The sequence below is a fragment of the Cyanistes caeruleus genome, chromosome 5 (assembly GCF_971803275.1).
Source record: "Cyanistes caeruleus chromosome 5, bCyaCae1.hap1.1, whole genome shotgun sequence".
Lineage (NCBI taxonomy): Eukaryota > Metazoa > Chordata > Aves > Passeriformes > Paridae > Cyanistes > Cyanistes caeruleus.
The window spans coordinates 7,583,794-7,713,814 of record NC_141705.1 but is presented as its reverse complement, the minus strand read 5'-3'; the positions used below and the strand labels follow the sequence as shown (position 1 = coordinate 7,713,814).

Here is a 130,021-nt window from a genome sequence, read left to right as displayed (position 1 = left end):
TTGGATGGATATTGTCAGTTGACAGGGCTTTGCACTCTCTCTGTTTTAAAAATGATGCGAAAGATCCCTTCCCCAGCATGCCGTGCCACAAGTTGGGTTTATGAATGAATGGATGAATGCATGCTTCTCTCCTGTCATCTGCAACAACAGCAAAAAAAAAAAATATTCCAATGCCATCCCTGAAATGATATGCTAAGTAAATTCACACACATGCATTTAACACGCAAATGGTGCCCAAAGGCAAGCTGAGCTAGCCCTTCCAAACACTGGGGCTGTATTTTTTTTGCAGTCATTAGGAATTTCATGGAAAATGTGAAACTGCCCATTTGATATGGAAAATCTCCATGAAAAATGTGAAATTCCAGTGTTTCCAGCAAGGTTTTGCTGACAGCTCATGCATGGAGAATAGCCTGAAAGCCATGCATGCAATTAAGGGATCCATATAGGCGAGCTGGAGAGAACAACACAGGCAGTGGGGGATGTGGCCTTTGCTAGGGCCAGCTGGTGTCTGCTCCTGGACTCTCTGAGGGCACCAGACCATTGAGAGAAGTGGGGTGAAAGGGGAAAAAAGAAAACACAGAAGCTTCAGAGAAAACGAACCAAGCCTCTTGGAGAAAATCCCGGAGCTCCTAGGTAACACTGTCCCTCCCTGCACCCCCCCTCTTCAGGATGCTCTGAGATGCAGCTCGGAGTGTGACACAAGTTTCTTGTTTTCACAGATGTGAGAGTAACCATGCAGATATCAGAGGTGCTGGGGAGCTCAGCCAGGGAGCCCAGATCCTGGGCTGCAGAGATGAGGATGAATGGTCTGGGGGGGACAGCGTCCAGTTTGTGCTCCATAATCATGGCAGGCCACTGCTTGTCTGCAGTTGAGGAGATGCTTCTGCATCCTCTCCTTTCTTTGCTCTTTCTGAATGGTTTAGCCCTTCTGATGCCTTTTCCTGGGCTTAAAAATTGAGAGCCAGACATGGTTAAAGGGTAAGGAGTTTTTACCTTGGTATTTTAATAAGGATCCTTAGTTGTGCACCACGTTGCCAAGGTGGGATGCACCACAATGCACACACACGATAGATCACCTATATGATTTATAGACCTTAAAAATTAGCATATCTAACAAGGATGCCCCTTGTTATGGGACATAACATAATGGGAGGCCTGGATGAATGGCCTGATATTCCCCAGTTTGAGGAATTTCCCCCTGGATGGGCCAAATCTCTAGTTTACAGGATTTATTCTAGAGAGGACCTTGGTTTCCCAAGATAGCGTAGGGTTTTCTGGCCTCCTACTATGAGGACCTGAGGATGTTTGGTCTCCTGGCCTAACAAAATACTAGGACTATGCTAAGATACCAGACTTAAAGAATTACAAGTATCCTTGCTAAGAATACTGAGGATACATGAAAGTTATATAAAAGGTGTATAAAAGAAAAGGAAAAAAACATTTTGGTATCACTTCCAGGAAAGGCTCAGCTGCACTATTTATTCTGGAAGAGGGATTGAAAAGCTTTCATGTAAGTTGTTGAATGTGGAGGGTAAAACAGAATTTCATCCCTCCCCTGCCTCCCCCTGCTGCTGCAATAAAACCACAGAACGCTGCAGGTGCTGACTCCTTGCCTTGTCTCTGGTCATTTGTCTGCTGTCCAGTGACACCAGCCCAGTGCTGCAGCACTGTGTCACCTCAGCTCCTGATTTAACCAAGATTAGAGGAAAATGACTGGATGATTTGCAAGCTGGGCACTGCAGGGTCAAGCAAGGCAAGGCTGGAGTGCAGAAACTGCCTTGCAGCGTGTTCTGTTCTGAAAACATCCCCTGTGAAGTCACTTTGTGCCATTGCTCCTGTCTGATGGGGCAGGTGTGTGACAGAGCAAACTCCTGAGGAGGTCCCTGCTCCATGCAAAAGCCTGGGGTAGAGGTGTTGAAGTCATCAGGGGTCTGCACTCTTGGAGGAGCCACATGGACCTGGAGCAGGGCTGTGTTACCCACCTGCACTGCTGATGCTGCTGGATCACCCTGAGCTGGCTCTGCTCCGTGCTCCTTGTGCCCTGGAGAGCAGGATTCATGGCACCATGTAAAGGAGTTGGGAATGAACCAGGAAGCCACTTGCCTTGCAAGAGATTCCAAGGCCCAAACTCATCGTTCTCATCTGGGTGCTATTCCAGTTTTCTCACAAAGCAAATTGGGTTCATTTGTGCCATTCTGTTTGTACTGGTTAGGAAATATTTCTGGTATGCCATGCTTGGGAGAGAAGGTGGGAGACGGGGTCATAAGGAAGGGGAAAATGAAGCATCAGTTGTTGTTCTTTGGGAATTTTGAACTGAGATCTGCTATGCAGGCAGGAGAGGTTGACTTAAGAAGAACCTGGCCATGGAAACATGATTTCTAATTAATAGAGGACAGGAAAACTGCAGCTTCTGAAATACAGCAAAATCATCTCAGTTGCTCTCTCACAGCTGCATCATCAAAGGAATTAGATTTAAATGTTTTGTTTGGACTTTTCCCCCTTTCCCCCTCCCCGCCCAAATCCCTGAGCACTCACTCCCACGCACACAGAATATATAAACCATGCAGCAAGGATACAAGGGTCCTGGTGCCTGAGCTTTGCAATTGCAGAGAGGAAGGTAAGAAGCTTTTGCTGCACTCCAGGTCACTTCTTGTAATTGGAACAAATTGTTAACTCATTGACTTAACCAACTTTTTCCAGAAAAACTTGGGCATCCCGTGCAGCAGCAGTGCTTTGTTTGTAAAGGTCTGTTTTCTTTACCAGCAGCCTGCAGTCCAGGGAAAATGGAAGCAAAGGGGGACTCCTTGTTAGACCCCCTGTGGCTGGAGCTGCAGCACAGCTTATAGCCTTGCTCTGGCTTTTGGGGAGCCATCTGCTTCCACCTCTTCTGGTTCTCAGCACTGTTTTCTCTTAAAGAGGGTGTCTTGCGTGGCCTGAGGACAGTGATGTGAGAGGGGAGAGCACTCTGCAACATGAGGACAGGAATTACAAGACCTACCAGGTGTTTCTAGTAAAAGAGAATTATGTGCAATGGAGAAGATGCTGGCTGCTGGAAAGGTCCTTGGGGAGGAAAGTAAATCCAGACATCTCCTTCTCACAGCAGTATCCCAGTTAACACACTTGCCCTGTGATGCTGCCAGTTTGCAAGTGATATAATGTGGCATGTCTGGCCAGTTCATGCATTGCCTAGCAGGGAGCAACATGCCTTTATTAATGTCAAATTCCTCACATTTTGGAAGGTGAGCATTTGTTTGATCACCATGGATATGCAGGGCTGTGGTTAACTGTGGAATTGGCTCAAATTGTAGGTATTGTCAGGGATTTGACATATAAAAGCTGTGGAGTAAGGTGGTGGCTTAAATAAGAGTCAGCTGGGCCTTTATCCAGGGTTTGGCTATGGATTAGTGCATCTCATCAGCTGAGTGTTTTATATTGATAAAAAACCCAGTGCTATTTTGTACTTTTTTCTCATTTTGTGTGAAGAAGATAAACTATCTTTAAAAGGCAAAAACCCAGCTCCATAGTTCTGTAATATTAACATTACTTAAATACCTGATTGCTCCTCTTCCGTGCAGAAAAGGCAGAATTGTACCAAGCAGGACCAAATAATGCAGATAAGTATATTTTCCTTCATCACTTACATGTGCACAACTGGAATAGTCCCACACAACACCAGTCTGGTATAAAGATTTTTTCACTCTTTAGATAAAAATAATTGTTCACAGAATAAGTCACGTTCTGTGACAGAGCCTAGATTCTTCTATAAAAAAAACACACTTTTGCTGTTGCTGCAATAGCAACAGCCACAAATAGATCTATCCAGAACCAGTTGCACCAGCCAAGCCTCTTTCCCTTGATTAGTGGGCAGAATGTGGGTGAAATGATAAGAAGTGCATGGCAAATTGAAATAAAAATGATGCATTGTTCTGTATTTCCAAGGCTTCACTTTCTGCATATGTGCCCTTCGTGCCGTCATCTTTTCAGGGGAAAAATATTCTCATTCCCTCAAAATGCTGGTGGTCACTCAACCATGGTGAATGTACTTGAATCTTAAGATTTACGATCACAATCCTGTTATCTGCAGTGTCAGGATGATTATTCCAGCAGTCCTGTGGAATCAACCTAAAAATTGCTGGACAAGAAAATTATTTATCAGAAATTACACCAAGAAGATGATTGGTTCTGAATTTGAAACAGACATCGTTATTTGCAGCTGCTCTGGCTGCCCCTTCTCTAATCTCTCCCCTGCTGTCCAAACAAGATGAGATACAGGTTCTTGTTTTGTCAGCATGTGACTGGAAGGAACTTTTTATATTTGCACTTACTTTATTTTACAGCTGTGAGTATGCAATAGCTGCACCATATATTAAATGCAAATGAAATATATTTTATGTTTTGTGTCCAAGGATTTAATCAATTGTATTGGGGTGGGCATATTTAATGAAGCAGACACGAAATACAGAGGGGTCTCTTGTGACTAGAAATCTGAAGTGTCTCTTTGCCATGCAAAGCTTGCCACTGCCTGAGTTCTGATCTTTAACCAAACAAAAGGTAAACCCACAAGACAACTACACTGCTGTTTCACTGTAATTTCTTAAAGCCTCTGTCAACTTTCTGCAGCACTTTCTCAGAAAATAAAAACTGGTCTTCAGACCAATGGGGTACAAAAAGCTATTATTTTCCTGGCAATAGGAGGATCACTTTTATAGTTTGAAAAGTAGTTTTATTAAGATTCCTTCTCTAAGCACCTTCTCCCCTCAACTATGCCTAGACATCATACTAGAAATCAGCTTAACATCTGTACAAATTTGACCAAGGCAGCAAGTTCTACAGACTTAAAGAACTGAAAGGTACTCGTATCCCAGTGCTTTTAGATGACTGGTCTGATAGAGACCTGCAGTAAATGGAAACCTCCCACTGATTTCACATGGCTCCCAGATTAGGGATTTGGGAAGGCCACAAACATCACCTGTGACAGAAGTAATTCAAGTGGTGTTATGCCAGATTTTCTGCCTCTGTCTGACTTCTCATTCTATGCTATTTGTGTTAACTGTGCTGGGCTGCTTTTCCTGGGGACTTACTGAGTATGGTTTCTGAACACAGGGCTTCACCAGACACCCACCTGGCCCATCTGGGGGCTGAGATTTTAATTCTTACATACAATTGCATCTAGGGTTGTGATTTGATTGACTTTAGCATCTCCCATGAAGATCCAGGGACAAAGTGAGGATGGCTGTGATGCACCTCAAAGCAATTGTCAGCAGACTTCTGGGAAACTCTGTGAGATCTACGGGCACTTGCTCCTTCATCCTTCACAGTTATCTTGGATTGTGAAAGATGTGCAGCAGAGCAGACTCCTCCTCTGTCCATGTTGCACAGACACTCAGGGCTGTGCTGTGCTGAAGGTCAGAGCCACTTGAAAACTGTTTACATAAGTCACAACCCAACAGAATTTACAGCCTGTTACTTGCTCTTGCATTCTTATGGTCTTCACTGATCCTTCTAATCTGGCTATAATTTACAGCCACATCTGTTTTGGGGAGTGGGGTGGAAGAGGTGAGTCCAATTCAACAGCTGCAACAAGGTCTAAGTAATGCCCAACATCGTTTATGGTTGGAGGAGACCTCAAGACAACCACACGGGCCTGCTATTTTTGTACCGTCACATGCAGTTGTCAGACCCCTTTTTGGGCCAAATAATGGGTACATCAGCCAATTGGTTCAGCTCAGTGAAGGTCACAAAAAAATCCACAGACTGTGCAAAAATGGGGGAGCAGGAAGCTGAGACTGCACTGGAGATGTACCAGAGATCTTCAGGAGTGGTGGAGGTGTGCCCAAAGGCAGAAGCTGTGTTGTTGCAGAAGCAGAGAGAACAGCAGGTCATGGGGAGGGAAAATCTCACTCTTCTGTCTGCTTCCAGCTGTACTCTCCCTTCCTCTCCTTGGGCCAGCTCTGGCACACATTGAATCAACTGGCTGAGCAGGCAGAAAAGCACACAGGGAATAAAAGAGGCGTTTGCATCTTGAAGGGATCTGAATGAGTGCAGCAAAGGTGGGTATGAGGGAGGGGTGGGGACAAAGACAGAGCTGTACCCTCAGTCTGTGCAAGGGGAAGGTCCTGCAGCATGGACAAAGCCCAGGAGTCAATTCCTAGAGAGAGCAGATGAGTGAAACCAAGGGAGCACACACCATCACTTTGACCAGAGATGTGAGGACCAGGCTGAGAACACGAAGGCAGCACACAGGCAGTGTCCTGTCTGTGCTGGAACAGAGAACAAAGACCACTACATGCTGAGATTTCTCTGGTACACTATCCCATTCTCCAGCTATCCATGGCTTAAAGGCTTCCTGAGTTAGACATCATGCTTTTGTGTTTCATTGCCCTTGGCATGCCTTGCTCCTGGAAATTCATTTTTCATGTCTTTGAACCCGTGAAAGCTTTGGCATGATAATTGATAAAAGATCCTTGGATGAAAAGAACCTCAGTGATATAAAAACAGATCTTGCAGGATTTCTCCAGTATGATGAAAAATTCATGTAAACAACATGAATGTTTTTCCTTGAATGAATATATATATATATATATATATAAATATATATAAATATATATATAAATCAAAACAAATAAAAAAATATTCAAGGACTGGTAAAATCTATATAACTTTTGCAAAATCATTCCTCTGTATTTCTCTTCACTGAAATAATGAGGATTTTGTTATATTTATGCTGCCCCTACATGGCCTAAGAGGTTTTGCCCATATTAAGAGTGACTCTGTCTCTCTTACTTCCTTGAGCACTCGCAGTGATGGAAATTTAGGAGCTGTGGCTGCTGCTAGAGGTGTAGGTACATGGTGTGGTGCTACAGGTGTAGCTTTGAAGTGCCAGGACCAGCCAGCAGCCACCTACACCCTGATTCCCAGTGCTCACTGATGCAGGGGAAAGCCAAATGGTATCACCACCAGCAGCAAAACTTCCAGTAACTTCCCAAGCCCCAGAGCCAAGACACCTCAGTGTGACCCACTCAGCAAGGAGGTGCTAAGAAGCTTTCTCTAGGCTTCCAGTGTCCCACTTGCACTTTCCTGACAGAAAATCATCTGTGTCACCCCATGGAATTGTACTGCACCAGTTGGCACCATTTTGCAGACACACAGGTCTCTTTAACATTTTCTTTTTGCCTTCTCTCTTCAGGAAAAGTGAGCAACTGGGTAATAGCCAGGTGAATTTACCAGCTGTGTGACTTTGGAACATCAGAGAAGCTGGCTTCAGAAGAGAAATTTCTGCTGTATTTTAATTGAATAATTCAGTATAAATTGACAAGGACTTAAAGCCACCATATCAAACCTTCACCCTACTGAAAAGACAGATTAGATCAGGTTGTTTGGTGTCTTGTATGGTTTAGTTTTGATTATCTCCATGGATGGAGATACCACCATCTCTCTGGCCTCCTGTTTAACTGCTCCGATCATCAAGTAACTTCTTAATACAGATTGGAATTTTGCTGATGGAGATTGGTTCTGCTGCCTCTCATCCTCCCCCTAGGCACACCTGAGAGGAGCCTGGCTTCATGTTCTTCCTAGTCCTCATTCAATACTGACAATGGTGATTTAGTCCTTTACACTTGCTGAAAAGAGGGCAGAACTGTGAAGCAAAAATGTTCTAAAACCATCCCTCTCCTCTTTTCATTCTGGGTTTGTTTTCACTGAATAGTGATTTTCTTTGTGACTTTGGGGTGGTGTTCTTGCAATTATTTAATTTCTTGGCTCACACTGATGTTGCACTTTTTTCAGGTGACCTGCACTTTACCTAGCTTCTTATATAGCCCCTGATAACCATGGTATGAAAACACCAGTGTGGCTTTATTACCACCTGCAGGGACACTGGCCAAAAAGTGAAGACCTGCAACAGAGCCCCTGGGTTGGGTGAGAGGTGTGACACCCCCACAACACAGCCCAGCTCAAGGCTCATGGCCTTGGGTGTATGTTGGAGGCTCATGACGATTTTTTTTTGATGGTTCCAATCTCTGATGAATGTCTGAGCTTGTCCCTGCAGGGAGTGAGGAGCAGAACTCTGCCAGTGAGAACTTCCTGGTGTGATTTGCATTGCTCTGTTCCATGTGTTCTGTAAAACCAGAGCAAACCTGTCCATGGGCACTCCTCACTTTGGTTTAGTTTCTCACCAGATTAAAGCAAACCGATCAGAGCCTGGGTTTAACAGGAGAGCATCCCTCCCTCTGCTCGCTCAGGGGTTTGTATTAGTTTAATGAATTGGTTTAAATTAACATCTACTTGAATGGGTGCAACTCTTTCATGTAGATGAGGCCTGAGGCTACAAGATAAACAAGAGATGAGGTGAGAAGACCTTTAAATTATTCACAGCCCAGCAGAAACCCCTATGAATGGATTGAGTGCTATTTTTGTCTTTATTCTCCTACCTTTTAAAAGATATCATAAAACAGCTGGAATAACTCTTAGCAGAAAGCCAGGGCCAGGGAGTGGGTGGAGAAGAATGCCAGAAGGTTATGGGTGCAACTTTTGGAGCTTGTACCTGTGAGTGTCTCATCCCAAACAAAGCCAGAGGAGCTGCCAGAGAGCTACACATGTGCAGCACATGAATGGGTAAAAAGAGGAAACGCAGGGAGAGGCTGCAGGGCTAAATCCCAATCCCATTTAAAGTCAGTGGCAGAGCTTCACTGACTAAGATTGGCCCTCAGCCCTGATTTCATTTGTTCTGAGGGTTTGCTTGTGCAATTGTTAATCTGTGCTGATGAGCAATAATTGCTACAGGAAGGGAAAAGTGAAGAGGAGGCAGCACAAAAGCCATGGAATCTATCCTGACCCTGCCTGGACTCGGCATTTCACTGCATGGTTTCACTCTGCATTGCTGGAGGGGAGCATCCTCCCTTTGCCAATGCCACATCAAAGTGCAGTGTGTGGTGCAGGATTTCAGCATCCCGGGGTTGCAGACAGTAACAGCCTGAGCTGCCTGTGAAATGAGCTGGGATATGGGACTGCAGCCGGACAAAGGCCCACGTTCCTTCTGGAGATGTCTGGGGAAATGTAAAACCTAATCAGTCATACAAGGGGATTCAGGAAACTCTTGCTGTAATGAATGTGACAGTGTGACAGTCACATGTGGGTTTTACACATCAGTGCTTCCCCAAGAAGGTGGTTGACATCATCCCAGTGGGTGTAACAGGGGTCCAGCTGTCATTGACAGGGGCCAGATGTAGTCTGGTGGTCAGGGATGATCCTCCTGGATGAGATTGTCCTCTAACTCCATCATCTAGCTGGGTTTCTCCATCTCTGGCTGTGGTGGACCACTGGCACAAATTCCATGGCCTGGGAGGCAGCACAGTGGCAGCTGTTTCCCACTTTCAAATCTCCATCCCGTGTGTGGAGGAGCTGGCAAGCACCCATCTTTTAAGAATGCCTGAGACTGCATAACTTCTAATCTTGGATATCTGGTGCATTTTCTTCTCCTTATCTTCCCTTCCTCCCTCCAGCCAGCCAGCCTCAACATCTGGAGCTGAGTTGGGAAGATTACCAGCGAGCAAAGGCTTGAGATTGCTCTAAACCAGACCAATGAGCAGAGACTGTCCTGTACTGGTGCTTCCCCTTTTCTCAGAAATGGTCTAGTCCCTAATGGGACTCCTTGTGCAGCCTTTATTTTCAAACTGGAATGAAAATATCACTATTGCTTTAATTTGCATTAATTATCTTAGCATCTGAAAGATTGGGCAGAACTTCTGTAAATGTTAGTTCAAAGTGTATTTTCAGACTTTTGGTTCTTCAGATAAACATCCAAACCAGGTTTTTTTCATGTTCTCTCTCTTATTTCAAGCATTGAAAATATAATAAATATACAACAAATAAAATAGAAAATATAATTTAAAACTCTTTATTAAAACTCTTTATTAAAACTACAACCTTCTGATTTACTCAGAAGAGATCTGCCCACTAAAGCATTTATCTTTGCATTTTGTATCACAGAGTTTAACAACTATTACTAAACAACAGTACAGAAGTATGCCAGAGTTTAAAAAATGAAGTTTTTACATAGGAATTACTTAAAATCTTTACAGTCCAGTATTTATTTTCTTTATTTCTGTGGTATAACTGTCCTATAACACTTCAGACTCCCAGGCCTGGTGTTTCAGAGCTGACAGAGAGGATGCTGCACTTGGTTTATTTGGTTTATTTGGTTTACTTGGCAGTATTAGGGATGTAGAGGAGTGGAGAAAAGACCTGTTGATATTTCTGGGTAAATGAGAGGGCAGGGCTGTAGGGACACTTAAGAAAGTAGGAAAGACAGAAAGGGCTTCCAGCAGCTATGGAGAGCAGAGCAGGGAGGAAGATGACAGTCATTTGGAAAACTGCAAGCTGGAAAACCAGTGAAGTGCTGGATGCAGCTCCTGGACATCCTTACAGGGGCTGACAGCTTTTTAACAAATGGGAAATGTGCTTTTCTCATTGACTGTTTTTCACTTCCACCTCCTCCTGCTCTTGTGCAATAGGAATTGTTTTGCACTGAATGCACTGACCAAAAGTAAGGACTGCTCCTGGATGGATTGTTTAAACCTTGTGATTTGGGCCTTTCTTACTCTTCTTACTCCTAAGGTATTACCCTAGTAAGGCTGACCCACTCAGTGAAATTGTACTTTTATTATATGCAATAGAGCATTTTCAGAGAAACTTCAATAATTACTAGTTTTAAGAAAAAAACCCCAGAGCTCAGTTTGCCAAGGTGTACTCAGCTTCTATTTGTTCTCCAATGTGTTGTTTCCCTCTTTGTGCATCTCTTTCAAACCTGAGCTAATCCATGAAAGACTCATCTGTGTCTCTGTGCATTACAGTCAAACATTCCAGTGGCCAGTGTTGCCTTCAGTCAGATGAGATGTCATTTTCCTCTGCAGTAGTTAGAAAATGCAAATGAAAACGGGAGGACCTAGAACTCCTGTGGTCTTCTGCTTTGATTGGTCTGAGTGTTTTTTCAGCTTTTATTCCTTTACACACTTTATTTTTCCTTGCCTGGTTACAGCTGAGGGGCAAAGGCAATGCAATGCCCAAGTGTATACAAAGGAACTGGTGTGACAAAGGGTACAATCAATCTCTAGATGGATCCATCTCTGGATGCATGAGGAATGTCCCTCACACAGTAATCACACGAGGCATTAGTATGCTAATGGTTCTCTGTCATTAAGTAGCAGCATTATAAAATTATTTTATTTTTACTTTTCTGTTCATCAAAGACTACTTTTGTGCTATCAGCCATTCCTATCAATCTTCTAACCTCCCTGTACCTCCCTGTTCTCTCTGCTTCAACAAACAGAAGAGACCAAGTCTTACTCTGTATTTTTTAGTGTTTCAGATTCAGAGTTAAACTCATAACAGAGCTTATAGTTTAAGACTTTGCCTCTGGTGAGTCCTAAGAGATGAAAATGTTCCTTTCTGTGGTGACACCTATGTCTGCTAAAGAGCAGATGTTGTTTTCACTCTCAAAGAAAAGTGGCACAGCCAGTTAGGTACAAAAGGTCTGTGGTGCTGTGATTTGCCCATGTGTGGCCTTTAGGACTAAGACACAAATTATCCAAAAATCTCTGCCTGTGCTGTGCTGTATCCCACACAGATGGCTTTTCCCAGTATGAAACTGCAGGTGTGTATGTGTGGTGAGCCCTGCTGTGCAGCATGACAAGGGGCCAGACATCCCTGGGGACAGAAAGGCTGCTCAGTGCTGGAGGAGCATGAAGAGAGCCAGAGCTGGCTCTGTACTATCCATACTGCCTTTTAGGAATGCCTGCTATTCCCCAAGCTGTGCCAGGCATTCTCTGGGAAGAAACTGATGGGCACAGGCCACAGCTTTATGATGAAAGGCACTGCCAGTTTAGCAGGGTGCACAGTTAATAGTCCAGAGCTTAAGTTTGCTTTGGTTCTGGAATTAAACACACCTGATCTATCTTCAGTAGAGATGATAATTATTCTCTGTGTTGTTATTTTGGCTTGTTTTCATCATATGTAATATTTTGTTAGTGGTACAGACTGACCCAGAGCACACAGTGAAACTGTTCATCACAGGTATTGTGACATTTCCATGGCCAGCTTGTGACGAAAGAGAGGTTTGATGGAGGGATTTTTTTCAGGCTTGCTAAACACCTCCACCTGTTCAAAAAACTGCTGAAGTTGTAGGGAATGGCAGTTCTGAGTACTGGTCCTGAAGAAATTATTGTTAAGCATTTTGCTGTGCAGGGGAAGAAAAAGGGAGGGGATGGGAAAAGTGAGATAAGGTTTGTCATTCAAAGGAAACACAGAATAGCCTCACCTTAAATCTTTAAATCTGCATCAATTATAATGCCTCGTTCACTTGCAAATTTCATTTTAAGATAAAGAATCATGGCTGGTTTGTTTGCCATTCCTATAGCCAGAGACAAGCTTCACTTACTCCCCTTTTATTTTCAATGACTAAGATTGAAAGAACTAAATTACATTTCCTCCCCACTATGGAAACCTGATGAACCAGTGTGAACCTGCACCTGAGAAGCCCCGGAACGCCGAGGATTTGGCCACACAGATCGGACAGTTGGATGCTTAATTGTGTTCTGGGCACAAAGCCTGCTTGAATGTGCGTCTTTATTAAGTGCATGGGAGGCCAGCACAAAAAATTAGACCCCATAAAGGTGCAGGAGGAGGAAAGTGGTGCAAAGGCTTTGCAGTGCCTGTCTCTGCTGTGCTAGAGAGCACCAAGCTGCCCATGTCAGAAGCCCTCTGAAAATTGAGCCCTGAGCATCAGCCGGGAGCTCAGAAGACACAAAGGTTTGCTGCAGGTGCTGTTAGAGACCTGAATTAGCAGTTAGTAATGGAGCTGATAAATAAGGCTGGTGGCAGGAGCAAAAGCAGAGCCAGACCTTAGGGAAAGAGAACCAGAATGGATGTGAGGGGAGAAGCAGAGCACAGACAGAGCAGTATGAGTAGCTGAAGTGTTCTGGGAGCACTTACACCCTACAATGGAGATGATCCTTCAGTAAAAAGGTTCACCCAGAGATGGAGGTGGAAACTGAATTTTGGTCTAGACAGCGAAGCGAAGAACAAGGACTTGCTGGCATAACTGGATAAGTTCAGGAAGTGCAAATTTTGTCAGATAAAAGGGCCATGATTTTTCAATTTGCTAAAGAATTAAATTAACAGTGTATTATCCACTCCAGGTCTGTGTTTGCACTTTCCCAGGCTTTGCAAAAGTAGATTTAACTTTTCAGTACAAAAGTCCCTTTTGCCGTATGGGAGCCTCCTTAATCTATGTATCCTTGCATGAATTGCTGTGGATGTCTGTAGCTGGATCAAGATCTGTGCCTCCCAGACAAAATAGCCCCTTGTGTCTGCCCCCTCCTACCACCTTGGCCACTTGGTGAAGACACATTATAGTGCTGGCACACAGATGCTTGTGCTTGCTTCAGTCATGAACGAGCATAGCGTGGTACAAACAGACATGTTAATATTTTGAGTTTCAGGACCTTTTCTATCACCCCCTCATTATATGTCCTAGTGGCAGCCCAGCTGAAGCACAAAAAGCCGGTATAGTTAGTGTCCAATATATCTTACGGTGCTCACTCAGGATTTGTAACTCGGGGCTGTCCTTGGGCTCTAAATCAGGACATGAGTGAAGCGCATTGAATGATCCCATTAATATAAATAGCGCTAAAGTTAAAAGCAGGGCTCCGTGAAAGGACTTTTGATACACTGGCTGCCGTCGCCCTCGAGTCAGCAGGTGGCATTATAGAACAATCGGGAATGCCCAAACCTTGGCCGCTTCCCGGCCGCAGCCGCAGACCTGAGCCCACGGGGGAATGAGCATGAAACCCGGCTGTTCAGCACAGCTGAAGCCGCACAATGGGCACTTGCCAATTAGGGCCGGGGCTATTGTCTGCGAAAGGTCAAGTGCTGGCCTTGCTGAAATCTTTCGACACCGGCTCCAGAGCCATTGGGACTTAATATATTTTATACAGCTGAAAACTTGCTCGGCCCTACGCAGGGCAGAGCCAGCCTTTCCTCTGCCCTTCCCCCGTATTCCCCAGGCCGGCAATACGTGCTGGGAAACCTCAGCGAGGGAGGAACCTGGCTTTTTAATCTGCTACCGCCTCCCTCCCTGTAGGTATTGTGGAAGAATTGAGTTGTTGGCAGGGCCGTAGAAAGGAGGTGGTTTGGCAACGTGGGCCAGGGGAGGGTGTTTGGGACTGGGTTTGTTTTACCATCTCCCAAGAGATTTTCTTTATAGCTCTGGTGGTACATGTTTTTGCAGCTTACTACTTTTAGTATCTGTCACTTGAAAAGAATAGATGGTCTAGATACATGGGGGAAAAAAATTGTGCAAGCAGCAACACGCAACCAACAAAAAGAAAACTTTCCCATGAAATACCCAAGTGATACAGATGTTGCAGGGTGCTTAAGGAACCACGGGCTAAGGAAAGACTCAGCGTTTCTGGCTAGCTTTTGGGTCCAGAGGCTGCAGATGAGAGCCTTCAAGCTCCCTTGGGTCGGATGCCAGATGATCCATTAGCCCAATGGCCATGCCAAGACGTGGTACCTTCCAGCAGCTGTAGCTGGCAAGGATCTCTTCCCAGACTCCAAACCAGAAATGGGAACTCCATGAGTGCCTTTAGCCCCAGTGCTGTAATTAACTGCTGCATGGACGAGCATTGCCTGCTGGGCTGCCTGGTGATGCAGGGGTTTCAGTGCGCACAGAGGCAGAGGTGAGTACCCTCCCTCAATCCCCAGTGGACGATGAACTCCTGGTGTTACTCCTTTTGCCCTTTCACTTGGGGACAGCCCTTATTAAAGCAGATGGTGGCTTTGATTTCCAGGCCACAGTGATTAGTGACTGTGCTGTCCCCACGGGCTCTGGGCTACAGTGTCCCCTTGGGGGTGTGAATTCAACTTTTAAACCCCTGCACAGGAGCTGACCTTTGTTTCCACCAGTGGCACAGTTAGGATGGACCCAGGGTGGTCCTGGGGAGAACATCAGCCTCCCTGTAATTGCTGGTGACAACAACCACAGGCCTGCGTTGGACATGGCCCACATTCTTGTGTTGTCACCACTGTGCTGGGTGACTTTGTGAGGACATTTTCCAGTGGGCATTGGCCTGGAGCCAGGCCACAGCCCGGGTTACTGGTTAAACCCATGGTTTTAATGTGCTAATCCCAGAGTTTGAGCTACATGTACTGTGTGGCTGTGTGTGTGTGGTCCTGAAAACTCACCAGTCTACTTGCAAATTAAAAAAACCCGAAAACACTATAATATTTGCCCATTTGTTGCCATGGCGATGAAGAAGTGTGGAACAAAAGAAAGATATTCCGGTTGCCCCCGGGCCTGTGAACAAGCAGAGTCAGAGAGAGTGGGTGAGAATGTGCTGTTAATTGTAACCAGAAATGCAGTAGGTCAGCCACCATCACCGCAAAGTGTTCTTCAAACCTCCTTTCATGTCCCAAAAAGACATCCTGTAAAAGCCGGTGAAAGCACTGACAGCGGGACTTCCATTGTACCAGGCGGGACTTGGCCCATAAATTAAGCAAACTGAAAACCCAGCTTTGCTCCCTCCAGGTGTTCGTTTTCCTCAGTCTGTCGATAACCTGGCAGGAGCAGATCTTGAAGCAAGTGTTACCTGTGCGCTGCCGGGACTCGCCGCAGCGCCGCTGCCCGGCGGAGGTAACAGCTGGAACGGGACAGCCGCTGCTTTTGTCTGCCGTAACTTCTTGAGCTTCGAGCTCTCGGATGCTGCCGGGCCCTTTGCTGTCCCAGCCTGCAGACTTTCCTGCCATGCATGCAAAAGAAATCCGAGCCATTTCACAACTTCCGAGTTCTGATAGCATTGAGAAAAATGCATAAAACCCCAATAAAACTCCTTCCCCCATGCATTTGTTGTGCTAAGGAGGCACGTCGCTGCTTCATGGGCTCAGAAATGAACTGTAATTGTTGGTTCTCATTCTGTACGTGCACAACATTTGGCATGAAAAGTGTCTGCATCTTCTGTAAATCCCTCTTCAATTATGTGGAAGTGTTGGGTTTAATTTAAACCATGGCTGCTCCCACCAAGCTTAAAAATAAAATAACATAAAAACAGAACCACCCAAATCAGTCATAGTATCTTGGTCATGTTTATGTTATATATATGTAGCTAAATTTGCTCCTATATAGATGGAAACCTGAAGCCCACTCTCAGAGCCACCTAGCTTGTAAAGTTTCAAGAGGCTGTTGGATCCATGTGTAGTTGTTCTTCTGAGAAATTATTTTCCTGTCTCAAACTACATTCTTCTATTTGCAATAACCCAGAAGGTAATGCAACCTTCAGACCAATTCCACAACCACAAAAAAGCCAGTACCCTTGATTCATTGCCATAAGGATGTCCAGGCACAGTATTTTCAGAGGCAGTATTACATAGCTCTTGCTAGGTAAAATGGATTTTTCAGAAGATAAGGAGCAGTGCTTTAAAAATGTCCCAAATTAAATGCAGTCTTATTGACGTAGTTTTAAATACAAAGTTGGTCCATATAAAGATCACAGGAACTGGCTTACAGTCATCAGAGATGGAAAAACACCTATCAGACAAAGCTGTACGAGGGCAGAATCTGGTTCCTCCTAAAAGAGGGCTGGGTCTCATCTTTCACTGTTCTTTCTTCCATTAACTTGATCTTTGATCTCAGTTCCTGTTAGAAATATCTGTAAACAGTGATGAAGTCCTAGGCCATTAACCAGATGTTTAACATTGTGAGAAGACCCCTGTCTCTAATAGACTATCTTATAAAGAAGACAGCTACAAGAGCAATCAATAACAATAACTACAACAATAACAATAATAATATTATTCTTAATAATATTCTTCAGGAAAGAAGACACAGAATTTTCATTTTCTGAAGGATCTGTCTGTCACTTTGAAGCAAACCAGGCTGCTGGAAATGTGGTTCACATTTCAGAATCATTCCTTTCAGAATCATCAGGCTCAAGCATCCAAGCCAAGCTAATTTTTTAGTTTAACAAATATGAGCGTTCAGTTCAACTATATTAATTGGGTACTCAATCCACCACCAAGTTCTTGACCAAAAAGATAATTGAAGAACAGTTATTACAGAAACTGACTTTGTAATAGGGCATTGCAGTTATTTTAGTTTAGACTTGGTCAATACAGGGTTTAAATCCCTGAAGCTTCCAGCCCCGCACAGGTGACCTGCTGGGAGCTCCTGGAGCATGGCTAGTGCTGTGCAAAGACTGTGTTTTCAAGGACAGCTGCCTGGAAAGCCTTCCCAGAAAAGATCTGCCTTAGCCCAGGCTGATGCTGTTCAGGGAAAGCTGCAAAGTGCATTTTTAAATTTGTAAAGTCTTCCCCTGACCTAAGTGATACATAAACCCACATTGGCAGTGCTCTTCACTGAGGAAGGAAGCAAGGCAAAAAGCCAACAGTTTTACTTTAGGTTTTTATAGCCCAGTAATTTTGTACAGCATGGTAGGCAATACATAATGGAAAGGTGTGTGGAACCATCAGGTTAGAGAATTAAATTCTATGTGTTATATAGCCTTGACTTACAAGCTATGGCTGAGGTATTATTTAGTCCCATTCAGAATCCTGAGCATTTAGAAGTTAAAGCCTATCATGGCAAAAATGAGGCAGAGAAGGAGATCTGCTTTAAATGTATTCCTAATTACTGCTAGAGAGCTTTTATGAAGAACAGACCACAGCACTTCCTATTGTTTTACATTTTGTCTTGTTTTAGAGTCTCAAGAGTGATGTCATAACAGGAGGAAACTTGTCATGGACACACATTGAACCCTGGACACAAGGAGAAGATCTCTGATAACATATTCAGTACATAGATGGGTAATTCAATAAGGGGAGAAAATGCTGAATTAAAGACATTTTTAAAGTTACTTGTATGCATGTCTCAGAAATTCTACCTCTGTTCAGAGGCACATGCTGAACTGCAATCAAATTACTATGTCCAGCTCTGCAATTTCAATCATTTATACCATTTATAGGGGTCTTTTTTTCTTGAATTAGGCAAAATGTGAGCCCAACAGGAAATTAAGCAACTAAGCAAAATCAGGAAATTCACTCAAGTGGCTTAGTCAGTGGAATGCCACTGCTATCTTCAAACTAAAACTCCAAAGAGGTTGAACTGCAGTTGGATTTATTTTCAAAGTGGCTAATTTGCTTTTAATTTGTACAAGGTTAGTAACCAGGAAAAAAATACATTGCTCTCATGAAGCTTGCCTTTAATTATTTTCACAGAAGGCCTCAGCATACAGACATACATAATGAGTTTAAAAATATAAAAATATCAGAGCATCTATTTTAATGACAAAGTTTGAGATGCTTATTTTAAATAAGTACCTGCTGTCTTTAGAACATTAAAAAAGAACTGAAACAGAAAAAAATACGTTCAAAGATTACACTTGGTCCTCAAAACACATATTTGATGATAGCTCTTGGGGTGGGGAGAGAGGAATTCTTTTAGCTATTTACAGTGCCTCCCTGCATTTGGGATCTACAGATCTGTATGCAAAGTATTTTAAGTGATTTTTCTGGGAGGACATGCTACATATTTTGCTTCACAGAAAACACATCACTGCCTTGAACCCTCAAAACAATTTCTTGCTTGCAAATTACCATTATTACTTATCTACCCAAAGTACCTAGGAACTCCTGTGATGGTCCAGGTCTCTGTTGCACTGGGCAGTGCACCAACACAAAATAAGTGTATAATCCTTGCCAAGAGCACACAGAAGACAAGAGGTGTCTTTTTGTAGTTTAAAAAGAAGACAGAAGTACCATGGCTGATCTTTATTATAATTCCAGTGGTCCTCATAGTGTTGATCTATTGCAGTTTGAAATCAGACGTTTTCTTGTGATTTTAAATAAATATTGCTGCTTGCACAGCAATGCACTGCACTTGCCTTTGATTTAAACTAAGCCATGAGATGCTTCATTAGCTTCAAGAGGAAACCATGGAGCCTCGCCCTGTGGTAACAGGTTTGGATCTGGAGGGTTTCACTGCTGCTTTCTGAGCCTGGTGCCTGTGTCACACTCCTCCTGCTCAGTTCTTCTTTCTGGGCAGCCTTTGCTGGACTTGTAACAACTCCTGTTTGGTATTCAAATAACAGCTATAATTAAATCTTCTGCCTTTAGCCAACAGTATCAGAGATGAGGGAGGAAAAAATAATAGATTTATACTAGGCATAAGGGAGAAAGTTTTTATGATGAGGCTGTTGAAGCACTGGCACAGGTTACCCAGAGGGGGATGCCCAATCCCTGGACACATTCAAGGCCAGGGGGGCTTGAGCTCTGAGCAACCTGATCAAGTTGAAGACATTCCTGATCATTGCAGGGGGGTTGAACTTGATGGCCTTTAGAGGTCTCTTCCAACCCAAACCATTCTGTGCTTCTGTGATAACACACAGCCACTGTTGCGTGTCATCTGTGCCTGTCTGTGCATATCTGTACACGATGTAACAGATTTAAAACCAGTTGGGCAACTTCAACTGAATTTGGTAGAGATTTAGAGACCTTCTGGAGATTGTGCAAAATTCATGGAAGTACCCAACTGAATAGAAAACACCCCACAAGTATTTCTGCTGAAGACAAGGGCTCTTAATCAGCTCCTATCTGGTCTTAGACAACAGAGAACAAAGAAAAAAAAAACCCCAAATTTGTGAGGCTTTCTCCTACCTCAAGTACAGAAGAAGTTTCAGCCAGGACTTGCATCTTAATCAGTCAGCCTTGAAGCACCTTCAAAAGACACCAAGTTTCATTAAAACAGATTTTAAAATGCACTAGTTCCAATAGTATCTCCTCCTTTCTTCAGAAATATCCTATATGTTTCATAGTTCAAAACACAGAACAGCTTATAGGGGTGTTTGGAGGTGATGGGGAAACCCCTCTTTCTACAGGACTGATGGATGTCTCTTGCTCCTTTGCACAGGGTTGACTGGGGGTCAGGAAGACATTTCCCTCCCAGTCAGGGAAGAAGGGACATGAAGATTCATTTGTCTTTTTTTATTCCTTTCCTCTACAGCCAGCGGCCTGGCTGACCTCCTGAATCATTCAGGTCATCATAAAAAAGCCTCAGGTCATGGTGATCACTCTTGTTTTCTGCTTGTGAAACACAGGTTACTCTCCTGAGAATGAAAACGCTTTAGTTTAATTGAAACCTTTGGGCTTAATATATGAGTACCTTTGTTAAATGTAAAGCCCTGAGGTAAGTAGAGGTCACACTGGTGCAGTTCAGAGTGTCTGGGGGGCTCAAGAGGCAGAACAGCCTTTGCTTTAGTGAAGGGTAGACAGAGGCACAAGAGGCTGTGAAGGGCTTTGAATTAAAAGATGGGAAGTTTGTGGCTGATACAACTAAAACAGAGCACAAAACCAGAACCACCAGAGTTAGGAGGAGGCTCGTGTGGCTAAAGGACATGGCTAGACAGCCACTGCAGCAGTAGTGAGTGGATCTGGATGGGATGAGATTGTATTAGTTGAGAGGAAAACTGAGAGAAAATGAAAAGTTCTGTTTGAGCCACAGTGGGCTCTATCTCTCACTTATGTGTCAGGGACAGGATTTCTCACAGGCTGTGATTTCAGCTGGAGCAGAGCAGGCAGGTAAGGGAGCATGAGTAGAAACGTGGTGTTTGAACAGCTTTCTGCATGATCCAGAAATATAATATGTAAGAGAAAACCCTTCAATACTTGAATATGCCCTGTGATTAGCATGCACAATTCTATGTGAATGTTTCATGGTTAAAATCTTTGGTACATATCACTCTGCTTGGCTGAAACACAAGGAAAATTCTTCCCTATATTGCTGTTTTGATTTAAGGATGAAAATAGTCCCTGCTTTATCTAACCATAGTCAATTTAGGAATGAGATGAAGTGACATACAGATATTATTGGCTTGCAATCACTTTGTTCCCCAGTGAAGTTTCACATTTGAAAGATCTTTGTTTCCAGAGAGATGGTAAAAGATGTTAAGGCCTGACACTGTGACACTGCAATTCTTCTACCACTTCACAGCCAAATTCGAGGCAGAATAAAAGAAAATAATATGTATGCAGATATAAACAATTCTAACACTAACAAAATATTTATCCAGTGTGTTTCCACAGGGAAATTAATTTGTTAATTGCTCTCTCAAATTCCTGGGTAAGTAAAAGCAGAAAACGACCAGAACATTGCTAACTACCATCTTCTTGAAACAAAAACCAAAACAAACAGATTTTATAATGTACTAGTTTCAATACTATCTTCTCCTTTCTTCAGAAATATCCTAGATGTCTCATAGTTCAAAACACAGAACAGTTGTTTTGTTGCACAACAACAGTAAAAAACCACCCCTCACAAAAAACAACCAAAAAAAAACCAAACAAAAAAAACCACCCCAAAATTAAGCAAAACCAACCAAAACCAGCCCAAACCAAACAAAAAACCCCCAACCTCAGCCCATAAAAAATGAGAAGCAGATGAAATGGCTCATACAGAAACTCTGTATTAAGGATGGTGAACCATAGCAAGTGTGATATGTTGTACAGAGCGGGCTTTAAGTAACAGGGCTTATTAACCAAATTTAATTTATTTGTTAGTTATATGTCTTCCCTATGCCTTGTATTGGAAATCACTGGAGGAGTTTGAAGGAGCTCTGTAAGCCCTGTCCTGGCAGAAAAACTGCAAACCTGAGAACTTCAGCAGTAGGATGCACATACTTGATGCACCTGTGCTGCCCCTGGCTTTTTCAAGGAGACACAAACTGGGGAAAAGTTCTGGGCTGAGAAAAAGCTCAGTCAAGAGATGAACAAGCCATTTGGAAAAGCAGACAAGTGTTGGAAAGTCCAGGAAGGAAGTGCTGTATACAACAAAAAGAACAAGGCACTTGGAAACGTATGTAGGAAGGGCTAGAAACTTGAGTAGGCAAAAGATGCTTTGGCTGAACTCTTAGTGGTTTAGAGTTCTCAGGAGTGGGGCTGTTCCTCAGGGACTGCAGTGAAAAGCTGCACAGTGCTGCACAGGCTCAGCACATGGTGCTTGATTTGCCCTTTTTGAAATCCAGTGGCTAGTTCATCCCCTGGAAAAAGAAGTATATTCTGGCTAGTTGGTTCAGTTTAAGAAGAAACAGGCAAGTGTGTAGCTGGAGTAACAGGGAATGGAGGTGAAAGGCTGGGTGTAGGAAAAGTCAGCTGTGTGCAGGGGGCACAGGATGGAGTCACCCTTCCATGAAATCCAATAAAAACTGATCTGGTCATGATTAACTCAACATTTTCAAAATCCTTTTAAGAGTTCACAAGGAACACAATATCTAGCCAGCTCATAGTGGTATGTGAGGGACTCCTGACTCTAATATCCCTGGATGTCAGCCCTCTGTTTGTTTCAGATTTTGATGCTGAACACTGCTCTGCTTCTCAGTTCCAGCTTATTTATTGAGTATTCTTATCAGTTTATCTCATTTTTAGCAAGCTTGTGAATGTAAGTAAGGAAAAATACCTTATACAATAACTTCATCTATTTGAGCAGTCTGAGCAAGGTCTACATTAAACCCACTAACTGATACATATAATTAGTGGCAGAACTTCCTCTTGTGCCCAGAACCTGTGAAACTGCTCAGCAGAGAGAATGGAGAAGTGTGAAAAGCAGCTTTGATGGGGCTCAGCCATGCTCAAACATCCCCTCAAAACAGGAAGAACATCACAGTCAACTCAATACCCACGCACTGTGTCCTGTACCTGCTCAGTGTCAGACTCCAGAGTCAGCCCAGTGTCTTTCTTCACCCCTTGCTTGGGAATTCCCTGGGCTGGGAGAATCCACATTGCCCTCTTGCTTCTCAGGGGAAGTACAAAGTGACCCAGAGGGAAACAGGATCAGTGAAGGATTTTATTTGATCTAGACTCTTTCTGACAGGCATTCATAAATCTGTCTTTTAAAAACAGAGGCCCCTTTGCCACTATATATATTTTATGGGGAAGCAGATGAAGGACCAATGGTGATTGCTAAAAGAAGTGAGGTAGCATGATTTGGGGTAAATTTACCTGAGACTTGCTATTCCAACTGAGAACTGCTATCCCAACCTGCTTGTCTTGCTTCTGTAATTCACTGTTAAAAGAATAAATGCAGTAAAGACACTGTTTTGTCATACTAGTGTTGACCTAATCAGTGTCCACAGCAAAACACTTTGCAATCAGTTTGAAATAGTGCTGGAAATGCTCATCTGACCTTTACAAGCAGTTGTGCACATTACAGAGTGTCTGAACTACTTTTGCACTTCATGACCTTACATCAAATAGCTGCTGGGCTCCTTGTCTACAAACAGTATGAAAATAATAACCAAAAAAGAGCTGAGTTGCACAGTCTCCTCTGCTTCCCTTCCTGATCTTAGGTGGTAATTTGTCTAGATATGCAGCAGCTTAGTTGTAACACACACCCATAGCATTCAGGTCTAGCTGTTGTTTTTGCCCGAGAAGCAACGCCAGGGTGTCACTCATGTCTCTCTGCCATGCTCTAAGGAGGGGAAAACATTCAATTTCTTGAATACCTGGATCCATGACCTGGATGTGGAGACAGGAGGTTAGAGGAGCTGCTATTTCTTTATGAAACATGGGGGTCAAGATGGACCAAACTCATCCTGTAGTGAAGACTTCCATATTCTTAATGCACCGGTTTAGGTGCAAAAAATAATGCTCAGAAGGACATCTTAGAGAAGCCATGCCATCCATTGGTTCCCTAGGTGAAAACTGTCTCCTGAGGTTCATTCTGATTGTACCTATTTCAGCTTGTGCTTTATTGCAAAGACAACTTTCTGTCTCTCTTTAGTTTGCTTTCTTTCCCCTCTCTGTTTTTTCCCTTTCTTTTTAATTTAGAAACCTGCCTACATTTGTGTCTCACTGTTTTGTTGGAAACAGATGGCCCTTCCTGAAGACACACAGTTGAGTGAACAGACACGGACCACTTTACCATGTGGTAGCATGTTTGTAATTAGATATTTAAAGTGCTAGACAATTACTATCGAACCTTGTCATGAGGGAAATTTAGGTCTGTGTTTACCAAGATCTGAATTATAAACTGGATCCCTGCCAGGGCTTTACTCGTGGGTATAAGATGAAGGAAGACTCTGGTTGAATACTGAGTGACATTGATTAAAGCTACCACCTGCCCTGTCTCAGACATGATCACACACTCCTCTCTCCCACCCTGTCCTGTAGTTTTTGTTGACCATTGTTTGTGGTTTCCCTATCTGATAAGTTTTGGGACCACAGGAGGTACCACCTCTGTAACATCTCTAGTTAAAGGCTCATCTTCCAACGTGCTTTTGGACTACAGAGAGGTAAAAGCAGTTCCATCCCAAAAGAAGTCAGTGTAGAGCCATTGTCACATTGGGAAAAAAGCAGGTAAAGTTGGAGAGGAGAATGGAAAGTGATAAATCAGGGGAGAAATTTTAGGGGAGTATTACAGAAGAAGAGAAAGAAGTTCAGGATTTATCTAATGCAGAAGATAGTTTAATTCCTGCAAAGTTTTGCCGTGGAAATACACAGGCTGTGGAAGCTGAGAGCAGCAGCACTGGCTGCTGGGGAAGTGCAGCTGTGCCCCTTTCACGTGCCTCCCCCAAAACTGCAGCCACAGCTGTGACTGAACAGTTGCAATCAAGAAACTTCAATTTCAGATACATGAAGTTCACTCTGGTTTTACCCTGCTTGAAACAGAAATAGTATAGGAGTCTGGAGGAAAGAATCATGGAAATACAAATGTTTGCAAACTATGGAAATGGTTAAAGTCATAGGTAAAGGAAAACCAGTTTTACGTCAAAATCTCACACCTGAGCTGCTCTGCTGCAGTGGAATACTTAAAATGGTTGTGAAAGACAAATTATATCATGACTTCATTTAAAAAAAAACAAACAGAAAAAGTTGTTAGTTCTAAATTTGGATAAGGATTTAGCAATGAAATGCTTCAGGGATAACTTGTTTTCAATGGGGAATTCTGCGAACAAAAACTGATTACAGGATGGAGCCAAATCCCTGGCAAGGATACGGACAGGATCATGGAATCAGATGAACTAAAATTTCCCATGCACCAGAATCCACAATAAGGCCAGGAGCAAAATGAGCACAATCACAATGCATTTCAAGAGCCAGGACTGAGCAATGGGAGAAAGCTGTGTACTTTCTTCTGTGTACCTGTAATCTCTTGCAAGATCTTTCTGAAGAGAGGTATGTGTTGATCTTACAGAGAACTAGAACACTGATTTAAATATTCATTGTATAATCAGGGGAAGGAATCTTGGAAAACTATGTGAAAAAAGTACTGTGGGGTTGTACAGAGTGCAAAAGATGGGAGGACAGTGATGAAGACCAGCAGTAACACCTGGTAATGTTGTTTAAAATAAAATTTTGTTTAATTTATTGGTCCCTTAAAGTTCAAATTTGAAAGTAAGCTAGCCAAAGTAAGCATTTCCCAGGAATATAATTTTGGTTTGCAGTCTGCATTGTAACATTAACTCTGGTATCTCTTGCAGCATTGTCCTGTAATTCAAAAAAATCCCACAGGGAAATAAGGTAAATTCAGCTGAAAAACTCATAGGTCGAAGGACATGTGAGTGAAATACAACTCCATGTGCAAAGACAGAAGAACAGGTTGCAGAAGGCTGGAACAACAGATGGTTGTCACAGGGACGAGAAGAGCTTGATAACAGTTACCATGAATAAGAAATACCTGCACGGCAGTAATGTTAGGCCTGTGGGCAGCAGTAAATCAGGGTTTGGTTTCTCATGACGTTAAGGATTATGCACCCACATAAAGAAGCCTCTGCCCTGACAAGTGCACGGTGTAATTGTTGTCCAAACACATCCCACTTCCTCGCTCCGGCTGACTCACGGCCGCCTCTGAGAAACTCCCATCGGAACGGTTCCTGTGGGGCGAGCAGCAGATGTTGGGCGGCTTTCTGCCCTGCATTTGGGGGCGATGAGGAGCTGCCGGCGGGTGTGACTGGGAGCAGGGATCGGGCAAGCAGAGGGCAGTGTAAGCACACGGACACAGCGCCGGGAGCGCCGGCTCCAGGGAGGGAACGGGAGCGGGCCGGGCCGGGCCGGGGGCTCTGCGGGCAGCCTCGGGTGTCCCGCCGCGCCTCGGCCTGCTTGTGACCGGCAGACATCATGACTCCATTCTTATTTAAAATAAAATAAAATAAATAAAATTAATAGTTAAAAATTTGGATAGGATTTAGCAATGAAATGCTCCAGGGGATAACTGGTTTTCAATGGGGAATTCTGCGAACAAAAACTGATTACAAGGATGGAGCCAAATCCCTGCCAAGGATAAGGACAAGGATCGTGGAAGCAGATGAACTACAATTTCCCATGCGCCATAATCCACAACTGGGCCAGGAGCAAAATGAGCACAGGCAGAAAGGGTGCCAAGAGCCAAAAGGAGGAGTAAGAGAAATCGGAAGTGGAGGAAGAGGAAGAGAAGGAAGAAGAGGAAGAAGATGAGAAGGGAGATGAGGAAAAGGATGATGAGGAGGAGAGTGCGCATCCCCCTTGCGGCTCCATCCGGGCATGCGATGACGTCATCACCCTCTCGCGCGCAGCGCGTATTCCCCTCCGCGTGCCCCTCGCCCCTCCGCACGCGCGCTGCCCAGCCAATGACAGCGGCGCGGCGCCGCAAGGCCTCCTGGGGGCTGTAGTCCAACGCGCGCTCCCCACCCCACCCGGCACCACAGCTGCGCGTCCCTGCCGCGACCGGGGTAGCGCCCGCCCCCCGCCCCTTTGTGGGCGGGGCCGGACAGCTCCGCCTGCCAATGGCAGAGCGGGTCAAGGTTCGGCCGGCGGGCGGCGCGGCCAATGGGCGCGGGCGGGCGGTGGAGGGGGCGTGGCCGGCGGTGTTTTGTTCGGTTGCCATTGAGCAGCCCGGTCCATACGCGCGGGGGAGGCGGCACGGCCGCTCAGGTACCAGCGGCTGCTGTGGGGACGGCACGGGGTGGGGGGGGCAATGAGCGTGGCCGGCAGGTAACAACAGTCGTGCGGCTAACAGGTAACAGCCGTGTAGGCAACAGCCGGACAGGTAATAACAGCCCTGCAAGCAGCAGCCGACAGGCAACAGCCCCGCTGTCGGCCCGCAGGCAGTGCAGGGCAGAGGGGACGCGGCCCGGCCATCCTCGGACCCCTTCGCGGAGCCCGGGAGGGGCCGTGCGCACGGCGCAGCTCCGGGCGGGCGGGGCAGCGAGCGCGGCCCGGGGGACCCTGCGGGGCGGGGGTGTCACCCCGAGGCTGCGCGTCCCCGCAGCGGCACCTCCTGCTGCCGCAGGGCTGCAGGCTGCTCATCCCTCCGGTTACCTCGGCAGATAGGTAAAGCGGTGTGGATCTTGTGCATTTTGTTGTTATTGTCCGTGCTCGGCCCGGGCCGCGCTCCCCCCGCACCGCCGGGGCTGCAGCCGTGCGCCCGCTGGGAGCTGGAGACGGCCGCCCCGCCGGGAGGCAGAAAATCCGTAACCCCCAAAAATGAAGTTATTAGCGTTAATAGGCGCTGCTGGGGCGGGATCCAGGCCGGCTGCGCGGCGCTGCCGTGTCTCCCAGGGGCCTGGCCAGGCCCGGCCGTGCGGGGAAGGGAAGGTGCCCGGCCGCGGCGGGGCTCGGACATTCCTTTGTGCCGCTGCCCTGCAAACACATGTCTGCAGGCACGTACCCGGCGATTTTGAGGCGATTCGCCCCTGTCTGGCACAAGGATAGAGTTACCTCGGTGGAGGTGCCCGTTTTTCCACAATAGCTGCCTTCCATAATGATTCCTGGGTGGAAACGGTGGCTATTTTCTTCCTTTCCCCTCCCCTCAGCAATAGAAAGTTGATTTCTAGTTTATGGCCCCGAAGTGTAAGGACCAGTTGGGCTCAGTGGGCGAGTGAATGGGCTCTTTGTGTTATCCCAGCTTTTCTAAGGGCAATAACATGGCTTTGTTCTTGTTATTTGGCTTATTAAATGTCTTCTGGCCTGCAGGAAGGCTGGATAGAAATGTGTGGTTGAAGTTCTGGGTGCTATTTCAGGAGGTCGTTTTAGGTCCTATGAGATAGAGCAGCCACCCGCTGTGGAGGCTTCTCAAGATTGATGTTCAGGGATCTGAACTCCTGGGGTTGGGATGGAAAAGTTCAGGCGTTTTCCTCTTTAGGGAAGGATATCCCCATCCCAGCATCCAAAAGCTTTGGAGCAACACCTCAGCTTTGGGGTTGCAGGGTTGAGAGGGACTGGGGGATTCTGTGAGCGCCAAGCCCTCTGTCTGGGGATGAGTTGAGCCAGTTGGTCGAACCCATTTTCTGGTTTGCTGTGCCTACATTAAAATTAGCTCCTGGAACAGCTCTTAGAGCCTTTACTGTTGCATTGCCTCCCGTTCATTTGCTTGACTGATAGCAAATATTTTTGTCAGAAAAAAATTGCCGTTTTTGGCAAGAACCAGTAAGTTTGTATCTCTTGTGGCAAGCTCAAATGTTTCTGGGTGTGTTTTAATTGTGAATGGTCTGCTTGCTTCTAGTTGGGCTTATGAAACGTGAAGCACAATGTTTGCTGAATAGCAGAAACTTTCCTGATGAAGCATGTTACTTGATCTGGTTTTATTGGAGGTGCAGTGTACTTGTTCAAGCCCGAAGAGCTTGTATCCTTACAGTTACTGAGCTTTCAAAAATGCCTGGAGGAATTGTGCTTAGAGGCAGGAGACTAAAGCATACATTTTAAATAGCTCTACGTAAGTTGGTGGAACTCTGAATTAGAAAATGGGTTCACTATTCACTCATTTTGGATTTCCGTGAAATAGTTTTCATGTTAACATGTCTGCTACTTTTAATAAGCCCTATTTTTTTGCATCAGTAGCAAGATGCTACTCTTCTTCATAAGGAAGTAAATGCTGCCTATTAGACACAATCTCAAAATAGTGATCTACAAGATCAGCCCCAAGATGATATGATACCCTTTTGGGATGTTCCTGTGGTAATCTGGCAGTCCTCTAGCGGCCTTTACCTGCCAGTGCGTAACCCACAGTTATTGTCTCTTTAACTGGGGAATTAAAGTTGGTTAAATAATTGTAAAGGGATATTTTAAGTTCAGGATGGTTAAACTTCCCTACTTCCTTTCAAAAAGCTGTTTTTCTACAGGGTAGTATGATTCAGAAGAATGAGGAGGCTGAAAGAAGAAATATTTATATTTGCAACCATTGTGTTAAGCTTTGGAAGTTTAGTAGAGGTGTAAAACTATATTTATGAAAATATGGTGGGCAGATAGACTGAAAGCCTGACTGTACTGAGAAGACTGCAATTTATTGCATGGATTGCTTTATTTAAAACAAAACCTTGAAGGATTTATTCTTTCCTTTAGGAATTCCTTGAGAGTCTGGTAGCCATTACTGTGGCTCCCTTTTTTAAGTTCCTTCTTTTCCCTTCTCTGTGCTTTCTCCCCCTTCCTCTGTTGCCTCCCCCCAATCTACATTCCTTTGTGTTAGCAGTGATGATGGCAGTTCTAGTCACCTCCTGTGGTTTGATAGATTATTCCCTTTAGAATCATGGTGTACTTAAAACTTTCCAAACACAATTCTTTCCTTGCTCCTCCACTTTTTTGATGCTGGCTTTGAGTTTTGTTCTAAAAATTTGTCCTCTGTGGTTCTGCTTTGAGTTGTCTTAAAAACTAATAAGAAGTCTCCTTAAGCCTTTAGTGGAAAATATTAGTATTTATGTTATGATTTACATTTCTTTTTGTGTATGTTGATGGTCATAATATAAACAGAAATTTTGTATTTTGGCAACAGGGAGCTTCTCTCTCCCCTGCAAGCTTGCAAGTTCTGTGCTTGTTTTTTAGACAAAACTTTGTTTGCTTTCAACTGTAATTTTTATTGTTGTGAAATAAACTTCTTGGACTTTGATTACTGCATTCTTGAGATCTGGTAGTCACGTAAGAACAGTCTTGCAGGTGCTCTTATTTCAAAAAGCAATAGATTTCTGTCCACTGTGGAATTATTTGCAACTTTTACTTTAGATGTTGCAAATAACAACCTTACTGGGGGGACTGAAACTACTCACAAATCCTGTGGAGGGCTTTATGAGCCCTCCTGAAGGAAGGGTTAATCAGCACAAGGAAGCCCTGTTCAATTCTGGGGAAGAAGTTCATGGCTAGAAATACAGGTACTTGAAGTCAGTGCAGTGTCTGATACTTTCTTGGGAGGTAAATTTTAATCTCTTGACTTTGTACACCTGTGAGGGAGCTCTTTACATGGACAACATGCGTTTTGGTTGTCATGAAGTTTGTCCTTAACAAGATCTTAGCACTGAAGTGCTGCAATCCAGTGGTCTTTTAAAAAAAAAGCCAAAACAGCCTCCACTTTGTTGGTTTCTCTTAACTGTAAACACACTGTTAGGGCAATTGAGACAGTCATATTTTCAGAAAATGGTTTTCTTTAAGGATTTTCTTCTCACTCAAGAGGAGGCCTTTCAAAAAAAAAAGTGTGTGTCATATTTTTAACTCTTTTCTAGGCTGCTCAACAATTTTTTTATGATCCAGTTGGATATTTTGGTACTGCTAAGTATAGAGAAACCTGAAATCAAGGTAACTGTCAACTATTAACATAGCCCTTTCTACATTTGGTGCTGTTTTGGCTTTTTTGGTTGTTACAGGGAATAATATCATTAGCAAGCTGGCAAGAAGCTGCTCAGCTAACTGCTAATGCTTTGCAGTGGGTGTAAATAACTTCTGAAGGCCATGTTTCTGCTAATTTTTAGGTTGAGGGGAGGAAGTAGGCAGGGTTGTTACTAAATACATTATCTGGGTTATGGCTCTCAGTTTACTGACAGCACTGTTTTTTTTAAGCAAGCGTTGAATATTATGCTTTAAGGTAATATGAAATGTTTCAATTAGGATATTTAATGAGTTATGAAAACAAAACTAATATAATTGGCTTTCTTCTGTTTGAACTTGAGTATATTCTGGTAGAATGCAGTTTTGCATATTGGGTGTTGACAGTGAGATCTAGGGTTCCAATCACCTGATGGTCACATCATTGCTCTGAACATGGAATGACAACATTGCTTTAAGTTCCTATGAGAATTAAACTGTAGGAAAGCATTGGGGGGAATTGTCAGTGATCAGGCCCAGAGCTTGGGACATCCAGTGCCAGTGATGGCAACTGCTCTTCAGTGTGTCTGGGTCTGTCTGTGCAGATAGAGCCAAGGGTGTGAAATCAAACTGTGTTTTGCCTGGAGCTTTCATTAGAAGTGTCATTTGCAAAACTGACGCTGTGTACCAAGACCTACACGTCATTGTGGGGAGGGCATTTGAGCTGCAAGAAAGCTGTTTCTGCATTTGCTGAGCTTCAAAATCGGAGCACCCAGCTGATAAAGGAAATAGTTGAAGAAATAACTGCAGCACAACTGTCTATACCTTTACTTTTGTGCTTTAGCCTGAGATATATGATACTGGAAGACAGGATCTGAATTCCATTTTTTTAAAGGATTGCCTGTTTCTCCTTAAGACTCTGCTCGTCCAGCCAACCTAGGCAACCAACTTACTGTTTATTTGTTAATTCACTCCAGTTTTCTTGGGTTATGAAAGATCACATTTTTAACTTGCCCAGTTCTACATTAAAGTGAAGGTATTAAAAATCAAGGAAAATGTGTACTGTCCTAATAAGATCTCATATAACAAGGCTGTGGCTTTTCTTCTACTGTCACCTCCCCTTGAGCCATTAATAGGAATAATAGAAACTTCTGTTGGTGTTATATTAACTTTAAGTCCCTAATTTGCATCACAAATAACATTGTGAACAGCATTAATGCCTTCCAGGGGTTTGGGAGGTTTTTTAATTTGTAGGGTAAATGTATTTTTTAACCTAATTGGGCAGTTCAGAATATTATTGCAGCACGTTTAATTTTTGTTCTGCACAGCTTGTGTTGATGTCAGTGGCTTTAAATCATTCCTTCAGTGCTGTGCACTTGTGTTACGTTTCACCTTCTTAATTGCAGCTTTAGATTTTGGTGTTCACCTCATACAGTTACTACTAGATACTGTATGATATTTTTGTTCTTTATTCTACCCTCAAAAGTTTGTTTAGAATGAAAATTCTTCTTTTAAGGGTTCTTTTCCCTTTAACTCTCCCTGCTTTCCCAAAGAAAAATGCACTTCTCTCCTTCCTTCAAGGTTTCTGTTGATCTGACCTCCTTAGGTTTTAGAGGGATGAAAGCTTATCATGTCTAAGGAAGGGGGCAAGTGACAAAAGCTGTGTGTCATTTGGCTCTGTCAAACCCTGTGGCCTTATCAGCTTCCACTGTCCAAAAGTAATATGCAGAATATGGAAGAGGTTAAAGTTTGGAGCCTTAGGTGTGATGTAGGTTATGAAACAGAATTCTGAGATCATAGTTGAGGCAGGATGATGGGTCTGGATACGGGGTTCTGCCTTCTACAGCTCGACATTTCTTAGTCAAGATGTAAATGGCCATTGAGGTCACAGGTGTTTTTTGTATCACGTTATCTTTTCATAATGTCAGAAACTTTTGATCTAAGGACTGTTTGAGGGTGTGTATTATTGATTTTTTTTTAAGTGCTGGTCTCTGTTTAGATTCCTGAGACCTATTTGTATGTTTGTACTGTGTTTTTGATGAACTGACAGTTAAAATTGCAATCCTAGTTTAAAAAAAAAGGAACCTCTTTGTCCAATTATCCCAGTGTGATAGTAGTGGCAAATAATTCATTGCTATCTGTTGGAATGGAGGGTAGTGGCGTGTGAGCACGCCTCGAGACTACTGCTGTGCTTCAGAGTGTAATTTGATGCAGTATTTAGTAAATGAGAGGAGAGAGGGGTAGTGAAAACAGCATTCAAGAACTACTTACATGAATCGATTAAAGTACAGCATGTATTTCTTGTAGGGGGAAGGAGGAAAGGAACAAGGACCCAGCACTTCATCTTTTCATTTCTTAAAAGTGATGAAATGAAACAACAGAGTTGAACCTTTATGAATTTGAGAAGTGTGAGTAACTTGGAGGCTAAACTGAAGTGCTGCTGCCTGTTGTAAGAGGCTACCAAAGGTTAAGAGACAGCAGGGGTGTCGCTGGTTTGGAGGTTGTGCTGGTATTGGAACATGAGCCAGCATGTTCCAGTGCCAGCCTGGTACTTGGCCTGTTCCCTTCTCAGGATGCATGAGCTTCCCCTTGAGCTTGGCTCATATCACATATGTGCCTACTGACTTCATCCTTTTCTTCCATTAGCACCCCATCCTGACCAGACCTTTCTGGTTCAATATTTGGATAAGAGATTGCTGAACTGCAGGAGGGTAGGGTGGACTGCTGCTGCTCTTCTCTTTTCATGCTTCACAAATCAGAGGAATGTCATTTAATAAAGTGGGAAAGTACCTGGATAAATACTTGTAGTACTAAACTATTAGAGAGGATGAAAAAGGATAGTACTTTGTCTTGTTTTATGCTTTTTAGGTGGCCTATTTTATGCTTGAGCTCTTAAGAGTTAATTCCTCTGTGCTTTAATGACTTGTGATTTTGCAGTTTAAATGTGAGCTCTGGCTGTAACTAACGCTCTTTGCTTCAACTCCCCATCTGTAAAGTGCTGTGTATCTTAATTTTTGTTTTGGAGTATTTGGCTGCTGCTTGCAGCGTTTTCCATCCTCAGGAAGCCCTAACCCAGCCTGAGGCAGTGGGTGTGAAAGGTGCAGGCACATGTTTGTGTGACAGTGCCTTGACACCACATCAGTGAAAGCCATTACATCACCCTGCTGGGTTGTTGGAAGGCAAAGCACGCCTGTCTTTCTGAAGTAATAGGCTTCTGGCTTCTCTTGGTCAGAAGAAAGATGCAGCAGGATACTGCAATATTGCTGAAACTTTCATGCTGCCACAGGAGGGGATTGGAGGGGTTTTATTTCTGTGTGAAGAAAGTGTAGGGCAGGTGTGACTTTTTTTTTGGTAATAATAAAATAACCTGATTATGCAAATCCTGAAGTTTTAATTTAAAAAAATCAGAAAAATAACTTCTAGTTCATTGAAACTCAAAAAATGTTGTAGGAGGATAAGCAAAAACAGGGGTTTGAAACTGAATTTGTCATTAAAAAAAAGTAGGGCTGTGAAAGGTGTAGGCTGGTTGTGAGTCTCCTGCCCCATACTGGAATTACACATCTAATGTGATTCATAACAGAAGCCTGAGTAGCTCTTCTTTCTACTTAGTCCAGTGCTTTGCTGTCCTCAGTATTAAGGCTTGTTCTGAATATGAAATCAGACATCTTTCTTACTATGGGTCAAGCTTATTGCCTAATTCCCTGGACATAAGGGACAGCTATTCCTTCCCCTTTAGTAAGTAATCTTTAAAAAATATTTGAACTGGTTTTTGCAATGTTCTTGCTTCCTTGTGTCTTGCCCTCCACCCTTGTGATACTTTTGTCCTGAATAAAACTGGTGTATTCAGGTCTTCCTGAGAGGTCATGTTTTCTTCAGCTCTGATTGTTCCTGTTTTTATCTCAAGTTAGTTCACGTTGGTCTTCAAGTGTGGTGCTCAGAACCCAAGTTTGAACTGCAACTGAGACTTTGTGCTGAGTGGAGTGAAAAAATGGCTTCATGTACCCTGGAGCTGATATTGCTGTTTATGCATCCCCGTGCACTGGACTTTTTTGCACCAGCTTAGCACTCATTTCAAGGTCAGCCTGTTGATCCCACCTAGCTCACAGCTTTCTTCTGAAGAACTTGCCTTCCTGTTTGTTCATTTAATCCTGCCTGAGCGTGCCTTTCAGAACTCACTTGTATCCTATTACTTGCAGAACAGTTTTCCAACTTGCCAAAGTTATGCAGGATTTTAAGGCTGTCTTGCAGTCCTTCCTGCTGTTCTCCTATATGTAACAAGCCTCCTCTGCCAGCAGCAGATCACGGGAAGCACAGAAATGGAACTGAGCTGGGTTCCTGCTCCGTGTGTTCTCCCACGCACCACTGGCAACTGCTCTTTGGCTGTGATTGTTCCCCAAGGACTGCCTTTGCTTACCTCCCAGCAGCACAAGTCTGTAAAATTTAGGTGTGTGAGCTCACAGGTTCCTCCCTGTCCCTAAACTGTGTTACACTGATGTGCCAGTGAAGCAGCTGAGTGCTGCACATCTCTAGTGCTCACTAGAGGTTCCCACTCTTCCCAGAGGTTCTGCTGAAATATGGGGGAATTGGAGACTGGTTGCATTAATTTTGATCTTTCTCTTAATGCTGGCATAGAACAAAGACAGGCCTAACTTCAAACTGATGTCCAGACCTGTTTTTGTTTGGTTGTTTTGTTTTAAGAAAGCCCCAGCCATCTTCTGTTTCTGTCTGTATTTAAATATATCACATACAGCCTAAATCTAGTACCTTGTAAATAATTCCAGGTGCTACAGAGTGACTGAAGTCATCTGTAGTTAGAGGTCTTTGAAGCTGTCCATTCTTGAGATGAAATTGCTCTTTCATTGCAAGCTGTGTGTCGAAGGATAAGCTCTACTTGGAACAGCTTTTCTTTAGAGTATTTTTCTTGGATTTGTTTTTGTAAGTATTTTTTGACATCTGTATGGGTGCAATTTTCTCTGTTTGAAATCTTAGTTCTCATATTATCTCCCCCTGTTGAAGTCAATGCACATAATGAATCCTGTGCTGCATAGAAATGGATTTCTGTGAGCCCTGTCTCTGTTGGGGTTTGACACAGTTCTGTAAGTGGTGTTTGTTTTTTTTTTTTCTCCAGCACCTCTTCCTCTAAATATTCTATACCTCTCTGCCATTCAGTAATTCCCTTAGACTTGCTCTTATCATTGCCTTATTTACAGTCCCTGCGTGTGTAGCAGTTTATTCTCTTCACACAGACGTATTTGAGTGTAGTTAAAAGTTTTATTGTGCCTGGCTGCAAGCTGGAATAATTAATCTTCCAACCATTCTTTCCATTCCTAAGGAGATGGACAGATATGCTTTGAAACCATGCTGCAGTATTGAGCAGAGGTTTACAAAGTCTGATGGTCCTTTGCTAAAGATATTGAATGTTTGTTAGATGGGATTACCTCAGTGACCACTCTGAACCCAGAAAATATTACCAGAACAGTAAGGCAGCATCACCTGGTGTTGGGAATTTAAAGGCAATGTGGATGGTGAAATTTGTGCTGAGTGTACTTTAGGTTAATAGTTGTTTGTATGTATTACAGACCTTAAAAAGGATTATGGGGGAGATATGTTCAGAAAAGCTCTTTCAAGGTGTGTTCATGCTTGTGGCAGGTTTTTCTGTGTAAAGTGTGATACTCCAATTTTAGTAACATAGTTGACTGCAAAATGTGATGTATCCTCGAGATTAAATTTTACAGTCCTGTTAAAAATATGGTCTTAAACTTTAGAACTAGTTTGGAGGAACCTTCCCTTTGTCCTTTTCTCACTGGAGCACAAGCTGATCAAATAATACCAAACCTATTTCTGAGCTCTAAGCTAGCTGTTGAGCTGAGCCAGACTGCAATGAAGTAAATGCCTGTTGCACCTGCAGAAAAGGCTGCAGCTGTCAGAAGCTTGTTTATCACTTCAGTACTTCTTGAGTCCAGGTGCTCAGCCAGTGACTTCCCCTAACACAGTCATTTGTTTCAGATCTTCAGCAGAAAAGATGCTACTGCTTTATGCAGATTATAATGTGCTTAACCTTTGCATGTGTGAAGATGCCAGGAACCCAGATGTAATTTCAGAGGCTTACTCTAGAGGAAGCTTCGATGGAGTACACTTTTTGTCAGCATTGAAAGATCATTTGAAAGATCACATCTCTCTTACTGTTGACTTCATCAGATAAATCTTTACTGTTTGGTGCTTCAGCTTTTTTACCAAAGTTGATCTTGTCAGAATACTGTTATCTGTAAAGGTAACTGCCCAAGTGGGAGGTCCCATTTCCCTTCCAAGTACTCTTGGTCCTGTCCTTTGCACAGCTGCTGTCTGAATATTATGTGCTAGACTTGCCAAGTGACTTACCTGCTGCTGCTCAAAGCTGATAAATTTCTGTCCCAGTCAGGAAGGATTAAAAGTGAAGGCCTTTCTCAACACTCATTTTTTTTTTTCCTGGCATTTTTGTGATCAAATAAAATTCAAGTAATGTTCATGTAGTACACAGAAAATACTGAGCTTTTCCATCAAGCAAAGGTGATCTTCCAGTATTTTAAGAAAAAACAACCAACTAATGTAACTAAAATAGTTCACTTTTTTTGCTTCTTTGCCATAGTGTAACTTTGTCTCATGGAATTTCATTAGTTGATGTAATTGTTACAAATGTTTTTTCTAAAGCCTACTGCAATGTGTGCCCCTTGGTGTCTTGACCTCTAACGCAGCATTTCCTGAATCCAGCTGTTCAGTGTGCTGCACAAGGCTGACTGCATAGAAACAAAGTAGTTATCTGGTTTTTCAAATAGTCCAGTGAACTAGTAAGAGCTGCATAGCTCACCTAATTTTTATTGAAGTACCTTTAATAGGTCTGGCAAGAGGGATGTCCCCAGTGACACTTGAAGTAATGTCTGAATTGAATGCTGAAAGCACACACAGTATTGATGTGTACTGCCTGTGTCTTTGTATTTCATTCCATTATTTTAATGGGCTTTAATTTGTGGTCTGCTCATACTTGGGTCATTTGTGGACTGAGAGCTCGCATGTAGAGCAGATTATATGTAGTGCAGATCCCTTCAGAGACTTCACCATTCAAAAGATTGTGGTATGTGCAAAACAGAAGTTGGAAACCAGCTGTTAAGTTGATAGGAACCATAGTTTAGCAAAGTAAAGAGCAACAACAAGGAACTCTTCAAACAACCACTCAGTTTTGCTTTTTGTAGTGTGATACCGAGACCTCTTCATTTAAAAAAAATTTTGCTATTTGAAAGCTGTTTCGTACTTGGGTTTTATTTTCTGGATTCTAATGGATCTGGTAGCTAGATGGGTGTTGTAGAGCTTGTGATCTTCATGTGCCACCTCTTGAGGTGGCATCTCCTGCCACATGAAATAAGGTTTCTTCAGTGGCAAATTGCAGATGGTGAGCCACGATACAGAACAAGTTTGGGCTATGAGGTGGAACTTGGTTGTCAGCTATACACCATATTTCATATCTGTTCAATGCATTTCCATGCTCTTTCCACAAAGATAAATGTAGCAGCAAGCTTTAACTACTTTATGCAAGCCTGCATAGAATTTTACTGTTGTGTAAACTCTTCCTGTAATTTGCCGCCTTTATACTTTAAAGTTTTACATGAGAATATGTAAACAGTGTACTTGTGAGCTGCTAAAGTAAAGGGTACACACACCCATATGCTCATTCAGTATAGTTGCACAGTGATCTTCTGGAGAGTTCCAATTTTGAGACAAAGACGCACTTTTCTTAAACTGTGAAATTGGGTGTAATACTTCGTCATGAGAGAAATATTACTCATAGTATGAAAAATAAGTACAGTGAGGCTTGATGAAATGTGCTTCATGTTGCTGTAAGCATTGAGATGTACGGATATTTACAGAATACTGCTCAGAACTTGACTTCTAAATTTAGTACTATCTGCAGTTCACCAGCTGTACTATTTACTAAAAAATATTTGGACTACCATAGGTTCCTCATTTTTAATTTCCACAGCTGTATGCAAGCTAATGAAGGGGAGACTTGGCTGTGTGCAGATTATATAGCTCATTAGATCCCTGAAATGCCATGAAGTAGCATCTTAACATAAGTGTTTTTCACCTGGCCTGAGGCCTCCAGCAAGAACATTTCACACTTGGGATCATGAAAACAAACCTACTAGATGGGCTTTTTATTTTCAACAAGCCAACCAGATGTCTGAAACTCCTCAGAATGAACCTGAAGGCAAACAGGAGGAGGTTTATTAGCTGTGTGTGTTTTGGGAGCAGGATGTATGGAAGAGATTTGTATAATCCCTCAGCTCCAAGCCCATAGGCTTTGGTAATAGAACAGTACTTCCAGTATTATTCCATTCTATCATAGGGAAGCAGGATGTGCGTGGGGTAATCATTGTTGTCACTGCTGTACAAATTAAGGGTCAGTACTATTTTTTTTTCAGCCCTTGGTATTTTTAAAGTATGCATATGTGCCTGTTTTACTTCTCAGTTTTAAGGGCAAACACTAAGAGAAAGCAGGTGACACTACTCATTAATTCTTTTTTTTTTTCCTCTGGCTTTTCTAAGTGGTAGAGTGAAGCAAATATCTTGGTAGTAGGACCAGTTGATCTATTTCTTCCATTCTTCAAGCCTTAGAATAAAAAAAAAAAAATTCATGGGGTCTTGTACAGTCTGGATCACTTGCTTTAGTGAAAGTCTGGTGGATTTCTCCAGACACTAATATTATCAGTATAGATTAATATTTAAGTCTGAATTTTGTATCTTACTGGAGGCTTATTCTAGGAAGTAAATACTTCCATTGGTTTTAAATAGCATATTTATAAAAGCAGTATGTGGAGGTGAAAGTAATTTGTGTAGTACCTGAGCTTTTAGCAATATACACTGAAAGCTACAGTAAAAAAGTGGTGATTGCCCACTAGGTTCTGTTCTGAATCGCTTAAACAGACAATAGATCTTGGTTTGAGTAGTGTAGTCTTGAAATAATGACTGTTAGCTCATTTAGTTCATAATTAGAGCAAAAGCCAAGGGCTTGGTGTTCATGTGTTCAAGCCTCTGTAGATCAGGCTTCTGTTCCTCACCATCACCTCGTAGCCTGGGGCTGTCTGCAGATGGGATGGGGAGAAAGAGTCCAAATCTCACATTGCAGGGAGATGACTGCTCATGGGCTAGCACTGATGGCTCATTCACATGGAACTCCAAACAGAGTAGATGTAAATATTCTTCAGCAAAATTAATGAAATCCTTGCTGTCATTGCGGTGGATTATTTTAGGAAAGAGTGTAAGTAACATAAGCATCTTGGAACAGCATCTCTGTACACCATCAGACACAAGACACAGCTCCTCTGTTGTCCTGTCTGACAAAGATACTCTACAAGATGCAGGATGACTTGTCTGTGATATGAGTATTCGGTCTTTGTCAGGTCTGAAAGATAGGTTTAAACCCGAGAGACTGATTTCTTACTGATAGGAGTAGGAAATAAAAAATGCTTTAACCTCTGGCTGAATTGAATTCTTAGCCCTAGTTTTCTGTAATGATATATTCTCTGCTTTAATTAGGTATGACCTGGAAAAAGTCTCTTGAGCTTACTTCACCACTTCTGTTGCTTTGAGGAGTGCACTTTATAAACTGTGACAAAGGTTTAACATTGCCTATCTCCACCCTTCTTTTTCTTTTCTGGAAGGAGACTCATCTTTTTTTAAAACTAAACCAAAACCACTGATAGTAACTTGGGAAGTAGAAGAGGGTATATTTATTGCAGACAACAGTTCATACTGTAAAATATTTTGGTTCTAATTCAAAATGTAATAAATTAATGTAGGTCTTTGTTTCATATGTGTTCCTCTGCCAAACTGGGTGAATTGTACATCCAAGGATGGAAAACCATACCATGAGAGTATGATGTATATCCTTTAGGTATAAAGGTATATCCCTTAAACTCTTTCCAGCATATCACCTATCTTTTATAAGTAAAGTGGAATTGAAAGGCTGTGTGTGATGGTTGAGGCTTCACTTCCTTCTCATAGCAGATCCTGGATCTGGAGTGTGGGAGATGAAGTGCAGTGTGCAGGATGCAGCTTCTAGTAGCAGTTTATTTTGTCTCAGCTGCCTCAGTGACCAGTTGGTCTTAGTGATGATGCTTCAGTGTCAAAACAGTGAAATTCTGGGCTCAGTAGTGATTTTCTGCATTTGAGGTGAGTGGACCTAATATTTATTCTCATCTATCTCTGGAGGCATTAGCAACTCAAACCCTAATTTTTAACCTTAGAGTGGTGATCTGTAGTCCTGCCTTACACATTCAGTGATGTATGTTCTTCAGCAGAATTTTGAGCTCTTGATGTTCCTGGTGCTTTCAGAACCTGTGGAATATCTGAAATTTGTCTCCACTGGCCATTAGCTGATGTGAAGGATGTCTTCTAGCCTGTTTTTCTTGTCCTTTTTTTGAGCTTTGTGCTGGAGTTGTCAACCTGAATCGAAGCTTCAATACCTCATAATATTGAAGTTTCCTTCTAATAAAAACTGGCTTATGAAAGTGCTGCATGGAGAAAGTGAGAGGTTCTGTAACTCATGAAATTGGTCTTCAGTCCTTGTAGAGAAAAATCTAAATTGCAAATGTTTAAACTGGGTTCTTTGGTTTGTTCAGAGTTCTGGAATGTGTAGAGTGTGGTGTTAAGGCTTTATTTTGTCTCATCTGAACTCTTCAGGGAGAACAACTACAATTTAAACATAATTTTTTAGATGGTTGTGAACTGGTTTCTACAGAATACAAACTAGGATTATAAACACTCTTCTCTTTGTCCCTTTTGGTCAGAAACTGTTATTGTAATGCACTGTTAAAAATCTCTTTGTAGAGAACCTCAGAAAATAAAGGGGTGCTAGTTAATGGCATTGAGAGGAGTCCTGAAGTATAATATGTTTGAAACAGAGGTGTCCCCTTATAGTACCAATCCCCCAAAATGCTGATTGATGACTTTGTAGCTGTAGGAAACTTTGTAATTAAAACTGATCTTTTTTTTTTTTCCCTTAATGTGGCATTTTGGAAGATGTGTGGAATAGCCACACTGCAGATTAGTGCTGGAAAGGATAGAGTCCAAATAATTCTCTTTTAAGTGCTTGCTATCAACAACTTTTCTGGGCTGAGAGTTATTAATAATAGAATTATGTTGTAAGGAATGCTTAGCCTCTCTGTGAACTTCTTAGCACTGTAGTAAATAATACATATTTTTAGGAAAAGAATGTTCTCTTCCCTTTTGGAAGTTGGAATTCTGCATTGCAGGAAACTAGACATTTTATAGCTTTTTGTCAGATGGCATAAAGTATTAGTTTAGCAGTAGGTGATCTTCCAACTTAGTGTTGCTTCAAGGATAAGTGGGATGGGACAGACAATGCTCTGTTAAAACTTAATCAGTTTTGTGTGATGTTTCAATTTTGAAGTGCTTCTTGGATGCTGCAGAAAGTGCCAGGAGGCAAAAAATCACATCACCTTTCATCTAGAGTCTAGTAGCAAAATCATCTCGATCTGGAGTTAGTAGTGCTGGAGTGATTAGCTCCTTTGGCTTGCTGAAGCAGAGATAATATTTTAAAGGACCTACTTATCCGAATTGGAATTTTGACTCCAGCTAATCCTTTTCTTCTGCTGGGAGCAAGCTAAGTGCTTGTATGGGATTGTTGGTAATAAAGGTTCCATGTAGCACTTGGAGCAAAGGGTAGGAAACAATGTGAAGTAACAGAGAAAACAAATCTCTGTGTTCTCACAGGTCATTTTAATGCCATAGGCAGAAAAATAATGGAATAGTGATCACCAAGAAACATTTGTGTTATGGGGAAATCATCTAAAAATCTTGTGATCTCTTCTTTATCCAAGATAGAACTCCCAGAAACAGAAGAAACTGTTAGAAGTGTTTCAAACAAATGTAAATTTTCCCATTGAGATGAGCTGTTGCTGGAACATTTTGTCCTGCAGGATGCAGAGGAGGAGGAGGAGTGGGTTGGAAATGAGTCTGGCTGCATTACTTTCTTAGAGCCAAGGAGAGATATTTTTTTTTGTGATGGTTTTGTGTTCTTCATCAGGACTCTTCATCTCTTTGAAAGTAGCTTGTCAAACTGAATGAGCCTCTGACATCCTTTAATTGACTGGGAGGTTGGATAATCTGTATTTTTAGTAGTCTTCCCAAAAAAAGACACTAGTGATGTCATTGAGAAGATACAGAATTCGTGACATGAGCACTTCTGTCTCCACTGTTAATTTTGGTACAGATTTTACAAGTCATTACTACTTGCAGCTAAACTTTTGAAGAAATAAAACCCTCTCTCCTTTAGTAGTACTATAGAGATATAATAATGAATCTTTACTTTTCCTAGCCTTCAGAATGAATAGAATAGAACTTGAAATCAGAGATAGTGGTGATACTGATTCCATCATAGCTCATTCTCCAGCTTTGGGGAATGTTAGCTTTGGCTTGCATTTGAAGTTTGATTTTTATATTCCATTTATTCCTTTTGAGTTGTCTACCTTTCAGCAACAGAAAAATAGCTTCTCTTCCTCCCCAGCTCTCACCTCTGCCCCCCAGCTCAAGGAGATCGTAGGAAGATTATCTCTCCCAGGAAAGAGACTGAGTAACGTCTTTTGTTGTATGTGTTTATCTTGGAGGTCTCAGCTTGCTTACTGTCCTACGTAATCAGGCTCCACAAAGGATGGTGTGTTAAGGGAAAGATGGCCATGATCTTGTAGAACTCCATCCAGCTTGGAGCTCCAGGGCCTATTGTTATTAGTCAAGGCTTGGAGGATATTCCTGTTTGAACTGGCAGCACCTGGCTCTGCTGCTGCCTGCAGAGGCTTGGTGACAGCAGAGGTGTGTTACCTGTGGGCTCTGTGGAGACTGGGGCAGGACTGCATTGTGCCAAGATCTCTGCTGTGAGGCAGCTGAAAACATGCAAATTCAGCAGCATCCTCATTGCCCTAACAAGGATGGTCAAATGGTTCATATTACTGAAAATCCTGTGAGTATGAAGTGCTGAGCAGTTTGAGAGGAATTCAGCCTGATAAGCATAAAGAGTACGATAAGGAGAGACTGAAAAATAAAGTTGGCTGGTTCTAACCAGCTCTAGAAAAACAGCATGGTGGAGAAAGTACATAAAGTAAACAGCTTACTCTACTCTCAATGTGGATCCATTAAATGCATAGCAGAGAGTCTTGAAATAAACTAAGTGCTCAAAAATAGGAAAATTAAGTGAGGAGCCTTTTCTCTAGGAGGTACTGATATATTATGTATTATAAATACATAGTAAAATATTTAAAATGACCATAGCTGAGTGAAGTCATTCTGAAGAATATCTCCTCTCCTGGCAGCCGATATTAATCAGCAAAGATGAGGGAAACAATTCCTTGTAAAGTATCCATAGCTCAGCCAGAGTGAACCAGGAGTTTGGTCACTGAGTTAATGTGCTGAGGCTGCAGGGTGGATTTCAGATCCCTTTGAGCTGGTAAGTTTGACCAGTCAAAGGAGTACAAATGGGGAAAGGAAGATGAGAGCAAAACACGTTCAAACCGTGCTTCAGGAGGAGCTGCCTAATTTCTAATTAAAGAAGCTGCGTGGCTCAGTGTAGGAAATGCTGATGTCAACTGGCTTTCTTGTGTGGTGAATTTCTTTTTTTCTGATGCTGTAGTTGGACAGGTACTTGGACAAGCAGTGTCAGCATCCCACAATGTGCCCACACAAGCATTTGTGTCCAGTTCATGGCAAACCAGGCTGGGGAGCTGATCCAGCTGGAAAACAACATTTCCCAGAAACAAAAGGAAGTGTTTTGGTTTCATCCAGCTATAAAAATTCCTTGATCTAGTTCTCTGTGATGAGCAGAAACACTTGTGCTGGCACACTGCTGTGGGCCACAAATAGCCAGAGAAGAGAATGTGTTGGCAGTTGTGATGGCAGCTGAGGTACATCAAACTGCAGCCTAGAAATGGCTTTCAGTGGTAGGAGTGTGATGGTGACATTTTGACCACTTAAATGTTCATTGTGTCATCCTTAACAAGGACTGCCCAGTAAGAACAGATTTCTAGTGTAAAACTGTTAATAGCAGTGTACTGATCAAGAACATTAAAAAAAGGTGAGAAGGGAGTTCACTTGTAAAGCGTGCTTCTGATCTGAGTTACAACTCGTGGTATCAGGGTTGTGCTTCATCTTGAGAAGTGGAATCGGGATGGGGAGCAGATAGATGAAGGCTTTTTGGGCTAACAGCACCTTTTCATCCCTGCCCCATACTTAAAAATAAAATCTTTGTCAATGGAGCATGTCTCCATTTGAGAAATTATTATTGTAAGTGTGAGCTGCTAAAATGAAACTTTTTGGGGAGGTTTTCCACACTGCTTTCAGAACTGATTTGGCTCCATGCTGTCAGAAAGGGCCTGAATGGCTGCAGTGCCCGAATATTCCTTTCACTTGCTGGCAGGGTCTATGAATGTGGATAAGAACAATTCAGCATGATTCTGAAAGTGCTATGCTTCTGTGATTTCATTTGCTTTCCCTTTATCCTTTGATTCAATTGGTTCATTAACTAAAGTCTAATGTCATTCTGTCTACTCTCTCCTTATTTTTGCTTGTATTAAGCTGGCTTAAAATTCAAATGAAACATTTGAAGATTTGAAGGACTAAGCAAAATATAACTATAATTAACTGATTAATGATCAGTTTTTCTCCCATCTTTGATAGTTTTATTGGATTTTTTTTTTTTTTTTTCCTTGAGGGGCATAAAACCCCACAAATTCTTCTATGGCTCTTCCAAATAGAAGTGACTAAACATGTGCTGAACTTTTCAGCTGGATCTTAGTAGTAGCCCCTTACTACTGGAAACATTCATCCTTAACATAGATCTGGAAGTCCTTGCACCAGTTATGAAGCCCTTCATTATGTTTTCAATCTGTAAAGGAACAACACCTGACCTCCACTCAGCCTTTCTTGTGACTTCTATTCTGGATTTCCAGATTTACTTTAAACTCCACCAGGTTTAAAAGGGATGCAGCAATGTTCGATTGTGCTGCTCTAGGTGCTGCTGTGTTCACACATTCTTGCCATCAAACTTGGCTTCAGTATTTCATGAACCACACTTTTTGACTGCTCACACTGAATAGTGTATGTCTCACCTTTACCAGTGAGTGCATAAACTTGAGGGGTTTTAATATTTGACCTGGTGTAATTTCAGAACAAGATTTAAAGTTGTGTGATTTTCCTGAAAGATAGGACACATGAAGAAAAAGCAGACCAGTTGAATTTCCAGCTATCTGGGTAGCATTATTTGTGGTGGAAGAGTATTTCTAAGTATTCTATCTTGCAGAAAAAAAATAAATATATATATGAGAACAAGGCCAAAAGTTGGGCAGAAATACTACTTTTATGGGACAGCTCTCAGGCTGAGGGAGGCTGGTGTGTAGCAGACTCTGAAGGTGAAATAGTGCATGGTTAGCATATGAAAATCATATTTGAGGATGTACTTAAAGGCAACAGGTTTAAAAGATAGTCTAAATCACCATTATTATAATTACTTTTAATATCTTAGTTTTAAGTGGGTTTAACTTGACTCATAGCCTGAAGTTGCTTTATTTCCCTTGCTACTACTGGTTATTTAAACAGCTAATTAGTAGTGCAGAAGAAGCAATATTTTTAAGGAACACTACTTGAAAATAATTTCCTGCTTTTTTTTAAAACTGTATATGTTAAAACTAGAGAATGTTAGTAATTTGGAAATGCATCTATGAAGATCTCTTCCCACTTTATATTCCATAAATGAATATGCTTGTCCAACTTAAATCATCAAGAGTGGTTAATGCAGGTCACTAGAGAGAAAGAAAGTATGTGGAGGATGTTTAGGATAAAAAGAGATAGCTGATGAACCTAGTGCTTTTGATTTAGATGACTACTTACAGAATAAAGATATCAAAGCTGTTGTCTGTGATACTTTTACGTATATAGGAATCTGTCCTGGTTACCAGATCTGGTGTTTGTTGACAGGTAACAATTATGTAACCTTTATAGAAAAAGCTGAAAAAAACACAGGGCAAATATTAAAAGTAGCTGTGGGTTTGGGAAGTAGGTGTAGTATTTATTATCCTATTACTGCTTCACCCTTCTTTTTAAGAAGGGGTTAGTGATTAAAAAAATATGGTAGCTTTATGGAATGCTTTAACATGCCAAATAGTGTTAAACATACAGAACAGTATGGTGGGTAAGTGCCTGTGTCATATGCTGTTTTCATATTCCTGGCTTAAGCTTCAGTAGTTGAAATGAGGGAAAGCTTTCCTTCTGCCTTGGATTAAATTCCTAGGTAGAAGCAGTTCAGTAGCAGGAAACAGGCAAATAATACTCTGATCTTCACCATTAATAAATCTCATTTCCTTTCTAAAATTTTAGTCAGTGAAACCTCAAATAGGAGTATTCTTTCATGAGTAGAGATGTGTGATCTGAAATGCCAGGCCATCAGCGTTGGTCACAAAGTGATACATTTGTGTGAAGGAATAGTCCGAATAAGAGTTATTACAATACTAATTATAATATATGCAAGAGTTTTTCTGACTTTTTTCCTTTTTTTCTAATCCAATTTTACAGGAAACCAGACATGATACACTGACAGTATTTGGAAATCAACTTTGGCAGTAAGATGGAAGCATAAATCTCAAGATTCTAAACTGACACCGAAATGGCTCATGAGTATTAAAAGAAGAGACTGAAGAGCCTCCAATACTTGTGTGAGCAGTGGAAAAGGAACAACTACCATGGTAACACTAATAACAGAAAAGCTGCAGAACCAGAGCTTGGATGATCTGACCTGTAAAACATACAATATTAATCTGGTAAGGATCTACCAAAACATCATGAATTAAATGTGAAATACCAAGTAACTCACAACCGCATAACAAATTTAAGAATGCCCATCAGCCAGAATTCAGCTGTTTAAGTTAGAACTGGTTTGCAAGGTTGGGTGAGAGTTGTAAGGGGAAGAAAAAGTGGATCTTCAGTGTTTAGTCTCTGTTTGAAGTGATGCTTTTTTACTTTAATGATCTTGTTAACCTTGCTACATCATTTTAAATAGCAAAAAGCTAGTTCTCATCATGAAATAGTGTTCTAATAACTGAAAAGGATTATCCAAGCTTCTCAGGATTCCTTCTTTGCTAGAAAAATGTACATGTATTTGTATGGATTGATATCTTTATATCTGGCAAGAGTATTTACTTACAAAAATCTGACTACCATGTAGGTAACTGTCAGCACTGGGCAGAAGGAGAACAGTTCATCAAGTAAATACAGTTAAACTAAAATTCAGGTTATTACCAAACTGTTGTTGATGCTAGTAAGGTGGATCTTTGCTTTTTCAATGTCTCAGATGCTTGGTGTTCTGAAAAACTTTGTAGTTTATAGTGTTATTCTTGCTGGTTTAATCTCTGGGTACATTGTGTGGTTCAAGCATGCGATTCAGGCATGAAGGAATCTATCCTCTTCATGTATGTCTTGTGAATGAAATATCTACTCCAGAGTGAGTAATGCAGAACAGTCTCTTGTTAGTTTTAGGTGCCTACCTGAGAACCCCAAAACCATGTTCTGTATGGAATGCACTAATTTTATGTTACTGACTTTAATTACAGTGGCACCCTTCTGTAGGTCAAGCTTTAGTGTTCCAGTGAGACACAAAAAACGTAATTTGACTAAATGTCAAGGTGTTGTTCAATTCTAGTGCTTTTACTTTTTAAAATAATCAAATGTTGGACCTGAACTATGTCAGTTACTTTAAAATTCTGTGTTGTAACTTATTTAAACAACTGAACTGCTTCCTTATTTATTTCACAAGCCCAAAGCAGGTGAAGCATACCTTGAATTGTGGTGGAGTTTTTGCACAAGCACCTGCAATTCTTATGTATGCAATTCCTTGTCCAGTAAGGATATCTTACAGTACACATTAATCAAGCAATTTTATTTTCAAAACTGTAGCAGGTCCTTTTAGAGTTCTTCCAATAATTGATTTTACTTTTATTTCACCTTCCCCTTAAATATATGTTGTTCTTGAAAGGCAGATTTAAGGCACTGAAATGATGTTAACCCTCAGGACAAGTGCATACTTGGCTTGCATTTATTTTGTCTGGTTTGATGAAGCACTTGGGGCATGCAGTTTGTAGGAGAATCTGCTATATCTGTGAACTGGCAAGGTGATCATTTGTAACTAAACTCTGGGGCCCAATTGTGAGCCAATGATGGCTTATAACCAGTAGCAGCGGTTAGTTAGGAACATGTAGCAGCACCTTGTAATTTCTAGTCTTTTTACCAATAGCCACTGTAGGTTTTGGACCACAGACCTCTAATAGCAGAGAAGGATATATCAGTGCTTTTACACTGTGTGGAGTCTGTACAGGAATGTGTTGGTATGCTGTAATGTGTTGTAGATTGATTGTTTTTTATTCCTGTCCTTATCTGGACTTACAATAAAGCATGAAAAAGAATAAGTGGAGCGGAAAATGGCACATGATGTCTCATCAGTTGTTTCGTCCTCGCCCTTCTCCTGTTCCTCTCCTCCTTTTATCTGTCAAGTAATTGGTTTTGTAAGTGCTTTAGTTCTTGCAGAAAATAGGTTCTGAGGACAGGAACAGGTTCTGTTTGTACACAATGGCACCCTGAAAAAGTGTGGAAATTGCGTAGTGAGGTGTGGAAATAGAGCAGCAAGTGTGAATAAAAGTGTGCAAGTAGGTTGCTCCCTACTAAAAAAGATTCATGCAAGCAAATAATGACTTCCTGACTAAAATGTGAACCTGAGATAATAAAAAGTGTGCTTTTTCCACTGGTGAAGGCAATTGCTAAATCTCACTAAGAGAAAAAGACTGCTGGTGATGGTCTGGTATCACTGCTAGCACATTCAGGCTTTTTAACAAGAAGTTTAAGTTAATGCTGTAGTTTCTTCTAATAGCAGCAGCAGTTTGAAGCAATTCTGAAGTGATCTTGCCTGCACCTTTTGTTACTTGTGCTGGCACAAGGTTCTGTGACACCATGTGGTGTACCTCATTGTGAGTTGATTGAGGATTAAGACAAACTTCTCTTGCCTGGGTTAATGTAGTTAAACCTTATCAGTTTTGTGATACCTTTGCAGTGCATCTGCACAAGCGTCTTGGCACAAGTAGATAAAATAGCTGGGCAAAAGCTATTCTGTAATACAGCTCATGAATGAGGGTTATAAAAGAAAAAAGATTAGCTCTTTCAAAGCTATTTACTGTGCAGCCGAACTGTGCATAAAGACAACATGTAAAGGACATAGTACACTTCTTCATTTGTGTGAGCTGTGTGGTGACCAAGTACCTCTCTTTTATGTTGTAAAATACTGGCTGCAGCTTTTTAGTGCTCTGTTAAATGACATGCTAATTTTCCAAGCTGGTGTAATTCAGGCAGTGCACACTCATTTATATTGTACAGCCTTGTGCTGCACCTGCCTTAAGGAAAATGAGTGAGTGACCTGCTGTAGAGGCAGGGAGGTTGTCCCAAGCTTTTGTCCTCAATTTGGGTCATGTCCCTGGTTGCTCAACTCTACCTCACAGAAGAGAAATTCCATGAGCACATTGTGGCTTTCATGGGTTGATGGTAGCACTAAATTAAATAGTTGGTCTCTATTTCTTTGAACTCTCAGAACTTTCATAGAGCTCAAAAGTCTTGGATTTTTCTGTATATTCTGACTAAACTTGTACCCTTTTCATATTCCTGCATAGAATCTCATGTTGGTTTGTGAAGTTACAGCATGTGAGCTGTAAGACTTCCAGGTGTGATACTAAGGAAACAAGCACTGCCAGTCAAGGGTTAGTGAAAGGAACAAGTACAATTTTAAAAGCCCTTCCAGGCATGTGGGATTTCATTATTTTTAATTTCTGAGACTTATTTGTGTTGAAAGATGTAGAATTAGACTGACTTCCTCAGAGGAAAAGCCACTGGTCAGGCTACTTAACTTAATCCCTTCTTTACATCCTGAGAAAAGGTCAAAGTGTTCCTCCTCACTATTTGATATCTAGTCATATTTGGAGGATATTTGGTAGAGAAACAGAGGTCTGGCATGGCCTGTTCAAACTGAGTCACATCTGTATGGTGGTGGTTAAATTAGTATTTGAATGATAAACAATGGCTTCCCTGTGGTTTGGAAAGGATGCTGATAAATTGGAGGAACTCAAATATACTTGGAAACTAGAAAAAATGCCTTGAAATTTAAGCCATTAATTTTAAAAGTATGAAGATGAAGTTGTCATTCTGAGAATAATGAGGAGGGATAGCACAGGCTGTGAAGTATTTAATGCAGTACATTGGAGTGTAGAAGAATAGCCAGAATTATTTTTGTTACAGTTGGCTCCTGCTAGCAAAGAACACTTAAAATTAGTGATGTAAATTATAATTCGTTGTCAGCCTCACTTGCACAGCTCTTCCACTTACTCAGTTCAGACTAGATGTCTTTGAGGGAGTATTTTAATGAAAGAACAGCTGTTAAAATTCAGAAAACCAACTGAAACTTGCAGCACTGTCCTAAATGTTGTACCACATGCTTCCTTTCCTTTTGAACATAGTATCTCCAGCTGCACAAAAGAGATTCTATTTGTGAACAAGTATTTCAAAGTAGAGCCACTTCTTGGCATGAAACGAGCATTTCTAACCTCAGGTGAAACTTGTAGTTCCATTGTTTTGCATGTCTATCTTAAAATATGCCATTATTTCCCTGATAAATTCTCCAGAGGCATGAGATCTTGGTGGATGTTTTAACATCTATTCAAAAAGCAGTAGTTGCAAGATGGATGTTTCCTCTTCAGGAAAATGACCCTGTTGAATAATTTGGCCTTATTCTAAGAAAGGCTTCCTTCACACAGAGGGTAGCAGACTTCCCTGTCAAGGTTCTTAGCAATTACAAGCTTTTTTTAAGCATAATCACAAAATACTCATTGAGGAAGCTTCAGATAGATCACAGCACAAAGGGAATGAGTGGGGGAGAGTGGAGTGTGGCCAGCCCAGGAGAGCTGATAAACTTGTTCAATGCCCTGTTACACTAATGTCTAGTGGGACTTGTGCCATGTGCTGTGTAGATTAAATAAATCTTCTATGAAGAATTTAGAGCCTGACAGGGTCTTCTCAAGTTTGGGCTTCTAGAGGTGGTTAAAATACACAAACAGACACTGTTTCCAAGTGTTTTTGTTTCAGCTATGGAAAGCCAAGCCTATATTGTGAAGGAGATGTGTTATTTACTGTCCTCTTAGTCCCTCAGCCCTTATTTCAGTGCCTTGAGCTTTTGCTGGAAATAGTGCAGCTCTCTCTCCCTGTCAGCATGTGATGTCACATATCGTGCTCTTATGGTTTTTGGTCTGAATCTCCGAAGAATTAGAAATGAATTTTTTTGTGACTTAGCAGGATTCTGTATAAACAATCCCAAGCTGCAGAGGAAATACGTCTGCTTTGTCATGGAAGTGAGCACTGACTTCTCCAGAACCTGGTCAGAAATAGCTGTAAGGACAAGGTTACTGACTTAGAGAACATTGCAGTTCTCTGGAGGACAGATAGGTCTGTGTGAATGTGATCCCGCTTTTTCCACAGACCCCCTGAAAATTGGTTTCAGTGCTCTGCAGCTGTCAAAGATAAAGTAGTTTAGTCTTTACCTGATGGACAAGGCTTTTGAAGGTGGTAAAAGTACAGGTAATCAAGTAACTTGAACATTCATGAAGAGAACCTTGTTAAAGATGCCATTTGGCTGAAAACTGTAAAAACTAAGTATCAACTGCCACAAAGGATTGCCCTTGAGATTATTTTCCTTATAAGCATTGAATATCTTGGCCTGTGTGAATAAATAGTCTTTGAAACATCCCTAGCTATTATGCTCATATTAACTCATCTTGCTGCCCTTTCCATTTGGCTCAGGTTAAATCAGCTGTAAGACTTTTTGACGCAGAATTTTGTTACAAAAACACATTTTCTATAGCTACTGTCTGATAGTTGAATAGGTTGTCATTGCCTTTCATTTGGGGAACACTGGAAAGGAAGAATTTGTTGGAAGACCTTATCTTTAAGTCTCTAATTTGTCCATTTCTCCTTCAGGGACAGCTGAAATGTAACTACTGTTACCTAAATGTGTTCCTATGTTTCACATGCAGCTGGTACCTGATTAAAGTAAACGGTGGAAACTGGCTTTTTAAATGTGAATTCTGTGGAACTGGCAAGTTGCAGACTTCAAATAGCTTGAATTGTACAAATTAACAGCAGATCCAATGGAGATATAAAAGTGTGGTTCTGCTGTTTATTTTAAGGAACCTCTTTAAAAGGTTATAAATGCATCTAGATAGATTTGCAAAGTAAAAATTGTATGGTTTGGCTCATATGCAGATGCTGATAAAAAAAGATTAAAATTTCATTACTGTCATATCCTTTCATCTGTTCTCTTATTTCTTACCTGTGGAACAATAACACCAAGGGAATATTACCACAGCTCAGTGTTTGTCTCTTGAGGGCTCAAGGATGTAAAGTTGTCACTAGCACTCTGTGCTGCTGTACAAAGAAAAAAAGAAAAGGCTTTGTAGCCCAAGGATGTTTGTTTAAAAATTGACTTTGTATCTGGAAAGGAAGTGTATGTACAATGCTATCTTCTTTGGCTATACACAAAGAACAATGTTCACATAAAGTGTGTTGCTGTTTTTAAAAGCAATCTTCCTCTCCATCCTGAGGTGGTGGTGGGGGAGTGAATAATGACCCTTGGGCTGATGGAGCTATGAGCCACTTATTTATAGCTCCTTTACAGGAGGCTGGATTGCAAGCTCTGTGCTTTGTCTGAGGAATCTAGACAATTAAGAATGCCTTTGTAGTAATATTTTTTAGGTAAATTAGTTACAAACTTGTCTTACTTTGTAGATCCTACTGATGAGGCTTAATTGAAGGCCTTTACACACAAACCTTGCTTTTAAGCATGGCTATTATGTTGTTTCCCACCAATAAGCTGAGATTTAAAAAGCAGTCAGTCTGCTAAAGATGTTTTGATGATAGGAAGGATTTTTTCCAATGGCTTTCCTACTTTGAAGAAACAAAAAAAATTCACTGCATTGATAATAAGAAAATGTAAATGCTAATAAAGCCTGATTGGAACAGTGTTCATGGTGGTGAACTTCAATATCTTGTATATTTAATTTAGATAAAGCTGTTCCTGTTCCTTAGTTGAAGATGAAGTGTTTTGCCTTCTAGCCTTAAGATTGAAAATGGAAACCCAACTGCCAGATTGTAATTTCCTCTCTACTGAAATGAGAATTGGATCAAAGCTTTTTCATTAAGGATGAATTATCACTCTTAATTTTCTAGTTGATTCACATGGGCTGATGTTGTAACTCTTGAAACAGTTTGATGCTTAGCAATATATTAGAAAGCATAACAAATAATTTGGTGCCAGATCAGGTGTTCAGGAATTTCTTCAAGTTACATTGGAAAACCCCATCTTTTAAAGGTGTTGCTAAGTGCACATATAGAAAAACTAAAACCTGCATGCAGTTTCCTTGAAGTGAATGCTGATTCTTTCTACAGTTAAAACTTTTTTTTTTCTGATTGATTTCAGTACTCATCTGAGAAGCTGAACAAAAGTGGCAGCTTGTTCCCTTTCGAAATCAATGGTAAGTTCTTCAGAAACCTTAGCTGTGTTTTACTGAGGTAATTGGTATAGCAAGCAGCCTTTCTTTTGTAAATAAGGTGAGGGGGATGGAGCATGCTGCTGTAGAGCCTGCTGGTTTAAGCTGGTCTTTGAACAATACTGGGAATAGCTGGTTGTTAGTTTTGTACTTGTGATCTGCTTTGCATAGTAAAAAGCCCCTGTAAAACTTTTTTTCTGTTCGATTTCTGCCTTGGTGCGTACAGAGGCACATTAATGCTGTTTTTCATGTTAAACATCTTCAGATTCCTCAACTGGTAGAAATCTTTGTACATCTTATTATATTCTTTGCGACATGGACCATCCAGCATGATGCAAACCATAAGGTGAAGTCCAGTGCCTGCACAGAAGTGTTATTTGCTCTTATTCCCCCTTGGTCCTATTAGAATAAGTTTTGTCTTGCAAAAACAAAAGTTCCAGTTACTGATATGTAAACTTTGTACTGCCTTATTAAAGGGTGGACTTGAAATTTTGTATGTTATGTTTTCTCTGAGCATGGAGGACTTTTATTTGCTTGGTGGGATTCCTCATAAAATGTGAATCTTAATTTGTGAGAGATTTCAAAAGGCAAATGGTGCTTTGTCTTAAATAGCATTAGCAACTAGGCAGGTATCCTGGTGGGTGTCTGTTACAGACCACCCAACCAGGATGAAGAGAGGCAGACAAAATATTCTTTTAGCAGCTGGGAGAAGCCTCACAATTGCTGGTCCGTGTTGTTGTGGGGGACTTGAATTTACCAGATATCTGCTGGAAATACAGTACAGCAGAGAGAGTGCAGTCTAGTTGGTTCCTGGACTGTGTGGAAGAAAACTCCCTGATGTGTGAACTCAGTGACGGGAGATACTCTGCTGGACCAGCTGGTTTTGAACAGGGAAGGACTGGTGGCGATGTGGTGGTCAGAGGCTGCCTTGGGTACAGCGACTGGGGGTTGGATCCTTGGAGAAGGAAGGAGGCAGGGATTAGGAGAACTGCCACCCTGAACTTCTGGAGGGCAGACTTCAGCCTGGGCAGGAGGCTGGTTGGCAGCTGGGAGGCAGTCCTGAAGGACAGAGGAGTCCAGGAAGGCTGGATGAGCTTTAAGAAGGAAATGTTAAAGGTGCAGAAGCAGGCTATCTATGCCATGTGCTGAAAGATGAGCCAATGGGGAAGAACATTGGTCTGATTGAACAGAGAGCTTTGGCTGGAGCTCAAGGCTAAAAAAAAAAAAACCAAACCAGGAGAGCTGACCTTTGGAGGGAGAGGAAGGCAACTCAGGAGGACTACAAGGATGTTGTCAGGTTATGCAGGGAGAAAATTAGAAGGGCCAGAGTCCAACAAGAACGTAATCTGACTACTGCCATAAAACACAATAAAAAATGTTTGTATAAATACATCAGCAACAGAAGGAGGGCTAAGGAGAATCTCCATCCTTTACTGGGCGCAAGGAGGAATATAGGGACCGAGAATGATGAAAAGCTGAGGTGCTTAATGCCTTCTTTGCCACAGTCTTTAACAGTAAGACCAGTTCTCTGGGTACTCATTCCCAAGATGGGAATGGGGAGCAGAATGAAACCCCCATAATCCAAGGGGAAATGGTCAGAGATCTGGTACATCACTTAGACACACACAGGTCTGTGGGGCTGGGTGGGATCCACCCTAGAGGACTGAGGGAGTTCATGGATGGGGCTCACTGAGACACTCCATCATTTACGAGCAGTCCTGGCCCCTGGGGAGGTCCCAGGGGACTGGAGGCCACCAAATGTGACATCCATCCACCAGAAGGGCCTGAAGGGAGGATCTGGGAATTTACAGGCCTGTAAGTCTGGGCTTTATGAAAGGCAGGTCCTGCTTGACCAACCTGATCCCCTTTTCTAACAAGGTGACCTGTCCTGCACATGAAGGAAGGATTTCTTCCATGTAACCGGTGACAGGGCAAGAGGAAACAGCCTCAAATTTTGCACCAGAGGAGGCCTAGATTGGATGTTAGGAAAAATTTCTTCACTGGAAGGATTGTCAAGTATTGAAACTGGCTGCTCAGGGCAGTGGTGGAGTCACCATCCCTGTAGGTATTAACAAGACATGTAGATGTGGCACTTGAGACACGGTTTAGTGGTAGACTTTGCAGAGTTAAGGTAATGGTCAGACTTAGATCTAAGACAGATCTTAGACCTGTTTTCAGACTAAATGATTTGGTACTTCTGCCATGTAAACAATTAAAATACAGGTTCAACTCTTTTTTTTTTTTTTTTTCCTACATTAAACTTTTAAATAAGCCTCCTAGCCTGGGAGAAAGCTTCCTAAGAATTTTAAAAAATCAGGTGAGTCTGAGTTAGGAAATTGTCCTACAGTAGATGCTAGGAGTTTCAAACATTAGCTGGATCCCATTGTGTTGGCTCTTTTACTTGCATTGAATTATGGATGGTCCCTGCCTTGAAGAGCTTGCATGCTTAAGGCAAAGCACAGTATGTGGTTGTACCCATCTGAAAGAATGGAGGAGGAAGGACAGAGGAATTCTAATAAAACATGTTTGAATAGGCCAGCTGTCTGCACAGCTAAATGATTTTGAGACAATAGGGTGTTCTTTAAATAAGATCCAAATAAACAGGATAATCCATGACATACTTTGGGCATGGAACATGTACAACTATTTGGGTTTGCAACTTTTAAAGCTACTCAGCAAATCTTTTAGCTGTTGATTACTCTAAAACTTTAGTTTAGATAGTCTACCATAAGAATATACTAGTATTCAGTGTTTAGGCTCTCTCTAGGTTCTTAAAATAGGTATATGGGAAAAAAAATGGGTATTTTAAATGTTCTTTCTTTAAAGCCAGGATAAGTGAAACTTATTTGGCTAATTGGTTTAAATTAGCAAATTTTCTAACCAAGCATGAAGCACTGTTAGCTGGCCAACAGTTTTTCTGCTTTTCAATTTGCAAATCCAAAGTCTGCTGTAGTTCTTCTTACACTTCATTGTATAATGCAGAGGAACAGCTGTAAAATGTGCAGAATGTTCTCAAAGAAATGCTTCACAAAAGAGTGAGAGGCTGCACTGGCAGACTGCTTTTAACCCAGCGTTGCCACTTCAGATGAGAAGTTGTGCACTATGTCTGCATTCACAGTAAAACTTGCAGGAGGTTCTTAAGGGATACTTTATTTTATGCATTAAATTAAGATTTGCATCTCTTTCTTATATTCAGAGTGTAAGGGGGGAAGGCAGCAGTCTTCAGTCTGATTTAACTTTATTCTAATTCAAAGCTTTTCAGAGCAGAGAATAAGAATACCCTTTGCAAGTTTTCTTTAATAAGGTGTTCTTAATAGAAAAGCATAAGAGTTAAATGAAGAAACAGTAGTCTGAAGTGATTATCCTGCTATTGCATAAAAAAAATAAAAAAGTTCCCTGATGGCTTCTCACACTGTTAATCTGTTTTGGTTGTACCTGAGGTTGTTCACTGCTACACGATTTATTTGTGGTATATGCTATGCACTAGGAAACTGTCCCTGTTGCTCACTGAAAAAAAATAAAATTGTAATTATTCAGAATAAAGGAAAAAGTATTAACAAGGTACATATATACTGGAATGCCTGGATTGGTTCCTGATCAAATACTTTGGTCTTTGTGTTTTTTGAGTTTTCTGCTTTCTTCTTTAGCATGGAATTTTGCTTAAGAGCTGGGTGTTTATGGCTCATCCTTCTGAAGATGATTTTGATGGCTTTACATTAAACTAGGTTTAAAACAAATTGTTCATTCCCTTTTAATCTTTTACCTGTATCTTTTTCTGCTTTCAGAAGACAGTCCCTGGAAAGCTTTAAATGGGAGTTACCCAATCCAGCCTGACACAACCAGGAATTCAGCTTACCCTTTCCCAGTGTGCCCGTTCAGCACCAGCGCTGCCAGCAATGGCAGTCTGCCGTGGCAGCAGGAATCCTCCAACACGTCCATGGTGTCAGGATGGATAAGCGAGCTAAACCTGAATGAAAACTCGGGTCAGCCCCTGGCACCGCCCACCAAGCGCCACTGCAGGTCCCTGTCGGAGCCGGACGAGCTGGCTCGCTGCCGGTCACCCTGGAAGCCCGGCGGCTCCAAGGTTTGGACTCCTGTGTCAAAGAGACGCTGTAACAGCGGCGGCAGCGCTACCTTGCAGCGCTGCAACAGCCATGGAAGTGCCACCTTGCAGAGAAGCACAAGCATCAGCCTGCCACAAAACATCCTGTCCCTAAACAACGTCTTCACCATCACCAGCTTCAACACCTCTCCAGTACCCAGACCTTCCTCTGCCAGCAGCGGGTTTGTGGACAGCAGCGAGGGCAGCACGAGCTCCAGCACCCGCTGGAATTCCGGAGGCCCTTGTGACTTTAACCCAAGGCGCCGCCTCTCCCTCTCCCAGGAGCACATCACCGAGACAGGAAATCTCTTGCCTTCAGCCAACAGCACTCCCACCTCCACACCCGAGCTCAGCCGGCGGCAGGGCCTGCTGAGGTGCCGCTCGCAGCCCTGCGTCCTGAACGAAAAGAAAAGCCGGCTGAAGCGCAGACGGGAGGAGGATGTACGATGGAACAGGCCATCGTTAGACTTTTTTAAAATGACACGGGTGAGATTTTACTTTCCTCAGTGTGGGAAGGGAGCTCTTGCAGAAAGGCTGTTCCTAGATCAGCGGCACTAATTTGTAGTTGTTGCAGATTTGCTTGTGCCCTGTATCTGTCGCCTTTGGCAGGAGAACAGGTTGCTTGTGCTGAACCCTAATGCAGCTTATATTCTGCCTGTCAAACCCAGTTCTTGAAGTCCATTCTACTTGATACAGAATGCTGAGAGAGCTGAAAAGATGCTTAAAGCCCACAGAAAATGGGCTTCCTTTTTGAAAAGCAAGGAAGCCATGGGGAATGGAGTGGACATGGTAGCAAGAAATTTATACCACTGTGTTCCCAAATGCAATGATTTGAGTAATCTTGGTGCAAATCTATTTGATTAAGCCTCCCAATAGTTTGAGTAATTCTATAAAGCCTAAATAAGAGCAAACAAACCCCTGTATAAATGGATTAACTAAAGAAGCTGCTAATAAGCAGTTGGAAAGAGATAGTATTCTAATATGGCAACTCCAGGTGCTCCAGCTCAATGGAGGGGTGTTTTACTCCAGAATTTTATTCAGAATTCTACTTTCCCTCTCATGAGAGTAGAGGTGCTGATTTAAGAGCTAGGAAACTTCAGTTTGCCTATACTTTGTGCATAATACAAGTGCATATGATACAGCTTATTTTTTTTGGAGCTTCTTTGTCCACAGAGTTGAGTGCTACAGTTAAAAATGTAAAACTGAATCTAAAATTATAGTCAGAGAACACTTTGTGCTTGTGAATATAACCCTACTGCTTTCAGTAGATACCAGACTTGGAAGGCTTGTGTGGTGGATCTATTATGACTAGTGGTAATGAGGCAGTTTGCAAAAACTGCAGTGAAATTGTAAGGAAGGGACATAGTTGTGCACCAGTGTCCCTGTATGTGATGCACTGTGCAGAAGAAAAGCTGAATAGGCCACAGTGTTGGCTAAAACATGTAGTTTGTGGTACCCCAGTATTAGTAGGCTTTACATCAAAATACATGGGGAAGAATACCAGTAAAATAGGTACTGGAACTGTCTGATGCTAACTAATTTATATCCACTTGACTGAAAGTCTCTACTATGACAACTACCTTTCCCTTGTACTTTTGTGAAACCAACTTCCCTATATCTTAAAGGATTTTCCTCTTTAAAAATACAGCATTTTTAGTGAAGCTGTGGGGGTAGAACAATCGGTTTATTACTGACAAGGTTGGTAATGGTTCTGTTCTAGGTATGACTAGACAGTGTTCTGAGTTTTGGCTAAGATGCAAGTTTACTAGTTAGCTAATCAGCTCTTACCTGTTTCTCTGTGTTAATCACTGCTGGGATTAGTTTGCTAATCTAGACCAGAAGTATTATTGGATTTGCCTTTCAACTGCCTGTGTGGTCTCATGCAGGTTTCTTAATGTAAAATTTAAAACCTGCCCCTTTTTTGGCTAGACTCGATGTTTGCGTTCTTCGGGCTCAGGAGGTGAGGTGCAATATTTCAGACTACTGAATGGCTTCAGTTGCTCAGGTCTTAATGCCTTTTAAATAATCTATACAGCAGTGTGTATGGAGGAAACCTGTTACAGCCCATGTCTATAGGAAGTTTTTTGGCTGTTTAGATTTGCTGCAGAATTGTATATGACACTAATATTTAGCCAGTCTTTATTATTTTTTCCCTGTAAGACTATTCTGAAGAGATGATTTCATGATGAGTAGTTTATTCTGCAGTGTCAAGGCCTAATGCTTTCTTTCCATCTCTTTCAGTAGAATCTTCCTATCAAGATGCTACTGTGTATCTAGTCAAAGGCACAAACTATAGCTTGGAAATGCATCAATTTCCAAACATGCTAAACTTTAATGAAAACATTTGTTGAAAAACTAGGCAAGTACTAGAAACATTTGAAGTAAAAATTGAATTAAGTCTAAGAAATACCAGGTTATTTTAGAATGTCAGCTTGCTTACCCATGTTATCATTAGAAGGCTTCCTATCTTACCTTCTCTGCATGCCCCAGATCCTGGCAGATGTATATGCTTTGGAACTTATATTGTGGTCTTAAGCAAAATTACTGCTGTGCAAAATATCATAAGCTAATACTAGAGAAGGCTTGTTTTGAAGTGTCATACAAGGTGTCCTATATCTGCTTAGAGCTCAGTGAAGATCAGGGCTACCATTAGGGAGAGTTCAGTAAGACCTTCCCTTCCTTTCATGTGTCTTGATGGCTCCTTATTGTTTCCAAAAATACTTTTTCTGTGATTTCAAATTCACTTCCAAGTCAGTTTATGAAAGACCTCTGTTGAAAACAAGCACTTTTAAGGATTTTTGTTTTAAGCTTTATTGCAAATATTTTGATGTTCTCAAATCTTTCTAAAAAGCTCAACTTACCCAGTAGTTGCTCAAAAGCAGGTCAGCAGTTAGATAATAGTGCTTGTGGAGAACTTAACATGGGTCAAATGATTTATGATAGATCTGAAGGTGATATATTGGAACCACAACTTCTTGAAGGTGAAAGTTTTGGGGCTGCAGACATTTCTGCCAATGCTCTGGTGTCCTGAGAGGTTGACACAAAGACATGCTGAAGTTGCAGAAAGCTTCTCAGCACGGAATTCTCTCAAATCAGTGTTTTATCAGCACTAAATGATATATTTACATTAGCTTGAAGCGAGGGCTGTTGTATCTGAATGAAGATCTTGAATAACTGTGGTCAGGTGAAACTTAGGAGGAAGAAGGGGATGAAAAGACTTTTTTTGTTTGATGTGTTTTATTTTCTTGTTTTTGTTTTGATGTTGGTTGTTTGTTTTGGGCTTTTTTTTTCATTAGTGAACTGGTTTTTTTGCTAGTTGAGTTCTGAAAGCATACTTGTTGGTTGCTGCTTCAGTCCCTAATAATTTGATAAATATCAGTGTTAGAAAAATCAAAAGTCTGATTCTGAAAGCAAAGTTCCCATTGTCATTGCTTTTTAAGTTCAGAATTCATTGATGAGAAAATTCAGATTATTAATTTATCTCTGCCTGTTCTTAACTAGTCCTTGTTCATGGCTTGCTCCTTCCAGTGTTGCATCTTTAATATTCTGATTTGTGCCTTTATTTAGAAGAGGTAAAGAAGTTGGGCTGCTCTGAATATCATAAACTGTTTATTTCTATTTACTTTGACTTTGTTTTATTCTTCCACAGACCTTCACACTTCATTGCACTCCCCCTCTGGTTTAGGTTTTCATACCTTCTTGGGAAGGAATATGCCCTATCTTCAATTCTCCTGGAAAATGCCACATTAATATCCAGTAAAGTGAGTGATTCATGTATGTAGAAAGAGATTCAAGTGTTCAAGCAGATTGCTGTACACCCCTGCTTAGCTCTCATATAGTGCTAAATTCTGGAAGGATCTTTTTTTGGACTAGAAGCTGAAAATACCAACTTGTGAAACATCAGACCTTCTAGGACATGAAGACAGCTGTAAAAACAAGTGGAAGAGACTGTAGGAAAAGATAACAAAATACGATAGCAGTTTTCAGCCCCTGAAGGCTCAGAATGACTTTCTCCATTCAGTTCTGTGTGCAAGAAGAGCTGTAGGAGCTGTAGCACAGCAGAACGGGGTGTCTGTGAGCATTTGTTGACCATCACCCCGATCCGGAGCTGGCTGCAGTGAGCGGTGTCAGCCTCCCCCCGTGGCCCAGACATCCCGGCACCCCGGTGTTTGGGGATGGCAGAGAGCCTCCCTGGGCTTGTGCTCTCCTGCAGCAAACCCGCTCTGCCTCAGAGCCTGCCACAGAATGAGTCAAGGTGGTGTTTAGACTGCTAGCTGCAGTATGAGGAGAGAAATGTTTCTTTACTGAAGTGGAAACTGCTGAGTTTTTTCCAGTGTTCTGCTTCGTGAGTTATGTCAGTTGATCCTGAGGTGCGACAAGGAAAGAGCAGCCAAGAGGTTGCACATGTTTTTTGGTGTGTAAGCAAGTTTTGCTGTGACAGTGAGATTTAATTCTGTTTTAGATCAAACAAAACACTGTAGTTTGAAGTATTTCTGGTGTTCAACATTCTTGTCTTACTCCTCCCCCTGTGTGGTGGCATGAGGTTCCAGAAAGTAATAATCCTGGTATCATACTTAAAAATCCCAAGCTACTTGTGTTTTCTGTGAAGTGGTACTTGGTCTGTTTAAATAGTTAATATCAAATACCTGGCTTTATTCACCTAAGTAATAGTTTCAGCTATTGAATCCTGGGGCATATCATGCATTAATTAACATAAGACTGATAAGACAACACAGTGAAGAGTTTTAAGGGCCTCTAAGCAGTCAAATAACTCAGGGACTGAAGTTGTAATTTCCTAGTACAGGGTGCTTCTTTTCTTAGAAATGCTGTAAAGTCATCTGGATTTTATACTACTGGATTTTCTTGGTACTGAGGGAGAGCCTAAGTGCCACGCCAGGTCAGGCCAAAGCTGCAGCTGGCACCCTGCCCAACCAGAACAGCTGCTTTGAGGGATGCAGGAACAATGAATGTGCAATGTGATACTTCCTCCAGCATGGCCTGGCTCCAGCCAGTGTGCATCTTGGGGGCTTCAGAATGTGCTTCAGTGGTTCAAACTCTGACCACTATTAGTAGAGCTATTTTCTATTGACAGTCAGCTTTTTTAACCCCATATCTTGGACGTCCACCGTGTTACACAACAGTTCAATTTTTGTAAATACTTCATCACCTGCAATACCTGAATGCTTGATTTAGTGTTTCTTGAAGTTTCAGCTCTTCAATAAGCAGAACATTTGGATAACTTTGATCCTTGAAGTAAATTGAGCTAAAATTGCTTTATGACTATTGCCTTTATGCTGTAGATAGCAGTGATGTAATGGCTTTATATAGTAATGAGGGTTTCTCACAGTGCAAGTGTGAATAAATAAGTCAAATATGTCAACTTTGACCAAAACAGCAAAACTAGTATCACTTACATGTGAGAATAAGCAGAAGGACTAGATGGTAGTGATTCCCACAGCAGTTTAAAAACATACAAAGCTGAGGTGAATGTTGGGGGTGGATGTGTGTCCCTGAAGGGTGGGAAGAGGAGGCACTAGTTAATAAAGGGCAGAGCACATCAGCAGTGTTGCAACTGAACTTGGGTCAGGTGGCTGCTGCTTTTATTACAGAGACTTTCCTGGTAACTCCTGATCTCTATTGTGCAATCTCTGCATCCACTTACTTGTTTCGCTTTCTGTAGGCCAGTTTGTAGAAGCCAGTGTGAATAGATACAAGGGTGAGCTATTATACCAATTATTTTATTTAGGTACATAAGTCAGGGCAACAAAATGTGTGGTTGCAGTCTGAGGACTGCCAGGCAATGGCTGGTTTTTGCCCTTCAAGGTTAACTGTAATGGTTAGTATGGGGACAGGTTTATGAATTAGCCATACTGTGACCTTACTAAGCTTAAGCCTTGAGCAAAGTAAATGTGGAAGCCTTCTTCCTGATTCTTTGAATTTTTGTTGTGATTAGTGTAGTGCAGGAGCTGCTCCCTTTTGTCAAGCTCTCTCCCAGGTTGCTGTTTTAGCATGTGCAAGATAAAAGAAGTGATATCAAGTCCCTCACTAAGCTCACAGGCTGCCTGCCCTGTGAGTCAGGGCTGCACTGGCTAAAGTAGGTTAAGTGCTGGCTCATGAAGTTCATTCAAATTGTGCTCTATTAATAGTAAACATGTTGCTTTAAATAGCTTGAGATGCTTATGTAAAGCTTGTCTTGTAGCCTCTTGTCTAAATGGGAACAAACAGGTTATTTGGGGTAGATGTAATTTGTGCTTGTGGAGTCAGCAAAGGCTGTTCTGTGCCCTGCCCACGAGTGCAGTGTGATTTGGGGGAGGTCTTTAATACGATTGCAGCACGTAATCACTCACACGCTTGTGATTCGCTTGCAAGATGTACTGCAGCATCTCTGGGTCACAGTGTAGGTCTGGTTTTTCTACCTGTGCATGACATGTTGCAATTCAGTGGTGCATTGATGGTGCAGCAATGCTCAGATAAAATAGGTGAGTAGAGGTCCTTGCCCTGTATGTAGGTACCTTGTGCTGCAGGGCACCCTCAATGCCCTTGGGTTTTGGAATGTGGTTTGTGGAAAATACAATACAGATGAGTAATGTGTACAGAAGGATTGGGATCAATTAAATGGTAGCAAATGTAGATGTATAATACTAGTAGTTTCCCTTTAAGACCAAAAAGAACAGCTATGAATGAGACAATTGAGCCAGGAACAGAATTTTAGTTCTTTTTTTAAAATTTAATACCTATTACCATGGAAGCCTTTAACTAAACATTTGAAAAATAGAACTAATCCTAGCCTATCTTTACTTTGAAAAACACTTCAGGGATCTTTTTGGCTTTTTTTTTTGTCCTGTGGTGGTAATTTCTGTAAGTGATCATAAACCAAGAAAGCAAAAGATCACATAATTTGTATTTCAAATATAAACACTGTATGAAAATTGCCCAGTAAGTAAAACAGTGGTTTAAATCCATTTTGTGTAATTCTAGGCATAAACATAATTTATAGCTGGAAATAAATTGTGAGCAGTGGACCTCAAGGAAAATTGTTGTACTCTTTGCCCGTGCAGCATCACCCTATGTGCGAGAGGCTAAAGACTTCAATATTTCTTCAATATTTAAGGGTAATCTTGTCCTGGGGGACAATTGTCTGAAAGAAAGTGAGTACAGTAAGATATTTGCAGGTTGTCTAAGCTTCTGTAGAGTTAAGATAAACTCCTGCTATACCTGCAGGATTTTGAACAATGAAGTACAAGTCAGCATCAATTTGCTAGAGGCTGGTAAAGCTGTATTTGTTCAATGCAGATCAATTAAGAGGCCAGAGAATTGCTAAGATCAGGAAGAAGTTATCTTTGGAGAGGAACAGGTATGTGGAAGATAGAAGCAGTTTCTTGAGATGCCTCCTCCTGTGGCATTGACTTCTTAAGCAAACTTCAGTGATGGCCAGTGGCAATCCCGGCACCGCTGCCACTGCTGGAAGAGCACAGGTATTCCTGTTCTGCACCTCTGTGCAACAGATGTCTAATAAATTTGCAGATATTTTGACTTGGACTGTACGTTAAATTTGCCTCTCTGAAGTTAAGCAATATGCATCTGCTATGTAGTGTGATTAAACCTCCCATATTCTCAAATTAAATAAAAATAATGTACAGTTGAATCACATATTGGTGTAACTATTTACATTTGGCTATCAATCTGTAAAAAACATTTGTGGAAATCATGGCCGAGGAAACATATCTTAAATCATCCTGTCTCATTCTCTGTTGATGCATGATTACTTCCCACAATATATTTTTCTAGTATTTTGTCCACTGTAGCCTTTTAAATGCCTCCGGGGATGTGGTTTCCTTAGCAGATAAAAAGAATCTTTTGTGGGAAGCAGAGGCAGTTTTGCCTGAGCTATAAAAGTTATTCAGACTCACTTAAGATAGTGTCATGTAGTTTTGGATCTCTTTTCTACTGTCATGGTTGTATTTCATGGAAATAGTCTTCCTGGTCCTCTAGTTAATAAAAACATGTCATATGTCTTAGTCTCCATCTGAAAGCAACTTCTACAGGAGCAAGAGGAAGAATAGCAGATATTAAATGTGGTACCTAGTGCCTGGGAGCCTGTATCCAGCTATACTTTCCTGCTTTGTGAAAAATTTGTAAATGACTGCTTTTTTGGTCAGGAAATATTTTTCTTCATGAGTTGGAGAATAACACATGAGCAGGATATTTGAGGGAGCTCTGAGAAGTAATAGCCAGGGATGAGAGCTTCTTGTAGAGCTTCAAGGACTTCAGTAGCTCCAGCTGAGGTGTTCAGCTAAATCTCCATTTCCAGTCAAACATTTAGACTATTCCTTTCCCTAATAGATTGGTTTCTTAATTTAAACCTTTTCAAAATACTCCAGTAGAACAGGTTAATGAAATGAATATTTTGTTGAAAGTGAAACTTTTTCAGTAATCTTAAGCTTTATTTACCCTACTTTGTAAGGTGTTATACAGATGCTACTTCCTATGTTGAAGTACTTACATTAGAAATACTCAACTCCTGGTTTCAAAACTAAAAAAAATTCTTTAACATGTATTGCATCAGAATAAAAAACCTCTAAGTGGGCTTAAGCTCTAGATATTTAAAAGAAACCCCAAACAACCAAAACAACCTCCCCGCCACAACTTTGTTTTACGCCATTATAAATCAGTATAGCTTTCTTGTAAACTTCTTAATCATATGTAGCAGCTAGTGTTTGTCTCTTGCTGTGTCCATTGTTTGAGCAGGAACTTGTTTAAATAACAGTAGTATCTTCAGGGGCATATGGAACTATTTTTGGAGTATGCATTTGTAGCATAAGTAGTTGACTTAAGCTTAAAGACAGCTTTTTAACCTTGTCAAAAATCTGTATTTTCCACTGGGCGTTATGTTACTATCTGACAATCAGTTTTGAGTTGAATTTTGTCATTTCAGGCATAGTTGTATGGCTCTTTCATCCTTCCAATCCTAAATAGATGAACTGCACATCTGTTGTGTGAAAGTAACGTAGGAGGTCTCTAAATTTTTCTATTTCAAGAGTGACTTTGTTAACATCAGTTAAAAGGCTTATCTATAATTACACAGTTCCTATTAACACTGTGGTGTTGCAAAACTGATGTTCATTTTCCATCCCTTCCCAGATGGTTTTTAATGTGAAGCATGTGAAAATCTTTATTTTTAAAACTGGGTATTATGCTTAATAACTAGCAAAGGAAAGTAGCAAAATTAAGCTTTAATTTTAAAAATAAGTTCAGGCACTGTACCAGGTGAAAACAGAAGTGTTGAAAACAAAGAGCTGAGAATTTTCACCAAAATATGTGTGGCAGCAGTGCCTAAGGATGACACTTGTGCCATGACTGACTTTAAAGGGCCTTTCGGGAGCAAACATTAGGAGCCTTCTCTGCACTGGGGAGGTGCAGAGACTCAAGTGTGGTTTTTAGTTCTTTAATGTGTTGATGAATTTTTGTAGAAGTGAAAAGAACAGTCTCTTAAAATGAAGAATGGCATCAAATATATTTTTTTTTCAGAAGGAAGCGAGCACTGTATAAGCCTTTCAACATCTGCCTGTAAAAAAGGCAGGACAGGTCATAACTTAATTTGACAATGAATCTTGTAGAGCTTAAGATCCCAGATGGTGTCAATGGTGTAGAGCTACTGACCTGGCTTGTCTGAGCTTTTCATGTAAAACTTGTGGGCTCTATATCCAAGTAACATGTAGCTCAGCTCAAAGTGGATTTAATTGCCAGAGACACTGCCCTGTGGAATTCACTTTCCTTTTCAACAGTCTGTGTGAGCCTTTATGGCTGCAGTATATGTATAGATGATGTAAGCTCTAAGGGCTGCCTGGCAGAGCAGTGCTAGCTTAAGAGTGTAGTTATTGCAAGAGGGAGATGTAGGAGACTCTAGCAGCAGACTTGGGGTGATGAGTTTGGGTCCTCTGTGCTTGATTGTATAGCATCAGTTAAACTGAAAGGGATGCTTGAATTTCCAAGATTTTCAGTATTTTTTATTTTCCTTAAAAAAAAGAAAATAGTTTTGCTCAAGTAGAAGCATCTCTGATAGCAATGTTTGCTCTATCAATTTCTTGAACTTAACAGTTCAGATAATTCTGCAATTCAATGAAGCTAGAGAAAAAGGTATGTGTAATTAAATATGAAATGAGATGTTGAAACTACTGCTTCTCAACTTCTTCCCAGTTATTTTTGACACTGGGAGTCTAATTAAGACTCCCCCTGCCCCATCCAATAAAGTGTTTATTGAGAACTTAAATTAATTTTTTCTGGTAAGTTCTGTAGGTGGAAAAAAAGTAACTTAAACTGTATCCTTTTTTGTTCTGCGTTACAGGCCCTGCTTCCTCACTTGATGCTTTACTTGTGTTTTACATAGATGAAGATGTGCTGTGAAACACTTCTTCTTGTGACCTCTATTGTGTAATTTTAAGTTTGGGTTCTCCAACTACTTGAATTTTTGTTGTTTAAAGATGTCCTTAAGCAAACGGCAGTATGCAAGGCACTGGTATAAAGCATTATCTTCCCTGAAGCTGTGCTTTTCCTGTGGTCACTCTGCAGCATGTTAATGTTGTGCATGCTTTGAAATTATGGAGGGTTTGGTTATAGAAACCACTTTAGCATTTGTTTTTCCCTTCCTTGCTCCCCTCCCCTTGCCACCCCTGTGGTTTGAGTTTTGTATGAGGAGGACTCAGAGGAAGGGAAGCTGAATTCCTTTTCCTTGTTTTCGTCTTTCAAATACAATGGTGATTACAATGTCTGTATGAAACAGGCATTATATTTTGGTAAAAATGTTTTGTCTTAAAGTGAGTGAGTCATCTTCTGACTACCAGGCTTCAGAATATGACAGTCCTTAAGAACTTTCCATATGAGGAAGCAATAACAGATTTGTGGGATGCCTAATGAATCATGGATAATTAGTGTCCTGGTCCTGCTAAGCTTTAGCATCTGACAGGTATTTTTACTTTTTGTGGGGTGGTTTACAGAAACATTCTCTACCCAGTTTATAATTTGATCTAATATGTGAAACCTTTAAATGCCAACTTTTTATGTCATGGTACAAAAATGATATTGAATTGATATCACAAAAACAATAGAATTGATCTCACAGGATTACCTTCTGGACTTTTTTTATTTGTTTAGTTCTTGTGAGTATATTGTAGGGCATCACAGATTAAGCTATAATCTATTAAAAATGAAACTGTAGTCTATTAAAAAGCAACTATTGTTATAGTGAGGGGGACAAGTGATATATTCTGTATTATATTATTGGTGTGCATGTAGTATGAAACATCTAGCTCCATACTGATTTAGATGAGAAGGATCCTTGATATATCAAAGACTATGTATTTTTAGCTTAGTTCAAAGTACTACAAATAATTACTTCAGTAAGCCAGAAGTTTCCAGTTACCAGTATTTGGCTTCTTATGAGAGTAGCCTGGGGCATTTAATCATCAGAGCTCACACTTGTGGGAGAGTCCTGCCCATTGCATTTGGTATCTGCTGAACATGAGTGGTCTCCAAATCCCTGCTATTTTAGTGTATCTGTTGTTCATATATAGCTGTGTGCCTGCTACAAAACTAATGAAATTCCTTTGATAATTGATGATTTTTTGACACTAGAGCTGTTAGTCTTTGTACCTTGTCCAAGGAACAGCCATTTTTGAGAAGGGAGGCCTTTCAAAATAGGTGTTGTAGAACAAGAAAGCTTTTCTTAAGAGCTCCAGGGCACATCTGAGGCTTCTTGTATAGTCTGACTTACGGTGAGCAACTGTTCATATTGATGACAGATCCTTCTGGCAGGACCAGCAGGTCCTGTCTCAATACCTTCAGCTTCTACCAGTCCTGAATTCAAACATGCTTTTATTTTTTCCAGTCCTGTTTTAGTAAATAGGCCCAGTTGACTGAGGCTTGATTTACTCTGGTACCAGTGTAAGTACCTGAGGATTAATCTGCAATTTGCCAAGTTGTTGGAGATAATGCTTAAGTTAGAGAGTTAAATTTGATGCTTTTACCTCTTCCTGCCATGAACAAGATGAGTAGGTAGCATAAAAGAAGGGGAGGGAAGGGGGTTGGGAATTGCTGTCCATTTAGGGCTCCGTTTCAGGTGCATCTGAACTTGGATAATCCAGATCTTGTGTGATTCCCCTTTCATTATGATGAAAAAGATCCTTTACTTATAGCTGTAATTTCTAATTAATGGAGTCCTTAATTTGTTAGAAAAAAACTATTATTAGATTGAGCAGTGTTAGAGGGGAGCATTTTTTTTTCCAGTCTTGCTCCTTAAAATGATCTTGCTGTCATGAACAGATTTAAGTTTCCTGTGCTGAAACATAACTGATAACTACATTCCAAACTGGAGTTATACAGGTCATAAAGTTTGTCAAGAAGTGGCCTTGTGGGTTTTTCTAACCACAGCAGAATATTTTCTTGACCTAGTTATTTTTCAAAGACAGATGACTGTTTTTCTTACCTTGGACATTATTGCCTGAAGGGGTTAGTCTGATGGTTTGACACAGGGTTTGGAGAACCTCTAGTCTCTGCCTCTGATACTGTTGAATTTGGATGCTATTCTGCACAGCTGTGCTCTTTAAAAAAAGACTAAGATTCTTGAACTTGAAAAGCTCCTTCAGTAACAGGCCTTGAAAAAGGAAACCTTTGCACATAAGGCATTTTCCTCTAGGATGAATCTTGCACAGTACAAACCTAAAGTATGGAACTGTTCTACTGGGAGTCAATATTTTTTTTTTTACATGGCATTTAAGCATCTTTACAAAATGCATGCCTATGTTTACTGGGAATTAGCAACCCAGCATGATGTCTGTTGGCTAATTTCACATGGTCTAAAAACCTTTTTTCCCCTAAATATTGCCAGCTTCTTTCCCTATTACCGTATCTGTGTGTTCCTGCATGTGCGTATGTTTTATAAGGATGTTATGGACTACTGCTTGCTGCTGTAATATCTCTTTCTTTTGGAGGGAGGAAGCAGAACTGAGTGTTGGAAGCAGGAGTAATTCTTTCTCTATTACTGTGTGAGAACAGGACATGTGCAGAATTAAGTAGCTTACACAGCTACTCCTCAGGTTCTGCTTCATGTACATTGCTGTTCTGCAAGTTCCTTTGGCTTCGCTCTGAGTTATTTTTGCAGCTCTGCTGCTTTCTTTTTTTCAAGTTCTTTGGTCTGGTGTCAAAATCCTGTTTAGATCCTTGTAGAGAATAACTTTCTAGAAAACCAGCTGTCCTTTCTGGTGCTGAGCATCACTAAGTCCTGTTCCACTTTAATTATGGCAGTAAGGAATTTTCTATTACTCGTAGCAGAAAAATCCAGTGGAACTGAGTTTTCTGATCCTCTTGTGTGGTGGCATGACCCACAGTTAGTCCTATAAATACACTGGGCTATTCTTAGGCTGCTGTAGAAGCTGCCTTATACAAAACATTCCCTGACTAGGTAGGCTTGGGATCTAGTGACCCTGATGTTACCTGGATGTTGTAGCCATGGCATATCTGAGAACCAGGGCTGAGAATATCCTGCAGCATCTGTGAAGCCATGTGAACATCTCCCCATCCACTCTTTGCTCCCAGACACACAGGACATTCTTCTGCTAATGTGATCAACTCTTTTTATGGCTTGTACTTGTATTTTTTCTTTTAGTGAATCTGCTTCTGCAATCAATGACTGTGGTTTTGAATCTTTAACGTTACCATATTAAATTGAAACCCACTTAGCATAATTCTGACTTTTTATGTTTTAATTCATACTCTGAAAAAATACAAAGACCTCTGGGGAACCATGAGACAAATTGCACGTGTGGCAGTCAGCAGCTAGAGGATGGTGGCAGAAGGGTGAAAACTGTTCCCAACTGTCTGTTCCCAAGCAGAATTTGGGGATTTCTTTCTTTTTTTTTTCATTGCCACTGTCAGCAGTTTGATAGTCTGGAAGTTAGTGCCTTAAAGCTGTTGGTTAAAAAAAGCATGCTAGTGTACTTCAGGAGGGGATGCCAGAGTTTGAGGGGGAAGGAAGGAATGTCCTCTGCAACCTTTTTGGTGTATGCTCTATGAATAGCTCTCAAAGCCTGTCTCTTCCAATTATTAATTCCCTGAGCAGCACTATTTGTAAAGCTTATGTTCTTGAGATGGCCTTTGGTTTCTAATGTCTATTTAGGCATAAATGCTATTTTTTTCTTCAGGTATGAGTCTACTGATACATGCTGGATCTTCTGCTTTAGGAGTTCCTTATGCACCTGTGAAATAACTTCAGTTAAGATTCCTGTTCTCCTGAGTAGTCATGAAACCAGCTGCCAGTTGCACAAAGCAAAAATCAATATACTGCCAGGTTCACCACAAGTAACAGCAGCAGTATGTGTTTCTCTGTCCTACAATAACTTGTGGGAGTAGCAGGAACTGTGACCTAAATAGGAAGGAGATTCAAACTAGTGCTACAACATATTGTCTGCAGAGTGTAACAAGTGACAGGTTTGGGACACTTTGAGTTTCTCCTCTGTTTATCTAAAAACAAAACAACCTTTTTTGCTTTGATATCTTACAGGAGATGTTGCAAGCAGTACTGCTTGGCTGATTTAGCTGCTGTCATACTGCAGGGTGGTTTTTTTCTTCTCTTGTGGTGAAGTCTTTCCCCTGCTGTGAAACAGACTTCATCATGTCTTCCATGGGGGATCATTTGATCTGTATGCATTCAGACTGAGGGTCAAGTCCAGTTTTGTAATAATGATATGGTTTGTAATGCATATTAGTGGTTTTACCTTTGGGTTACAGCAGAAATTACTTGGTCCTTGAAGTTCATGTTTGGAAACTGTAAACCAAAGGATTACAGAGAGGAAATGAAGGAGGGGCAGGATGTTGAAATGCGTTTTTAGTGAACAGTCATATTTGTAATAACCTCTAATCTGTAAGAACAAACCTCAGTGGAGCTGCTAGTGAACTGTGAGTGCTGCTGTTCACTCCCTTTGCTTTAAACCTCCTTCCCCTTCTACACATCAATTCCAAAGCAGTCATGTTTAAATTCTTTAATGTGACTCATACCTACTTCGAGTTTTTTTCTTCTCTCCATCTGAGAAGGTTTTGTGTACACAGAGTAAGGCTACTTTCACCCTTCACTGGCTAACTTGTGGTCAAAATATTTTTCTGTGATCTATTTAAATGTGTCCTGAGATTTATGATAAATTTGTTCTTGTGTAACACTCCCCACCCTGCTAGTTTCTCTTCCTTAACCTTCTTCTTTAGGCTTACATACTGTGGAGGCATCAATTTCCAAGAAGTGCTAACTGTCAGATGTATAGCCAAGCTGAAGTCTCCTGTTAAAAGAGATTACACAGGTTCCTGGGCTTCAATAGCCTATAAAAATCAAGTGAATATTGCACAAGTTGCTGTGGTTTGGTTTGTTTTACTTTTAGGATTAGAACATGAGCACCATGTAACACTGATTTTTATTGGAGCTGAATTTTATTGTTCATTCCCAACATGGTTGGTTTATGTTAGAAAGCTGCCATGAAGAAGATTGTGAGTGATTTCTTAAACTTTCTTCATGGCTAATCATATCAGGTGTCCTTATCAAGTGTTTGTGCCCTGGAGCTGGTACTTCAGCTCTGCTTTCCAGCTGATTCCCCTTCAGAGTGCCTGCTTAGAGAAAGTTACTGCTGATTGTCTCTTTTGCCATGCTAAGTAAACCAGGCTCTGCTGAAGCAGACTGTGGGCATTGCCTACCTCTGACTACTTCTTTTTTCTGTTTGCTTTTATTCTCTCTCCTTTTACGGCTGTTTTGTGTTGGTGACTGCAGTCACTTGTTTTTCTTGTCCTGCTCTGACCCTTCCAACTGATTAATTCCTCGTGATGCAGTTTGATGGTGTGACCTTGTGCTTTTCTATAAATGTGCCCATGATATCATTTCAATCAAGTTCATGAATATTCCAGCCTTCTCTTATGTGGCTGATGTCACTCGGCTTTAACTCATGAAGTATGTTAATATAATGTGCTCTTTGGGGCATATTTTTCCCATTTTTAAGCAGTCTTCAGATGCATTGTCACAAAGATGTGTTGCCACCTCCTTCTTTGAGCAGTTGTTTTGTGTGTTGGTTAGATTTCTGCTCTATATCAGTATTGCTGCCCTGTGTCTTGCAGAACTCAGCAGTGATGATTTAGCTGGTCATGGAGGACAGCATTAGGGTTGGGAGCAGGTTTGTGTGCCACACCTGAGATAAGCATACCACTGCTCTGGAGTAGATGAAACTAGAAGAGATGCAGTTCTTAAGTTCTTAGAAAACTGATCATGATGAAGAAACAATTATTCTCTAATTCTTCTCTTCTGGACTCGTCTTTCTGTGGTTTTTTTTTTTTTTTTTTTAGGCAGTGGAACTTTGTTGCTGTTAGGGCCTTTAGTACAGACTGTAACTTGACTTTTTATTCCAAGTGCTGTGTCATGGCATGGTTTTGAATAACTCACCCTTTTCCTTTTGGGACGAGGTGTAACTTCCAAGACTAGTTGTGTCATGCTGCTGTTCTGGGCTCCCTTGGACTGAAGTCTGGTCACTCAGCTCCCTTGCCTGTCTTACTTGTGGAAAACTTCTTTAACCTGCTTTGATTATGTCAGTAAGGATAGGTAGAATATGGCATTAATTGCTGAATAGGGTGTGTGATCTCCTCAGCTCTGAGGGCATGAAGATGTTCCAGAGCAGAGTTTTTTCTCTGGAACTGTCTTCTGGTTTAAGGTCTGTTTGGATGGTAGAAAGTGGGTTTGTGCAATAAAACCAAACTAGTAATTCAGCTACAGTTCAGAGGCTTTTGAAAACTTTCTCAAGTCTCCACCCAAGAAACTTCCTGTGAGATCAGTGCACACAAGAAGATGATAAGAAAGTACTAGGTTTAAATTGGATTAGTGGAGAAGACTCATCTTCTGTGGGGTTTTTGATGTTCAAAAAGACTTCTTAAATTCACTGTGGTGTATAAACATATTAGGTAAAATAACTTGCTTCAAACTTGTATCTGTAAGACTCCTTGAGTGTAATGACTGCTGGGGATTTTCAGTGAAGGAAGAAAATTGGCTTACAACAAATGCAGCTGCAATCCTGATGTGAAATGAGCTTTTGTTGCAAAAATTACAAGGGCAAGCACTTGCATAGGGCAGAATTTCCATTTTGAAATGGGAATGGTTTAAGTTTGCAAAAAGCAAGAAGAATCTTGTCTGTTTTTGAAGAATTACCCAGGAATAGAGAGTGCAATGAAGTCTCTAAAATCTGGGGACTTTTTTTTCATATGGCTGAAGGGAGAGAGTAACAGGAAGGTCACTCAGTGCTGGTAGGCAGTCCTCTGGTGTGGATTTTGAGTGTTTCTGGAATCTCTGTGGGGACTTACCAGGATTCAAGTGGTCAGGTGTATGAGGTTTTTACTGTGCATTTTGAAGAAGAACAGGATTAAAGAGTTTTTGTTAAATGAAAAAATGATTTATGGCAGAAGTTAGTACAGTAACTTTCTGGCGAGTCTAAAGAAAATCAGGATTAAATGAGACTAAATTTCTTTGAAATCTTTCTAGTTTCTTCATATCCAGATGTTTTGAATTGTCCAACTTTTTATGCAAGCAGAGATTAAAAAATGAATTATTTTAACATGCTTTTCTTTAGGTCCTGCAGGCTTTGGTTTTCTTAGTTTTTGAGTAATTCTCAAAATTTATTCACTTTTATTTATATAAATTATTCATTTATGTGTAGTAGAAGGAGCTGGTTTCACATTTGCTCTTGACATTAAGATTGAAAGTGGCAGCTTGGAGTGAAAAACTGCTTGTATTTGGGCAACACAGGATGGAGTTAGGACTCATGTTGTTTCAATATCAAAGGTGTTGTGGCCTTTTTTGTAGGTGATTTGCTGTTGTCATGGTTATAGTTTCTCTGCACTGTTCCCAGTGTTGGAGATCCCACCAGAGATTTTGAGGTTGCTTTGCCACGTGAGCACATCTGCTGTGTTGTGTATCTGACTTTCAGGAAAATACTTTCATCAGACATCACCTGTCTGGTTTAAAAATGCAATTAAATAGTTGAAGTAAATATTTGCATTAGCTGGGAAATAAAGTGGCACCTTGGAGATTAGGTCTGTTGTAATAATGAAGTGATAGAGAACAAAATGCAGCTCCTGAATAGGAGTTCTTAACTCTGAAGTGCAGTAGAAGATAATCAGGAATTAAATAAAATTTCTAGTGCAAGTCATCAACTGGATAAGTAGTAGATAGATCCCTTTGTGTTAAGCTTAATTTTGCTACATCAAAAAATGTATTTTGCTGACAGGGTGTTTTTGATAAACCTGTAGTGGCTAAAATGCTCTGACTTCAACACTAAAATGGCAGGAATGTGAAGAGCTTGCTTAGCCCAAGCCTTTTGGAGTGCAAGCTGCAGCACCCTGGGTGAAACAGAAGCCTGGGTAGTTTTCCATTAGTTGTTCTTGTTGCAGTACTGGTGTGACACACTTCATCCGCCCAACAGCCTTTTTTAAGAATCTTGAACTTGCAGTAGTTAAAAAATAACTTGGTTCATTCAGTGCTCTGTGAAATGACTGGATGTTTGCTTAACAGCATTTCCATTTTAACTGTCTTCCTATGCTTTTGAGAAAATAGCAAGTGCATCCTCAGTTCTTAAATGAATCTGTTTCTGCTTGCTTCCAGTACTGCTGAGCAGCCAACAGTGTACTGATAACTCAGTTATTGATGTGGCAACCTCGTAAACTTCAGCCAAGTGACTAAGTACTCAAATACTCAGATATAGGAACTGATAAACTGATGTCAGCTAAAACAATTTCAACAAACTTATTTTGAACATGAAGCATCTCTAGCTCAAAAATGTTTTCATGATGTGTTTCAGTTGGATAAAATATCAAATTCTAGTTTGAAGGCCTACTGAAAGTTTTTAACATGCACTATTTGCAGTACCCCACTGTTTCAGGTATCATTGCATTGCATAGTCTGCCTTGATCAGAAATATTGAAGTGTTGCAATTGTACTTGCAGATTTTTTTTGTATGTAACTATTTCATTTTCAAAAGCACAAGATGTGCTAGTGCAATAAGGGAACAACATCTTGTGGAAGGGGAAGGAGAAGTGGTAGATCTCACTCTTGGGTAGATGCATTAGAACCAAGGCCTGGCTCAGTGTCATTTCTGGGGTCACTGGTGCCTGCTGTGGGTCAACAATCTCCCTTCCTTCCACCCTACCCAGGAAGGCTGCAATACCACACTAACATTTCTAGCTCCCTACTGAAGAAACTGCCTTCCCTCAGCCAAACCTGAATAGTAAAACCAGAAGGCACATAACCTATGTGATCCTTTTTCTCGTGCAAGAGGTATAGATTAGTTTGGCACAACTCAAAAATTGTGTGATTGCTTGGGTCTGTAAAGGTTTTACAAATGTGGAGTTTAAAAGAGCCTTTAAGACCAGAGGTTGAGTAATTTGAACTCTGCAGAGATACTGTCCTTCTGGGAAAGCGTTTTGCATATTCCCAGTGTTCTTCAGGTGTGGCTTTTGATACTTTTTTCCTTTCCTAGTTATATTTTAACTATTTCATCTTTCAGTTCTGTTTTTCGTTGATCAGCATGTGCTTTGCCAGTCTTCTAGACTAATTCACATTACCAGTAAAGAGCAGGAGAACTTTGTGGTCTTGGTAGTATTGGAACAAGAATACTGTGGTATAAATTGCTTAGCAGGACCGAAAGTTTTCTGAACTTCAGCTAATCCTGGGTAACTGCATTTCAGCCCATGTTGAAGTTTGTCCCTTTTAAAATGTGTGTTGCACATGGGTATTTAAGTTTGAAGTGGTTGGTTAAAATAAGTGATATGAAGTAGTGTTATGATGTAAAATAGTATGAAAGATCTTAAAACACATATGACAGGTGCTTGTGGCTTAACTGTCATGTCCTATTTTGTAGAGCTTCAAGGTTACTTGTAGCTGCTGTAGTGTGTGCTGAGAGTGGCAGAAATCAGATGTGCTTGAAGCACAGTCAACATGGAGCCTCACTGAAATTGTTCATTAGTGCACAAAAACAAAATTGATCCAGAGGCTGAGTCTCTTGATGTGCTCCAAGCCCCTCAAATATAAACTTAATGTGGGTTTTTTTTTAGCTTCTCTCCTTTCAGCATTTAATTAGTTTACTTTTGGCATAGCAGCTTGCCTAGCAGGTTTGTTTTTTGGTTTTGTTTTGTTTTTGTTTTAGAGTGTTTCTCATCATATTTGTTTTGAGGATACTTTCCTGAATCAAAATACGTACTTGAAGGTTTCAGGGATTCAGAGTGAATGTACTGTCCTAAAGGGCTCAATGCACAGGCTATTTTGTTGAGCATTTAATATTGGTTGTGTAACTCTTGTAACTTGAGCCTGTGTTACTATAGAACCAAAAATTTTTTTAAGTTGAATTTCCAAGGCTTGTTAAAATTGCATGTCCCAGAGCAATAAATTTGCTTTTTCCAATTTTGCAAAGCTGACATAGTTGGCACAGTAAGGTGTGTTTTCAGGGCATGCAAGTGTGCATTTGGGTTGGTAAATGGCCCTTAAGCTTGTTAAATAGAAGTACTTTGTCAGGTGAGTAGGAAAAGTAATAATGGAATTTAATATGAACAAAAGTACTTTGCAGTGGAGTGTTTCACTTCCAGACTTACAACTAAAGTATATATATGCTCCATGTTGAAAAATACTGTTCTCTGGTATTCATATTCTAAAAGAACTGAATTCTTTCTGCTCTCCTAGGGAGAGGACACCTCATGGAGAGCTTGAATAACCATAAGAAGAAATGAGAATTTTCTCTCTTTTGTTACTGAGCCTTTAACAGCAGAAAGCATGGACCTTGAGTAGTTAGGTAGTAATTAATAATCTTGAATGGCTTCAGTTCTGGAAAGAATTTAATTGATTGCCATCTTTTGAGGCACCAATAAAATCTTTGAGATATAAACTGTCTGGTTGTTTTCATCTCCTTTTGACAAAACCCTGGTTTAAACTCAGGTTATTTTACCTCTGTTCTGTGGTGCTTGAGCTCTGCAGGAGGTGTCCTCTCCCTGCAAGAGTGGGCAGCAGAAAGAATTCTGTTTTAAGAGAAACAGGTCCTCAGGTAAATGGGGCCACCTGCATGTCAAGTGTAGTGTTTTTGTTGCATCTTGTAGTGATACAGTTTGATTCAAAAATAATTAGATTTAACTTTAGGGTGTGGTTAATCTGGTAAATACATTATTCTGTTTGATGGGGGTAGGATGAACCCTTGGTAAAGCATACTTGGAATACCTGAAGTATGTATCCTCTTCTTAAATCTTTACAACTAAAGAGTCAGATTCCCACCTTTATCTTGAGTAAAGTGTAACACAAGCTCATTCAGACGGCATCCAGACATTTGTGGTGGACATAAGCCAGCATGTGCTTGTGTAAAAAAAGCAATTGTAGAAAATGAACTGTTGGATATTGTCAGGGAATTTTGTATACATGTCATGATAAAATGTTTCTACTAGGAGGAACAAGGATGATACCACTCCAAATGAGGCATTATTAACACTGAATTAGTTAATGTTGGTGACCTTGTAGGCTAGTATTGATACTTTTATTCTGACTGGTGTCAGGAGATAAAGATTTGTTTGTGTCTGCTTACAGAGCACATACACAGCTCATTTATATCTTAAAAGGCCTTTCTGTACTTTTTTCACTGCGCTCTGCCATTGGAGACCTTGGAAACATGCTGAGTAATGATCATCATGAGGACTGAAGTAATACTGTTCAAAATGCTAAGTGGTTGTAAGAAACTTACCGAGGTTTAAAAAATACATTTATTGTATGAGTTTTTAAAAAAATCACATTTTGTTCAAACTACCTCAGTGCTTTTGGAGCATTATTTTTAAATTTGGAAGCTCAAGATAGGTAGGATCAGACTTCACTTATAGATTATTAGCTACTTAAGTAGGATAAGATACCAATCTCTTAATGGTTCATGGTTTTTTGCCAATATATAATTTGATACAGTTAGAACCAGCTGTAGATCAATTTCACATTGGCTTGTGAAAGTTGTGGCATGTGGATCCCAGGTCCCTTAGTTATTGGGGTAGAGGGAAGAGATCCTAGAATGGACTAGGGTATAAATGGAGTTTGTACAGATTCTTCTGACTTGCCACAGTTCCTTTCACTGGCACCCAGCCACCCCTCAAATGGGTATGGACTGGAGAGTTAATCACAAAGCCCTTTCTTTGTGATCACTGATTTTTAAGGACAGATGATTGTTGTCTTTCCAGAGCCATCTGGTGTGTAAGAGAAGGCTGGATGGGCAGATCCTAGTGAACCTGATCCTGGATCTTTCTCCCATTATTTTCTGCATTTGCTTTCTGAAACTGTGATTCATCTATCCCTATTGTCCTGTCTGAATGCAGAATCATGCTAGATATGTATATGTACTAGCTAATAAGGTGTCAGCTTTGTAAAAGGAATCAGCTAGGTTACACTTTGAAAATCTTCACAAAAGTGTATGTTTATGTGCAAACAAGTGAGCATCCTTGCCCCCATAAAAGTCGGATGCTTTGCTATAACAAGCTTTGTAACAAGCTGCATTTTTGAAGATTTCCAGATCCTCTGATTATATTCCTGGTTAATCACCAGTATTAGTTTGCTCTTATGTTGTAATATATTTGCAGGTTATGCAACAGCCTTAGGGAATTGAACTACAAGTTGTAATCTTAGTTTTTACTCTTAAACATACTTGGCAATAAATCTTCAATTTATTGCGACAGTTACTGTATGTGCTGGCTTTTGTCCATGTGCTTTGTGTGGCCACTCAAAGTACTGCAGACAGATTCTGTCCTTTGAACAGCTTTTATTGAGCTCTCTCAGTTGAGGCAGACTGTCCTTTGAGAGGTGTCCTCTCCAAGCAGCACAGATTTGGAGCTTTTTCCCCTAGAGAGAGACAGACCACTTGTCACATCAGTGGGGAGCTTTGGCAGATGGGACACTGTGGTTGCTGCTGGGGCTTGTGGAGCTGCTTCTCACCAGGAACAGACTTCACCATCCTGGCTGTGATCCTGGAAATGGCCTGTCCGTGTGTTGTGCTGCCAAGGAGCCTTTCCATGTACCTGGCAGGTTGTTGTACTTGCTGTCAGAAGTGCTGTGTCCTGCTTCCTCCACTGAAAAAAAAACAAAACCCAAAAAAACCCCCAAAAAAACACAGTGAAGTGGAAGGAAACATCCCAGGGGCTGCTGGGTGGGCAGCACTGTTATATTTCCTTCACACTGAGATTATTGTTGCATAATGCCATTGCCAAATGAATATTCTATTAATAATATTGATTGCTTGAAAGTTTCAAAGCCCTCAAGACTTTATTGGAGCCCATTATAGTGTCTGTATGTGTCTGTTGTGCATTTGTAGAATTTAATTTTGACCTATGTACTACATGCTGGGAGTTATTTTGGTTTTCTGCTGCATGCAGTCTGTTTCCTAGGAATGCTTGACGTGTGCTGCAAGGCCTAGGAAACCAGTTTGCAACCCTTATTGCTGCTGCCCTTTGTAACAAGTAAGAACTCTGTGAACTCATATTTTACGTGAGTTTTCTGCCTTGCTCTACACTAAAATTTCTTAATCTGACACAGTTAACAGTAAAGCTTTTAAATATTTGTGCTACTGTTTGGGTAAAAACAAAACATTTGTGAGCCAGGAGGGTAAGATGAATATATTGTTGCTATCAAGTACATTTCTCAGAACTTAATTAACATGAAGTACCCAAAGCCTTGCTTCTCTGAGTTCAAGGAACCAGCAATCCCTTCATTCTGTCCCTTGTCATGCTGCAGAGGCCACTGGTGTTGTGTCACATCCTAAAAGCAGAATATCAGTGTAAACTCAAAGAGGTAATTTGAGGTTTAGGGGAGCTTTTGAGTGGGTAACAGCTGCAGCTTGAAACTCATCTCTGAAACAAGGTGCTTGCAGCAGCTGCTTATGATTTGTTTCCCCCTCTAACAGCAGCCTGCCCTGGCAGAAAGTACTTGTGACAAAAATAAAAAAAAAATAAAAAAATCCATGTGTTTAATGAGGGTGAAACTTGGCAACTGTGTCCCAGAAAAGCACTGCCAGGAGTTGTGAACCACTTTTCAGATGGCTTAATGCAGTTAATGATCAGTTGTTTCTCTCCAGATAGTAACCTCCTTTGTGTGAAACACATTGCCCTGTACATCAAAAAAATCTGCTCAGTTCTGTGAAGACAACATATAGTGTTACATCAGCCCAAGACTGTCCTTAGTCAGCAGGTTTGATTTCCAGAACATGATTAGGAGGATTGCTGCACAATAAACATTTCAAGTGATTCTAACTTGTGCTTTGGTTTAGACTCTGTGGATTCTTTTAAATGGGCAAGGAAGAGGGAGCTGGATAAAAGTATGTTCTTGCCTAAGCAAGGGAACAAACTAGAAAAACAGATGGTGCTAAAAATAGTCTATTACTGAGGTCTAAATATGGCTCTGTGATTCCCCCCACCCCTTATAAATAATGCAGCTATAAATCCTGCTAGGTATCAATAAGTATTGAATTAACTCCAAACTGCTGAGTGTTACAGAACCTTTTGGCAGCTTTCCAAGCTTGGTGTTGCCCTTCATTCACAGGATCAACATTTAATTCCTTAACAGGGGAAACCTGAAGAATTCATCCTCTTTGAATGGAAACAGACGCAGGGAGCTTGAATGAGTAGCTACAGGCTCAGGCATCCCATTGCAATGGAAGGGGAGCCGTGCTTGATGAGTTTCTGCTAGGTTGCAGCCAGGATGAATCTCCTCCTTTCTTTTCTGCAACGCATGAACAATCAAAGGCTCCTTTTTTATCTATTGTTGCCATGGAGGGCGTCCATTTAAAGTTCAAATTCCAGCAGGCTTGGGAAGAAGGAAAGGAGATAGGAGTAGGCTGGGCTGGGAGATGATAGGCAAGCATCAAAAGTGAGCTGAAGACAAGCCAGCACTTTGTCCTGTGACAGGACAGACCATGCTGGGGGTACTTGGTTTTGAATGGATGCCTGGAAGTTTTTTGGAGCAGAGAATGAAACGCTGCTGAGGTAGCAGGCACAGAGAGCATCTGGCGTTTTGCTTTCTTTGCCTCGGCAGAGTGGGTCACAATGTGAAATTAGGCCCAAAATGGCATTTAATGAAGTGAGCCCTTGTGCTGGAGGTTCCCTGTGCTCTGACAGTGAGGGAGTATAAGCCCTGAGGAGAGTGAAGAAAAGGAAATCTCATTAAGGATGGAGGTTTTCCCCCTCTTTTGTGAATGGATTCTGTAACAAATGTCTTGCAGATACCCAGAGCTGCTCATCGCTGTGTTGCTTTGCCATACCTGCAGTCAGCACTGCGTGTGTGTTTATGGTACTTTCCTGTGAGCAACGTGCTGAGGAGAAGAGGAGGCAGTGAAATATCTGCTGCAGAGTTGCTTTTCCTTTCTTGCAAGTTCCTGTATGTACAATAAGTATTCATTGCTGAAAGAGCTAATGAGTACCAGACCAGCTGCATTTGACATTATGAGAAAAGAAAGGGGCCATCTATTGACTCACATGCTAGGTTTCAGCCAGCTGTGGATATTTCTTTTTTAATTATTACTTATCCCACCAGAAAATTGGATAATGCTAAAATTATTGGTGATGTTGTTTGGAAAACAATAATGAGTTAAGAGCTATGGTTCAGTGTTAAACTTATAGTTAATGTGCCTAAGGGTTTAAAGAGAGGTGAGAGCTCTTTTTCTCAGGTTTTGCCATCTGGGTTTTGGCAGGTGGCAGGGGATTAAGTTTTTTTTTCCTCTGCTCTCAATTGCAAGAGGTGATGGCTAGCAGAAGTGTTGAGTAGTGTCTCATCATTGATATGGGAACTTTTTTCCAGAATTTTTTGGCAAAAAATAAAATCCCAGTGTAATCTTCTGAAATTTATTAGAAAAATAAGTTGTACATCTTTGAATTTAACTCTGGGTAATTCAGGGAGAGGGTTCTTTAAATATTCAGTATTTTTTATAACATGTTAATCAAATTAATAGATTAGTAGGTTTTTGTTGTCCCTGAATGCAAGGACTTAACTCTGAAACTAGACTTTGTTCTTCCATACTATTACCTGTTATGGAACTTCCCTTGCTTTTTGACAGTCACTTTCTGACTTGATGCATCATCATCTAAAAGAGACGTTAAACCAAGTTGATTCATCTGAGGCTTTTCTCTGCAGAGAGGTTTATTAAAATCACTTGGAGAAGTCTTAAATTTAACTGTCACTTGGTCTTTTGTTAGTCTTGCATTGCATTGATCAATTCCTGCTGCGTGTATGCGCTGGTGCATAGGGGTGATAAAAGCAGAACAGATATCTCAAGCCTGTGAAAATGAACCAATTGTAATTTCTCTACATCACTTAGTGATGTCAGTTTTTCCATTAGGATGGGAAATAATAGCTTGCTTACGTGTTTTTTCAAGTACATACGAATTGAAATTTGTTCTGTTTTTAAGTTGCTGTTACATACAACTTCTAATGGAATAGAGTTAATAAGGAGATGTTTTCTGCACAAGTGATCTGGGAGGTGATGGTTTAATGCTAAGGTGAGCTGCAGGTAATCAAATAGATCATCTGTTTCTATATATGAAAGTACTCATTTATTTTTATTCTGATGACATGTGCTTTGCAATAAAACTTAAGTATTAGCAGAAAAGGAATTTTAAGTAAATGAGTCTTCTGATGAGTTTCCCAATTTCAGTTTTCATTATATTAGTAACCATGTGACTAAAACTCAAGGCCTTCATGGTATGCAAGGAAGTTTGCAAGCTGGGGTAGCATAAACAGATCCTCATCTTTAAAACCAAGCACATATGATAATTAAATGAACAGGTTTTTTGAATGTTGCAGCTTTTTCATGCAAATTCTGGATTTACTGCACAATAGAAGAAAACGGAGGCTGTATAGCAAGAGATTGAGCTCAGTTTTAGTGTTACCCTCAAAGTTTTAGGAATTATGAGCATTGTCTCTGCCTTACACAAGTTGTGTATACTTTGCTTCTTGTCTGACTTGGTATGATGTATTTTAAAACATGTGTTGCACTGAAGGATAAAGGACCACATATATGGTTTCCTGACTTTTTAAAAAAACATACTGAGCATCAACTGCTGACATGTTGTCAGCTTTGGTATTTGAACCAATAAACAAACGTGTCTGAATTCTGTTTCTCAAACAGAAATTTTAGTACAGGTTGACTTAGTATTAAAAATATATAGCAGTATTGTCAATGTCAGGAACACTTCCTGAACCACATTATTTCAAAAATGTTCAAATAGTACAAAATCGGATACTGAGCTAGGAAAATGCAGTCCTTGCACCATTCACCTTTAATCTCTGGTACTAATTCTGTTCTTCTTAAACACATTGTCTTCAGTGTAACTTGTCCCTGGAAATAATTAGTGGTGAAGGTCCACCTACACAGTTTAAATTAATGCTCCTGGAAGAATTTACTGTTTAAACACACTTGTGCTTTGTGTGTGTCTGTGCCCATGTGTCCCTCTGTGCACTTGCATAGTAAGATCTTAGGGCTTTGTTTTGGACAAATATTCCTCTAGTTGAAAGTTGACTTGAAGAAGGGGGAACTGTTCCCAAGCTGATAGGGTAGTTTTCCTTTTTTTCCCCATCCCCCTCCCCTGGCAGAAGTGAACTTTATGGCCCAATTATAGAATCCCTTAAAATGCTAGTTATGATGGAGTTCCAGCATAACCCAATAATATAGGTGAGTCTGACATCTGTCAGTAGCTAATGAGGGCAGCATTGGAATCAGGATTTGGAGTTTTCTTCTCTAATTTCTCCTAAGTTTGACCTATCATACCAACTTAACAGTTGACCTGAGGATAAAAATAAAATGGTAAGAGAACATGAAGGAATTTTTAAGAGAAGTTGGTACATGGATGTACACTGCAGCAGTTGGTGCATATGTGATTCAGTTGTTAAAGTAATTGTTTGCAGCTCATAGCAAAGCCATGAAGGAATAAGACCTTGGCTAAACTTCTCAGGAATAGAACTTCTCTGTAAAAATAGATGACATGTAAATAGCAGGAAATGAAGCCAGTATGGTCATGTTTTGAAGCTACAAGGGTCAAATCCTGTCCTGTGTTACTCCAGTGCATAATCAGTCAACGTAAACCTTGTTACTTGAGAGCAGAGTTTGGCATGGCAAAGCAAACTTTGAAATGTCACTTTTCATTTAGTTTTGTGGAAGCGCAGGTACAGCTTTTTCTCGTCTAAATGTATCTAGTTAGAGACTGAGAAAGTTATTAAAACTCCTGGGGTTGGAGGTAACTTTTTTGTTTATGTTGTTTCAGAGCAGATTGTAGTCTGTTAATTCCTCTGTCAGAGGAATAATACATCAGAAGGCTTTGACTACCCAGGGTGGTCTTTGCTTTTGGATCCTGAATGCTGAACACTGAGAGATAGATGGTACTGCAAGCAATCATAGTCTTGTTAAGCAGTTTTCTTGTGCTGTTCCTTTTGTGCCTGTGTTTCTGTTTAGGGGTGTGTGTGTAGCTCGTGTTAATGATGTGTGTGTGCTTTCTTATTTCTCAGTCTAAAATGTGGAAAAATAGAGGCATCTTTCATATGTATTAGTTAGATTTGATTTAAACTAAGTTTTCATACAACTATTTTGTCACATAACTAAGGAAGATGGTAATACACAGTTCAAGCTGTTTCTTGCTTCCACAGCCTGTTTTCTTTCTGAAAGGAAAGGTAATAGTTCTTGAATAGGAAAAGAGGGAATGACTCTGGCAAAGCATGAATCACTTCTGCTGGGAGAGAGCATGTGCTTACATTGTTTCCCTCTGTGTCCTTCTACTACAAAACCAGATGTGTTTATCATCCCTGTATGCACACAAGTGATGCAGCTGTTTGTTCATCACACCATTGCTCATTAGTGCTGTTGGCTGATTGGACTTGCCAGACCAAAGCCTCTTGAGTTTTGTGCAGCTCAAGCACAGTAGAGGCCCAGTTCCATATTGTCCAGCTCGTCAGTCTATCCATAAGAGGAATAAATTCACTGTCCATGATAGAGATGTGCTTAGGGTCAAGCAGCCAGTAGGAAAATCTGGTTGAAGGTGTGCAAAGACACTGGTTTACCTTAAGGCAGAAGAATTTCTGTGGCACTGCAGAGACCCCTGATTGCAGCTGTTGCTGAAGGAAGACCACAGCAAGAATCCATCATCCAGGCCCTTTCCTTGCTCTTTCAGCACCCTTTGGAATATTTTTTTTTTCTGTGGTGGTTATTTGTCTTTGAAGAAACGTCTGTTTTAATGCATGGGTGCATTTCAGATGAGCACTGCTGCTGTATCTGGGAACTGTCCTATTTGGCTTAAACCTTCTCCCTGGCCCAAGCCTTTTATTCAGTATTATTCAGCTAAACAAAGCAATGTCACTGCGTTCCACTTTGGCGCTGTATTGATTATTAGTCACTTCAGAAGAGTTAAATCCTCTGTGTGAGCCCCCTCTGTTGTAGCTAATGGCATAATTCATAGCATCTGTAGGTGCCTGGTCCTAAGAATAGCTGAAACTTTCTCTTCTTAATTACATGCAGGTGAAATAGGTAGGCCTGATGTTTGTAGAGAGTAATTCCACATTCTTACAATAAAAGCTTGCATGATTTATACTTAGACTGAGAAGGTAAAAGGTTGCAGTTCACAAATCCACTGAATTAGAAAATCTAAGAGGCTAACATCTTGATTAAAATTCCATACTGTAAACTTTTAAAAATGTGGTTTAATGTTGGTCTGGGCTTTATAAAGGGGAAAATTCCTGTGTATATTCACCCTCTCCATGTTAGCACTAGTGTTGAATCATATTCTTGACTGTATTACCTTAAGTACTGCGTTAACTTGCTTAGGTTTCAATTTGTCTTTAAAAGCAAACAACAGTTAACTCCCAAGACGAATGGTCCTGACCTTGTAGAAGCTGCTAAACCCCAGCACTGAGTTTCCTGTGCTGAATTGCCCAATCCAACCAAAATTTAATTTTTCAAGGAATGACTACAAAATGACAGTATTGGTTTGGCTGCTTAAATTCAGTTTGAACACTTTTAGGCAGACAAACTTTTATTTAATCTAATTAAATTCTTTAGTTTCTTACGTTACTTAATGTTGGAACCTCAATGAGTGCATGAACTCTGTAAGCATGAGAGGGGTGAGCTGATAACTCTGAGGGGGGCTGGGGATGCTCTCAGTTGTTCAGAGCATCTTTGCAAACCACTAAAAGGAAAAATTTGTTTGAGAGGATATTTAGTTTGAGTGTGGAATTTATCATATGTGCAGTGCCCATGATGGATGATTTTTAAGTCTGAGTTTAGGGCAAGGGGGAGTAGGTATTTGGGTTGAACTCAATCCATGGTATTTGTAATCCCTGATGTATTTGGGATCTGCCATGCCTCCAGCTTGACTGTTTGGATTGTGGTGTGAGAGCAGTGATGTTAATTGGGTCCTGCAAGTTTCCTAACTAGGTGAGTAGGCTGCAGTGCCTGAAATCCCCTCACCAGTGCAGGGGACCCTGTGTGGGTGCAGTGATGTTCGGTCAGGAACTGACCCCGATTTCCCCTCCTGTCCCCCAGTATTTGTGCATTTTATTTTTCTCACTTGGATACTTAAACTATTCCAGTGGTTTCTCTCAGTTACTTCACACAATAAGCAGCCTTGTATTCTGGCATATATGAGCATAATTAGATAAATTCAGTATTTCACCGATTTTTTAAAGTCATTATTTTTTTTCAACTAATAGCACTAAATAGAAAGCCAAATTAAATCATAGTTTCTTGCAGCTTATAAACAAAACTTATAAGGACACTGTGGCAATTTTAGAGTATGAGCATAAATATCTAGGCCAATAAATAGATCAACTTTCATGGTAGACTACACCAGAAAGCTGCACACTTAAATCTAGAACAGTCTGGCTAGAGGGAGATGAAAGCCTGTTACATCATGATGCTGTTTAGCATCTGATGTGAAATGAGTTGATGGCAGTTTCCTTCCCTTCCTGGACACCTACATCTAAAAAATTAAAATAATCTTTGAAGATACAGCGGAGACAAAGCACTGAACAATTGTCATTTCAAGCTGTAGCCATACTGCTGTGTATTGCTGTCAGCTTATATTGATTTTTAACTGGATCTTTGGCATTGCAAATAGAGTTTTACCTTATTTGACTACAAGAATTGCGGCAGTAATTCTTTCTCTGCTGGAAGGAATGGTTATTATAGTTCAGTGTCTAATTACATGGCAGAATGTTAGAGGCTGTTTGCTCTTTCTCATTCATATCCAGTATTCCAGTTCTTTTCTGATTACTAGCTATAGATGATGACATAAACATTGCCTTTTTAATGTATAAAAGTGCATGCCAAATTTCCAGGAAAATTAAGGGATAACTACAGAGCTTAAAAAAGAGAACAGCATCTTTGGTTTTCAGATCAAACTGAAGAGAGATTTGATTTTGCCCTTGAAGTTATCAGGAATTTTCTTAGGATTTGATGGCTTCCACATAATACATAAATGGAAATGTTTTTATTCACTACTTGTTTTTTAAGCTGGTGCAAGAAAAATAATTATGATGCTTGTGATTTACTTCAAATGCATAACTTAAAATTCTGGAGTGGTTTTGGACCTGAAGTATATATCTAGACACTTGAATTATAAAATCTAATGTATTTCTACACCTTTTAATTTCTTGTTTGAACAGAGAGAGATTCTTTCACACTTAGCTTTGGGTTTTAACTTCTAGTGCATTAGCAAGCCTCAAGCACATAGCATCATGGAGAATACTATATTGTTTTCCTCCTGTCAGCACCACTTTGTACCAGTGAAGCAGCATTTCTACTCAGCTGCAAGTTTCTTGAAAGCAAAGGTTATCTGCAAACAGTGGAGTGTTCACAGAATGCTCAGTGCAATTCAAGACAGAAAAGAGTCAAATGTCAAGAGGTTTACTCTACAGAAAGATTAATAGTTTGTTACATAAACACAGCATTTTTTCATACTTTTTTTCACTTCATGCATAGTAGGAGATGAAGGGATTAGGACTGTGATGGGATGTTTTTTAATCTATACAACCTGTTGACATTTTTAATTGTTTACAGTAGACAGTGTACATATCTCCAACATATCTCTGAATCATTACAGGTGAAGGTGTTAATGTAAGTAATTAGGTGCATGAAGTGAAAATTCAGTTTGCAGGGAGGGGCACCCTTCACATCTGTGTGTGGTCAGATGTGATGTCAGCCAGGTGATGGTTTGTTCTCAGTATGATTGAGAGCTGCTCCACACCAGGCTTTTGTGTCAGTTCTTATAAAGTCCTTCCTTAAGCCTCCTCCTCAGCTTCACTGAATGGAATACCTTAAAACAACGAATTTGTACTATGGTTGGGTTTTGTTGTTACTGAGACTCCGCTGTGATCTCTTTGGGGACAGGTTGGTGTCTGAGACACCAGTGAATGCATTGTGCTGTTCGTGGTGCTTCTGATCTGAAGTTTGAGTTACCATCAGTAGAGGCACTTTTTGAGCCAGTCTCACTAATCTACAGGAAACATAAATCAAGGAAGTGAAGTAAGGACCCATGAAGCTCCCAAAGGGAGAAGTGCAGCCCATCTAACTTGCCCCATCTCCCTCAACTGGCTAGATACACGGAAGGAACAAAAAAGCCACAAATTGCTCCATGCTTGGGTTCTGCTACTTCAGTGTTTTGCTCTTGGGTTAGGTGCTGATACACCAGGAAATTCCAGACTTTCCTCATTATGAGGACCACTGCACCACCCATGTATTTCTTATTACTGGTAAGGAGACCTTAACAGTCAAGAAATCCCATGTGCCAGCCTTAAAGCAGCATCTCTTGTGCCATCATAGGGACAAGTCTCAGGATGGGACAGGAAGCAAGCCAAACAACCAGTCTGATTACTCTGATGAATTCCCTCTCTTCTTAAGTCTGTGACTTCAGGGAACAGCCCATCCTGTGGTGATAACTGGTGCTGACAAAGCAATAGGATGGGCTGAGGGCTCGTGGTGGTTTGAGGCTTCCTCTGCTGCTCAGTGTGTGCCAGCTGCTGCAGCTGCACCTCTTCAGAGCAGCTGGATCTTCACCCCACTCAGAGCCGAGGGGTGGACTTGGAGGGTGATGGGGGCTCGCGGGGAGAAGCATGAGAAGTGCAGCTCCCATTATACACCAGGTTTTCATGCACATAAATGTCTTATTTTTTTCCCTTGACTACTGTAGCAAATGCTCTAGTTTTGTTAGTAAAACAAAAACAACCTTTTTATTGCTGCTTATATTTGGAAAGTGATGTATTACGGGTTTCTGAACTGAAGGTTTAATAAAGAGTACAGACATTAGCTTCCTTTCAAGCTGCCCTGGGCCTTTCTTGTTTGCTTTGTATGGCAAGGGTCTAGAGAGATTTCTTTTATTTCCTTCCCCCACCATTGTTTTTGGTACAAAGTTGGGGTTTTTTTCCTTAATATTCAGACATTTTATCGCCTCACTTCTTTTAAAACTCTGAGGTTCTTTTTTTTTTTCTTTTTTTTTCCATCACACAAAAGAATACTTCTAGCTGATTGAGTTCTATCCATTGCCAACTGTGGACTCTTTTGTCTTGCTAGTCCAGCATCCTTTATAAAATGAGGACCATTGAGCAAGTACTCGCAGGCTCCCCACTGAGCACAATTGTTCTTGAAAGGTGTGGTACTGTACCAGTGTAACATGGAAAGCTGCAGTTCAGAGGGCCTGAATGCATTGCAATTTCTACCTTTTGCTTTGTGAAAGGAGCTGGATTGTGCTGCGAGATAATAAATCCACCTATTTTTAGTTTGGTGAGGTTGTGACAAGTGGGTGAACAAAGAACCAGTTGAATGCACTTGCTGTTGTGTTGAAACCGACTAAAAGTTCCCATTCAAGTGGTTTCAGCACAGTACAGCTAACAGGCAATTTTCCATTTATGTACACAAACCTTCTAGAAAGACAGCTGTGTGGTTGGATTAATTTCTAGCAGTAAATTGAATAAAAGATATTTTGAAGGGGGACTCAGGAATTCCTTTCTAAAGCACTGAAAGCAGAACTTTCAAAGCTTTTCTTTATTTGGTTCCTTTCCCTCCCAGTACTTACTATAGGTTTAAAGAACTGAAAATATTGTCCCATATATGGAGATAGAACACATCTTGTGTTTTTCAAAGCAATGAGAGAGACTTAGGATTAAAATATACTTTAACATTTTTTGTTTTAAAAATATACTGGTTTGCTTTTAAGTAAATATGAGATAAATTTTTACCTGTTAGTCATAGAAAGAAACTCAGATGTTCTCAAATGTTTCTACTTGAATAATCTGTGAGCTGTACAGAAACATTTTGAAAACTGGGACGTATATTATACCAAAGCTGTTTTCACAGGGGAGTGAAATTTGAAAATAGAAATCTTTATGATCATGCAAGGTTATTTATCTTGTTGGTGTTAGCCACATGCAGTGTTAGTCACATGCAAAATTGGATATGGGCTTTAACCACAGCTGACAAAGACTTTGTATTTCTCCTGACAGAACTATGACCAGCAGTAATGTTTTTTCATCTTTGGATACAGGCCTTGGAGTTAGACAAATCAACTCCTAGATGAGATCTTGTTTGTCTGTTCAAACAAACCAGATTATCCCTTATAGATCTTCCTAGCTGGAAATGTATAAATGTATGACTTAACTAATCACCTAATGTGTGTTGTGAGGTAGAAAGCTGTTTGAGCAGGGGAGGAGCAAAGCAAGCCTGTGATCAGTAATGTGTTGTATTGGTGTGTTAAATGTGCTGCAGGCTCAGGGAATGCTGCTGCAGTGCCCTCCCTGTGGAGAGGTACCAGTGATGGGGGCACCATCCCATCCCAGTGCTGCTGATCACCCTTAGCCTGTCTGGGACTGAGCTCCACACTTGAGTGCTCTGCTTTTTACCTTTACCTGAGCTTTCCCTCCTGTGAAATCTTGCCGTGTAGATTTGATGTAGGAATGTCCAAGGGACTGTATGACCTTGCAGTGTGGCAGTGGGATTGTCTGCAAGGTGTTCCATATGTAACATCATAACCTAAGGGATCAGGCTAATCCCCTCCCCCTAGTGAGCTTGCCTCTTTTAACCAGCTTTTATAGACAAGGCTAATTCAAATTTCTTCTGAATTTGTGAAGTTTTGTTTAAAAAACACCCAAAGATACTGGAAAGCCCCATATGTGGGTGCTGATATGCCTTGGTGTGAAGCAGGAGCCATTACACTGTTCTCTGGAAGAGCATCTGGAATACAGCATACTAGGAATGTTGCAATGTTCCCATTTCAAATAAACAAATATAAAATACTTAAGAAATGACAAACTGGGGGAGGAAGCTGGAAATGGGTGTGAAAGTTGGTCTTGTTCCCTGTGGATCTCCTTGTAATACAATGATTGCCATGTATGAGACTGGAGTCCCTTAACCAGTGAGAGACTGAAAATGAGTGTGACATTATTATGTCTTGCACCACCTCTCAGAGGAGCCCTGGCTGTGTCACCTTCCTCTCACTGGGTGCTTGCATGAGGCACAATTTGGAAGTTTCTCTCTTGTTAAATTTTAAGTCTTGTTCTCTGTGTATTTGTGGTTTTTTTAAATGTTCTCTCTGGATTCTAGACAAGGATCCCTTAGAGGATTCTAGACAAGGATCCCTTAGAGCTCCATGAGGAGCTTAGGCATTTTTCCTTTATCTCTGGCACAGAGGTTGCACATTTACTGAGTGTTTCTTTTCTTTTGCCGTTGTACAAATAAAATTGAGTGCCCCTCTAGTTTTAATATCCTTTGAACTTAAGCAGAATTGCTCCTGAGCTCTTGTTCAGATGGTACCCAGCTGAAAGACAAACTAAGTAAGCTGACTCTGGAGTAAGATGCTCCCAGTAGAGGCTTGGGTTTCTTCTTTTTGAGATTTCCCAAATGTGCCAGTTGTCCTGGCAGCCTCACCGAGGCGACGCCTGAGGGCTCATTCTCTGCAGGGGAAATTAATTGTTGAGCGGGCTGCAGCGCAGCTGTCTGACCTAAATGCTGCTGTCACCAAATGCTCTGCTCTGGGTTTGCCAGAAGCCCAATGCAGCAGACTTGGGTGGGTGTCTGTCTTTGCTCATGTAGTTGACCAAGAGTAGGTTTTTAGACCTTCCTGCAAAAGAAGGGGACTGTTTTTCTCGCAAATGGGCATCTAGGCAAAATATCTGTACAAAGGCTGACTCTGTAGTAAGTAAATACCATTCTTCCTCTATCTTCATGCCTCTCATTTCCAGGATTACTTCAAACACGTGGCACTCTTGAGTACATACACTCAAACCATTCAAGAATTTTAAGAATTTATTCTGTTCCTCCTGCCTAGTCATGGTTAATATAGTCATGGTTTCTCTTTTTTTTTTTTTTTATTGCAGACTTTAAAAAATTCCAAAAGTCTTTGCTCCCTTGACTATGAAGATGATGATGATGACACACAAATGAAGACAATTGTGTCATCGCCATGTGACTCAAATGATCTTATGAACATCATCACCCCTGGCTCCAGCCCGATGAAAGAGCAGCTGGATGAAGGGAGGCACCACAGGTCATGCCAACGTAGCTTCAAAACAAGGGATTATAAGAAAGCCGACGCAGTGTGCGAAAGCGACGAGGACACGAGTGATTGTGAGAGCACTGAAGAAGGAATCTTCCCTCTAGACTGTGGGGACTTGGACCTAGAGCAGATCGAAAACAACTGAGAGACTCCAAGTTGTGTGCTAGAATCAGAATTGTTCTAAATTAAAGTGATAGAGGATTACCTTTGCCATGCATAATCCATGTCCCTGAATCTCTGTATTGCCTATCTTTGGGCCTGTGTTAGAAGAAATGTTTCAGGTGGGGGAAAAACGTGAACCATTGTTACCTGTTTAGTCTATTGGTCAATATGTGGATGACAACAACAAAAAAGTAGGAGGTTAAATGTTATTTTGAACATTAAGGAATAATTTTGATTAAAAATTTCCTAACAAATATTTTGCATTTTTATGGCTTTTACAGTTCTGGAGAAAAAGCATCTCTATTTTGAAATGAATTTTCAGAAGGGCATTCTATAAAACTAAATCTGTCTACAGTGATTCTGGTGCGGGTCTATGTTGCTTTTGTTAAAGAGCTTAATGTGAAAAGTGAATTGCATAATGAAATTGGTAATAAACCTTCAGATAGAACTCTTAAATATCTGGTTGACAACTGGTCCAAAATACTTAACTGCCATCTTTGACAGTGTCTGGTTAAAAAACAACTTCATAACATGTACAAATGTTCTTTTCATACATTCAGGACTTTTTGATCAAAATATGGTAGTGACCTTAAAGGTTAACATTTTTCATTATTTTACTACTTGAATTGTTTTCTAGCCTGAAGCAATGCTAATTTAGGTGGGCTAAAACTGCAAGTAGCTGCCCACCTACTTGGTCATTATGTTTTCTGTGTTTCAAAAGAATGTACAACAAGAGCACTTGAACTTTTAGACAGGGACTTTGTAATGATCAATTCCCCAGGAGGTGATCCCTTCAGCAATACTAGAAGGAAAATAGTCCTTGAATTAAATAAAATGACATTTTGCTTTGCACTTGTGTCTGTTCATGGATTGTACTTGTGAAAAATGTGGTAGATTCTGTAATGCGGTACTTATGTGTGGAATTTGGTGGAGGGGAGGGGCAGATTCCTGGTCAATTGAAACAAAAGTGACATCAGGTTTGTCTGGAGAGCTGTGGAAAAACTCATGCTGGATCCCAAAGGTGTCTCAATATATTACATTTACTGGAATAATCTCAAATGTCATACTGCACTTATTGCAGACTCTTGCAACACATACTTATTTTTTTTAGTTCAGTTGCAATAAGGAACTTCCTCAACAAGGAGGAAATTGATCTCAAAATGGTGTTAAAAGGGAGAGGCAAAGGAAACTCAGATAATGGCATTTGAGTCCATCACTCATCGTGGTATTTGAGTTAATGTGCTTAAATGAGCCAAATCCTACTGGAACTTGTGCCATAAAACCAAAATACAGCAACCAGTCAGCTAATGGAGTATGATTAAAATACGAAAAAATATCTTGAGGGATGTGCTGATGGCTGTGGCACAAGGTATGATACAGGATCCAGCCATGTGCTTGGGGCCAGCCTTTGATCATAAAGGGGTTGGCCCTTAATCACTGGACAAGTGCCCATAACTCAGAACCTAAACTAATTTATGAAAGGGTATTTAGTAAGGTGCTCTAAACTTTTTTATGGCTCCCACTGCAAGTGGCAATGATCTGTGCTATTGGTATTGGCATGTGTGCGTAGTAGGGTGCAAGAAGACTGCAGAGACTAGCCAGGTTCTTGGTGTGTTACTGCATATTGTGTGGGAGCAGTGAAGCTGCTCATCCTCCTTTTCCTAGATGATTAAATGAAGGAGTTGCTGTTGGAGCAAAGATTTGAGTTCCTTCCGAAGTTCCTGTTGGGAATGTCTCACCCTGCAGATGCTTGCTGTGGGGCAGCACGGAGCAGACAGGTGCTGGCACACACAGCCTTTTGGAACCATTGGATGGGATGGAGGATCACTATTCCTGGTGCTTCCTCCAGAAACAGTGAATGAGGCTCATTCCCCTCATGGGTATTTGGGAAAAGTGCTGCACTGTGGTGATGAGACTCTGTGGTAATGGAACAACCCAGCTCACTCCTGGACTGCAATTGCTGGCTGCAGAACTGCTTTTCCTCCCTGTGTATTAATCGAGCAATAGAGGTAAGTAAAAGTGAAGCAGCTTTAAGGCAGGATTGTAGCAAAGGCCAATGGTACAACTGGGATCACTTAAAAGCTCATTTACCTATTTGAAAGCACTAGTTAAAAGTGTAATGGCATGGAATGAGAAAGCTAATGTGGCAATCCATTTAGCTCTTCCTTCCCCAAGGAAGACAAGCTTTTGGAAGAAGTAAAAGAAGAAAATGCCTCAGAGGACACAGATAGAAGGAGGTTAAGATGTGCATTGTCAATAAAAAAATAACAAGAGCTGAAGCTGTCAATAAGATGTTGATAAAGCAAAGGCAAGGGTAGACAACTAGATAATATTTGTTCTAGCTTTGAAATACAGCCTGCCTGTGGTGTTACGAATTGCTTTTGTAGGTGTGCTGTTTTCAGTCCACGCAAAGCCACATTCCTACCCTGATCCTTAGAGTAGGAAGGGGTTTCCCAAGGGAAGTTACAGATACATTTGCTCTTGGTAACACTGGACTCAGTCTCCTGCTAAGCCAGCTGTTAAAACTCTAAATAGGCCTTTCATGGAAACAAACAGAAAGGAGTGGGTTTGGATACTGAAGAATGAATTTCATGACAGTAGGAAGTAGTAATTATCTAGTTTAGACTCGTGTTAGTCGGTGACAGGAAAATAAGCAGTTGAACAGCTGTGCAGTGACACTGGCAAATTAAGAAATTGGCTGGAAGGAATCTGTGCACTTTGTCTGTAGATTCCAGTGTAATCCCCCATGAGAACCAACAGCAAAAAGGAGTTGTTGGTTGAAACTTCCTTCAGATGGGGCGGGCTTGGAGTTTCCATCTGCCCCATGAGATCTGAAGTCCTGCTCTAAAACAAAATCACAGATGATGAGCATGGCACCTTTGCACTTGCTTATAGGATGGTGTAGTGGCTGTTGTGGCAAACAGGATGGTTTGCAAGAAGGGAAAGTGTGGTTTCAGAGACTGAATTGTGCTTGGAAGCAGCTGAGTGGGCTGTAAGCAGCTCTGCTCTGGGAGTGGTTTCCTTCCATCTTGCACCCAGTGTCAGAACGGAAGGCCGTGTTGCGTGGGGCTGAGGGAGTTGCTCGAGGTCACTTATCTTTCATTTTTATTACAACCTGGATAACAAAATAGTGCGCACGTTAAATCTGCAGTCAACAGGAAGCTGGACAGATGTGAAAGATAAGATAGCTTTTAGAATTCAAAATAATCTTGGCAACTTGTAGAAATGGTTGCAGCAGGGAGGAGATGGGGAAAGACAAGATCCTTTTTAGCAAGGCACTAAATATAGGTAGGGTGAAACAACTGCACAAATTCAGAGTTGTAAGCAGCTTCAGATAAAGCTGGTCCTGGTGGTGGTAGAAAAGCTTCAGGCTGGAGTTCACAAATAGTTCACAAATAGTAGTGTATTTGGTGAGATTCAAGATAATCCTGTACTTTAGAGGTGCAACCTGAGACACTGCACATAGACAGGAAAGTGCAGCGGAGAGTGGCATGAATGATACTTTGAAAATGTGGGAAAAGACACTTATGAGGATGCAGTGGAAGGACTGAGCTTGAAATCATATGGTAGATGGGGCTTAAATTGTAGCTAGGATGAATGGTAGTTATTTCTAATGCCAAATATTAAAAACAATAGAAAAGGTAGGCAGTCACTGAACAGATGTGTGGGGAGCCAGCAGTAGCTGTTCCACAAATGGAGACCTGTTAAGAGCAAGCATCTGTCAGCAGCAATGGCTGTGTTACAGCTTGCTTTGGGGCAGGGGACATGGCTGGCTGACTTTCCACAGTCCTTTTCCTCTGGATGCTGTCCCATTTTCCTCTGGATCTGTGCAGTTTGCATCTCTAAGCAAGCCTTGATTTCAAGGTAAATAATTGCTGGAGAAGAAGCTGAAAATAAGGGGGCAAAGGGAGCACTCTGGAGCAGAAAGGAAGGAGCTCCCATGCATGGTTCAACTGAGATCTGTGGATCCTGCTCAGAGCTGACATTGTTAGAATATAGGCCTCTATATGTTGGGCTAAATCATCTGTCAGAAAAACATAAAAATGTATTTTTGTGAATGCAGGTCCATTCTGAGGGGTGGTGCCTAGTGAATTTACTTTTGCTTTCAAATCACAGGTGAAGTTGCTGCTTACCTGTTGGTGTAAAGATGGCCTCTGCAGCTCCTCTGAAAACCCACAGGTTTGTTGGAAAGCCCTCAGTGGAGGCTGGCAGATGCCAGAATAATTTTTCTCAATCTGCTCACTGTGTTTATTTTGCAAACAACACATTGTTTGTTTTTAAAAGTACCTGAGTCTAGAGCTGTGTGCTTGCACAGTGGGCTCTCACAGTGGGGCTTATCCTTTCATTAGGAATCATCCAGTGCTGCTCAGCAGATCACCTGGGATGTTTCCTTCAAGGTCCTGTCATTAGGAGAGGTGACACAGCTGCACTGCTTGCATGTGTTACACTTTACCTGGATGTGGTCCAGGAGCTGCAGGCTGACACTTCCACCACAGCTCTGCACCTTTTCATCACCATTATAAAGGGACAAGCATCAAATAGTTGGGATCTGGGGCCCTGCTTGCTGTGGCTGCTCGTCCTTGGGCCCCTTGGTGGAGCTTGTTAGTTGTTTAAAAGACACAAAATGCAGTTTCAGTGGAGCGTTGCTGCCATATGCTGAGCAGCCCATTCTGCTGTGTTTTCCAAGTGAGTTTGGACATCAGTTGTTTTGGAGTTTGTGTGTAGTTAACATCATCCAACTTACGGCTCCCACCACCATCTGGTCATCACAATAGTCACAGGCATGCTGAAATGCTGGGTATTTACTAGAAGAAAATGAGGCTGCTTTCACTATCTGCAGCTTCTAGGACCCATCAGCAGTACTGCTTTTATGGATTTTTGCTGCAGTAAAATGCCTTTGAGATCTATGCTGTAAGTGCTTTGAGCCAGGGAAATATGACATGACCTCCATGGAAACAAGTTTAAAACTTCCTTAGAGTGGCATTTCATTTCTTGAACTCTTTAAAACCCAAACCATGAGCTTAAATGTTTCATGATGCCTCAGTTTGGACGAAGAGCTGTGGCCTCCTCATTCAGGTAAGCTTGTGTGATGTGAGTGGTGATGTGAATTGGAAGTGAGCGCTGGAGTACTCAAAACTTGTGCCCCACTTTCCCAAACAGACTTGGCTGAACTCCTCCCTGCAGCAGGATGGAGTGAGCAGGTACTCCCAGAGCACTCAGGTAGGGGCTGGAATATTGGTCAGCTGCCCCAGGTCCCTTTTTTCCTTTTTTTTTTTTTAGGTGGGTACAGCAAGGGAAAGGTCAGTGCTGCATGACTCTACTTCATTCTCCCAAAGCTCTTTCCATGCACTGAGATGTGTTCCCATGGAAAATGGAACATGTTGTTACATGAATGCACAATCTTGCATAATGCAGAAAGGTGCATGAGGGCAATCTGTGAGTCTGTAGGCAGCCTTGACTCTGCTGTTTGCTTATTCTGAGGGACTTTTCAATGCTCATCCACCTCTAGCACAGTTTTGAAAACATTTAGGTGATATAAATCCTCCACTGAAACAAGATGGGAAAATATGTTAATTGTTCAGGTTTGGTCATCAGAATTGTCATGACCTTTAAAAGTCCTATGAGGAGCAGCTGAGGGAATTGGAGACAAAAAGCTTGGAGAAAAAGAGGCTGAAGAGAGATCTTGTCACTTTAAAACTCCCTGTAAGGAGGTCAGAGCCAGGTGGGGACCACCCTCTTCTCCCAGACAGCAGTGAGAGAATGAAAGGACAGAGCCTCAAGCTGCACCAGGGGAGGTTCAATTTGGACATCAGGAAAAATTTCTTCATAAAAAGAGTTATTAAGCCTTGGAACAGTCTGCCCAGGGATGTTGTGGAGTCACTGGAGGTGTCCATGACTGAATGTGGCAATCAGTGCTGTGGTCCAGTTGACCAGGTGATGGTTGGTCAGAAGATTGGACTCAATGACCTTGGAGGTTTTCTCCAACCCAAATGTGTGGCCCACATCAGAGTCAGTCTCTATGCAAACATACAGCCTAAGATTACTGTGTTTGTTTTCTGATCAAATGGATCCACCAGAGAGGAAATTAGATACATGTTTTGCAGATGTCTTCATAGCTTTTTACTTGCCAAGAAAGCAATGTCCATGCCTAGGGAGCACAGGATTTGCTCTGGAATTTAGTCTGGCTATTGCCAGATGACAAGTTCTATGCCAAGACAAGATGATCTAGTTCTGGTTTTCCCCTCTGACTCATAAGCATCCCTAACGTCTCCCCATCCCCATTTTTCTGTTCTGTCCTCCCTACTACTCAGTTACATCCATTATCCTCTCTCAGTTTGGAAAATTATGTCCAGAGCTGGTTTGTTGGATGGATTTGGGTGGTGTGTTGGCTACCTGGGCAGTGAGAGAGAGCTGGCACAGCAGGCATGTGCCCATCCTGTGTGAAATGTTTAGAGAGCTGAAATGCTGAAATTTCCAGTCTCAAATAAGAGTTAGCAAACTGCTGTGCTTCTCTGTCTTAAAGGAAAGGTCAAAATTGGATGAAACTTTATAGCAATCCCAAATGCTGATTTGTGACATGAGTATTGTGAGTATTACAGGAATGTGAGTCCCTACAGATGCTAAGGCTTCTTACCTAGAAGGTTGGTGGTTTGTTTTGGTTTTGGTGTTGAACCACTTACGTTTTTTTCAACAAATGGAAGGAATTAATCCAAAGGAAATACCTGTAATGGAAGAGCTTTGGCCTGAGCACCTTTAAGTCACTGGAAACAAGTCTAAAATCAAGATCTTGTAATAAAAATGTTGATTTGGGAGCTCCTTTCCATCATGTAAGGCAGGGTGACTGTGCCTGACTTGCCTGTTTGATGTGGATGTTCTGCTTTCAAGTGTCATTATATTGGAGTCTGTCTAGGCTGATGAGAAAATGGTGTCAGAAACAAAGAGGGAAAACACACAGAATTCAACAGAAATAGCAAAATTTGAATAGGACAAAAGTCCAATATAGGCAATCATAATTTAAACCAAAAGGGTTGTGGTGCAATGTTTGAACTGTAGCAAATGAAAGTTGTTCTACTCAGCATATTTTTGGTCTGAAACACACATTCATTCTTAAGGAAGGAATTTCTTTAAGTCAGCCTTACTCAGGGCTAGTGGGAATGGCTGGGATAGTCTTTAGGCACAAATCTCTTTGAGTTCTTGCCAAGAGAAGTTTCCTAAAACTATTGCCCTTGAGGAAAAGAATGTGAATTTAGTCCATAGGCAGGAAAGCACTGGGACTGTTCATCTTATTTGTGCATACACAAAGCTGTTTAGGCCTTGAACTCCTGAAGACACAGGTAACTTGCACAGCAAGAGCTATTCAGAATGGTATCAGTGACTCTTGGGCAGGAAAAGAGCAACTTCAAAATATATCTTTTTTTCCTAATTTGTGTAGCGCTGCATTTTCACAGATTCCAATATTCAGAGTTACACCTGTTCCTAAATCCACTTTCAAGTGGTAACATCCAACCTCATTTCCATGCTCCCAACTCCCCTCACAGCGAGGGCTCTGTCCCAGTGGATCTGTTTCCTTTCTCCTCACCAGGATATTTGTATATGAACAAAATGAATTGCTGGCAAGGGGCTGAGCAGGGAGCACCTCGAGTTCCCGGCACAGGAGATGCGCGGGTGGGGGGAAAAGCTTGAATATGCAAACGGAGCGAGCCAGACATGGGACAAAAGGGTGATATAATCCATTTTGCCAATGGCCAGCTGTTCAGCTGAGGGGCTGCCCCGCTCCTCCCGTGGATACTTATGCAAATGGAGGGGGCACAGGAAGGCAGCTGGACCACGGCTGAGGCTGGAATCTGGGCTTTGTATGGTGAGCCTGCTCCTTAGCCAGCCCCTTGTGTGTGCTCGCCGTGCCCTGGGACCAGCTTTGCCATTTGCCTGCCGAGAGTTTGCCTTCGGCCCCATGGCGTGCCCCAAAATTCCAGGTGTTTAGGAGAGGAAAGCTGGATTCCCAAGGTTGGTGCACTGGTTTAGTAAAGCAGGCTGGGTGATTCACCTGCCTGTGACCCTGCTCCCCCCTCCCACCCAAATCTCTGCCATGCAATGAGAAAAGGTTTGTCTGAAATTAGGCACAGGAGTGTGGAAAATTGTGATGTTTCAGCAAACATCCAGGTTCTGCTATGGCAAGCTGGCTTGTCCCGTGTTGTTACCCTTGTTTTAATCCCTCTGACCATGTGCTGGGGTTCCTGGGGTGGTGTGCCCACCTCTCCTCATTGCCCTGGTACCAGATTTGTTCTGCAGTGAGGTGGAAAGCTCCAGGTTTGGGAGACAGCTGGGTGGGTCGGGCAATCTGAGCTCAGCTCCCACAGGGAGTTCCAGCATGGGGCAGCTGCATCCCTCTGCCAGGCTATGAAATGGGGTCCCAGGCTTGCAGATCAATGCTGGGGAGCAAGGGCTGGGTGACCCCAGCCAGGGAGTGGGGCAGCCCAGGCACAGGGCTGGATGGGACAGGACATCAGCCTGCATGACTGTCCTGGCTCTGCAGTGTCCATGGTGAGGAGCTGTGGTCTGGCACCCTACAGCATCTTTGGGACAGGGGCTGGTGGCCTTGGCCTGGGCTGGAACGGGGTTGGGATGCCTCACAGACCTTTTACAAAGGGCTGGGCCCCTTCTCTCCTCCTACCTTGTGGTTCCCTGTCAGTCACTGTGTTTCTTGTCCCTTGGCAAACACACATTTTCAACATGTGGGTGCACAACACGTGAGTGGTTGCACAGCACACGCTCCTGTAGAATTGTTCCTGGAAAGCCCTCCATGTGTCCACACTGACATCAAAACCCCCATCATGGCCCAATGGATGGCAAGGGCAGGGATGCTCTGCCCTCAGTGCAGCCAGGGCACCGGGCACATGGGTGCAGGGAATTCAGCACCCTCCTTTTGGGCAGAAATGCTGGGAAATTTGGATCAGCAATTCATCTGGCAGAAGGCCAAGCACCATTTCAGGTGTTGAAATCCACTCCTGCAAAGTTTGAACTGTAATTTAGCATGTAAATTGTGGGGCTCTTGAACGATAAATTGCATTGCTTGGAGAGGGGGAATCAGGAGGGCCAGACAGGCAGTGGGGGCTGGGGCAAAGCTGCTCATCGTGGTGAGATGTCTGTGAGGAAAGAAGGTTGCCTTGGATGGGCAGGTCAGTATATGGGTTTCCAAAGCCAAAGGAAAAGGGTGAATCATAGACAGAAAGAATGGAAGAGTTACATCTCTAGACATTGAGCCAGGTTTGAGCAGTGCAACCCACAGAGAAATTTACTGGACTTGGAAGCAATATCAGCTGCGTTATCAACACTTTCAGATGTGTAGTGAACCTTGTTCTCCCACAGTCTTCCTATCCTAAATATTAACTCCATGCATCTTTCAGATCCTCACTATGCTGTGCTAGGGAGAAACCCAACGAGGTGCTGGCAAAGAATGAAGAAAAATCTCACCATCATCTGTAAAGAGTTGGTGCTTTCCCCAGAAACACCCTTTTTGACTTGTCAAAACCTCGTTTGAAACCTGACTCATTCTCCATGTCTCACTTTCCCACCAGAAAGTTGGTGCTTCTACCAATGATGATCCTTGCAAATAGCTTTTACAGTCTAATTTTAGTGCATTTTGTGAGTAGTCCATCTGAAAACACAACAGATTACTATGGAGATAGTCCAGACTACTGGGAAAATAATGTTTCTTTACTGCCTGGTAGATTGTTGAAAGTTTTTAGTAAAATGTCTTTCAGAATTAGTTCCTTTTTTAGTCTCTCCTTTGTAAGTGAAATGGAAGGCATGATTAGCAGAGAAATCTGTCATTTCCCTAATGAGGTTAAGTGATTAGATTAAGGAAATTCACGACCACAGTATGTCCTGGCCTAGAAGTTCCATGCAGCAGTCTGTGCTTTCCACATTGGGAGCAATTCAGCCTCCTGGCCATCATTTGTTTTTTTGCAGCATAAGAAATATGCTTATTTTACTGACCACAGGACTGTCAGGATGATTCTTGGCTGTGGACACCAAGGGAAGACTTCCTCCAAGAGGTTGTGCTTTCTTGGTTGTGCCTGCTTAGACACACTGCAATGCCAATGCACACGAATTTCAATATTTTCTTGTACGCTCTGGGGATTGTGCTCAAGGCCTGTGCTTGATCTCATTGTTGGGGCTATACCTTACAACTGCTGACAGAGCCTGCAGCAGAGCTGGGGGCAGACTCGAGGGTGCTTGGGTCTCCCCCGTGCTGCCCCTTTGCTGAGTGGTGCTGGAGAGCTGGTCCTCAGGCCTTTTAACATCTGACATTTTCTCTCCCCTGCTTTTCCCAGCAGGACCCTTGTGCTACAGCGTGCTTGGCATCCTGGTTGCAGCTACTTCCTCTAACTGTAACGCAAGGCTTCCCTAATGGATTTTCTGCACCGTTTTGTAGCCTGACTATTGCTTTTTTTTAATTTTCCCGCTCTGACTGGAGGCTGACAAGGTCTGTCTCCTTTCTGCCCGCTCAGCCTCAGCGGATTTCAGTTGGAGCAGTTTAACGAACGTCAGCCGTGGCCTCATTGTGCTGCATTGTTTTTGTGGGTGTCTGCACCTTTCAAACCAGCCCCAATTAGAAGAGCGGGGGAGAAGAGGGGGGAAAAGAAAGGAAGTAAATAGAGGCAAAATGATTCAGCTTTCAGCAAATGTGCAGCCTGTTTGTCAGACAGATGGAGCCACGTAGTGGATGGCTTTGCTGCAGCCTGGCCCCCCGAGCAGGTGGGTATTTTGGAAACGAGGAGCGGTTTGTCCTGCTAATTCGCGGCCGCGCAGCTCACACAGGACATATGTTGATTACAACTTGCCTCAGCTCCTGCTGTTGCAGGCATCAGAACGTGTCCACCCCTCCCCACCAGGCTTTAAAGAGAAAATGCTGGAATAAAAACAAAAAGAAAAAGTTACAGACACTTGTTGCATTGGAGTGGGAAGGACAAATGGGAGTTCAGAGCCACCCAGGCACGATTTCACTGAAGTACTAATTGCCAAGTGCCTTTCATTAAGAGACCATCATGGTTGTCCCAGCAGCATTTTGAACATCTATGCAGATGGGCAGATGGCCCTTTGCTGTAGTACAGGCAGACGCATCTAGTGTTACAGATGGATTATTATGTTGATTCATCACTAAAAGAAAAACTTATCTCACAACAGGGCACTCGTTGGAGCAGAGTTCCTTCTCGAGCTTATGTTTCTTCTCAGTATTGCCAGCTTTTACTGCTTGAAACACAGTCTTCAATCAGCAAGGCTAGTGTTTTCCCTTCTGTGCAGCATAAAAGAAAAAGAAAAAAAATTAAGGGCCCGTCTAAGAGTAAAATGGTCCCTTGGGAAACCTAGAAGGTGTTGTATAACTTTAACTGCTGCTGGGCAGGGAGGGCACCTTTCCTAAGTGGTACCAACTCTTCATCTTTCTAACTTGTGCTGAACTGTGGTCATTTCTGGGTCATTGTCATCAGGAACAGAAACATCATGTTGTCCTTAAGGGAGAGGAATCAGTTTAAAGCTGAAGTTAACCTGCCCAGATGATGACTTAGCCTCAAGCACCATCATAGCTATTGGATTGGTAGATATGGGTCCAGATGTGTGGTCTACCACTATGGTGGGATGAAAATGGAACTTCCACAATGAATACTAGAAGAAGCAAAGGCTGCATGGTGTCTTGCCTAGTTAATTGGAAGGATGCCCCCTTGTGCAGTGTGGGGGCAGAGGAAATGTGAGGCCTGCTTGACCCAGGTCCAAGGGGAACAAGATAATGAAACAGGTGGATGGGTGAGTTACGTCAGACCATGGCTTTCCTTGGGAAATCAGTCTTCTTGCTGCTCCCATGGTGATCATCCTGGGTTGCATATTTTGTCACAGCCTTTCCTAAGGTAGGTCTTTTCCTGTGGACATCTTCCATAGGACACTGGAGAATCAAGTGCAGCCTCTCACGACTCCTGTCACCAGCTACATTGCAGTTGTGACAAGAATATCACTCTTGTTTCACCCTGTTTAAAAAAAAAATGGAGGGTGAAAAAAGAAATCTCATTTTCTGCTTGACCTTGATATCTGGATGCTGAATTTTATATCCATTAGAGAAACTAATTTCCTGCTCCTTATCTACCCAGCTTTTGTAACTTGGTGCTGTTACCATGAGCAGAGCTCTACCAGAAGTTTGGCCAACAAGAGAAAAGCAAACAAAAGATGAACTCAGAGATATGAAATCTGGAGCTGCACCTGCTGCAAACAAGGTTATTCTGAAGCTGGCTGTCATTGCACACTTCAATAATGAAGCAGCAGTGTAAGGTCCCACTAATACCTGCAGAAATTGCCCCACAGCTGAGATACGCGTCCCTGTGGTTGTGTCACTCTGCAGTAGCTGTCTGTCCTGAGATCACAACTCTTCCCTTTATGAGGTGTGGTTTAACACACCCACCCCCCTATGGAGGTCTGAGGAGTTGAAAATCCTCTGATCACACTGGCATTTCTCCAAATAAAGGAGGAACTTGTGTGCCAAACCTTGAAAATTAGCCTCCAGAGACAGCTTAAATTTGCCAGTTGTTACTTGGGCAGATGTGACTCCCACCCAGGCTTGATGCAGGATTTCAGATTTCCAAATGTGTCTGGACAGTCATTAGATAAATGAGTGTCTGGTTCACAGGCTGCCTCAAAGCAAATGGTATCTGCTCAAAGTTTGGGTCCAAACAGTCCCCCTGAGTACCTGCACATGGGGCTTGGTGCTGCTCTGTGGGGCTGGGAGCTGCTGGGGACTCCAACACATGGTGAAAGCCTGCAGATAAGGGATATCTCCAACAAATAAGCAGGACACTTATCTGTGGTTGCAGAACAGACAATCATGGAAGGCAGCAGAATTTAGGATAGACACACATGTAAAATACCAGGAAAAAATAGTTATATAACATAAAGAAATATTGCACAATGCAGTGAAAGAGATATAATCCTTAAAACAGAAAATGACCTTTTGGTTTTAGTTTCTGAATGACATCAGCTGAGATTATGCAATGGTTAACCTGTCTGTAAAACAAGGCAGTTGATATTTACCTGCATCCCCACCACAGGAGTCGACAATCAATGTTTGCAAGGCAGTTGGAGGACTTTGGATGAGTGACTTTGCAGGTACAAAGACAAGTTTTAGAGCTTCCTCACTGAGGAGCAGCAACCAGTGCCTCCACGTGTCTGTGCACAACCACATGAAAGCTCACCAACAGTTTTCCCAAAGGAGCTCTGTGGTTTCAAAAGTGCATGAAACACAGTCCATTGCTGATCAGTTAACATCACCCTACAGTGCCTTGTGCCTGGAGACTCAGTGGCCACCCTACAGATGTGTTGTCATATTCAAAGGAAATGGTTTTTCTACTGGGCATATGAATCCAGGCTAAATACCCACTGTGGGTCTTCCTGGTCTTGGTTTCATCCTATCAGAGCATGAAAATATATCTGCTTAAAAGTGTCACCTGTACCTAACAATACTAGCTTCAGTGGTCCCTACCTCCTACAGCTGTCTGATGCTGCCAGTGTGACATTATTTCCCAAGCTCCATGGGAGGCTGAAAAGTGAAGTGACTGTTGGCACAGGAAGCTGTTTAGGGCAAGGTTTGGTAGAAGGTGTCTGCCTTCAGCATCTCCTGCTCTCAATTTTATGACCTGTTTTTTCAAAAAGCCTCTCGGATCTAGGGAAAAATCCAGGCCGTTTATTTGCCGTGCTTACCTGGGACTTGAAATACACTTTGAAAATCTGGCCCAAATATTTCTTCTATAACTAAAAAGAGGAAAAATTCTATTTGTTAGAGTTATAATTGTCAAGGAAATGCTGGTGTCTTTGTTATCTGAGGCAGAGCCCTTGAGACTTCTCATGTCTATATTTTGCTGAGAGGCACTGTCCTCCCATATGGGTCAGGAAAACAAGGCAGTCAAAGCAAAGACTGAGGGAATCATAGGATAGCAGTGATAACATCTTCTGTGGAGTTAGTTTATAGTGACCTCATTGCTTTGCCTGGTGATTTGTTTGAGTGTTTTGAAAAAGATAGTGAATAAACCAGGGGGAAAGAAGCATCCCATCAGTTTGAGGAAAAAGGTAAGAAAACAATCTCTTTCTAGGGGCTTGTTTCTGTAGAAAGGAGAACCCCCAGCTCTCTGCAAAGGATGGGCTTGAACTGGCAACAAGCTGGGGTGTCACTCTGAAGGTGGAAGACAGCATGTGCATCGGGTTTCTGCTGCCTTTGAAGCCATCTTTGTGCCAGCAAGAACTGGAGCTTCTCTGAAAAAAAAAAAAAGGGCAGACTGGTGTTTCACAGAGAGAGGTGATAAGAGCAAGTGGTTTGCAGCTCAACCAGGAGATAAACAGGTGTCTTAAAATGACTTCTGTGTATCCAGGCCAGGATGAGAAAAGGAGGGCTCTTTTCTCTGCTGGCTGTAAAACCAGGAAGCAACATCTGAAAAGTAGAAGTTATGTTAATGTTTGGTAGGGTTCCATCCACTCTGGCTAGGGTCTCTTTTTCCAGGTGATTCACATCATCTACAGCCTCCATCCTCCTATCCTGCTTGCAGAATTCCAGTTTCCAAGCTGTCAGCCCCTCTGCATAAAGGAAGACGCTGGCTCAGTTTGTTAAGACCATGCTGAACATTTATAGTATAGAGTGAAAAAGTAAAGGTGAAATGTGCAGCCCAGGGCTCCCAGTTCTTTCTTGTGTGCTCCTGGGAATGGAATTTTGTCCATTGGACTTGAGCTGCTCTAAAAAGCACAGAACAAAAGCTGATCTTAAAAGTGATCCGCAAAGGAATAAATGGCAGGCTCACTCTTTGTTATTCATGTATGGTGCTCAAAGAGCACTTGAAATGGTTGGGATTTTCTGCTGAACATTTTCTTTTTTTAAAATTCTGCTTGGGTTTTGTGGGGTTTGGGTATTTGTTTTAGCAGTGGTTCAAGCATATGTCCCTCCTGAAAAACATTATGGCTGGCTGGGAAACCCATACATTGATAACATGAGGGGACCCATGAGACTGAAATGGGCAGAAATGGGAAAAGCTGGGTGGTTGGAGGGGTGATATTCTCCAAGAGGCAGCCTGGCTTTTGTCTCTTACTTAATTTTATTCCTGCCTGCCCTGTGCTCTGTGCCACACGATTTACTCACTGAATCATGCTCAGCAGCTGTATTCACAAGCTGGCATAAATTTATTTTCGTCTGCTGGCCAATTACACCAACTGCCTCAACTGTTGTTTATTTTCTTCTGTTGCATCCTCTTGAGTTACTGTTAACAGTGTCCCTTTTGAGTAGAGATGGGCTTTTTGGCACAGGGGCTTGTCGGCCTGCCAAACTAATGGACCATATCTGTTATTTAACTAGTTGTAAAGGCTCCAGTTTCAGGACAGCTTGCAGTTGCTGCGGCCACCTGTAGCACATTGGCAGGGGTGGAGGCCACTGCCCATGTGGGACGTAATGTCCCAGCTCAAGAGTGTCCCTTGGCACTGACCTGCCCTCACAGGGACACTTCTGGGGTTTGCCTTGGGGACAAGTGCCCTTCTGTGGCTGTCACCTCCCTGAGGCTGGGTGGCACGAGCTGGGCTGTGCCAGGGGAGCCTTGTTGCCCATGAGGTCCCCAGCTCACAGCTCCTCTGGCCAGACAAGGACTTGACCATGGACAGGCTGTGGGAGGGAAGAGCTAGGCAACAGCACCTGAATGCCCAGGACTGGGGAAGAGGTTAAATTACAGTAGGAATTAATCAGCCTGAAAAGCTGATTAGGGTAAGGACATCTTTCATGCAGTGCAACTGTAACTCTGTCCCATTTTGAGAGGCATCTCTATGTACCAGTGAGACCAGCAAGGATGAGCTCCCACCTTTACAGGGTGCTTTGGGCACACAGCACTTGCACCCTGCAGGATCTCCTCTGATTCTTTCTCTTAGCTGTGTAGGGCCTATAGGATTTTTGTGCTTGTAAGCTAGGCCTCACCACCACATTTGCCTGTTTCAAGGGAAAAGTGGCTCTTGTGTTTGCAAACTGAGGTTTGGCTCCTATTTAAAAATAAAAACCAACACCTTAAACCAGAGCCCTGCAGGCATTACTGCAGGAACAAGAGCTCTGCAGGTGCCACAGCAAGTGCTGCCTCCTTGCCAGTGCAATCTGGACAGGACAAGGTCTTGCCATAACTACTTGGCCACATGCCTGAGGTTTGTAGGCTAAAAGTGTTCACAGTTGAGCATGACAAGCAAACTCAGCAGCCTTGAGGGGTGAGATCTTCATTCCCTTTGAGTCACTTTCATGAGAAGCCCTGTGTGATCCCATGGCAGAAGGGTCTCATTTCTAGATGTGCTATTAGCTCCTTGACAGCCGTGACTCTGCTGGACACAGGGGTTGTCTGCATTCTTTTAAGAGCCACAGTTTCAGTGAGTGTTTGCCTTTGCTTGGAGGCCTGTGGCAAAAAGCTGTGCTCTGGAAGCCTCCTCTGAGGCGTTTGGCTTTCTGCTCCCCAGAGAGTGGCAGGGTACTCCAGCAAAGAGGGGCCTCGTGCTGCCAAGTTCGGAGTAATTTCCTTCTCCCAAGTGCTCGAGGCTCTCTGGAGCAGAGGTTGCACTGGAGGCTCATCCGTCGCCCTCAGCAAACTTTCCATAAACAGGAAAGATCGCAGGGAGGCCGACAAGATGGAAATCATTCTCACTCTGACCTTTTGTTCTTCCCCTCCCCTTTTGTCTTAAAACTAACAAGGCGTCGCTTGATTTGTTGCTCCGTGAGCTGCCAGATGGAAGTGGAACTCCTTCCATCGGAGCGTGTGGGGCTCAGCGAGGCCTGAGGAGAGCAGGGAGGCCTGAGGGGCTCAGCTCACTGCATGGCTGTGGCTGGACCCCATTTCCAGCTGGGGACATGCCACCTGCCAGCCCACACCCTGGCTGCAGTGACACACTTAGAAGAGGACGGTCAGTACCCCCACAGCCACTGTCTGCAATGGGGTTTTGGGGTACATGGGCACAGGGCATTATCTCAGCCCACTGCCACTTTTTGTTTTGATTCCTTCTGTAATGTTGCTGATGTGAAGGGGAGGGAAGCCTTTTGTTTGTGAAATGTTCTCTCCAGCCTTTCACTGTAGTCTCCCAGAATACCCAAAGGTGGTCAGGAAATCTTCCCCTGTGCTAATGAGGCTTGTCCTGCTCTGAGGGGACAAAGAACCATGGCAGGAAGCAGCTCTCTCAAAGAAGATCTTTTCAAAATTGACCAAAAAGGGCTGATCCTCTTCTGTGTGATCTATTCCAGCCCTTCCAGACTTAATTGACCTCTGAAAATACGAATGCATGAGAAAATTCTGAGAATTTGTCCTGGAGGCTGGAAGCATGGTATAGTGATAAGGATGGTATAGAACAAGAAGTGGGAGTGAGAGCTCTGCTGCATGCCTGAATTACCAGGTCTCATTTCTCTCCACCTGGCCCCCTCTATCCCCATGACATTTTCCTGTGAAGGTACATGCCCTGATGCCCTGTGTTTGAGACATCTTCCAAGCACCATGGCTCTTTGGGTCTTTTCCAGGTGGAAGAAGAGCTCTTTTCCCATGGTCGAGGTAAGCTCCTGCCAGCAAGCAATGTCACACAATGCAGCTTCCAGCAGCTGTTCCCAGGTTCTGAACACTTCAGCTGACTTTCTGTAACTCACCTTCAGCACTTGGCTCTGCACCCACAGAGAATCCCGACTCCCCTTTGTCAGCCGGAGTCCCATTGAAACCGTGACGGGAGTTTCCTTCCAAGACCCCTTCTTTTCATCCTGCCCAAGACTCCAAAAGAGTGTGTGAGGATTTGGATCCATTACACATCTGCAAGGCACTTGGCTGCAGAGAGCCACATCATGAGGTTGTTACACTGTGTGTGGCTCAGTGGGGGTGAGGTGGTTAATGACTTACTTGTAAAACTGCTTGGTGCATGGGTGAACTGAGTAGGTGTTTTCAGAAACAGCTGAGCCAGTTTCCCCTGTCAGGATGGGCTTGGGTGCTGGCCAATTTTCCTGTCACACTCTCTGCTTGCAAAACTTTGTGGGGTTGAGTTTTGGTTTCTGAAACCTGTCAGGCACAACTAAAATGCAAAAGTGGCATTGCTTGGTTTTGCAGGGCTCCGTAACAACATTCTCTAAGAAGCAGAACAACATTCTGTAAGAAGTAGAAGTCAAAATACTACTGCCAAAAATACTACTGTGTTCATGACTTACACATTGGTTATAGTAGGAGAAGAAACCCAAATCCATCTGGATGATGCTTATCATACCAAGAGCTCAAGGCTCTGTACGTAGTGTCTGGAAAACTGAGTTTGAGGATGGGTGGGAGCTCTAAGAATGGCCATTTTTACATTCTAACTCTTAATAACCTATGTTGTAAATCTTACAGTGGAAGATCTTCTTCCCAGGGAATATAGTATCCTGTCCACTTCTCTTGGTGCACAGACCTTGTCCTCCAGGCTGTTGAACCTGCCACAGCCCCTGACACTGATTTTTCTGCAGAAAACAGAGTTTTATAGAGCAATTAGTTCTCTTACAAAACTGGAAATAAGAGCTTCCACGAACCAATACTATTTATAAGTTAACAGTAGTGGACCTTAACTGGAATCCCTGATGTTTCTGATTCCACTTGAAGACTACATGGTTGTCACAGTCCCATCATGGAGCCTGTGAGTGTGAAAGATGCATCTCATGTTGAGCCATTTCTCTTTTATTCTTATCACGCTTGAGCACCTATGAGTCAAGGTCTCTTACTTTCTTCCCTTCTCTCACTCTCCCTCTGCAGGCTGAAATGGGGGGTTTCTGGTGGACCTTGTCACATATATGAAATTTGGCCATGCAAAATGAAATATTTAAGTGGTGTCAGGCTGCTAATTTTTCTGTCTTCTGCAAACTTCACGGGTGGCACCTGGGTGCACAGGTATGAATTGTGCATAATTATGCATTTTGCAAGGAACCTACACCAGAGTCAGGAAAAAGCCAACCTACAGATGGAGCAGCCAATTGCTGGGGTCACTGCATGTGGGGACACACCCCAGTGTCAGCTCTTTGCAAGCTACAGAGTTCACGCAGCCATGCAATGAACTGCAGAGTTCATGCACGCAAATGCCACTCCAGGTCTCTGATCAGCATTTCTCTCCACAAAATTTGAGGGTGTGCAATGGACTTTTAATTTTGCTCTCTGTCCTCTTCTGATAAACCCTATCACTCTCTCTTTCAAAGCCTCTGGACTGGAATTTTCAGACAATTATTCACAATTATGTCAGTTATTTTTCTGTGTGTGGCTAGGATGATTTCTCCCACATAAATTAATCTGTGTTTATTGATACTGACTTTTAACTGTGGGTTAATTGCCTGGCTACTCATTGTCATCTTTCCACAATTACTCACATTCAGGCTTAGATCAGAAAATCTTGGATAACTTTTAATACTTGATCATTGGTCATTTCACTCATCACTCATTCTCTTTCCAGATGATTATGATTGCACTAGACACCTGAAATTCCAGCACAAGTTACAAGGTGTTGGGGGACTTTCCAGAACCTCTTATTCTGTTACATATGCCAGAATGTACAAATACATGCCAAAATATGGAAGCATATCTGTATGTCTTCATTCATACCATCCTTTATTCTTCTTTTAATTTCCTATGTTTTAATCTGGTATGAGTTTATGATATTCCGTGACAATAAATTATTTGGAGATTTTATCAATTATCAGTGTTTTTCAAAACCCAGGTGCAATGAATCAACCCAGCTGCTCTGTCCCTCCTGGCTGGCAATCCTTCCAAAATATCTGATAGAGTTTTGAGGTACAACTTTGCAAAACCTATGTTTGCTTCCACTGATTCATTGATCCATTGAACAATCTATTGACAGAATTACAGACACACACTGGCTGGGAGGGTTCTCTGCTGATCTCTAATCCAACCTCTGTTCAAAGCAAGCCATAGGAGGTGAGGCCAGCACAGCCTTTGTGTCACCTGCTCTGGAAAACCTCCAAGGATGGAGTTTATACTCCATCTCCAGTTACAGGTCCCAAAGCTGCCCATCTGAGCCTTCTGAGCTGATACTGGGAACCTCCTCTGCTCCCCTCTATTTCTGCCTCTTGCTCTACCCTCTACCACAGGCAAGAAGAGTTTGTTTCCATTACTTATGGCTCTTCTTTCAGCAGTTTCAGTTTGGGGATTCTCCATCCTTGAAGATAATTAAAAGTGGAACAGACAACTCTGAAGATGACCCTATTTCAAGCAAGGGTTGCTGTAGGGGTCTCCAGAGGTGACTTCCATCCTGAATTATTCCAGGATTTTGCAATTAGACTGAATTCTAATAGGTTCCTCCATGAGAGACATCAGTCCAAGGTGACACATTAGGAGGTGTCATCTACTAAAGCACAATTCTGGCATCCCAGGTACTGTTGGAAATTTTCCAAATAGACTTGAGAATCCTTGGCATGTTGGAGCAATGTGAACAAGCAGTTTGTCCATGTGTTCTGTTAGTGTTTCTGGGATGTGCCTGTCTTGAGCAAGAGGCTATAAATTGATATTTTGCCACTCTCTTATCTTGGATTGTCAGTCCATTTCTGGATCTGGTACTTTTTATAATAACATGGTGTCTGGAAGACAGAGCTCATGTCAGCCCTTACCAGCAGGGCATTCTCCTGAAGATAAAGAGCTGGAAAGCAGCACAGTAGGAGCACAGAATCCTATCAGAGCCAGCAGCAAAATACTTAAATGCTGAAATAATTCAACATCTGCTTGGAGCAAGAACTATCCATATGAAAGACATTGATCTGTCCCAGACTTTCAGGCTGGAAGGGACTGTGATGTTCTTTCAGTCTGACCTCCCCCATGATTCAACCATACAACATCATTTGTATCAAGCTCAGATCTCCCAAATGAGCTTGTATTAAAACTCTTAAATGAAGGACTGAAGGACCCCATTTTTAGGAGATCATGGCAAGGTTATCCTCACAGCTGGGAAAAACACTCCGTGTTTTAGTTTTAATTGAGCTTCCATCCTCTGGCATTTGTGTTGGTGGTTTGTTTTGGCCTGCTGATTTTTGTTTTGTTTTTTTCTGGATTAAGCATTCTTCTACTGCCAGGGTAAGTTTGGTTTCCCATAAATATTTTGACCAACTTTCTTACCTTTTTAATACCCTCCATAGAACCCAGAATAACTATTTCTGGCTGGGCTGTAGATATTGCAGATAACCTTGACCTTTGCTTGTTTCTGCTAACAGTGATCCTCTGTAAAACAGAGATAATACCACTTCCCTCCCTCTCACAGGTGTTGGCTGTTCAAAAAAAGAGGCCATTAACATTTCTCAAATGCTACAGTGGGAAGCCAATATTAAAGCAGTCAAAGATCAGAGGCTGCATATTGCATTTACAAACACGGTTTAGTGCAGCAATCTTATCTACTGGAAACTAAATTCTCTGATAGCACCAGAAAATATGAACTCTATTTTCATATATGGATACTGCTGTTCTGAATGAAAAGACATCATCTAAAAATGGTTGTGTACATCAATAACTGGATACACTTGAAAAGGAGAAGGTATTTGGTGAGAGTAGGGGTTAATTGTTTCACTTGTAAGGGACCTTGGGATAAGGCATTGCAGACCTTGTTAAGAGTACTTCTCATAGGAAAAGGCTTTTAAAAATGTAAAAACAGAAGCTAGTCTATTTGAGTCGGTTCATCTGTTTACTCTAGATGGGGTTTTTACTTGTAATGGAGCCAGTCGTCTCAGCTATCAGCTCACCATTTACAGTCAAAGGCTAGACCAAAATAGCTCCTAGGTCCTTCTGATTTTCTATTTTTGTCAATGATCTACTTAAATGCTGACTATATCCCACTTAGGACACTCGGATCAATCTAATTGGCTAAGCATCACTGAGCTGCACGGTGGCGGGGGAGTGGATCACCTCTCTATATTTAAAATGAATGTATATGAGGCGTCCTTGTGGTGAGTGGCTGTGGGCAGGCCTGGCACTGCAGAGTCATGGCTGGGGACTGGGAAGATGCTCCACTTCAGAACAAGGCTGGTGTCTCCCACACTGTTGCTCTGTGGTGCAAAGTGCTGTGCAGGGATGAGTCAGGAAAGTGGATGCTCTCCCTCTGCCGCCTCCCACGCTGGAGTCACCTCGTCCTGAGAAGCCACCAGGGATGGATTCCACCTTCCTGGTGATAGGAGATCACTCAGTGGTGTGGGAGTGTTCTAAACCATGTGTCAGGGAGCAGTCTCTGCTCTCAGCTCAGCTATGGCCCTTGCCTGAAGGCCTGAGGAGGTGCTCCCTGTTTTTGGTTATTCATAAGTGATGTAGGTGGCTTTATTTATCTGGTGCTCCAAACATGGTGCAGGGCTGGTATTTGGGCTTGAGCAGCAGCCCAGAAATCCATCCATATTTCCATACACAGGGACTGAAAGGCTGATGCCCTTGCTTTTCTGCTTCCCTGTTGACAAGTTATCATCAGCAGAGCTGTCTCCAAGTCTGCATTGCAGAAATCATTTATCCTCTGTGGCAAAAACAGATATTGAATCAGAAAGATGAGCCTTCTTCCAGATTATCCTGGGTGAAGGCTTTGGTTACATGTTCTGTGTAGCTCCTGTAGATCATTTGTAGGTTGACACAGAGTGGTTCAGCATTAACCAGCATTAATCAGTAATTATTTAGCTGATGAGTTTCAGTTAAGCAGAAATGCAGAAGAGGTTGGGTCCAGCTGTCAGAGTAGTGCCTGTGTAGTGCCAAAGAGTCTCTCTTCTGATTTTCAAAGCAGGAGGACATTTTTTTAAATCCTCACAGAACCCACCATTGTTGTTTATGAGACTACATAGACTCTAAAGGAAAGTTAAGGAAAAGCAAATATCCTCTTTATTTTTAAATATAACCAGCTAAAACAAATGAGTCCTCATGTCATCTTTGGGGAAAGGATTGGGCCAAGTGTGTGTTTGGGAGCTGTTGGGCACATCAGGAGGATGTGCTCAGTGGTACTGTGTGCTCACAGCCTTGGTTTTCTTCAGAGAGCAGGTGCAGACTGTGCAGAATTACTTAAAAAAAGTCAAATCCCAGCACGACAGGACCAGACATAAGAAAGTCTTGGTAGCTTGGTCACAGGTTCCATGTCAGGTCATAATCAACTGTGGCAAAGAAAACAAGTTCTTTAATGTTGTTCTGTATTACTTTAATTAATTGAACACTGGGAAACCCAACTTATAGCCTAGGTCTCTCCTGGTTAGTAATCACAAAAACTGTTTTGGCAGGATCATAAATAGCTAGGATCTCTTTCCTTTCCTTGCCTTGCCTTCCTTTTTTTTGCCCCCTTTTTTCCTTTTCTTATATTTTTTTACCAGTAAGAAAGGTTTCATAAATTATTATTTCCTCTCAGATTTTTTTTAAAAAAAAATTAAAGGGTCTGGCATTTTTCCACCCATCCACCTTGGATTTCATGCAAAAGTGCCATGTTCAGGATAGTATTTTGTCTTTGCCAAACGGGAAAATTTTGTATGCCATTGTAGTATATAGGTGTGTTTTGTCTCTTCCTTCTGCTGAGGGCATGCCCTGTGTTTTTGTTAATGGTATTCTTCCTGTTTTGGGCTTTTCTGGTATCCTATTAACAATATACCACACAATATTTTAACTGGCAGTGTTAGTTATAGGCAGTATGTAAACAGAATTTTTATCAAAAGCTCTGTCTCTGATACATGACAAAAGAAATGTATTAAATGGGTGATAACCCCCAGCCCATGCAGTATGCAAACTAAATCCTTACCTTCTTTGCAGCAGTAACTTCCCTGGTGTTATCCTACACGTCATTCCAGTGGCATTAGTGCAGGATAGAAAAGGAATGGAAAGTTTGATTTTATTTGATTATATGATACGGGGAAAACTCGTGTGGCATCGCTGGTTTGAATTTAATAGCACGGGCTCAGCTGATGGGCTGCTTCATTGCTGTTCACTGACCTGTCCTGCCACTGAGGACACAGGAGGTCTGAGCAGACATTTCCTCTGTCTCACTCAGAAAAGGGAAAAGCATTTGCCAAGGAAATCTGCACTCAGAAAAAAATACTATTTGTGAAGTTATCCTCTCTTTGGGAACAGCTTTGGTTTAAGTATAAGTCTTACTTTTAGTGGAGAAGGTACCCCATGGTTGCCCAAGCTACATGAGAGCAGGTCCTTAACAATTCCTGGAGAATGTGAATGCACCTAATCAGCAAATTTATTGCATTTTCCTGTCCTTTCCCATGAAATGGTGGTTGGGTGCCCCTGGCACACTGTCTGCTCTAGAGGTCATAGGGTGTTCTGGAGGGATGGGTGGTCACCAGGTGAACAGGTTGAAAATAAATAAATAAATGCCTTGAGGGGGTGTATCAAATTCAGGTCGCCTTGTGTGTGACAGGGAAGAGCACGGCAGGCAGAACGGACGGGAACAGATTTTGTTTAAATTTAGCTGCAGTGTTGTGGTTGGAAAAGGCTGATGAGAACTTGGCACTTAACTCCTCACCTCATACTGCTCCCCCCAGTAGGGCTGACAGCCTCCAAACACAGCATTGCTGGTGCAGAGCCTGGGCAAACACCCTTTAAATAACCTCTTCCCTTCTGAAGACTGTTTTGCTGAGCTGTTCTATTTTTTAGCATCCACAATAGTGGCCAACGTTTCAGCATGTGGAGGGGTGTAAGTCCCACACCAGAAGCAGGTGGATCATGAACTGATGTGAACCTCCCTGTCAGGCAACCACCATCTGCAATTCTGGGCATGTTCCATGACTCCCCTCCCACCCTGTGGGTCCAGGTAGGAGATACACCAGGTAAGACTGGCTGATCTCCCATCACTTGAAGCCAATTGCACCATGAAGCCACTCTGGAATGCACAGGAGCTGATCCCACCTTCCTGCTCTCCTTGCTCTCTCCCAGCCCTCTCACTGCACAGGGTAGGTGGGATCTGGGCCTGTTGCTGACAGCTGTTTATCTCCTCAGCTCCACTTCCCATGCCAAGCCCCTCTGTTTGTCTTCTGGGATATGATGCCTCCAAGTATCCCCAGTGCAACCTTAGGTCAGGAAAAGTTGGCACAAGATTTTGGCATCTGATGACTCCAGGTCCCCCACGACTACCCGCTCTGTGCAGGCCTGTGAACTTTCTTAACTCAGAGCAAGTAAGGGAGGCCACTGGAAGCTGTGCTGCCATCAGCCTCCTGTCTGCAGGGAAGCTGTGGATTCCCCCAAACCAGTATTTTTGCCAGAAAGTTACAAGGGAAACATTACCTTCCTCAAAACTAGGGGAATGCCATGCTCTGCATTCCAGGTAACAGGGAAGCAAGCAAAAAGAAAAACCTTATTCGTTATCCATCCTTCCCACACCAAAAGATATAGTTCTCTGAGTTTTCCCATGCTGGCACATTATAAGCACCAGTAATGTAATTTTTTTTCTGGCTACATCCTGAGCCTCTGATTTTCCACAAAAGAAGTGCCAGTGCTGTCCCTTGTCACCACCTGCAAACCTGCTAAACATGGCTGTTGTCCCCACTCATGGGATGGGGACAGGGCTATCTATTTTGTGTAGTCCTACAGAAAGCACATCAGCTCCAGTGGAAACAAGCAATGGATTTCACTGGAGAGGAGCACTGCAGACAGTCATCTCAGCATGGTTTTCCATGCTGCTATACTTGTTTTATTTTTGGTGACAGAATCAATGACCCCTCAAATGAATATTTAAAGCTTCCTTTCTTTTTCAGCTTGATTGGAAAAATAAAGACATTTTAAAAAAGTTGTGTGCCCCTGTTTTGTGAAGTAACAACCTGGTTTTTATCCCCTGCCCTTCCAGGTGATATCCACCATGCCCAATGTTTGTTTTCTGCGCCAGGGATTCAATTACAGAGTGTGGTAAGCACCCTGAAGAAAGAACCTTCACTGGTGTCTGTGCTGCTCAGCTTAGGTCAGCAGGGCTTGCAATAGAGATGGACCTTGAAATGGACCTTGGATGTGTTGCAGGTATCTTTAGACCCTCTTCCAGGAAAGGAAGGAGAACTTTTGATCTCTCCTTTCTGTGCCAAGATGAAATCAAAATGGTGCACTGGAAAATGAGCAATTGCTTCTGGTCTGAAGTTTTTGGAAGCCTAATGCCGAAGGTTTAGGACAGTGTTTTTCACACTGTAATGGCCAGGAATTGTGTCCTCACTGAGGCTGCAGGACTGAATGCCAGTAAACTGTACATTGTAGGAGCTGGGGGGGAGCTGAGGGTGTTACTACACTCTCATTTTTTAAGTCCCTTTTCCCTCTCTTCCTCCCTGCACTAGAGACAAGCCCAGCTGCCTGCCCAGAGAGAAGACCTCTGTCAAAGCACCCTCACTGACAAATGAAAGCCCCCTGTGCTGAGATTATGAGGAACTTTCTGGTGGTGGGAACCTTTAGACAAGGATATACGAGCCTCCCCTTGCCCTGGCAGTGACCCCGGCTCCAATCCCAGTCCTGCAGCATGACCACAGCTGGGGCAGCCCGTGACTGCTCTTGGCCACAGACCCCAGGGCCCCAAAAGGTGAGATGTGAGGACAGAGCTCTAGGCATGACCTCACCTGATGGACATAAAGTGGGAAAAGCTGCTGGAGCATCCTCATGCCTTGTGACCTTTGAGGAGCAACATCAGAAAAAAATGCCATGGCATGATGGGGAATGGCAATGAGAGCTGCTGGCCATCAGGAAGGAGTCTAAGGAAAGGTGGCCACCTTCCCAAAACAGAGCATGTTGCAGCTGCCTGTGGCACTGCCTTGCAAAAGTGATGTGTGTGAGGAGAAAAAACTATTGAAAATAATAGCATAATTGGCTGTCTGGCAGGCTAAAACTTCAGCAGAAGCTGTGATTATACTTGTCACTATCTGTTAACCTTCAAAACAGGTGTTGTGAGTTTGAAGTGCCAAAACGGTGCTCAGGCTGCAATCTGTGTGTGACAGGAGCATGGGCTGGAGGAAGGGCTGGGGGTCCTGCCAAATGGGCACAGGGGCAGAAAGGGGATGGTCCTGGGCAGGCAGAGCGTGTGACAGAAATGGATTTGGCTGCCTTTGAAAGGGGAGCACGTCCTGGCAGTGCTGGGACCCAGCAGGACACGTCCACAGCTGATGGCAGACGGTGCTTCAGTGGGGACCCCAGCAAAGGGGTTCTCTTTTGTAGCCTGATTTAACAGCTGAAGGGCTTGGGCTAGGTTCATTAAAGTTCTCAGATTACTTAAATCTGTAATAATCAGCTGGAGGAACCTTGACTCCTGCCACAATTTTGAATTTTTACTTGGTTTTAGGAATTGGGATTGCAATTCTTTGTTGCACTCTTGGTCCTGCTCAGTGTCTTGTTTTAATATGGTTGTTCTTGTAAGAGCAAAAAAACTGTGAACATTTTGTGGTTTATGTTTTTTTTTAATAAACAAAAAAATGCAGTATTTCAGTGAAATGAAAGAAAAAAGAAAAAGAAGTGTTTTCTTTTTTCTTCTCATTATAAACCTCATTGGGACAAGTGTGTTGGGGTCTTACAAGGCTGCATTGCTAAGTCAACAAGCATTGTAATGCTTGGCATGTGTGGAAGGTGAGTGAACAACATTAAAATGGGCTGATTAGGTAGGGCTCTCTAGAATACCTAAAGAATCTGAAATACAAGACTTTGAAGAAAAATGTTAGGGATGAAGATCAGGAGATCCTAAGGTGCTAATCACTGGTATTTGGCATGGCTTGAAAAGCAAAAAGGCTGTCAGCACACTTAAAAATCTCCTCATCTTGTCTAACTTAATGTAATTAACTTTAAAATTCAAACTCGATCAGGGATGAAAATGTGCTGATACCACATGTATGAGCAAGATAACTTTGTGTCTGAGTTCCACCATGGGAGTCCCTCTAAAGCAATCCATGTCAGGTTATCTGAGTGTTTTTAAAATTACACCTGTATCATGCCCTTGTCCCAGATAAGAACAACTCGGAAACATTCTCATGTGAATGTGCGTGACAGTCATCAAGCAGAAATAGCTGATTGTTGGCATAACAACAAGTTTACTCTAATTGTTGATGAAACTCCAGAGCTGGTATTTTTTATTCCTGCTACTGTTTATTAAACAGATGTGGGTTTGGGTGTGAAGTCAGCAGGTGTGGAAAATCTGTTTCTACCATCAGAGTTGGTGCTGCGGGGCATTGTCTCAGTTTGGGGTCTTTTTTTATACTGTATTTTGGAATATTGCAAATCATAATGCGATAACTGAGAACCCATAAACAGTCTCCTGGCAGCATATCTTGATGATCAGAGATGTGGTGCAAATGTGCCTCCTTCCCTCAGGCGTTCTCATGCCCTGCACCTCCTACCCTGTTCCTGAAAGTGGGAGAGTTCACACCAAAGGTTATGGCTCAGGGTGACCTGAGCAAAAACTGCTGTCATTTCCAAACTCTCTGCTGCAGGACAGGGCTGGCTGTGCTGTGTCTGTCTGAGGAGGACAATCTTGGTGCCAGGGATTTGCAACCCTTGCAAGCCTGGCTCCAATGCTGTTATTTCCCAGCTGGAGGTGGAATGGCACACACAAAGGCTGTCCTTTTCCTTCCTTCAAGAGAGTCAATAGGCACATCTAGAAGTAAGGAGGAATAAATTCTCATAGAGAGCCAAAAGCAGACTGATATCTATGCAAAGCTTTGGTTTTACTAGTTCTTGAATGGAGCTTGCAGAATTCTTGGTGTAGCTGCACCCATGAGACATCAAGATTTGAGAGTACAGAGCTGTGAAGCAGAAGAGTTTATAAAAGCTGAGGAGCTGTGGGGTATTTAAAAGAACATTTCCTTTAAAGTAGTGAACAGTGCTTTCTCTATAGCCCTAGGGAGAAATTTTATTAGAGAGAAACATAGGTTGAAATATTGCCTTGGTAAAGAGGGCTCTGTTTTCCTGCTGAAAAGCATTGGATCAATTTCTCTGAAAAAATTAGATGTTAAAGGGACTTGTGTGGAATTTAACCTGCTGATAAGAGTGAATGCCTTCTACAGGAAAATAACTCTCTAGATCTCTCAGACTGCGTTGATTCAATTTCCACTGACCACAATGGAAATTTGGGCACTTTGTTGTGCTCCCATGTCCTAACCTTGGATCTCAATCCCACCCCTCAAGTCACTGATGGTTTTAAAGCAGGTGTGATGGTTCAGAGATTGAAAGTGAGTTTCATCTCCATATGGTAAAAGGGCTGTTGGGAAATGTAGAAACCACGGCACAAAGCGATCGGCAGCACAAGCCACAGTCATTCCCTGAACTCAGTAACCCGCCATTGCACGCTCCATCTGGAAGTGGGGATTATTTCAGAAAGTTCAGGACAAAAAGGGAATTTATCTCTTCACCTCAAGGAATTGATATGCCTTACTTCAGCAAAGAAATGACAGATTTAAAAGAAAAAAAAAAAAAAAGAGGAAGCGTTTCAGTTATTTTTGGAGACCATGCTTCATGTCTGTTTCTGACTTGGGTGGAAATTAGATGGAATTGACTGTTTCTCTTCCACTCCTTCACAAATTTGTTATTTCTTTATATCAGAGGTAAATTGCTGAAGCCAGAGAAGAGTATTTTTTATCAGCTGTGGTTGTCTACAGGTGTTTTGGATGGCACTGCCTTAAAGCCTTAAACCATTCTTAAAACAGAATACTGACAAAAAATATTCATCAACACAACTAAATAAAAATTTTACAGATTACAGCTGGTAATTTTAAATTAAAAATTAGGTCAAATTGTACAAGCACTAATTAGGACCTTCTTCATCCATCTAAGATTGATAAATATTTTTGAAAGAAAATGTATTTTGTGTCACATTTTTCTGATCCCCAAGTATTTCTTGCTTGGTGAATACATGGAATATTTCCCATCTCATCTCTCATTTTTGGAGATGAGAACAAGTGAAACCAACAGGTTTTATCTGTCTCTGTCTTTGGCAGTGATTATAACAGCAACTTTTAGAAGTTCTGTTTTCCATAAATTGCAAAATATTTAGAGTACCTCCTTGAAAACTTTAGTAGTTAAGTCTTGTAAAAATGTTCTGTTATTGCAACCCTTAGTGAGTGCCAGGATGACAGATTTATACTTATTTGATCATTTCCTTCACCCTGTCCAAACACTGCAATAGTATTTGCTTTCTCTCATGTTTCTGCCACTGCTGGGCCTGAGTTACTAAAAGCAGCATCCAGAGGAACTTCCTAACCTGCACTTTTAGTAGTCCTGGTGCCACGTATCTCCTTGTTAAAAAGTTACTTTAGTAGTGACTGTTTTCCTTCCGTTTTTGATTATGGCCTGAGTCAAAAATATTCATTCTTTCCTTATGATATGAACATACCCTGGTTTACTCCTGGGAAGGGTAGGGACAGTGTTAAACACTTCTGATTTTCAGTGCTCTTACTATTCATGGGCTTTTAGTATTAGAAGGGTTACTCTTGGTCCCAATGGACTCAAACATCTGCTCTTTAATATTTTTTTTTTGTCCATATATACTTCCTCACATCCCTTTGCTTCCTTATTAATTTTGTATAGCTCCAGGATGTATTTTCAGTGTTTGTAACATCTGTCTTCTAAACATCCATCCATTACTATTGCTTATTTTGCACCCTTTTCTATTTTAGATTTTGGAACCATGCTTTCTTCCTTACTTACAGTTTTAGTCTGATTTTGTTGTTATTTGGTTCTTTTTACATCTAGCTAAATAATTTTAAACTATTCATTGCATGCATCACATTTAGTCTTTGGTCCTTCCTTACAACTGGCTTGTACTTGTTTCAGCTTTGTGAACCTGGTTGTGTTGAAATACCATGTGCTTTTAACTGACTCAGACAGGGGTCCAACATAATCATTTCCACCTTAGTTACCCTTAACTTTTATTTCTTGGTTAGAAAATTGTCATCCATGATTTGTAGAAATTCCAGAGGAGTTACTACTGCCAGCAGGAGATTTTGATATATATCATCCTGAGTCAATTTTCCCATGACAGTCCTGCACCCATGGTAGATAAATGGCTTTGGAGCCACCCCACCTAATTCTGAGGGTGGTTTAGCGTTGAGGCAGGCAGTTATTATAACCTCATTTTGTGCTTTACCCATCTGGACGTGATCAACAAGCAGTCAAAATCATTTGCTCCTGAGCTATCACTGCTACAGAAGAAATTAATGCCAGCCTTGGTCTCTTTTGCACACCTGATACTCCTCTGGAAGGTTACAGTCACTGCTTCCACCTCACTCAAAAAAGTAGATAATTTTCCTGGGTTTTATTAGAAGGAGTTAAAAATAACAGTTTGACAAAGAATTTTAAGAAATATTTCACAAATGTTGATGAGCATTTTAAATTGTTCTTCCAAGGTTATACTTTTGCACATAAAACCTGTGTTTCCCCATCCTCTCACTAACTTTTGTTATAACACCTATAAAATGCTTTATCTTTTAATAAAAGTTTTGTTTGAAAAGTTGTGAATGAGATATAAGGAGATAAGCTTTCACAAGACTTCTATCTGAACTGTGCTCTTAAAACATGGTAAGGATGGAAAAGCAGTGATAAGAACTTCAGAGGCTGAGTTCTAGTTGGTGTGATGATTGTGCTCATCAGCAAAGGCAAGAAGAAACTCTATAATCAGAAAAAAACTGAAGAAATTAAAGTGATCCAGAACAGGATCCTTTTGCATACTGCTTTTGCTTACTTGTGAGGCCAGGCTGTCACCACCTTTTTGGGTTCAGCAGACCACACATGGAAGTATTCACAGCATTTAGTGTCAATTTTCAGCATTTGAAACTGCTGGTCCAGCAGGGGATACACAGGAGAAGGGTGACATCCTCGGGAGCAGGAGGCCCCATGGAGACACTGCTGTCCTCAGGGTGGTAATTCCCAAGCCCCATGCCCAGGGGCTGAATGCTACTGAAAGGCAAATATTGACTTCTGACAGAGTTTGGAGAAATTCATGTGGGTACTTCCAAGAGTTTATGAATTAACCAGAAATGGAGATAAGTCCTAGGCTATCTATTTCATCAGCTAAGAAACTGTTGACTGAAGCCTAGTGTGAGCCAAGTACCTACATGCACTGTGTTTCAAAGAATTAATCATATCTTCAGATGTGGAGCTTGCTAGTTAGTTTAATTACTGTCCTTTTTTTTTTTTTCTTTCAGTAGCTAAATGGATCTGGTGACAATTCTTTTTTTTTTTTTTTAATAGATGAAAGAGAAGCAGGCTTCAAAACAGATAATGAATTTCTTCTAACTCGTCTGGAGACTGAAGAGCCATAATTCTGATTGATCAGATATGGTCTGCCTCAGAGAGGCACCAGATGTGGTCCAGATTTTAAATAGATGCTGCTACTGTCAAAATGCATTCGCTCCCTCCTGGTGTAACAAAGTGAAGTCCATCTGTCTGGAGTTGTGCACTTTTTTTAGTGGTAATAACAGTTAACATCAACAATAAGCTTTGTCTCATTAGGATCACATAATCCCTACCACCAAGTCCCCAGTTTCTGGTCCCCATATTATCCGCCATGGAAAAAATAAAGACCACAGCAGGAGCTAAGAAGGTCAGTGCATTCTCAGGGTAATCAGCTGTAGTAAATTCAATTCTGACAAGACCAGGCTTGCAAATGTCTGGGGAATTAAGGGATCATCTATAATTTCATATGTTGAGTGGGAAAGTGTCCTTCCAAACATTTATTAATTACAGATGAGGGTGCGTATGGTGATCATCCTTGGAGAAATTTCTGCTGAAGCAAAACAAGAGAAATAGATGTAACTGTTTGCTACTATTTCTAAAGAAAAACTACTGGTCTTCTCACTTGGCCTATCAATGGTTTCAGCCAGTATTCTTTCTCTCCCAGTGTTTATTGCTCTGTTTTAGCAATAGATGCCTGTCACCCCTTATGAAATCTTTTGCATAACCTCCATCAATGGAGGACCTTGCCTTGGCTTTAGTCTGGCTCAGTGCCCTCACTCCAGGGTTTGCACTGCTTAAGAAGTAACAAGTAAAGACAAAACAGACAAAAGGGCTTCACATTTAGAACTGAATTTTTCACTTGAAGATCTTGGAGCACTTGGAAGATTTAATTACTCCCCTTTGAGGTCTGTGTTGTTCTTTCTGTTTTACAGATGAGGAAATTAAAGCACAGGGAGGTCAGAAGCTAACATTTTCCAATTTGGACAACTGAAGGTAAGCACTTACATCCACACCTTCCTTCCTCAAGAGGAAGTCCTCAACACTTTCACACTCTTTTTGCATCTGTGTTTTGAAAGTGTGGGCTATATCTTAGCCAAGAGTTCTCCAAAAGTCACCAGAATTGGAAAGGCTGTTAAATTGTATTAAAAATAAGAGATGTAAAGTGTGTAGCTCATTTCCCTTAGTGCAACCAAGACTGAGGAGAAGCAATGAAAACAAAATGCAGTGGGGACTGAATATCCAGGGAGGGAAAGACCTATTTAAGTAAAAGAATAAATTTGCCATGAGAACAGATTTATCTCAGTTAAACACAAATAAGCATGTATTGAAAATTAGGAGAAGATTTGTAATAATCAGAGGAGTGAGGTCTGGGGACAAATGGGGAGCCTGGGGGAGAATAATGTCACTCAGGTTGAGATGAAGTTGGATCAGAATTTAAGAGAGATGAAAGGATGCTGTACCAGCATTTCCAAGGACTGGACTCGATGGGTCAGCATGTGGTTCCATGTGGTGTTCACAGTATTGCAAACCAGGTTTTTAACCCACACATAAACTCCAGAATAAACCAGTCTTCCTCCTTTCAGGGGCCCCTGGGTGCTTCTTCTTTAGGATTTAGGTTGTTTGGGCAGGAAAATGCTATTGGTGCCACAGGAAAAAAATGAATACCTGATGACATCAAATACTGCTCTCCCTTTAGACCTGCAGTGCCTCGTATGCCAGATTGCAGCTATTGTATGAAGAATTTTCAGTTCCTTTTTGTGCCTGGCGGCTGATTGAAAGTTCATATTATTTATGGCAGAAAACAGCAGTGTACTTTTGAGCCTGAGGAAGCTGGGAAAGTGCAGTGGGTGTCAATCAATTAAGCTATTCAACTTATTTATGAAACAGGACAAAACAATGTCTAGGATATGAATTCCCATCTCAATGGGATCCCCCCTGATATAAAATGTCAGAGCTGAAAAAGGGTCAGCTCATGACCCTTGAATATTCTTTTAAACTATTTGCAAATCAATACCTCTTCTCTGGGTTTGTGCAGGGACCATCGTTCTCTTTTATTATAAGTCACGGGGCATAGACTGCTTATCAGGGAGTGTGGAGACAGATCACTGCACTAAAGCAGCAGCTGGCTTTGGAGACTGGGCCTGACTCTCATTTCTGGGGGGGGTCACTTCACTCTACTCTGGTAGAGCAAAGGATTTTAAAGTGAGCATAATTATGGGTTTTGCTGATTCTTGGGCTCCTTAATATCTGCTGGAAGAGCAAAGAAGTTCTTTGCCATGCATGCAGTTGGGCTTGTGTCCCTCTTACTACTGCCTGTGTCAGCCAGGAACATCATCTGCCATTTTGACTTGCAAGTGTTTTTTGCCAGGAGGACACAAAACCCTGGGTTTTGGGGTTGCTGTCCCAAATTGTCACCCTCTCTCTCTTAGTAATAACCTGCTGTACAGGTAGGGCCTGAATGGACAGATGGCCTGATCCTCAGCTGAGCATCTGGTCTATTAAGCTCTCTAAAAAGGCATCATCTTTACAAATCCCAGTCTTAATCTCATTGCCCACTGTGTGACCCATGGGGGTTTCAGATCAGTGCCAAAGAGGGGAAGAGGAGGAGAAGGAGGGCAGCTGGAGGATCTGTGGAGTCAGGGGAAGGGAGGTCCCTGCAGGGCAAGTCTCCAAGCTGAGTGCTGGGGATGTGACCATTTCTCACCATGAGGAGTGGGAGAAGGTCAACAGTCCTGGCTACCTCGAGCCCTCCTGCAGGAGGA

General features: G+C 41.8%; 1 protein-coding gene and 3 long non-coding RNA genes across 17 annotated transcripts; 2 read left to right on the top strand and 2 right to left on the bottom strand.

The window, feature by feature from the left end:
• Positions 1 to 16,117: 16,117 nt before the first annotated feature.
• On the bottom strand, positions 16,118 to 26,611 carry LOC111928275 (uncharacterized). The gene is made up of 4 exons (XR_002863996.2): positions 23,541 to 26,611; positions 23,038 to 23,101; positions 19,702 to 19,761; positions 16,118 to 19,114 (listed from the first exon to the last, which is right to left on the bottom strand). It is a non-coding gene; the product is annotated as an uncharacterized LOC111928275 (long non-coding RNA).
• FAM53A (family with sequence similarity 53 member A) lies at positions 26,594 to 95,946 on the top strand. Of its 12 annotated transcripts, none has more exons than XM_086888713.1 (6): positions 26,996 to 27,061; positions 32,887 to 32,987; positions 47,188 to 47,432; positions 54,173 to 54,227; positions 58,028 to 58,830; positions 94,754 to 95,946. In XM_086888713.1, the coding sequence occupies exons 3-6, from the start codon at positions 47,355 to 47,357 to the stop codon at positions 95,075 to 95,077; spliced, it is 1,260 nt and encodes a 419-aa protein (XP_086744839.1). In that variant the 5' UTR covers positions 26,996 to 27,061; positions 32,887 to 32,987; positions 47,188 to 47,354; the 3' UTR covers positions 95,078 to 95,946. The 12 variants fall into 12 exon arrangements, with proteins under 12 accessions (XP_086744835.1, XP_086744840.1, XP_086744838.1 ...); XM_086888719.1 differs by having other exon boundaries at positions 27,009 to 27,061; positions 58,031 to 58,830; XM_086888709.1 differs by lacking the exons at positions 26,996 to 27,061; positions 32,887 to 32,987 and adding an exon at positions 26,594 to 26,946.
• An 8,843-nt stretch (positions 95,947 to 104,789) lies between these two features.
• LOC111928277 (uncharacterized) lies at positions 104,790 to 107,492 on the bottom strand. 3 transcript variants are annotated; one of them, XR_002863999.2, is made up of 3 exons: positions 107,426 to 107,492; positions 106,913 to 107,114; positions 104,790 to 106,390 (listed from the first exon to the last, which is right to left on the bottom strand). It is a non-coding gene; the product is annotated as an uncharacterized LOC111928277 (long non-coding RNA). The 3 variants fall into 3 exon arrangements; XR_002863998.2 differs by lacking the exon at positions 107,426 to 107,492 and adding an exon at positions 107,344 to 107,419; XR_015286779.1 differs by having other exon boundaries at positions 104,790 to 107,114.
• On the top strand, positions 105,765 to 109,793 carry LOC147652906 (uncharacterized). Its single transcript, XR_015286780.1, has 2 exons — positions 105,765 to 105,852; positions 107,235 to 109,793. It is a non-coding gene; the product is annotated as an uncharacterized LOC147652906 (long non-coding RNA).
• Positions 109,794 to 130,021: the final 20,228 nt, after the last annotated feature.

Excerpts from the sequence above, each read along its gene's own strand:
- FAM53A (XM_086888709.1), top strand. The coding sequence starts at position 47,355 with ATGGTAACACTAATAACAGAAAAGCTGCAGAACCAGAGCTTGGATGAT. Across the intron at positions 47,433-54,172 it reads AAACATACAATATTAATCTG|TACTCATCTGAGAAGCTGAA; the intron begins GTAAGGATCTAC and ends GATTGATTTCAG. Across the intron at positions 58,831-94,753 it reads ACTTTTTTAAAATGACACGG|ACTTTAAAAAATTCCAAAAG; the intron begins GTGAGATTTTAC and ends TTTTTATTGCAG.